Below are 144,179 nucleotides of genomic sequence, written 5' to 3' on the forward strand. Positions count from 1 at the left end.
GATTAAGAGGGAGTTATTGGCATAAAGGCTACCCAAGGAGTTACAATTGTTTCACAATTTCCTCTCACTTATTGTCATCACTAAATGGCTATTAGTGGGTGAGTTAAGGAGAAGAAAATGATGCAGCAAGAATTGGTTTAAAAGTAGCATTGGGGAAGGAAGGAAGGGGGAGAAGCCTTAGTCGATTTCTTTCGGTTCTATTTTCTCAAACTCATGTCTATCTTTTGTTTTAACTTAAGGATTGTGTAACTAAATTTTTAGTAGTTAGGGGCTGTTTGAAGCCCCGAATATGATTGCAAGTTTGTTATGACATTTCGTTTGAATTACTTTTATGAATGGATGAAAATTGGTTCACTACTTGTCTCATTGATGAATTCTTTATGTGTTTTCTACGGATGCATACTTAGTAAGCATATCTAGGATTCTAATGCTATGAATATGTGTGTGCCTGCCCTTGTCGAATGAGGACCTACATATGTTCTAGAGTAGTACTTGTTAATTGTGATTAACATGTGAACCAATTTCTAGGATAAGTAAGACAACGCTAGTACTTACGATGCCTTGTGATGACTCAAACTCTTTTCGTTCTTAATGATTTCTACTTGTTAAATCTATGAACACACCATTCTAGATTGCATGTTAGGGACTAAGTTAAGTTGAAAACGCCATTCTCTTAACATACTACATAAGAAAGAGTAATAGGTTGGGTTCTAACATTGAGCCAACTTGAGCATCTTCATCCGAAAATGAAAGGAATTTGAATGAAACATAACATGTTTGCATGATTATTTGGTGGTGGATAGCAATTCCCCTAACTAGTTTTTCTTAATTTGTGAACTACTCAAAAATCTGTCTCTGTCCTGTTTTTGTTCGATTTAATTTAAATAGCAAATCAACTCCAAAAATCCCAAACATTTGTGTGAGTGTAGCTTTATGTGTCTAGTGTTTGCATATAAAATTTCGTAGACTTTAGATAAGTGTAAGTCTTTCTAATAATTATTTTTCGGTGGCTGGTTAGTAGGGACAGCGGCCCAGTTTTTGTGACATTTTAAGTAGTTAGATAAAACAATCTTCTGCGGGAAAAACCCTTATTTTCATATGCTACAATTGACAAATATTATTGTTAATAAGGAAAATTAATAGGACATTTGTGTGCTACTTTGTGGTGTGCTTTTAATCCTATCATATTACTTATATATCAGCTTGGTCCACTCATGTTTTGTTTTGCTCCCTCTCAGGATATAGGAATGAGGCATACGATTCGAGATATAAGGTATTCCCCTACCAGTGATATCATATCACCTTCTCTGCTTTGACATCACTTGTAATAACACTTATTGTTACATCTTCCGCTTGTATTCTAAATTAGATGTATGCTCTGAACATGTCATGCATTATCACTATATTTTTATTGACGGATGAATATTAGTATATTATTTTGGGAAGGTTTGTAAATGAATATTACATTGTGTAGTTCGCGCGAAATTTATATGCATGTTTCACATGTTTGCGGCATATGCATTCATTAAATAGCTTGCGTCACCCTCGGGTTGTCGGCCAGCACGTGGCCATCCCGCTGTCCCTTAGACATCGGGATCGGGGCATGTCACCAAACCTCTATTAGAGATGAATTTTGTGTAAAAAGGGCTATCTTTTGATTTATGGCCCTATGGTTGGCCTGGTTGGAGATAGCCTAACAGCAACTCCACCCCTAAAAAAATGTGCCAGCACCCAGCCCATTTAATCTGCTTAGTGAACAGTGGTAGACCCAATGAACAGTAATTGACCAAATGCATCTCCACCCCTAAAAAATGCGCTGGCACAAATGATCTCCACCTCTACAAAATGCGCTAGCACCTAGCCCATTCAAAATATTAATAATTTTTTTTTTATAAAATAATAAAAAAAATGTTAGTTTTAAATTCAGATAGGATTTTTAACTAATTTTGTCACACCACGTGTCATTATCAGAAAGTACTATTTTGTGCATAGATGTCCAATAAGAATTTCAACCAATCTCGATTCACCACGTGTCACTATCTGTTTACAATAATTTAGCCAAGATTTCGATCAGATTTTCAACCAATGTTGTCACACCACGTGTCATTATTCGAGCGTACTATTTTGTGGATAAATTTCCGATAAGATTTTCAACCAATCCCGACACTCCATGTGTCACTATCTGTTTACAATAATTTAGCCAGGATTTCGATCAGATTTTCAACAAATCACGTAGTGCCACGTGGCATTGTCCAGAACCTCATCCTTTCTTTTTTTGTCCATATAAACCCTACATCCATCCTCATTCATACACCAAACTAAATCCTTCTTTTTTAGCTTAGAATCCTTCTTCATCATTTTTAAATCTTGAGTTCTTACAATGTCTTTTTCAAGGAGATTGTATGAAATCGATGAGCACCAGAAAAAATTGTTGGCACAACAGGAGGAATTGTTCAATGTGGAGGAAGGTGGAGATTAGGCTTTTGCAGTGGAAGAGGATGAGGATGATGAACATAGAAGGCAGAGGACCTGACATTCTCGTTGTGTCATGGAAGTTGTGGGTCAGATAGCCAAACCCAGACGTGCCGCAAACTTCGATAGAAAAAGGGAAAGACAAGGTAAAGATCTCTTGGAAGATTATTTTATCACCAACAGTGTATTCCCTGATCATATTTTTAGACGTCGTTTTATAATGCAATGAAGTTTGTTCGACACAATCATGAGTGTTATTTGCAACCATGATCCATACTTTGTGGAAAAAAAAAAGATGCTTTTCATATTCTAGGTCTTCTTTCTGAACAAAAAATTATGGCTACCTTGCGAATGCTTGCATATGGAGATCTGCAAATCAAGTGGATGAGATAGCAAGGATGTGAAAATCAACTGTTCTGGAGTCCTTGATATGGTTTTGCTCTGCAATTGAAGCCCTGTACACCAATGAGTACCTTCGGAAACCCACGCCAAGGGACATCAAATGCGAGGCTTTCCTGGCATGATTAGAAGCATCGACTGCATGCATTGGACCTGGAAAAACTATCCAAATGTGTGACAAAGAGCTTATGGCGATATAAAATGAGCCAAAAGTATCATTTTGGAAGCGGTGGCTTCATTTGATACATGGAGTTAGCATGCTTTTTTTGGTGTTCCAAGAGCTCAAAATGACTTCAATGTCCTAACCCAATCTTCAGTGGTGGAAGAATAAAGTTATTAGTTTATTTGGTGTGTGTGTGTTTTTTTAAGTTTAGTTTGACACATCCCAACCCGGAATGTCCACTAAGACTCTGAATTGAGTTGTGTTGGCTGACACTTGGAAGGTGACGAAGACATAAAGTATAATGATTTGGAAAATGTGAATAAATTTAGCCCTAAAAGTGCCTAAGGACCAGAGTGCACTGCGAGTGGGAACGAGCCCGTTTCACACGCAACGTCAGAGCATAAGTAAAGTACAGTAGTGTGGGTAAAGATCATACCCTTAGAGGTAGCCACCTATACTGAGATTCGCCATAAATCCTTGTCGATACGGACTTTCAGCACCTAAAACCTGGAGGGCCGCAAAAACAGAAGGGTGAGTGGACCTGAAAATAAAGTTTTTAATAAAAACCTTTTTTGAAAACATTATAACCCCTCGCCGTAAAACCCATATAACTTCCCAGAAAATAATAACATATACGTATATAGAAATCATGTTCGAGAGTAGTGAAAACTAAGAATATGCCATGTCAAGTATCTCAACAATGAAATAAGTAAGCCAGGTGAAATAAATCAATGTAAAATGATATGCCAGCCAGAGTCACATAATGTGACCTGTACGACTCTAAACCTGCACATAAGTCGGAACCACCTAATATGGTCTGTACGACAGGCTGGGTGTAAATAAGTACGCTCAAGTGCTATGATCACCTGAAGGCTGTGCGAAGTATCGTAAGTCATCTACGAGTTGGAACCACCTAATGTGGTATGTACGACAGGCTAGCACCCGCCTTGGATCCAAGGTGAGCTTGTGGTGCGGGAGGTGAACGATCACGTGAAGGCTAGGCCCTGACCTCGGGCGGAGCACTAACACCGGAGTGTAGGATAATAAGCACTAAATTCATCTAAGCATAACCATACACACTACAATTACTATCATCAATATGCACTCACCTGAAGCTTACCTGGGCATCCGTAGCGTCATGCAATAATATGTATATATATACTAATGCATAGGCTAAAATGTAAAGCAACCATGACATGACATTTTAAACGAAATTCCACTTAAAACCATTTCTGAAAAAAATGGGAAACATATATACGTATATATAGTAAACCAAAAAACCCATTCACCTAGAGTCCACACTACAACTCCCTAGCACAAATATCAAAGCGTCATGAACGATTACCGCCTAAAACAATTATCAAATCATGTCTTAGAATTCTTATCAATAGAGCATATAAATTACATATCCTAATTGGGAAGATCCGTACGTCAGATTCCCAATTCATAAGTTTCTAATATCCTCAAATATTACGTATTATAACGTATCAATGTTTGGTGACGATCTAACGATCGGATCGTCGATTGCTATAATAATCAAGCGGCGGACTTTCATGGAACTACGTTCAAATGACGGAAATTCGTCAATTGGACTTCACCAATAGAATCAGAGTATTCAAATTTAACCTAGGAAGGTCAGAGGACATCTCAGCCCACGCGCTGCTGCAGGTGGCGGTTGGCCGCCGCGACTTGTCGAAAAATTCAACTATTTCTAAAAATTACCAAATTTTACAGGAATGAAGATCTCAACGAGTTGAACAAGTTTCATACATGTGACTAAGGCTAATTTAGCCAGGAAAAGCCTTAATTTCATGAAAACCCGCCGGAAACCCTTGAGATGGATGTTCTTGATTTGTCATCTCTAGTGCTCCGCCTCCTCTACAACTGAATGGGCTTATTCTAAGCCTCATGAGAAGTCTATTGATGGTAGTGGTTGACTGAGGTACCTTCAGATTTGGTGGATTGCCACTCCGAAGCCGTCGCACCCATCGGTGCAAAACCCCTTAATTCCAAACCCAATCCTCTCAAATTTGATGTAGAAATGGTAAAGGAAGGGTCAATATGAGGATTGGAAGTGGTAAATTGGTCCAATCCATCGGAAAAATGATGAATTTCACTGGAGAAACCTACGGGTCATAACTGGGTTCGCGAGTCGCACGGGTCAAGGGTGATTTCGTGCTTCTCGTTTCTCTCCATTCCCCTTATTTCCTCTGCTTCCTATTGGTTTTCTGTACATCACTCCTCTTCTAATTTGTCTCACCTCTCCCTCATTTCTCTCATTTATACTCCATCTGCACCGACCATCTTTTGTTCCTTTTAATCTGGGCCACACACGTGACATCCCATATTTTGCTCCAAAAATCTAGAATTTTCTATATATTAACCAATTTACTAAAATGCGCCCAACTTTAAACGTTAATAACTCTTTCGTTATAACTCCAAATTGCGTTCCATTTGCGCCCACGCGTCTGTAGTGACGAGTACTATGAGGATACATTAAGAAAATGAACCTTGCGTGACACGTCACAACAGTCAACAAAAGTCAACACTTTGTCTCGAAGGACATCTTCATAAATTCACTTTTTAAAATTATAAAAATCATAATAATTGGGGACGGGTCATTACAATTTACCCCCTTAAGAAAATTTTGTCCCCGAAATTTAAAATGACTTGCTAAAAATAAAATACTCGAAATTAGGGAGAAAATATGTATGTAAATACATACACAAGGAATAAATCGAGTTAGAGCGCTGCATAAAAGAAAATGCCATTCCGTCGCGATCGGATTGCAATTATTCCTCTTTCATGCCTCCAAGCTCATACCTTCTTCCTTCCTCAATAACATAGTAGTATAATACTCGTATAACCCGTAAGGTTGAAAATATCAATTATTATGTAACAACATAAGAAAATACTTGTATTGAGTTTAAAACCAAGAGTGCAAATAGCTCATCCAAAATTTTTAATGGCAGAAATACCCATATAAATAGAATAACTTAGTAAGAAAATATTTGTTCGAGAAAAATCAAAACCCAAAATAAAAATAGACCTTACCAAACATTCTTCGTGCCACGAACTTCGAGAATGAGTCCGAACCATAGCTAACTAATAAGTGTTGCCATAGATGAACCGTCTTGCCCACTTGCTTAGTGAGCCCAACAATTAAGCCATCGATATTACAGTCTGCAGCCTGTAATGCTGATCACCTATTGCTATCTCAATAAGCTAGTGAGAAGTTCCTGAGGGTGCCAAAATATCGTTTTGGTTCTTATGCGCTAATATGCCTAGATCGCTCGATTCATGCCTCGATCGCGATACCGTACTATCCCAGAACGCACCAAACCATCTGCTAGAAGTGTTTTGACGTCCACATTCCCACAACAATATGACCTTAGAGTGAAGTAGTGGAAATATACGTAGAGACGAACATATATTACGAAAAGCTTCATTCGTGGCTAATCACTATAGTTGCTCTCCAAATTGAAGGGTATTAAATCTGAAAGCTTAAATTAGAGAAAGCATATTTCTGACGACATCCCTCTAGTGACAGTTGCAGTCTCGAGCCACACTTAAAAATTAACGCCGCAATCACCAAGCTCACAACCTATGTTCATACCTTCACCAATATCATACTGAATTACTACTCAATCCTCAAAGCCACTTGGCATTCTTTTTGGTAAATCTGATAAACTCGTAAGAAGATTATACTCCAATAGTTCTTGCTAGCATCGATATGAAATTGGTGCACACATTTGCCAAGTCGACCTATCATGAATTTCTCAATGGTTGAGCGAGAAACCATGTTGAGAAAACTAAAAGAATGCTCAAGAATTTGAGGGTAAAAAAAAGTCCAGGAAATCTAGAGTACAAGATATCCGGTTTGAATTGTAACATCCCACATCGCCCAAGGGAGTTGATCCTGTAAGCCTTATATGTATATTCCCATCTCTACCTAGAAGGAGGCCTTTTGGGAGCTTATTGGCTTCGGGTTCCATCGGAACTCCGAAGTTAAGCGAGTAGCGCGCGAGAGCAATCCCATGATGGGTGACCCATTGAGAAGTTGCTCGTGAGTTCCTAAAAACAAAACCGTGAGGGCCTGGTCGGGGCCCAAAGCGGACAATATCGTGCTACGGTGGAGTCGAGTCGGGGATGTGGTGGGGGCCCGGGCCGGGATGTGACAATTTGGTGTCAGAGCCAATCCCTGGCTTGAAGTGTGTCGACGAGGATGTCGGGCTCCTAAGGGGGGTGGATTGTAACATCCCACATCGCCCAAGGGAGTGGATCCTGTAAGCCTTATATGTATATTCCCATCTCTACCTAGAACGAGGCCTTTTGGGAGCTCACTGGCTTCGAGTTCTATCGGAACTCCGAAGTTAAGCGAATAGCGCGCGAGAGCAATCCCAAGATGGGTGATCCACTAGGAAGTTCTCGTGTGAGTTCCCAAAAATAAAACCATGAGGGCCTGGTCAGGGCCCAAAGTGGACAATATCGTGCTACGGTGGAGTCGAGCCCGGGATGTGGTAGGGGCTCGGGCCAGGTATGACATGAATATACAATTTCGATGTCCGAACATGTGTAAATATTTAACTTACTCACGCGCTAGCAACGAAAGGGGTGGCATATAACTTAACTTGAACAATAGTTTAAGGAGGGTTGATAGACGGAAACTTAGATTTTTCCTTAACTCAAAATTCACAATAGTTTGTTACATTGATAGCTCTAGGAATAATAAATCACCGATCGTGATGATTTGCTCTATAGAATGCTGATTGGGTGATTTAAGGACTGATGGTCTAAACTTGAAGTTTCGACATCTAAGTGATCCTCCTTGATAGTCTATCAACATTAGAAATGATATGGGGAATAGATGAGTGACTCAAAGTCAACTAAGATACCTTTAATACCAGGGGGTAAAACTGAGGGTACGAACAAAGTTGATGCGGACTGAAATATCAAAGAGTCGGACAATTTCAAAAATGACGAATTATGTCGAAAGACTAAACAATACTGTGGTTATCACAGGCCAAACGTAGAAAGGTCGAATTTAAGAATGAGCTAACAAGGTTTTTGGATGATTGAAAAGTAACATCACAAAAGTATTAGAGCTATCAGGGCCAAAAGTGATTTTTCTAAGATGTTATTCCGTTGAGTGCTACCACTTTAGCACCATCGTCACATGAGACATTTCTAGAGTCTTGACAAAAGTAGACTCCGCATGAATTCTAATAGGTAGTATTTTAATGGACACTGCCAAGGAATCAAAACTATTTTGGATTTCCAATCTTTAAAGGTTTAATACTAATGGCTAGAGGATAAGGATAGAATTGGTTAGTAAAGTCTCCGATGATACACAGTTACCAATACATTATCCCTGCTTAAGGCCATCAACTTGCCTCAAATCTACATCTTTCCTTGGCAGGGAATTTCTTCACTTTAAATCTAAGGGTATTCATCAAAATGCTCTTCTAAAATGTCGATAAGTCGACAAAACTACCCAAAACTTAGGAAAAGCTAACACATTTTTCGTATTCGACGAGGTGGCAAAATTCGGAAGTTAGGTTCAAAAAACCAAGAAGGCATACATCACGTGTGTGATGAACGCAATACTGCCCAACTTATACTTTGATACCAACCTGACACACCCGACCCGGAATGTCCACTAGGACTCCAAATCGAGCTGTGCTGGCCGACACTTGGAAGGTGATGAAGCCATAAAGTATAGTGATGTGGAAAATGTGAATACATTTAGCCCTAAAAATGCCTAAGGACCAGAGTGCACTGTGAGCGGGAACGAGCCCGTTTCACACGCAACGTCAGAGCATAAGTAAAGTACAGTAGTGTGGGTAAGGATCATACCCTCAGAGGTAGCCACCTATATTGAGATTTGCCATAAATCCTCGTCGATACGGACTTTTAGCAACTAAAACCTGGAGGGGCGCAAAAACAGAAGGGTGAGTGGGCCTGAAAATAAAGTTTTTAATAAAAACCTTTTTGAAAACATTATAACACCTCACCGTAAAACCCGTAAAATTTCCCAGAAAATAATAATACATATGTATATAGAAATCATGCTCGAGAGTAGTGAAAACCAAGTATATGCCATGTGAAATAAGTAAGCCATGTGAAATAAATCAATGTAAAATGATATGTTAGCCGGAGTCACATAACGTGACTTGTACGGCTCTAAACCTGCACACGAGTTGGAATCACTTAATGTGGTCTATATGACAGGAGGGCACCTGCTTTGGATTCAAGGTGAGCGTGTGGTACGGGAGGTGAACGATCATGTGAAGCCTAGGCCCTGATCTCGGGCGGAGCACTAACACCAGGGTGCAGGATAATGAGCACTAAATGCATCTAAACATAACCATACACACTGCAATTACTATTATCAATATGCACTCACTTGAAGCTGAATGCATAGGCAAAAATGTAAAGCAACCATGACATGGCATTTTAAACGAAATTCCACTTAAAACCATTTCTAGGAAAAATGAGAAACATACATACGTATATATAGAAAACCAAAAAGCCCACTCACCTGGAGTTTGCGCTACAACTCCCTGCATAAATATCAAGGCGTTGCGAACAATTGCCGCCTAGAACAATTATCAAATTATGTCTTAGAATTCTTATCCATAGAACATATAACTTACATGTCCTAATTGGGAAGATCCGTACATCAGATTCCCGATCAGTAAGTTTCTAATATCCTCAAATATTACGTATTATAACGTATCAAAATTTGGTGATGATCCAACGGTCAGATCGTCGATTACTATAATAATCAAGCAGCGGACTTTTATGGAACTACGTTCAAATGACGGAAATTTGTCAATTGGACTTCACTAATAGAATCAGAGTATTCAAATTTAACCTAGGAAGGTCATGGGACGTCTCAGCCCACGTACCGCTGCATGTGGCAGTTGGCCGCCTCCGACTTGCCGGAAAATTCAACTATTTGAAAAAATTACCAAATTTTATAAGTATGAAGATCTCAACGAGTGAAACAAGTTTCATACCTGTGACTAAGGCCAATTTGGCTGGGAAAAGCCTTAATTTCATGAAAACCCGCCGGAAACCCTTAAGATGGGTGTTCTTAATTCGTCATCTCTAGTGCTCCGCCGCCCCTACAATTGAATGGGCTTGTTCTAGGCCTCATGGGAAGTTTATTGATGGTGGTGGTTGACTGAGGTACCTTTGGATTTGGTGGATCGCCACCCCGAAGCCGTCTCACCCACCTATGCAAAACCCCTAAATTCCATACCCAATCCTCTCAAATTTGATGTAGAAATGGTAGAGGAATGGTCAATATGAAGATTGGAAGTGGTAGATTGGCCCAATCCATCGGAAAAATGACGAATTTCACCAGAGAAACCTACGGGTCACAACCGGGTTTGTGGGTTGCACGGGTTAAGGGTGATTCCGTGCTTCTCGTTTCTCTCCCTTCCCCTTCTTTCGTCTGCTTCCTATTGGTTCTCCTCACATCACTCCTCTTCTGATTTGTCTCCCCTCTCCCTCCTTTCTTTCCTTTATACTCCATCTGCACCGACCATCCTTTGTTCCTTTTAATCTGGGTCACACACATGGCATCCCAGATTTTGCTCCAAAAATCTAGAATTTTCTAGATATGAAGCAATTTACTAAAATGCCCCAAACTTTAAACGTTAATAACTCCTTCATTATAACTCCAAATTGTGTTTCGTTTATGCCCACGTGTTCGTAGTGACAAGTACTATGAGGATAGGCCAAGAAAATGAACCTTACGTGACATGACATGGCAATCAACAAAAGTCAACGCTTTGTCCTGAAGGACATCTTTGTAAATTCACTTTTTAAAATTATAAAAATCATAATAATTGGGGACGGGTCGTTACAGTTGGATTTGAAAGAGATTCAATTCCAACAGCCTAGATGTGGACACGTGGCCAATGGTCATAATTTTGACTGTTGGTTTTTTTTTTTTGGGACAAAATCGTGGACTGTTGATCTTAGATCGGACGGCCAGAATGAGCCACGTCAACTAGCCGTTGGGTTTGAATTTCAAATTTTTTTTTACCATTGGAAATCCAACTGTCCAGAAAATTAGCAGTTGGAAATCGAACGGCCCAAAACCAGCCACATGGTCACTCACGGGTTGAAATTGGTGTGCTGCAGCGGCGGGCCCCACCGCCTTTTTTTGTCGAGGACACGCGCTCATTTGCACGTGTTTCCCACACGCTTGATGCAAAAAAAAAAAAAAAAATATCCGTGGCCTGTGACATCAGGTTGATGCAAGCCTGACGTCACATAACCCGTCCCTTGGCTTAGCACATTCTGGGCCAGCCTGGAGACTGGCTTGGGTTGGGTTGGGTGCCAGCCTATTAAGCCGGGCTGGAGCAAAAAAATGGGAGGCTGCCCTATTTTATGTGCTTTGAGCTGGCCTACCCCAATGGGGTGGAGCTGCTCTAAGGAGATAAGGGAATGAGCTAAACGACTTCATAATTGACTAACAATAATGTAATTCAAATTTACTTTTGGTAATAATTGACTCTAAGCTAAATAGAAACATATATAAACATTGCAAAGGCGACAGCACTCTCTTTCCAAAACCGCCACGTTAGTCCCCAAACAACAAACAAATCCAACCAAAATGATGGGTGAGGGAATACGCGTAGGCCTGCGGATCCCCAAACTTTCACTAATGACCCGCGAGTACGAGACATTATGATACTCCCGAGAGTAGCACAAATTCGAATCCAACCAACGACCGCTTTACCCTTTTAAATTTTTCGAACGCGTGCCTCTGTCGCCCGCTTAACGGCGTCGTTCCCTAGATCTACTCCCCACTAATCGCTCGCTCGCTCGCTCGCTCTCTCTCTCTCTCTCTCACCCCTGTCCTTGTTAGTTTTTTCCTTCGCAGCGAAAGTTCGAGAGACTTGACTGAGTCGGGGCCCCAAAAGTCTCGCGCGTCTCTGCCGCGGCGTTGCTTCGGTCTCTACTCGTACAGACATCCGACATGGCTTTCGTTTCGTTCGTTGGACGCCTTCTTTTCGCCTCTGTCTTCCTCCTATCTGCTTGGCATGAGTAAGCCCCAGATCTTTGTCTTCTCTCTCGGCCCTTTAAATAAAAAAAAATGAAGTTTAAATTATGCAAAATGATATACAATTTTAGTTCATCAAACATGCATGCATGAATGTGCTAAATTTTTTTTTATGTTATCTGTTATTTGTAATTATTTATTTGTTTTGTGGATCGTTTTTTTATTTTTGGTTATGCATTCGTAGTTAGATCCAAATTAATTGAACAATATGAGTTGTAAAATGATATGATTTAAACATATTTAAATTATTTGGTACGTAGATTAGTAATTACGATAGCATGTTACGTTGTCAGACTGTTGATCTAAAACGAATACTCCTTTTGAGTTCACATCATTCATTTCGTATGAGGCTTGATCTTGACGAGACAGTGCATAAGCTTACAGTTGGTTTCTATTTATAGGTTCAATGAATTTGGCGTGGACGGAGGACCCGCAGCCGAATATCTGAGACCAAAATTCGATGTTTTCTCATATCATCTGTCAACTCACACTGGTGCGCAAGTGCCCAAACAAGTTGAAGTAAGAAATTAATTTGGTTTAATACTTGAGTTTTAGTTTCTTTTAATGTTTTGATCAAAGTACGTTTTCAGTTGGTGCTTAAGTTACTTTTGTACTTTGTGATCGGCAGATCAAACATTTAGTGGCGGCGACGGTGGCATTGAAGGGTATTGGGGGTCTTCTCTTCATCTTTGGTTCTTCTATTGGAGCCTATTTGCTGGTTTGTAACTGTGATTTGGTTGTCTGAGACGCTGGTCTCGATCTTGTTTTGTACCCGTAGAGCAATATTAGCCGCTAAATCATGTGATTCGTTATATTTTTGTGCAGCTTCTGCATCAGGCCATTGCTACTCCTATCTTGTATGACTTCTACAACTATGATCCCGAGAAGACAGAATTCAATCAACTCTTTTTTAACTTCACTCAGGTTAGTGATCAAGTTTTCTTATTTTCCCTCATACACTTTCAGTATGTGTTTTCATCCCTAGTTAATGTTGATTCCTATAATTTAGAACTCAACAAGGTTATCATTTTAATTTCGTAACATGTTGAAATGGTCCAAATTAGATATTTTGTCCATTTTGTACAGACCATGTATGAGTTACTCAACAACGAGGTCCAACCATAAGACTAAAAGTGCGGCTGAGGAAAAACTATAGGGATGAAATTGTATTTTACTGGTAAATGGACGGCTTCTGGATGTTCTATGCTAATGAGGAAATGACTGATCTGGAAAAACTCGATATGGTTAAAATGGTACTTTTGTTAAGTGTTGAACTATAAGAATCAAGGTGAATATGATAAAATAGCATAGTGGAAAATTAATTTTGCTCGTTTTTGGTCCTACTATTGATATTTCACTGAGGGTAATTCTTTTTTAATGACGGTTTGATTTTTAACCTTAGAATGAGGTTACCATATTGTGACTTGGACCCTCCCTTAGCTTAGAAGCTGCTTGCACAAGGCTGCCCCTTTTTTATCAACACTTTGGATCCAAAGGTCAATTTGTTTAGGCATGCTGAACAAAGAAAAACTGCTAACTCATTGTTGCTGATTGACTTTGTATGATTTGCAGAACTTGGCATTATTCGGGGCTCTGCTCTTTTTCGTAGGCATGAAGACATCGATACCAAAGAGACAACAACTCAGGAAAAGAGCTCCAAAACCAAAAACTACATGAGGATTAAGGACGGAACCTTAGATTACACGTGGGTTTAGTTTCTGATTTCACCTGACTGTTCTTCGAGGAAACTAGTTATGTATGCTGCTATCTCTGTCTGTATTTCGGTCTCTCTTTTCAGAAATTAGGGAAACAAGATTTTCGGAAAGAAGGAGCTTTTGTTTATTTTGAGGGGTTGGTGTTTTGTTCTTAGTATTACTGAGCCAGTTTGTTGTTGACGGTTGGAAGGAAAGTACATTATTTTTTGGTATTTATTCTAAGGAGCAACTTTTCTATTTTTCGATATGAGATCTTTAATTAGTCACTATGCTCCTTGTCATTACCGTCAACCGGTGTATGTGATGCTTTATTTTTTGAATGGTTAGATTGGCTGGAATAGGGTTATACTAGCGGTTGGATATTAAATTTTTTCAACCATTTATGTTATGACACTTAGTGTATCCATCTATGTTCTTGGAACATTGAAAAATTTCTCATTAGATTGAAATGTTTACATTAAGCACGCAAATGCAACCATCTGCTGAAGCTAAGCATTGCATTCCTGTCTCAAGTATTTTTAGTGATAGGTATGTTATGGAATTGGGAGAGCAATCTGCATGGTATGAGTTTATTGGTGGTACATGCTTTTTAGTCTAACAATACAATATTAGAGAGAAACTTATACATGTTAGTATATCATTGGACCGAAACGTTACAATAGGGGTCAATCTGTTCCATGTACGTTGGAATTAGGGTGACCACATCTACAATGACTTAAAGAGTCTGACACAGTAGCAACCGCCCCACAACCCCGCCATTACAATTGCTGCCAAGGGGAGGCAGTATAATTCATTGCCTTTGTCCATGCTGTCGTACAACAGATCATGGCTTCTTTCAACTACTGCATTTAACAATGTGGCTTTTATGAGTTAGATTAGAGTAACTTACAACTTGGGCTGGGTTTAGTTTGTCTTTGGACCTGGATACAAGCTTATGGTAAGGGCCTAGGAGTAGATTGGTGGCCCATGGTCAACTTTACTAAACCCTTTTGTATCAGTTCTTGTCTTGATCATATATTTATGAAATTCTCCGAATCGTTTTGAGTAAAGAGGTTTCAATATGCTGAGTTTGGTGAATGTTGAGAAGTTGAATGGCAATAACTTCAAAGCATGGAAGCAGCAGATTGAAATGAACCTTGGAATGCTGGAATTCAACATAGTATTCAAGGTTCACTTAGCCTTCAACATTAAATGATGAGAGTATTGCACAAAAAAGAGAGAATTTTGTGAAATAGGATATAGAGCCAATCAAATGTCTCTAATCATAATGCAGAATTCAACGGAGGAAGACAAAAGAGGAGAAATTCCTAGTTGTGACTTGGCTAAGAATTATATGGACAAGAATCAAGATTGAAGAGAAGTTTAAGTAATCAAATAAGGCTGAAACTGGAGCTTGCTTGTCAGCATTAATAAACACCGAGAAATTCCTAGTTGTGACTTGGCTAAGAATTATATGGACAAGAATCAAGATTGAAGAGAAGTTTAAGTAATCAAATAAGGCTGAAACTGGAGCTTGCTTGTCAGCATTAATAAACACCGAGAAATTCCTAGTTGTGACTTGGCTAAGAATTATATGGACAAGAATCAAGATTGAAGAGAAGTTTAAGTAATCAAATGAGGCTGAAACTGGAGCTTGCTTGTCAGCATTAATAAACACCGATCATGATAGTTCTAGTAGCATTCGTGAGCACTTATTGAAGTTGGTTAACATTGCCAACAAGTTGAATAACTTAGATATTGGCAATTCTGATCAGTTTCTTGTGCATATGAAACTTTACTCAATGTCAAGTGATTATGAGCAATTGAAAGTGAGCTATAATCATCGTTCTAAAAGGCGCTAGGCGCTAGTCGGGCGATGAGTTAGGGCTTAGCGCCTAGGCAGACTAGACGGACTTAGGGAAATTTGTTATATATTATATGAATTAGTTAAATTTACTAGATGGATAATAGGTAAATTTATTATATATTATATGAATTAATTAAATTTACTATATCATATATAAATAATTATTGAATAATTTGTTATTTTTTAGAAAAGAACATACATACGTGAGTGTTTTATGTACATATGTAACATGCTTGCCTAAGATAAAAAAAAAAAAACAAAACATTATCCAATTAATTTATATAACATTTATATATATAATATATATTCCAAACTTTTCAAAATATAAAAAGCCCACGTAACGGGTGGTTTTCATAATTAATACCACTCAATAACCCTTCAAGTGGTACCTGTCCACCTCTCTCACATCACCCAAAGTGGACCCCAGTCATCACTGCCTTTTGATCTTGGAAAGTGAGATGTCCTTTGTATTAATTTATTCGTTTAGATAATATCATTTATTAAAAAAAAGAATACGTCCAATACACATATAGACCCTATCTGTTCATAGAAAAATAAAGAGATCTACTTAAAGCATTCAAGCTGTTAAGTTTTGTTATATCGGTTAATTATATTTTATTATAATATAAGCACGTTATGCTTGGAAGCGTCCCGATTCGACACAAGTTTCTATTGATAGTCAATAGATGTATGGTGAGCATACACTAAGATTTAGGATGACAAAAATGCTTTCTTTAAATATTGACATGCCCGACCCTGATATTTCCCGAACACCAAGGTAGGCACGTGCTGACTGACACCCGAAGATGACGAAGCCATATAGGATACATGAGAAATAATAAATATAAACAATACTTATAAATTTAAATACAATTAATATGCAAATGAGGAATGTGTTTAAAGCATACAACTAATTCCATATACTAGAGAAGAAATAATACAAAATTGAATGGACAAAGGAGTGGGTCTTACACCAAGATGACTTGATGATGTCGATGCGAAAGTGCTTTGACGTTGGGATTGTACGCCTCGATTCTAAGTCCTGAGGGGGCATAAAACAAACACGAGTGGACCAAATTGATATATATATATATATATATATATATATATATATGTATATATAAAATACTGAAATAGTTATCAACATACTAACCCCCAAAGTTTAATGAAGACTCATAGCATAATATGTAATAGGTTTCTGAAACCCTAGCATGCCATAAAACCTTTCATGAAACATATCTCGTATACATAGTGTGATAACTAGTGATATCAGTATTAGTATTTCTTGGCCCGAAGCCAGTATGTATATCTCTAGGCTCGAAGCCATCAACATATATCTCTGCCACCAATATATCTCCCTCAGCCATATATCTCCCTCGCCTGTAGGCAGAACAGTGACGACTAGATACGCATAAAATCGTTGAACATAGTTTTTCCAAACATAGGTACATGTATCTCAAAACATCTTCATAGCATATAGTCATCCATCATATATACTACAAAGAAGTGTGTAAAAGCATGCTCATAAATAGTATATAGTCATCCATCATATATACTAGAAAGAACATCAGTTTGATAAAATATGATATTCCAAAATATTCCCAGTAAGCATAATATCTCATAAAACGTTTCATAAAACATAATCATTAAATCATACTTTTCATGTATGCATTTTTACTATTAAAACATGCATTTTAGAAGGGGTCCACTCACAGATACTTTGCCGCCGAAGAGCCACGCAAACTAGCAAAGACGGAAACGCCCCAAATAATTGCCCATTAGCACATAAAGGGTCCAATTAATAAAACTCTATTCAAACGATTGAATTTGGGAAAATGGACATCAAAAATAGATTCAGGATGTCGAATTACTCTGAGAAGGGTCCCAGGTAATTTTTGAAAAAAGTCAACAAAAAGTCAACACAAGAATATTCCTGAGAATATTCCACCTGGTTGGTCTTGGGTCAATAGCTGGGTTGGGCTGAGTCAAGGGCTTAAAGGGTTTTGGGTTTGAGGTTATCGGTCTGAAGGCTTAGTTCGTACAGCCTAAAGGCCTAGTCCACAGGGTTAAGGGTTTGGGTTGATTGAGGTTTGGTCTTGGGTTCACACGGGCGTGGGCTTTAAAAGCCCAGGACAAAGGGATTTGATTTGGGTTGCTGAATGGGCCAAGGCCTGGTTCTCAATTGGGTTTGGGTCCTAAGGGTTTTGGGTTGGGTTAAGTAAATTAGTGGGTTGGGCTTTGGTGCACGGATTGGGTAGACTTGGCTGGGCTTGGTGGAAGGGAATGCCGGATTTGACAGTTTGTCCGGGAAACTTCCCGATCTTCGTTCGAGCTCGATACTTAACCAAAAGTAGTCATATAAAATACCAAAATGAAGCCCAAGAGAAGAGGAAGAGATCTATACCTCTCATGGGGCCAGTCGTGGCCGGAGTCGGTAGGAAAACGTCCTGCAAGCTGTTGGGTCTTCAACGGAAACTAGGGTAGGTTTCCCCCACCAGTTTCCACGTCCAAAAGCCACCAAAATTACTCAAAAACATCCCAAGCTCACTCTAAAACACGATCTACTAGGTTCTGAAGGGTTTTGGGACATTACCTTCACTAGAATCGACGAGGTATTCGCCAGGAAAACCACAGCTCCTCGCTGGAGCTCCTTGGCTCAACGGCAGTAACTGGATTCGACATGGGGTGGGTCTGGTAGGGTGGTGAGGTCGCCGTGTTGTGTGAGTGTGCATGAGTGTGTGTGTGTGTGTGTATGTGTGTGTGTGTGTGTGGGAGCTCGGGGAAGGGAGAGCATAGAGAGAGGGAGCACGGGGAAGATGAGAAAAGAGAGAAAAGTGAGGGAGAGGAGGAGAGAGAGAGACTTGGGCCCCGGGGACAAAACGAAAACAAATGACCCCACTGACACACACATTAAGACCCAAAAACAATTTTTAAAATAAAAAATATCTCAAACTTAATGAAATTACAACAATAACCCTTCGTTCCATAAATTTCGAGACGGGTTGTTACAAATGTACGTTTTCAGAATGCAATTAAGCATAATATGCTGCTTATAAATAAATAAACCCAAAACCCCAGTATATTTCGTATCGAATAAAAATCCCACTTATATTTTGGGTCAAAGGTATTACGTATTGAACTATTTAAATAATGCCTAATTAACATGTGATTAATGATGAGATTATTCTAATATATTGTAAGTCTTTGGAAAATGATTGATCTTGATTTCCCACCAAGTCCAAATAATTTTAGCATTATCTTTTGGTCTATTCTTCCAACTTGAACAACTACAAAGTGATCATATTCTTTGGTTACTCATACACATCAATACACTAGCTATTTGTCTGAATAATATCTAGTCACAAACAAAGATGGTAGCGACCAACACAAATTACGACCGAAAAAGTGAAGTAAAAGCTTTTGATGACACAAAAGAAGGAGTTAAAGGCCTCGTTGATGCGGGCATAACGGAAGTTCCTCGAATTTTTCATCACCCGCTAGAGGAGTCGGAAACCAGCTCCGATTCAGAAACCAGCCAGTTCAGCATTCCGGTCATAGACCTTCAAGGCCTTGAACTCGGTAGTCTAACTAAGCGCAAGGAGATTGTTGCAAAAGTCGCAGAGGTATCGGAGACTTGGGGCTTTTTTCAGATTGCAAATCATGGAATACCTGTAGATGTTTTGGAGGAGATGAAAAATGGGGCACGTGGGTTTTTTGAGCAAGACACTCAAGTGAAGAAGGAGCTTTATAGTCGTGACCACTCCAGACCTTTGGTCTACAATAGCAATTTTGATCTGTATAGTGCACCGGCGACTAGTTGGAGGGATAGTTTTGGGTGTTACATGGCTCCTAATCCTCCTAAGCCGGAAGAATTGCCAGAAGTATGCAGGTATATATGCGACATGAATGATAATTTCTATTTCTTTGCTACAATGGTAACTAGTTTGATTTAGAATTTATTCATATCCTAGATGAGATTCGATCATGTATTGACTTTTGGTTGTTAATTTCTACACTTTGATGTAGGAATTGAATCGTTTTGTAAAATCTTAAAATTTTGCTTTTTCATTAACAACTTTCGTCCATGAGATTTGAACTTAGGGCCTCCTCCAACAAAGTGGAGAGTCTGGAGACTGAATGTAAATTAAACAAATGGTCATGTGTAAGAAAAGAAATACAGATAAAATCACGACACACAAGTCACACATGCTAACCTTTTTACTTAAATCTCTGTCAAATAATTTTTATATGCAGAGACATACTGGTTGAATATTCGAAGCAAGTAATGAAGTTGGGGACGCTGCTGTTGGAGTTGTTGTCGGAGGCTCTTGGCCTAAAGCCAAGTCACTTAAATGACATAGATTGTAGTGAGGGGCTTGTGCTTCTAAGCCATTACTATCCTGCTTGTCCACAGCCGGAATTGACTCTGGGAACCACCAAGCACGGTGACTTCAGCTTCCTCACGATACTTCTGCAAGATCATATTGGTGGTCTCCAAGTTCTTCCTCAGAACAAGTGGATTAATGTTCCTCCTGTGCCCGGAGCTCTTGTGGTTAACATTGGAGATCTTCTGCAGGCAAGTATCAGATTACTATATATTCATCATCTTTGATTTTTAGGAAATACTTAGGCTGAGATATTAATGCTCTTAATTTAGGTTTTAAAAGTGAATTATTGTGAGGTTTCAGCTCATATCAAATGATAGATTCAAGAGCGTACAACATAGGGTATTGGCAAACTGTGTAGGTCCAAGAGTATCCATTGCAAGCCTCTTTTACACCGGCATGTTACCATCGACAAAACTCTATGGACCGATCAAGGAGCTATTATCAGAAGACAATCCTCCAAAGTATAGGGAAACTACTGTAAGGGACTACGTTCTTTACGTCCGTAACAAAGGCCTTGATGGCTCATCTGCCTTGTCTCAGTTCAAGCTTTGAGCTGCTGCTGTGAAGAGCGGTACTAAATTATAATATTACCTGTATGGTGTGTAACATTACTCTTTTGGCATATATATATTGGTTGTTTTGTTTGTAATAATTTAGGCTGATCGATCAGTAAAGAGAAATGTAATTAATTAAGTCGTTGATTACTTAGTTGTATATCAATGACAGCTGTAATGGTTATTGAACCATAGTGCAGTCAAATTAAGTTTTCCACCAACGAACCAACTTGAAGAATTGAATTGAAGTTATTAGAGCAACTCCACAGTAGGTGGGTGCTCGGGGGACAGGCCAGAGAAAAGGGGCCGAGGCCCTGTGGACCGGCTCTAGCGTGAAGGAGTCCGAGTGGAGGTGGAGGCCCGAGCTTCGGGCCCGTGAAGAATTGCCAGCCCGATAGCCCGAGTGGATGTGACGCCAGTGCTGACGTTAGCCTGGCGTTAGGCCTTTTTATATTTTTTTTTCTGTCAGGCGCGTGCACCCCACTCGCGCGTGGGGGCACATCGACGACACAAAATCAGAAAAATCGGTAACTTTTTCAGTTACCGTTGGGAGCCACATGGCTTCCCACGGTCCGTTCGATCTCAATGGCTTTTTAACTTGGACCGTTCGATCTCAACGGTAAAAAAAAAAAAAAAAAAGTCTTATTTAATATCCACCGTTCGATCTAAGATCAACAATGTATATTAATATGCTTTATAAATAAATAAATAAAAGAAAAAATAGTTTTAAAGTTAAGAAAAGTTACCGTTGTGACACGTGGCACAATCTGGAGTGTTGGAATTCAAATTTTTTTTATATCCAACGGCAGAGATTAATTAGTTGAATAAAAATTTAAAAAAAATTGTAAAAAATTGTAAAAAATTTGAAAAAAAAATCCGAATTTTTTTTTTTTAAAAAAATTGTTTTTACTTTTCTATAAATACCTTCTCATTATCATCTACCTTACACCACAATTTCATATTTTCTCAATTACTTTAAATCACATGCATTTCTTTCTCTCAAAGTTTCAATCCATTTTTTTTCAACAAAATGAGTACTGATGCAGGTACGAATTGGTCGCTTCTTGAAGATGTTGCGTTGTGTACTAGCTGGGTTGAAGTTACTCATAGTTCGCTTACGGGTAATGAGATGTAGTTGCGAGAAATGTGGAGTCTTATTCACGCCAATTATCTTGAGAAAATTGGTGGGAAAATAACCAATTATCCGAAATTACAAATAAAATTATTTTGTATTATTTAATAACACTTCGGATAATGATACATGGCACAACGAGAACGATTAAAAATCTTATCCGAAATTACAATTAAAATTATTTTGTATTATTTTATAAATAAAAAAAAATACTAATATTTTATTGCCTATTGCCAGGGCTATTGAAGTATAACGGTGGATATGCAAAAGGCGATTACTGTTCATTAAGGGCAGTTACTGTTCATTAAGGGCAGTTACTGTTCATCAGATAGATTGAATAGTGAATAGCCTGGGGGGAGGGCTTCAACGCTGAAGTTGCTCTTAGGATCAAACTTTGACCATTGGGTCAATTTGTTTAGGCATGCTATCAAAGCTGAAGCACAGAAAAACTGCCAAGTCATTGTTACTGATTTACTTGGTATGATTTGCAGAACTTGGCATTATTCGGAGCTCTGCTCTTTTTCGTAGGCATGAAGACATCTATACCAAAGAGACAACAACTCAGGAAAAGAACTCCAAAACCAAAAACTACATGAGGATTAAGGACGGAACCTTAGATTACACGTGGGTTTAGTTTCTGACTTCACCTGACTGTTCCTCGAGGAAACTAGGTATGTATGCCGGTATCTCTGTCTGTATCTCGGTTTCTCTTTTCAGAAATTAGATAAACAAGATTAGGGGTAAGAAGGAGCTTTTGTTTATTTTGAGGGGTTGCTGTTTTGTTCTTAGTATTACCGAGCCAGTTTGTTGAAAGAAGGTACATTATTTTTTGGTATTTATTCCAAGGAGCAACTTTTCTATTTTTCGATTTGAATTCTTTAATTAGTTACTATACTCCTTGTCATTAATGGTGCGTTTGTTGTACCGGACTAACTCGAACTGGACCAACTTCACGGACTAAGTTGGATTGGTTTAGACTAGACTAAGCTGAATTGATTTAGTGAAACATTTGATGCGGTGTTGGAGTAAAAATCAGGATAATGAAAAAAAACCCATAATATATAACAAAAAATTCATATTATTTGCTTCAACTTCAATTTCAAGCAATATCAAAATTTTCAACCTAAATTTTCAACATCCCATTCCTAAATCCAAAACCAAAGTGGCATAAACCAACCAAAATTAACATATGCACTGCAATGCTAAATTTCAAAATTTCTAGTTCAACAATCTTTCCTAGTTTAGAAATTCACAAACACAAACAAAAACCACTAAGAATTCCTAGCAAAAAAAAATCGAAAAATGGAAAAAAAATTGGAAGAGGACCCAAGTGAGATTTTACCCACTAAGCAAATCCGTCCTCCTCGCTCATGGTTTTCCCAGTCGGCAAATTGGTGATGTCGAATAGCTTCTGTTTGCACCTAAAATGTGCCATTCGGGCTAAATATCGCAAATATGGCATTTGAAGGATGATGGGGCAAAACATTGAACTTGGAAAGATATTTGATTGCAAGTGGAATAGTTTGACATTAAAATTATACTTTTCCATTTTGTTTGGGTGGTGGAGGTGTGCCAAGAGCTTTGTTTAATCAAAGAAATGCATGCTTTTTCATTGCAAGTGGATGAGATACACCATGCAGATATTCTGGCAGAGGATACATGGTGAAATGGGCCAACTTGCTTCTTTTAATTATTAGTTTATAGCAAGTGGTGGAGACATGTGGTGAAAACATGTGGTGGAGATGCAAACTTGCCTATTTTAATATTATTTCACATGCAAGCTGGTAATAGAGTGCATTCGGGTAGGTTCAAGGTTCTCAACAAGGAGGTTCTTTCAGATCTCTATATAAAGGAGCAGAGACAAGGGTTAGAGACACTCAAACAAACAATCAAATCAGCTTACTCAAATCAGCTCATCAATCTCCTTGTAGTCATTTAGCTTTAGCCAAACATCTTTTCCTTTCCTTGTTTATTAGCTCTGCTGCTCACTAGTAGTATCGATCTTATTTGTAGTTTTATTTACAACCCTCAAAGTCATTCCCAAACCACCAGAAATTACCACAAGACTAGAGCAACTTGCCCGATCCCTTGGGAACAAGCTCGAACCTTGTATTTGGCATCCCTTTGTACTTAGAATGCTTTGTACTTTAAATAAATACATTTCTATACAACTCATTTCCAGTCATTTACTTTCCTAGTCATTCACACTTCCAGCAACCTTGTCATTCAGTTGTTGTTATATTTCTCCATACAAGTAAAGTCCTTATCTTTAAGGCAAAGAAAGAACCTTGATTTGAGCTACTCCCACTCAATGACACAATCTCTTGGTTTGAAGTCAAACTCACGCGCAACTTAATCATTCAAAACCTGTCTACTAGCGACATCTAGTAGTGGCACGCTCGCATCCGCAAATTTCTTGTTTAAGTAAATTCCCGGCATGCCTGTGATGCCCAAATTTAGGTAGCAAACAACTTCTTCCTCATTATGCCACCCAAAGACAATCTCTTGGTCATTCTCTTACTTCCCATACTGTTTGAAACCCTATTTTAACTTCAAGATTCACAATTGGGCATTCAAGAAATGCAATTCCAACATTAAAAATAGTGATATTTGGGGGGAAAACACTTCGAGTGCAGAGAAGAGAACCCATAATTCAAATTGGAAAATTTAAACGAACAAACGACTTTAGAGATGACGAGGTCGTTGGGGATGAAGCCTGTGCAGTCAAAAATCGAGGTCAAGGATGACGGAGCCCAAATGGAGGACAAGATCAATGAGCTTGGTCTGATCGGTGAATCGAACAACGGAGCTCATGGTTATTCTATTGAGGTTCAAATCTGAGGGCTCTTCATAATTCTGAGTTTGGGGCGATGAAAGAGAGAGGACATCCGCAGAAAGTAGGGAGAGGAAGAGAGCAACGAGGAGAAGAGAACTAGGATGAAGCGGTCTTAGCTAGTCCATGCTTATTGGGGGCTCTCGCTAAGTCCAGTTAGTGAGGTCTTTAGGTGAGGCTTGTCTTTCCTAGTCTCATTAAACTTAATCCCACAAGGGTGAATCCAAATATGAGAAATGGAAAGCATTTTGTTGGTATTTGGTTTTGCCAAAAAATTATAAATTAATAAAAAAAAAAGGAAACAGGGGTTTTGGATCCTTATAACAAGGAAGAAGATGAATCGTTAGGAGAAATCAAACCCATGGAAGGTGGGACGGCTCAGGAGATTTTGGAGACATTGAAAAAGGTGGGAATGCTCTGGAAAATTTGAACACCCAGAAAAGAGAAAACCCAGATTTGAGAAAACACGCTTCGCTTCTAAAGCTGGAAGTAAACAAGTTCAGCCGTATCCGATTTGGCGAAAGTGTTTCCTGGGATCTTGACTTTGTCGAGAAAATTGCTATGCTTGGCGGCCTTCTTGTCATTGTAGATGTTGAAGTCGGAGATCTGGGGCCATGGATTCATTGTTGTGGATGAGAAATTCGAGCTTCTCCGTTCTCCTTTTTCAAATCAGCAAAATATGGACTCCACACGAATTTTAACAAATTATATATTTTTGGGGCTTTTGGTTATGAGAAAGATTGAAGCTTTGAATGTTTTAATGAATACAATGAGTCATGGTGCACGAAGTTTTTAATTCCTTATTTTAACAGTTTGTTCGAGCCATTCAATGGAGTCATGGTGCTGAAAATTTCTTTTTCTGATTTGAAGTTTTTGGATGATGAGAGGGGTTAGGACTAAGAGAGGTCCTATGATGGATCTGAAAGGTTGAGTCGAGAAGGGTTGTCGGTAGGAAGAGTTGTGGGAGTGGCTGGTATCTAAGTTGGCCAGAGAAGAAGATGGGACGGAGGGAGAGAATTGAGAGATAAATGGAGTTGGGGAAGAAGGGTGAGGATGGATGGGTTAGCAGGGAGTGGGCCCAATTTTTTATATATAAATTGCTTTTAATTTTAGTTGGACAAAGTTGACTGCCACGTCAGTAAAAATATAGACTTTTGTATTTGCCACGTCATCACATAACGATCAAACTGATGGTTTGACTAACAGTTGTATCATATTGAAATGAAACAATAAGTAATGTATGTGAATTAAATGTTTTAAAGATATTGTATGAGGTTGTGATATGATTTTTACGGTCTACACAAATGAGGTTAAAATCACATAAAATACTTGCAAGAATACAAAGATATTGTAGTATAGATGTTCATGCAAGGTCGTTCTCCTCAAGGACTATTTTCATAATTTATGTAGAAACAATTCCTAATTAAATACTTAGAATTAAAAATTGAGAAAAGGGATTTTGAAATTGGGTACTATTAAAAACGAATTTTAATTAAAAACTAATATGATAAAAGAAAAGAGTCTTAAATACCAATTTAGAAAAACACTAGGGTTCTATCATCACCTAGCAATCCTATGAATTTCTACCAAATACTTATGATTTACACATGCCACTTTGAAGGTTAGGTTTTCCTAACATATATTTTCCTCGTGATGTTCAAGTGAAAATGTATATCTAACATGCAACCCGTTTGTGATGTTCAGATCAAATATAAACATGCAAGACTCATTAAGTTCTGTGAAAACCCTTTGAAAAACCATGCAACCCTTAAGAGCGTGATGTTTGCCTTAAGTGAAATTACAATTATTAATCACAAGAAACCCTCCTCAATTTCAGGGTGATATTCCAACAAAAATTGCATCAAATTACTTGTCTAAATTTTCTAGTGGTGATCAATCATTAAAATATATAGATAGTTTTAATCACGGTGATTAATAATTCAAAGCATGGAGGCGATCAATCATAAGCAATTAAATAAAAATTACATGTTCATGCTAAGGCTCAAGGCTCTCCAAGTCGCATAAAAGAGAATGTAACCTAAAACTGAGAAAAGAAAAGAAATATATCCTGCTATGCCATCGCACAATCCCTAAAAACCAGTTTTTTTTATTCCAACTAGGAAACTACATAATAATAAAATATCTTAGAAAATAAAGCCCTAATTAAGCTAGGAAAATATGCCAAGTAACTATCCAGCCATGTTTTAGCCTTAGATATCCTCAAAATCCTACCCATAAGAGTCCGTTTTGAAGATCGGGACATTCTGAACACATCTTTAGAAGGCCACAAACCCATCAAAGGTCATCTTGGACTCCAAAAACGCAAGTCAAGCCCAAAATGTCACTATTTCAACACCGCGCATTGCTCATTTATTTTATTACCAGAAAATCATCGCTAGGTATAAAAATTCCAAATTTTGATACAATCAAGCCAAGTGACTCACAAACGTCCTCCAACTGGAATTACTCCAAAATTAATCCATTTGATCACATTTTGCTTCAGAGAAAGTTGAAAGTCCTATATTGTACAACTCAAAGTATCAAAATTCTTCAAAAATATTAACCAAAATATACTAAGAATAGGGTTAAATATATAATATAAAATCTACCTCAAATTTGTTATATATTATATGAATTAATTAAGTTTACTATATCATATATAAATAATTATTGAATAATTGTTATTTCTTAAAATAGAACATATGTGTTGCAGTCATATTTAGAATAGGAATGTGATTGTGTAAATCCTAGTGTATCTAGGGATATCTTTGAATATTCCCTTTAGTAGTTAATATCCTATAGGAGTTGTAATCCTAAAAGGATAAAGATTTAACCTATCATACTACTATAAATAAAGGCACAATGGGGTGATACAACACACACCTCACAATTAAATCTCTCTTATCTCTCTTAATGCCGCCGACCTCCCTTCTTGATTCCCTTAGAATAGTTCAGTTAAATAGGCCTACAACAATGTGAGTGTTTTATGTACATATATAATATGCTTGCCTAAGGAAAAAAAATAACAAAACATTATCCAAATAATTTATATAACATATATATATATATATATCCCAAACTTTTCAAAATATAAAAAGCCCACGTAGCAGGTGGTTTTCATAATTAATACCATTTGTTAACCATTCAAATGGTACCCGTCCACTCCACCTATCTCACATCACCCAAGATGGACCCCAGTCATCACCACCTTTTGACCTTGAAAAGTGAGATGTCGTTTGTATTAATCTATTCGTTTATATAATATTGTTTGTTAAAAAAATATGTATATATACACATATGTTGTAGCCTATTTTATCTGACAAAGGGAATAGGGCCGACGACAAGGGTAGAGAGAGATTCAGAGATGTGTTTGTAGAATTGTAGGGGAAGGTGTGTGTTATCCCTCCTACATTGTGCCTTTATTTATAGTAGTAAAAGGAGAGAAGATGTTCCTTCATCCCCAAGGAATACAAGATGTAATAGGAAAGGATAACTAGAATCAAATCTAATCTAGGATTTACACAATCACACGTAAACTAGGAAAGTTTACAACACTCCCCCTTGAGTGTGTAAATACTCAGGGTAGATTCAACATCATGCATAAGTTGATGAAGTCTACTTGTTGGCACTGATTCTAGGGAACAATGCTTATTCTCAATAAGGTAGGAACTTGCATAAGTAAATGAGTCTCACTAAAAAACCTTAAGGCTATGGCAAAAACTCAAGGAGAGGCAAAATCCATAGTCTAAGGAACAATGCGTGAAAATGCAAAAGTCAAAAGAATGTTTACGGAACATCATCAGGGATATGACCAGCCCAAGGTGGGTGCCTCGTTAAAACCTAGTTAGGTAGCAAAAACCCAGTGGAAAATATGCTCCTAATCATAGGGAAAAAGAGTACATTAAGATCAAGAAAGTATCTTCATTATACTCCCCTTGAGTTTGATACAATTCCAAAGAGAAACATTAATGTTACAACTCAGAAAGTTTATGCATACTAATTCCATGAACAAGCTTCTGAAACATCGTCTTCGACAATGATTTGGTGAAGAGGTCAGCCATATTGTCTTGTGAACAGATTTGCATGACTTCAATCTTCTGATGCTCTTGTTGTTGATGTGAAAAGAAGAACTTCGGCGCAATGTGCTTGGTATTGTCTCATTTGATATAACCTTCTTGAGCTGTTCGATGCATGTTGCGTTGTCTTCAAAGATAGTCGTTAGAATATCAACTACGGGATAAAGATCGTAGAAACTTCGAATATGGCCCACAACTGCTCTCAACCAAAAGCATTCCCGAGTTGCTTTATGTAAGGCGATAATTTTAGCATGGTTAGACGAAGTGGCAACTAAATTTGTTTAGTTGACCTTTAAGAGATTGCGGTGCCTCCAACAGTAAAGACATAACCCGTTTAAGAACGCGCCTTATGTGGATCAGATAAGTATCCTGCATCGGCATAACCAACAAGGCGAGAATCAACTAAAGAAACAGGGGGTGCGACATCACTCGAGGATCCATAGGGATAAAACAAGCCCAAATCTGTAGTACCCTTAAGGTAACGGAAGATGTCTTTCACATTAGTCCAGTGTCTGCGTGTAAGTGCATTACTGTATCTTACCAAAAGATTAACAGGGAAGGAGATGTCGAGTCTAGTGCATTGAGCTAAGTACAATAAAAAGCCTATCACACTTAGATAAGGAACATCAGGCTCCAAAATCTCTTCATCATCCTCCTTTCGATAAAAGGGATCTCGTTTTGCATCTAGCGATCGAACAACCATAAAAGTACTCAAAGGCTTCGCTTTATCCTTATTAAAGCGGCGCAACACTTTCTGGGTGTAGTTCAATTCATGTACTAGGATTCCATCCGAACAATGCTCTATCTCAAGACCGAGACAGTATCGAGTCTTACCTAGATCTTTCATCTCAAATTCTGACTTCAAGTGCGCAGCAGTTCTCGCAAGCCCTTTAGGAGTTCCGATGAGGTTCATGTCATCGACATATATTGCAACAATCAAAAATTCAGAATGTGACTTCTTAATGAACACACAAAGGCATGGTTCATTGTTCATATATCCCTGACTAGTCAAATACTCACTCAGACGGTTATACCACATTCTTCTAGATTGCTTCCAATCGTTGAGTGAACGCCTCAGCCAAATTGAGAGCGTGTTCCAAGGTTTGGAAATATTTGAACCAGTCAATGTAAGTCATTTGGGAACTTTCATATAAATTTCCATATCAAGATCTTCATAGAGATATGCGGTTACTATGTTCATTAGCTGCATACTCAGTTTTTCGAAAACTAACAAACTGATAAGGTAGCAAAAAGTAATCACATCCATAACATGTGAATAAGTTTCATCATAGTCAATCCCAGGGTGTTGTGAGAAGCCTTGTGCAACAAGACGAGCTTTGTAATGCACAATTTCGTTCTTCTCATTACGCTTCCGAACGAAAACCTACTTGTAGCCAACGGGCTTCATATGTGGAGGAGTAGGAGCTACAGGTCTAAACACTTTATGTTTCGCAAGCGAATTGAGTTCGACTTGGATTGCTTGTTTCTAGTTTGACTAATCGGTTCTATGTTGACATTCGTCAACGGAACGTGGTTCAATGTCAATGTTCAACATAATCTTAGTAGCTACTGCATATGCTAATGCATCGTCGATAATCATTTCATTTCTATGCCATACATCATCTAAGCTATCATAATTGACCGAAATCTTACGATTCGCGAGAGGAGGATTCGTTTTTTCAAGGTCAGTTCCATAATCTAGAATTTCCTCATGAGTTGGTTAGAATAAGTAAGCAATAATCAGATTCACGGTAGGCTCTTCAGGACCTTATGCCATGGATTTCCTTTTCTTGGGGTGTGAATCCTTTGAACCAAGAAGTCTGCCACATTTTTGTGTAGGGGCGGATGATCGGCTAGCTGCTAATGTACGTGGATCACCAAGATTGGCGTCCCCGGCCTCCAGGAGGGAAGTCTGTTGTACATTTGGTACATCCATCTTTGCAGGCGTATTCGCAGCTGGAATATATGATCTTGTCACGTGCGCTGGATCAATGAACGCATTTGGCATGCTCTGAGCTAAGCTCTGGAGATCTAATATGCGCTACACTTCAGTTTCAGACTGAGAGGAGCGAGGATCTCAATGAGACAAAGTGGGAGTCGTCCACGATAATTCGCGTAGTTCTTTAAGAACGTTGATGTTCTTATCTCCCTTAACGACGGGAAAACTATCTCATAGAAATGATTATCCGCGAAAGGAGCGGTAAAAAAAATCACCTTTTCAAGGTTCTAAGTAATGAAAATTGAAGGAGAATCATATCTGACATAGATTCCCATCTTTTGCTGATGCCCCATTTTTGTACGTAAGGGCGACGAGATCGATACATATACTGCACATCCAAAAACACACAGATAAGATACGTCGGGTTTGTATTTGGTAACCAACTGAATGACGCTATATGGTTATGTGCAACAGGCCTTAGGCGGACCAACTTTGATGCGTGCAATATTCCATCGCCTCAAGCAGCGAGCTGGAGCTTGGTACGTATGACCAACGATTGAGCAATCATTTTTAAGCAGTTAATGAAAGCCTCTGCCAGGTTGTTCTAGGTGTGAACATGGGGTACGGGATGTTCAACTTTAACCCCAACCAACATGCAATAGTCATCAAAAGTTTTAGATGTGAATTCTCCAACATTATCCAATTGAATAGATTTGATCGGATAATCAGGGTGGTGAGCCCTGAGCTTGATAACCTGAGCCAACAGTTTGGAGAATGCAGCGTGCTTTATGGACAATAAGCACATGTGTGACCAACGTGTGGAAGCGTCAACCAAAACCATAAATTATCTAAATGGTCCGCAAGGAGGGTGAATCGGTCCACAAATGTCCCCCTGAATCCGTTGTAGAAAAATGGGAGGATTTGAATGAATCTTGTCATAAAAAGGCTTAGTAATAAATTTTCCCATATAGCATGTTTGACATGCGATTCCTTGGATAAAACCTAAACTTCTGGTTAGTGGATGCCAGTGAGATGATTTGAGGATACGACGCATTGCTATTCGTCCAAGATGTCCCAAATGATCATACCAAAGTGTAATTTCATGCGCGGTCCCAGTCGTAGGGCCGGCCACATAGTGGCCTTCTATGGGGTGTATGGTCGTAGTATACAGACCACTCGGGATACGCTCCATCTTCTCTAGAATACGCTTCTGGCCATATTCGTAGGAAGTTATGCACAAAAATTGAACTCCTTTTTCTACATGGGTTTCAATGTGGTATTTGTTATTTCTAATGTCTTTGAAACTTAACAACACTCTTTCGGAACGTGGAGAATATAATGCCTCAGCAATGGTCAAGATTGTACTATTGGACAACATTATACGTGCCTTACCGTATCCTTCTATCAGGTTAGATGGGCCTGAGAGGGTTGTCAGAGGTGCATTCTTAGGTATGAAGTTAGTGAAATAGATGCATTCACGTAAAACTGTGTGCGTGGTTGCACTATTTGCTAGACAACTAACTTCCCCACTAGTCATACCTAGAATGAAAAATTAATTTGAATCAATCGCATGCATAAAAGTTTGTAAAAACCAATTCAAAATAATTTCATTTATTCAAGGATAGTAGTTAAAACATAATATCCAAAAAATAAATCACCAACAAATAATCCAAATATAAAGGAAAATTGTTCAAAAATAAACCAAAAAATAAAAGGAGAGTTCGACCACTAGGTGGAATTCGGCTCCATTGTCTTATTTCAACGAAAAAATAAGTCTATGTCTAAGATTCTAATCTTTCATAGGGGTGGTATCCTCTTGAATGTCAGAAACCTCCATCTTTGTAGTCTCCAGTTCGTCCACTTGCACGAAGGTTGATTCAAACTTCTTACGACGAGAATGATATTCAGCTACGACCTTTTGGGGAGCTTAGCAAACACTAGACCAATGGTCATTTGAACCACATCAATAGCACATATCCGCATCTATGGTTTCAGGTGCTTTGCCCTTATTCTTGAAGTTCGGGGTTTTGGGAACAAGGTTAGAGTGCTTCTAGGCTTTGTTTCCTCCCTTGGATGGGCCTTGACTCTGTTGACTTTGCGGGATGGCTTTTGGCTGCCCTTAGCATGCCTCTTTTGGTGTTTGGGCATTGGTTTGTGCTATAATGTGTTTCAGGCAAAACAGTCGTCCCTGTAGATCGAGCTTGATAATTCTTTATCAACAATTGGTTTTGTTTTTTAGCGAGAAGTAAAACAGAGATCAAATCTGAGAACTTAGTGAACTTTTGAGCTCTATATTGTTGCTGCAGGACAATATTAAAAGCAGAGAAGGTTGAACAGTCTTCTCTAGGAGATCCTCTTCGATCAAAGTTTCGTTACAAAACTTGAGAAGTGATCGGATTCGACAAACTTCAAAAATGCTTCCAGTCATGTCTTGCTTCAAGCAAGAATATGTCATTTTGATGATCAAAACGATCAACTAAAGTGACTCATAGTGCATGGGGATCCTCCTTAGCAAGATACTTAGTTTGCAAAATGTCATGGATATGTCTTCGGATGAAGATCATAACAATGGCTTTTTTAGCTTCGCCAATAAGGTTGTCCGTCTCTTCTTCAATGGCAGGACGCAAGTTCTTTGTAGTGACGTGGAGCTTCACATCTTGGACCCACTTGAGGTAATTCTTTGCAGAGACCTCTAAAGCGATGAAGTCGAGTTTGTTTAAATTCGACATGTTCCTATCACAAAATAAATGGACAAGATGTGGTTAGTGTAATGGAGAAAAATCAATCCATTCATATAGGAGTAGAATATACAGGTTCTAATAGACATGTATTGGTTTAGTTTTGCATGAAAAAACTTCGGGTTTTCATGCGTGATGTTTTTAAATGAAAACTTCAGGTTTTCAAGCAAGGCATGTTTATAAGAAACTTCAGGTTTCAAAATAATTATGAACTTCATGTTCATATGTTCCTGCAGGCAAACACAAATATATACAAAGAAATATGCAACAAAAATATGCAAATAGAACTTTAGGTCTACAATTATAATTGAATTAATTATTTGGATTTCGGGCCAAAATAAAAGTGTGGGTGAAAAAAATATTAAACCCAAATTATTTAAAAATATTAAATAATCGAAGCTCGGAGCCCAAAAATATAGGCCAAAGCCCATGGGTGGGCAGAGCAATTTTAGTTTATGTGATCTAGGCCCAAAAATGGGGCTAAGGTGTCTCGGGGTGGGACTGTAAGCCCATGGGGAGAGGGAAAAAAACACCGGGTTGTTGAAAGCAAGCCTCCAAAACAGAATGCACACGACTCACTTTAGGCGGGCCCAAAAGTTTTGTTTTTTTTTTCTCACACGGGCTGGAGGAAACGATTGAGGCCTAAAAAGAGTGGCCCAGACGGGAAGGCCAGATCCAAAGAAGGAGCCTATAAAAGGGTATGATTCGGTGCGGCGCAGAGTATGAGACACCATATCCCTCTGGCTAGTGTCACGTTTTGGGCCAGATTTCAGGTTATGGGCTGCAATATGGGAGCCCAGATTGTTATATCTCTCCAATGGGCTTCAAAGAAAAGAACACCAAAGCCCAAAAGGCTGGTGTGCGGTCTGAATGCAGTTTAGCCCTAAGTGGGCTCATGTCAGAGCCAGAACATCCCAGTGTTTGCTGGGTGAGGTCGCTGGAGCATCGCCACTTCTAGTGGCCATGTTATGGGTGAATATTGGTCGGGGGAAGCACGAGTTCGAATTGGAACCCTATATTGACGAGTAAATTTCAATTTCTCGACATTTGGGTGTGAAAAACCATAAGGATTTTGAATCGAAATCCTTGAAAACCGAATGAAATTCGATGGGAATTTCAATGAATATCGTCGGGGATGATGAATTTGTCCCAAAAATCACAACTTCAAGTTGTGGTTTTCAATGGATGTCGGCGGTGGTGCCGTGAGTTGTCTGCGGGCAAGTGGGGTTTTGGGGACAATGCCATCGACGACGTCATTTTGGTTTTCATGGAGAGAGAGAGAGAGAGCTACTGGCTTTTGTTGGCTTGTGGCTTGGCTCGGCTCAGCCACGCAGGCTGCGGGCCTCGGCAAGTCGAGGTCTTGGGTTCGAAGAACCTTAGCCCTGCCTTTTCTGATTTTAATTTTTTTTAATTCAATTAAATGCAATTCAATATAATATGCATATTTAATTCAAATAATTTTAATGCATGTACATATATTTGAGCCAATTCATGGCAAATATCAAATTCACATAATTCAACAATTATGAATATAATGCATACACAATTTATGTAAAATCTAAAATTTGAAAAACGTAAAGTTGGGTCATGCATGAAGGTGAATGTTCATGCTATTAGGGCTGCAAAAATATCGAGATAAAAATTGTTGTTTTGAAAGAACCTGATTGCGTGATGATATGAATGAACTGGTTTGATGCAGAAAAATTATTCATTGTCAAATTCCTAAGCGCAGCGGCAAGAGCGTGCTGATAATGTGTTGTAGCCTATTTTATCTAACAAAGGGAATAGGGCCGGCGGCAAGGGTAGAGAGAGATTGAGAGATGTGTTTGTAGAATTGTAGGGAAATGTGTGTGTTATCCCTCCTACATTGTGCCTTTATTTATAGTAGTAAAAGGAGAGAAGATATTCCTTCATCCCCAAGGAATACAAGATGTAATAGCAAAGGATAACTAGAATCAAATCTAATATAGGATTTACACAATCACACTTAAACTAGGAAAGTTTACAACAATATAGACCCTATCTTTTGATAGGAAAATAAAGAGATCTACTTAAAGCATTTAGGTTGTTAAGTTCTGCTATATCGGTTAATTATATTTAATTATAATATAAGCACGTCATGCTTGGAAGCATCCTGATTCGGCACAAGTTTCTATATTCGTTAAGACCTTGATAGCCAATAGATGTATGGTGAGCATAACTAAGATTTAGGGTGGTGAACGAAAATGCTCTCTTTAAATATACTTTTTCAAAAAGCAATTCAACATAATATGCTGCTTATAAATAAATAAAACCCAAAACCCCAGGTATATTTCGTATTGAAAAAAAAAATCCCACGTATATTTTGGGTCAAAGGTATTAGGTATTGAACTATTTAAATGATGCCTAATTAACATTTGATTAATGATGAGATTATTCTAATATATTGTAAGTCTTTGGAAAATGATTTATCTTGATTGCCCACTAAGTCCAAATAATTTTAGCATTATCTTTTGGTCTATTCTTCCAACTTGAACAACTACGAAGCGATCATATTCTCTGGTTACTGATACACATCAATACAGTAGCTATTTATCCGAATAATATCTAGTCACAAACAAAGATGGTAGCGACCAACACAACTTACGACCGAAAAAGTGAAGTAAAAGCTTTTGATGACACAAAAGGAGTTAAAGGCCTCGTTGATGCCAGCATAACGGAAGTTCCTCAAAATGTTCGTCACCCGCTAGAGTCGGAAACCAGCTCCGATTCAGAAGCCAGCTAGTTTAGCATTCCGGTCATAGACCTTCAAGGCCTTGAACTCGGTAGTCCAACTAAGCGCAAGGAGATTGTTGCAAAAGTCGCGGAGGCATCAGAGACTTGGGGCTTTTTTCAGATTGCAAATCATGGAATACCTGAAGATGTTTTGGAGGAGATGAAAAATGGGGCACGTGGGTTTTTTGAGCAAGACACTCAAGTGAAGAAGGAGCTTTATAGTCGTGAACACTCCAGACCTGTGGTGTACAATAGCAACTTTGATCTGTATAGTGCACCGGTGACTAGTTGGAGGGATAGTTTTGGGTGTTACATGGCTCCTAATCCTACTAAGACGGAAGACTTTGTTGTGCTAGGATAGCACCAAACCACGCGGAACCAAATCAAGCTAACCCACAGAAATTTATCAAATGAAATGCAAGAACAATATAGAAAATAACACCAAGATTTTAACGAGGTTCCTCCACAGTCAGTGTAACTGGAGTACGTCCTCGGAGCAGTAGGAGCTCACCCAATAATCCACTATCAACCAAATGGGAGTTTACAAAGTGTTGGCAATCTCACAACCCAAAAGCCCAATACACTCAATAGCTCTCACACACCAAAGAAACAAATAGAGAAAGAAATATAATAAATAATTTCTTCTCTATACATATAGCTCAAAGCTATTACAACAACAACTACTTTGGTGGATGATTACTAACCAATTGAAGCAACAACTTTCTTCTTCTGTTTTAGGCTCTCTGCAACTCTCCCTTTTTCTCTGCAACTCTCCCTTGCTCTCTGAATAAAAGCTCTTCTTTTCTCTTGTTTTCTTCACCACCGAATTGAATGAGCTCACATTCTTCTATCACTATTTTTTTCTCTACCGAAAAAGAGCTCTCTTTATCTTTTCCAAAAAGCAACAAACACCTTTCCCTTTTTTCTTCCCCAAAACAAGGAAATGTGTTCCAATTTTCTTTCTTTAGCCGAAAGGTATTTTGGATATTTGTCCACTTGGCCACAAACTCCAACAATCTCCACCTTGGCCAAGTTCCGAAAACGCCATGATAAGCCAACCAACACAATCAACACAAAAAACTCTCCCAATCACTAGCAAGAGAACAACTAATGCTGAGCCAAATGCTCCAAAACTCCTACTGCTCAACGCCTTCTTTAAATAGGTAAAATGTGAGCCAAGTTCAAGCAATGAACAAACTTGGCTACATCAACAACCTTAGTCAACATATCAGCAGGGTTGTCTTTAGTTGGAATCTTCTGGAGAATGATCTCCCCTTCACCAACTACTTCACGAACAAAGTGATAACGCACATCTATGTGCTTGGTCCTCGCATGATGAACCTGATACTTAGCCAAATAAATGGCACTCTGACTATCACAATGCACCTTCACCTGCTTCTGATCAACCCCCAAATCTCTAATCAGTCCATGTATCCAAATGGCCTCCTTTATAGCTTCAGCAACTGCCATATATTCAGCCTCTGTAGTAGACAATGCAACAGACGACTGCAAAATGGACCTCCAACAAACTGGCCCTTTAGCCATAGTAAACACATAGCCTGTAGTAGACTTCCTTCCATCCAGATCACCTGCATAATCTGAATCAACATAACCAACAGCAAAATGACTAATACCAGAGTCATCCCTCTCAAAGCATAAACCAACATCTTGAGTACCATGGAGATACCTCAATATCCACTTAGTTGCTTGCCAGTGCTCTTTACCAGGATTATGCATATATCGACTCACCATGCCAACTGCATGAGCAATATCTGGTCTAGAGCATACCATTGCATACATCAAACTACCAACCAAATTTGCATATGGTATATTTTTCATTTGCAGCTTCTCCTTATCAGCTTTAGGACATTGTAGAGAACTCAATTTAAAATGAGGAGCCAAAGGGGTACTAACCGGTTTAGTTGAATCATGAACTCCAAACTTCCGAATCAACTTCTCAAGGTATTGTCTTTGATTCAAACAAACCAAACCCTTCTCTCTGTCTCTAGTGATCTCCATGCCAAGGATCTTCTTTGCTTCACCAAGATCCTTCATCTCGAACTCATTCTTCATTTGATTCTTCAATTTATCAATCTCTTCGACATTATTTGAGGCAATCAACATATCATCAACATATATCAACAAATAAATGAAAGACCCATCTTGCAACTTCTTGAAGTACACACAATGATCATATTGACTTCTAGAATAATTTTGGCCTCTCATAAATTTATCAAACCTCAAATACCATTGTCTTGGAGATTGCTTCAAGCCATAAAGTGATTTCTTCAACTTGCAAAACAAATTCTCTTTCCCTTTCACTTTATACCCATCCGGTTGACACATATAGATCTCTTCATTCAAATCACCATGTAGGAAAGCCGTCTTCACATCGAGTTGCACAAGCTCAAGATCATATTGTGCAACAAGAGCTAACATAATGCGAATTAAGGAGTGCTTCACAACTGGAGAAAAAATTTCATTATAGTCAATGCCTTCCTTTTGTGCATACCCTTTAGCAACTAATTTTGCTTTGAATCTTACATTGCTTTTCTCATCAGCATTTTCTTTCTTGGCATACACCCATTTACAACCAATAGCTTTCTTACCCTTAGGCAATTTAGCTAACTCCCAAGTCTTGTTTTTCAAGAGAGAATTCATCTCATCACCCATGGCATTGCACCACTTCTCCTTTTCCTCACTCTCAATGGCTTCCTCAAAATTGGATGGAATTTCATCAGTGATAATAGGAAAAGCAAAAGCAACATAGTCACTATACCGAGCTGGCTTGGTAATTTGTCTTTTTCCTCTGTTCTTGGCAATAGACTCTTGAGGTGAAACTTGCTCTTCAACTTGAATAGAATCTTCAAGTTCAACTTCTTCAACATCCTCATGGTCTCCCACTTCTTCACCTGTAGTGGCTTCGTCATCAGTGGAAATAGGATTTGAAGTACTAGAGGCAACTTTCTCAAGCTCCACCTGTTGGACATCTTTCACATTCTTTTCAGAGTCTCTGAACATATTTTCTTCATCAAATGTCACATCTCTGCTGATTATAAGTTTCTTCATTTCCGGGCACCATAACCTATAACCTTTGACACCACTACTAAAACCAAGAAAGATAGCCTTTTTGGCTCTAGGATCAAGTTTATTTTCAGTTACATGAAAATAAGCAGGTGAACCAAAAATACGAATATAATCATAATCAGTAGAAGGTTTTCCAGTCCATACCTCCATTGGCGTCTTACCCTGAACAACAGCTGAGGGTAATCGGTTGATGATGTGACATGCATAAGTAACTGTCTCTGCCCAAAACGACTTGCTCAAACCCGACTGAGACAACATGCATCTAACCTTCTCAAGCAAGGTTCGATTCAATATTTCTGCAACTCCATTTTGTTGTGGAGTTCCCCGGACACTAAAATGTCTCACAATCCCTTCCTCTTTGCAAACTTTAAAGAAAGGGTCGGATGTGTATTCACCACCATTATCCGATCTCAAAATCTTAATCTTTCTCCCAGTCTGGTTCTCAACCATTTTCTTCCAACCCAAGAAAATGCTCAACACCTTACTCTTGTGCTTCATAGTGTAGACCCAAGACCTTCTTGAATAATCATCAACAAAGGTCACGAACCAATGTCTACCACTCAAAGAGGGAGTCTTTGTAGGACCCCAAACATCCGAATGCACATAATCAAGAATGCCCTTCGTCTGATGTACAGCAGTACCAAACTTCACTCTAGTTTGCTTCCCCAAGACACAATGCTCACAGAAATCAAGCTTACAAGTCGTGGCACCTTTTAGAAGACCTTGTTTCACAAGCCCTTGTAGAGCTTTCTCACCAGCATGGCCTAATCTCATATGCCACAATCTAGTAGTATCAGAATCGGATGTGCCCATATTTTCTGAGACTACAGATGCTTCACCTGTCACAGTGCTTCCTTGCAATAAATACAAATGGCCACATCGAGGAGCTTTCATCACAACAAGTGCACCATAAGTCACCTTCAATGTCTGCCCATCTGAATGAAACCTGAAGCCCTTGGCTTCCAAAGTTCCCAAAGAAATAAGATTTTTCTTCAAATTCGGTACATACCGAACACCTGTCAACTCTTTAACCATGCCATCATGCAACTTCAAACGAACTGTACCAATCCCTTTTGTTGTGCAAGGATTGTCATCTCCCATGAACACAACACCGCCATCAAACTCTTTCAAGCTTGAAAACCAATCCTTGTGAGGAGTCATATGATGAGTACAACCCGTATCCAACACCCACTTAGTAGCACAATCAAATGATGAGGAAGTGGTTAAAGCAAAATCAGGAAAATCTGTTTCAACTTCAGCAACATTAGCTTCAGAACTTTCTTTACCTTTGGTCTTCAATTTAGGACAATCTTTCTTCCAATGGCCCTTATTACGACAAAAGACACATTCATCCCTTTCCAAAGGTTTTCTACCTTTAAAGTTTCCTCTAGGTCGAGACTGTGATTTTTTCCTACTAGAAGATGATATTCTCTCCGATGATCTACCTCTAACAAATAAAGCTTCCGAGGTACTATCATGATTTTTATCTCTATGCCTCATTTCATAATTCATCAAGGCATTTGACACATCTTCAAATTTCACAGTTTCTTTACCATGCATAATAGTGGTAACAAAATGCTCATAAGAGTCCGGCAAGGAATTCAACAATATTAAGGCCTTATCTTCATCCTTAATATCCTCATCTAAATTTAACAAGTCGGCAATCAACTTATTAAAAGCATCAAGGTGTCTAATCATTTTTGTACCTTCTTTGTATTGGAAGCGGTAGAGCTTTTTCTTCAAGTGTAGCCGGTTCTCTGCACTCTTCGTCATATACTTGTCTTCCAATTTTTGCCACAACACACTTGCCAATGACTCCCGCATCACAAAATACTTCTGAGTTTTTGCAAGGCACAACCGAATTGAAAAGCAAGCCCACAAATTTAATTTCTCCCATTCCGGCTTCGACATAGCTTCCGGCTTCTCTCCCAAAGCGGCAAGTAGATCTTGTTGAGCCAACACATCTTTGACCTCACATTGCCACATCCCAAAGTTGTTTGTGCCATCAAACTTTTCAACTTCGAACTTTGCATTTTGCACCGTAGTTCTTGCAAATCCAGAACTGCTTCCAAAAGGATTCTCATCTTGCCCGTCTGACATTTTTGGCAATTAGACAGTACCTAAGAGCAACCAGTGCTCTGATACCAATTGTTGTGCTAGGATAGCACCAAGTCACGTGGAACCAAATCAAGCTAACCCACATAAATTTATCAAATGAAATGCAAGAACAATATAGAAAATAACACCAAGATTTTAACGAGGTTCCTCCACAGTCAGTGTAACTGGAGTACGTCCTCGGAGCAGTAGGAGCTCACCCAATAATCCACTATCAACCAAATGGGAGTTTACAAAGTGTTGGCAATCTCACAACCCAAAAGCCCAATACACCCAATAGCTCTCACACACCAAAGAAACAAATAGAGAAAGAAATATAATGAATAATTTCTTCTCTATACATATAGCTCAAAGCTATTACAACAACAACTACCTTGGTGGATGATTACTAACCAATTGAAGCAACAACTTTCTTCTTCTGTTTTAGGCTCTCTGCAACTCTCCCTTTTTCTCTGCAACTCTCCCTTGCTCTCTGAAGAAAAGCTCTTCTTTTCTCTTGTTTTCTTCACCACCGAATTGAATGAGCTCACATTCTTCTATCACTATTTTTTTCTCTACCGAAAAAGAGCTCTCTTTATCTTTTCCAAAAAGCAACAAACACCTTTCCCTTTTTTCTTCCCCAAAACAAGGAAATGTGTTCCAACTTTCTTTCTTTAGCCGAAAGGTATTTTGGACATTTGTCCACTTGGCCACAAACTCCAACAGACTTGCCAGAAGTATGCAGGTATATGCGACAAGCATGATAATTTATAATTCTTTGCTATAATGGTAACTAGTTTGATTTAGAATTTATTCATATCCTAGATGAAATTCGATCGTGTATTGACTTTTGGTCGTTAATTTCTACAATTTGATGTAGGAATTGAATCGTTTTGTAAAATCTTAAAATCTTGCGTTTTAATTAACAACTTTCATCCATGAGATTTGAACTTAGGGCCTCCTCCAACAAAGTGGAGAGTTGGAGACTGGGTGTCGATTAAACAAATGGTCATGTGTAAGAAGAGAAATACAGTTAAAATCACGACACACAAGCCACACATGCTAAACATTTTACTTAAATCTCTGTCAAATAATTTTTATATGCAGAGACATAATGGTTGAATATTCAAAGCAAGTAATGAAGTTGGGGAAGTTGCTGTGAGAGTTGTTGTCGGAGGCTCTTGGCCTAAAGCCAAGTCACTTGAATGACATAGATTGTAGTGAGGGGCTTGTGCTTCTAAGCGATTACTATCCTGCTTGTCCACAGCCGGAATTGACTCTGGGAACCACCAAGCACGGTGACTTGAGCTTCCTCACGATACTTCTGCAAGATCATATTGGTGGTCTCCAAATTCTTCCTCAGAACAAGTGGATTATTGTTCCTCCTGTGCCCGGAGCTCTTGTGGTTAACATTGGAGATCTTCTGCAGGCAAGTATATGACAATTATATATTCATCATCTTTAATTTTTAGGAAATACTTAGGCCGACATATTTATGCTCTTAGTTTAGGTTTTAAAAGTGAATTATTGTGGGTTTCAGCTCATATCAAATGATAGATTCAAGAGCGTACAACATAGGGTACTGGCAAACTGTGTAGGTCCAAGAGTATCCATTGCAAGCTTCTTTTACACTGGCATGTTATCGTCGACAAAACTTTATGGACCGATCAAGGAGCTATTATCAGAAGACAATCCTCCAAAGTATAGGGAGACTAGTGTAAGGGACTGCGTTCTTTACGTCCGTAACAAAGGCCTTGATGGCACATCTGCCTTGTCTCAGTTCAAGCTTTGAGCTGCTGCTATGAACAGCCGTACTAAATTATAATATTACCTGTATGGTGTGAACATTACTCTTTTGGCATATATATTGGTTGTTTTGATTGTAATAATTTAGGCTGATCGATCTGTAAAGAGAAATGTAGTTAATTAAGTGGTTGATTACTGAGTTGTATATCAATGACAGCTGTTATGGTTATTGAACCATAGTGCCGTCAGATAAAGTTTTCCACCAGCGAACCAACTTGAAAAATTGAATTGAAGTTATTGGGATCAAACTTTGGATCTTGAAATGTCAAATATTATATGTCTTGAACTCTGAATGGTAACCCAAAATCATTATGTACTCATGTGAAAAACAACTGTCATACCTTTTTATCAAAACGTGCAAATTCAGCGACTTTCTACAAATATGTTGCTTAATTTTTTCCAACTTCAGAACCTGTAATCTCCTTTGAAAAAATTGTAAACGTAAAATTCCTAGTGACAAATCAGACAAGAATACGTGTACAAAATAATGATTGAAGTAATGTAAAGTTTAGGATCACAAACTTACAATGTTTGAATCCTTTGATTCGATCTCCGACGATGCAAACTGTGTGTGTTGTTGATCCTAGGGTCACGATGACTTGACCTTGAAGGAATGAACGCCTCAAGGTTTTGGCTTGTGGTGATGGAGGAACGGGCACGTGTAAGGGTGCTTGGTGGTTCTTCACAAGTGTGATGAAGAATGTAGCGAGCTTTCTGAATTTTCTGAGAGTTTGAGACTGTTTGGGGCTTGAGAGTTTGAGTGTCTGGGTGTGATGAATTTCTCAGAGTGGGTCTTTCTTTGTCTTGGAGCATTGTATTTATAGGCTCTCCAAGTCTTGTTGAGGCTTGATTGTAGACTTTGTTAATTGACGAAAGAACCACGACTTGATTTGGGGCTTGGTTCGTGATTTGACTTTATCACATAATCAAATAATTAATCAAATTTCATCTTTGATTGGCCATCCTTGATTTGGCTTTTTTTATTTTTTTGTGAAATCAAGTATGATATTCATTTCATGGTGGAACAACATACAAGCAAATGGAAAGGGTGCTAACAATGGACCTCGATAAAAACCTTCCCGGGACATAAAACCCGAATGAAGGGAAAAAAAGCGTCCCACACTAACAAAATTAAGAATTCAAATTATCCTTCAAAAGTAAATAAAAAATTACATCAGGAGGTTCTTCAAACCATGAAACTGATTGCTCCAAAGTTAAACCTCTTCGAGCTAGTCGATGAGCCACATTATTAGCATCTCGTCGCACAAAGTGTGCCTTCCACTGTTGGAACGGTTGTAAAAGCATATGTATATCAGACAAGACATGCCCAAGAGGTCCATGATTCACATCCAAATCATTCTGAATGGTAGCAATTACCAACAGGGCATCACCTTTCAATATGACCTTTTGCAGCCTCCATTGTTGTACAAACAAGGCAACTTCACGAGCTACAATAGTTTCAGCCAAAAAAGCTGATGAAATTCCTTCCACTTTAAGTGCCGCTGCAGCAGCAAACTCCCCAACTCCATCGCGGAGAACAATTCCCACTCCTCCTACGGCTCCATGTTCATCCCACGCGCCATCAAAATTGCATTTTAGCCAACCTTTCTCCGGCTTCCTCCATTTCTGTACATCTAGAGACAGTCTTAGTCTGCAACACGTTCCACTTTTTAAATTCCATCAGCCAAGTATGTGATTTTATCGGAATATCCTGTGGTGGCAACATCGAACCCTTCCAAAACAGCTCATTACGAGCTTTCCAAATATTCCATAGCATAATAAGCACTATGTCAAAGCTCTCCCTTGATATATTGGAAGCCACGCGAGCCAACCAACCTTTTAACCCCATATCTCCATGTTGCATAGATTGTGAACCCATGGGGCTAGAAGACCATATCGCCTTAGTACGGGGACACCTCAACATTATATGTTCAATCGTTTCCGGTTCATTACCACAGAAAACACAACAATCATCCATAAGTACCTTTTTAATCCGCAAATTAACTCGAGCCGGCAAAGCATCCAAGTAAATCCTCCAAATACAGATTTTGGCTTTCCCCGGTACTTTAGCACGCCATAATGCCTTCCATAAGAATTTAATCTCTGTCGAAATCTCGGAAAGGCCTGGAATATGTCCACAAATTTCACTACAAGTCCGAGCAACGAAGTATGCACTCTTTGTTGTAAAGTTCCCTCGAGGTTCTTTAATCCAAATTAACTTATCAGGTGGATTAAATAAACTCAAAGGAATACTGAAAATTAGATTGGCTTCTTCAGGAAAGAACATTTGTGATACCACCTACATATTCCATCGTAGCCTATTTGTCTCCACCATTAAAGATCTAACCGTGAGGTTATGATGGACTCCTGCAGGTACCAGACTCAACACTTTAGCATAATTATCCCTCGGCAACCAGCTATCCCCCCCAAATCTTAATCTGCAATCCGTCACCTACCCTCCATCTAGCCCCACGTTGAATTAGCACTCTAGCTGCTGCAATGTTTTTCTAACAGAATGAGGAATTTGATTTTACTGGAGCCAGTAAAAATTCCATATTAGGGAAATACCTAGCTTTAAACACTCGGGCCACAAGAGAAATCGGTTGTCGAATGATCTGCCAACCTTGCTTAGCTAGCAAAGCAAGATTAAAAACATACAAATCTTTAAATCCCAACCCTCCCTCACTTTTAGGCTTGCACATCTTCTTCCAACTCACCCAGTGAATACATCTCTTTCCCCCACCAAAATCTGGCAACCATCTGATTCAACTCATCACAGAATGTCTTCGGAAGCAAGAAAGTCTGCATGGTATACAATGGTACTGCCTGGGCGAGGATTTTAATTAAGATCTCCTTACCAGCAGTGCTTAACAAACTCCCACGCCATCCTTTCAATTTTTACCAAAAGGCGATCCTTGATATAAGCAAATGTCTGTTTCTTAGACTTACCGGTGTACACCGGTAATCCAAGATAACGATCATGGTAATTAACTCTATTCATACCCAGGCAATGAAGCACCTGGGCATCCACTTCATTCATATTTGCACTAAACGACACACAACTTTTGGACAAATTAACAGCTTGTCTCGAGGCCACTTCATAAGTATGTAGGACATTCTTCAATTCACAACAATCCTGTAATGTACTCCTTGCAAAAATAAAACTATCATCTGCAAAGAGAAGATGATTAATACTTGGCGCATCATTACATACCTTTATACCTTTAATCTGACCTTGGGACTCCCCTGCATCCAACAATGTCGATAAACCTTCTGCACAAATCACAAACAAGAACGGGGATAACGGATCCCCTTGCCTTATACCCCGTTTAGGTTGGACAAAACCTACAGGCTCCCCATTGAGCTTGAAAGAATAGGAAACCGTCGTGACACACCACATGATCCAGGTAATCCATTCATCGGCAAAACACAACCTTCGCATAATTTGTTCAAGGAAAGACCATTTGATGCGGTCATAAGCTTTACTAATGTCCAGTTTCAGCGCCATCACACCATTCCAACCACTATTCTTCCGTTTCATAAAATGTGCAATTTCCGATGCCACCAGATAATTATTGGAAATTAATCTTCGAGCAATAAAAACACTTTGGGAGGGTGAAATGATATCTGGCAATACCACTTTCAGTCTATTTGTAAGCACTTTGGAGCAGATTTTGTAAATCACATTACACAAACTAATTGGTCTTAGTTGAGTCGTGGAAGTTGGATCTACTTTCTTAGGTATAAGGGTGACAAGCGTGTAGTTAACTTGCCGAAGCATACTCCCCGTTGAAAGAAGATGTCGCACACAGTCGCATACATCAGAACTAACAACTGCCCAATGTTTCTGATAAAACCCAGGTGTCATTCCGTCAGGCCCAGGTGCTGTAGTCGGGTGCATTTGGAACAAAGCCTCCTTTATTTCTTCATTAGAGAATGGCATAAGAAGACCATGATTCATCTCATCCGTGACTTTCAGAACAACCAATCTTAGAATTTTCGAAGCATTAACTACACCCATTGAATCAAACAACTTCGTGAAATAATTAACAATGACTGACATCATACCATCTTTACTTTCCTGCCACTGCCCATCCTTGTCAAACAATCCATATAACCCATTCCGCCGCTGCCTTCTAGTTGCTCTTTGATGAAAGTATTTGGTGGTTTGATCCCCAAGACGCAACCAATTTTCTTTTGATCTCTGGCACCAGAATGCCTCTTCTTGAGCAAGTAAAGAATGTAGATGAGTGTACAAATCATGCCTATGAGCAATAGTAGTTTCAGTAAACGGTTTACCAAACAAAGTTTGCAATTTATCCTCCGTTACTATTATTTCCCCAAGAATGGAACGTTCCGAGCTCTTCACCCATTTTAACAATTGAACTCTTATCGCCTTGATTTTCTCTGTAACTTGAAACATAGGAGAGCCATGACAGCTAGTAGACCAACCTGCCTGCACCGCTGTCTCACACCCCTCACGAACTGACCACCCATCTTCATATCGAAAACTCTTTTTAAACTTTGGTCTTTGTCTAGCCTCCTACTCCAACAAGATCGGAATATGATCCGAAGATGTTGGCTTCAAATGGACAAGTCTAAATCCAGGAAATAAGTCGATCCACTTTTGTGTAGCTAGCCCTTCATCCAACCTAACTTTAAATAACCATTCCTTGTCATTACCCAAGTAAACTTGTTGCCAACAAATCCCAAGTCTTGCAATTCACAATTAGCTAAAGGATTCCGGAAACCATCCATTTTTCTCTCGCTTCGAAAATCACCTCTCTCTTGTTCATCTACTTGAAGAATTTCATTAATATCCCCCAAAGAACACCACGGTAATGACGAAGTTTCCTTAAAGACGTTGCAGCAAATCCCAAGACTTATAACGATCAGCTTCAACAGGATAACCATAAAAGAAAGTTAGTCTCCAGTGATGGACCTTTCCTACCCCCCCACCTCGAGATCAATATGATTTGGCATTTTAAATCAATTAATTTGTTTGATTCAAATTAAAATTAATCAAAGAATTAATAAAGACAATTTCTTAATTAATTTTCGCCAAATGTCGACATGTGTCACTCTTGATGATTCGTCTAGTTTTAATGAGTCACGTGCCATGTGTACGACTTGTGAGACACATGGTGCATACCACATAAGCTGTGACATGTCGAGATTTAATGTGTTGGTGGACATTTACTTCATCAAAATTTCGATATCTACAAATGCCCCACTTCAAGGCGCGGCGTATAGATGTGCTTGTCACGTGTAGAAGGTAGGGGTGGGTGTGGGTTGGTTTGGGTCGTTTTTGGGCCAAAAATGAAACCAAACCAACCTAGTCAGTTGGGCCAAAATTGTAAACCGAAACCAACCAAGCTGGGTTTAAAACCGATCAGGCTGGTTAACGGACATTGACGGGTTGGTTTGGGCCGGTTCTCGGTTTGTGTGAAGACAAAAATACATAATAAATTTCTCTCCAAAAGTTACAGAACGCAACACCAATATGAGTGATTGCTCAAAGGAAAGCATAAATGAAGTAGCCCAAGGAGAGTACCAAAGCAGCAGATGCAACCTTCTCCCAATGGTCTCCCCTATTCTTCTTCGAAGGGACTCTTAAACTAATTAGGTTATATTTTTATGTAGTGGAAGCAGAGTAACTCGTAAATAACTAACCATTTATATTACTACACATATTAATTATGATTGAAAAAATTAAATTAAATTTATGCGGGTCGGTTTGGTTAACCTCACCCTAAGAATTCTGGGAACCAATTAAGGTCGGTGCGGTTCAGGTTAATCACCAAAAATTAAAAAAACAAAACAAAAAACCAAACCAAAACATGCCGTCGGTGCGGCTCGGGTGGTGCATTTAGGGTTTTGAAGTCATTCAACACGAAACACAATTCAAGGGTGGTGAACACTTGATCTTGAATCAAGTTGAAGTTTCTTCAAGGGTCGTCGATGCTTGGTATTGAACGAAATGGGACCATGACTAGTTTCACATGGTGGGTGAGCTTCAACTTTGGTGGTAGATGAATAAGCACGTATTTGTTGCGCTTGTTTTCCATGAGCTTAATGAAGAACACGAGTGTTTGGTGTTTGTATTGGCCAAAGAGCTTTCTAATTTCCTCCAAAGGTTTGGATTTACTTCCTTTCTTCTAAGTCGAATTTGATTCAAGGGTAGGGGGCACTTGATCATGAATCGAACTTGTGATTTCTTCAAGGACCATTGAAGCTTGATCTTGAACGAAATGGAACCACGAGGAGTTTCACGGGGTAGGTGGTCTTCGACTTTAATGTGGATGAACTAGCAAGTGTATTTGTTGTGCATTGTGATTCTCCACAAGTTTGATGAAGAACACAAGTGTGAGCCTTGAAACATGGTTCATGAACTTGTGGTTTGAAGTCTCATATTTTCTTTTGGCCAAATAAGCAAACTTACTTTACACATTTGGCCCCATAAGGCTTTAGTACACTTAGCTCTACCCTTGAGAATGTAGTGAATTATAGAAATTGTAATGACTTAACACTACTTCGAGAATGTATAGGAGCCTAAAGAAGTGTGCTGTTTTGGAGGTCTAAACGATCTCGGATGGTGAAAATCTATTTTATTACCCAGCAAAGCAATGATTTGAACCACGATGTCGTTTTCTTTCAGGCAAGGTATCGTGGGCCCAAATAGAAGCTCAAACGACTTTTCCACTAATTCCAACTGCATCCTGTTTCCTTCTTTTTCTTTTTTTTTTTTTCTTTTTTTTTTAATTTTAAATTTTAAATTTTTTAATGTTTTTTAATTTTTAATTTTTGTTCTTCTTTTCTTGGTTTGCATCTTTTGTCATCCTTATCATGGTGCCAAAATTTTGCATCCAATCAATTTGGTGTTCAATCTTTTCCTTTAACAAAATCCTAAATAAAAGACAATTTTAGGATTTTATGGGTTGATTGCTTAGAGCCAACCTTGGTCAATAAATAGGCCGAACCATTCTCTACTCGCACAACCATTCTCTTTGCCGCAACTTTCTGCCCAACTTGACTCTGGCAGGCAAGTGATGATTGTTCGTCATTTTATCCATTTTTTATGTTTAAAATTTGCGCAGCTTAAACCATGGCCGTATTCTTGTGCAGGTAACAATTCACTTTGTCTTCCTTTGCGTCGTCCTCGAGGCCAGGCTGATGTTATGCTGGCGCCCCTGACGCTATCCTTGCTCCTTCAGCGGTACAAGCTTGGAAGTGGTGTGTTGAAGTGTGATCATTGCCTTTGCCTTGCTTCGAGTCATAACGCCAACAAATTCTTCTCTTGGAGCCGATGTGCTCATGCTCTTTGCCTTGGTGGCAATAACAGCTTGACTATTTTTTGAAGCCATGGATTTTCGTTTGTGTGTTTGGATTTTGAATGGAGGAAGAGATGAAAAGCAGAGATTGTCCCATTGGGCGTGCCAAATTTGTAAATGCGAAATTCCTGGCGACAAATCAAATAAGAACACATGTACAAAATAATGATTGTATTAATCTAAGGTTCAGGGTTACAATGTATGTTACAATGTTTGAATCCTCTGATTCAATCTCCAGGGATGCAAAGTGTGTGTGTTGTTGATCCAAGGGTTGCATTAACTTGATCTCGAAAGAACAAATGCCTCAAGATTTTGGCTTGTGGTGATGGAGGAAACGGCACGTGTAGGAGCACTCGGTGGTTCTTCACGGGTGTGAGGATAATTTATCAGTGAGGGTTTTTCTTTGTCTTCGAGCCTCTTATTAATAGGCTCTCCAAGTCTTGCTTGAGGCTTGATTTGGTCTTGAATGTGGACTTGATTAATTGACGAAAGAATTTGGGGTTTGGTTTGTGATTTGACTCAAATAATGAATCACATTTCATCCTTGATTTGTCATTTTAAATTAGTTAATTTGTTTGATTTAAAATAAAATTAATCAAAGAATTAATAAAGATAATCCTTAATTAATTTCTGCCAAATGTCGACACGTGTCACTCTTGATGACTCGTCATTTTAATGAGTCATGTGCCATGTGTAAGACTTGTGAGACCATGGTGCATGCCACGTAAGCCTTGACATGTCGAGATTTTAATGTGTTGGTGAACATTTACTTCACCAAAATTTGAATGTCTACAAATGCCCCTACTTCAAAGCACGGTGTATACTTGTCATGTGTAGAAGGTTTTTTGAAGTCCTTCGACTTGGAACTCGATTTAAGGGCAATGACACTTGATCTTGAATTAGGTTGAAGTTTCTTCAAGGGTTGTTGAGGCTTAGTCTTGAGCGAAATGGGACAATGAGTGGTTTCATGAGGTGGGTGATCTTCGTCTCTTGTAGTAGATGAATTGGCACGTGCTTGTTGTGCTTGTTCTCCACGAGCTTGATGGAGAACACGAGTGTTTGGTGTTTGCTTTGGCCAAAGAGCTTTTTGGTTTCCTCCAAAGGTTTGAATGTTCTTCATTTCTCTAGAATCAAGTTTGATTTCGGGGTGGTGGACACTTGATCTTGAATTGGACTTGTGATTTCTTCAAGGACCATCGAAGCTTGATCTTGAATGAAATGGAACCACGAGGAGTTTTACGTGGTGGGTGGTCTTCAACTTTAATGTGGATGAATCAGCATGTGTATTTGTTGTCTCTCCACAAGCTTGATTAAGAACACAAGTGTGAGCCTTAAAACATAGTTCATGAACTTGTGGTTTGAAGCCTCACGTTTTCTTTTGGTCAATATGCACACTTACTTTACACATTTGGCACCATAAGGCTTTAGTAGACTTAGCTCTACCCTTGCAATATTGTCAGTGTTCTAAAAATCGCCCTAGACGGCTGCCTAGGCGTTGGGCGGCAGAGCTCCGTTACAATTTCGGTCAGGACATTCAAAAAAGCGAGGAGGAAATAGGCGGCCACCTAGGTAGGTTCTGTAATTCCAATTCATCATCTACATGCATCTGCATCACCGGCCGTTCACCATATGCAACTCATCTTTGCAATTTTGGACAGTTCGGTTCTGTAGGAGGTGGGTTATGGGTTTTGCATAAACCTCACTTGGCTGAGAAGATGAGGAGGGGAGTGAAGGTGGGTTCATCAGAAAGTAGAGATGAGAATGAGATAAGTTGCAGAAAGTGAGAGAAGACAAAGCCATCGCCCTTTTGAGAGAAAAAAAAAGTGGGGTGGGTGAAAGTGACGGTTAATGTTTGTGGTTAGGGTTTTTTTTTAATTAAATGTCATTTGATATAGGTTTTTTCAAATCAGGCCCAAGTCTTTTTCTTCTTACACACCCTATTAATTTTCGACCGTCGGATTGGATAAATTGAAGAAGATAAAATGATGGAAATTAAAAAGGTGTGAGAAGTAAAAAGGGGTGTGTGAATAGCACACCCCTAAATATTTATTCATGTATTTTTCTTTTTATTTTTCCCAAATTTCTTATATAAGTATTTTTTTTTGTTTGTAAACATGCACTTAGTTATATATTATATAATAAATTTACTTAACAAAATACAAATCCGCCTAGTTTGCCTAGACGCTAGGTCCTAATTGGCCGTCCGACTAGAACTTAGCGTCTTTTAGAACCATGAATATAGTGAATTATAGAATGTGTAATGGCTCATTACTAATCCAAGAATGTATGGGAGTTTTAGGGAGTATAATGAACGTGAATCTGACAAAAAACGAAAGGTCCAAAAATTTTCCCAAACTTTAAAATGCAATTTTGGGGGGTCTAAACGACATCGGAGAGGCGTCAGAGACTTGGGGCTTTTTTATTTTCAAATTGTCAATCATGGAATACCTGTTGATGTTCTAGAGGAGATAAGGATGGGGTACGTGGGTTTTTTGAGCTGGACACTCATGTGAAGGAGCTTTATACCCTGATCCCTTTAAACCTGTGGTTTACAATAGCAAATCTAATCTTTACAGTGCATCCGCGACTTATTGGAGAAAGACTTTTATGTGTTACGTGGCTCCTAATCCTACTAAGCCAGAAGACTTGTAAGTAGTGCTCAGGTATGTGATCTGCTATAAGAATTAATCGATCCCTCTTGATGAACTAGTGAGATAGTTTAATCTTGAGTTTCTAGGTAACAATCAATCTCTGATCAATAAGAATTCTTTTACAATTTATATGCATGTGTTGTTATTAGAGATAGAAATATGAACAAGTTTGAAGTAGGATTTAAATCGTTTCGTCAAAAGTGGTAGGGTAATGCTAGGGAGACTAAGTTTCTAGACAAAATTTGCAAACTAAATGATGTGTCGACAATAGAAATAAACACGTTTATCAATGTTTAAGTAATAAACCGAACATCAACTCCTATATCCCTTAGTTTTCAAAATATAATCTCCCTAACATTACTCAAAGTGTTATTAACCGCACCGAAAAAGTGCAATACCCATAGCTGCATTTGCGGCAGATGAGTTATGTGGCTTCGTGTCTTCACTAGACATGGATCACCCATGCTTGGGTAAACTAGCAACAGAATCATGCATATACGGGCACAGAAAAATGTTCGGTGGCTGATCTTTGGCTATCTTATTTTGTATGGATTGGACTAGTGGCAGAGAGAGAGGTTTTTTTTTGTTAGTGTGCACTTCAGCTTACAACAAGGCCTGGAATTTGAACAATAAGAAGATTTTTTACTCAACATGCAAATTCCTCAATTCACCATTTTGGTTATGTCTTTTTGTAAAATAATTTTGGTTCAAGAGGCGAATTATAAAAAATGCTTGATTTCTTTCAAAAAACCGTCCTAGTAAAGTGTATGAAAGCCAAGTCACTTGAATGACATAGATTGATCTTTCTCCCGTGCCTGAAGCTCTTGGATTGATTAACATGCCCTTTCACGTGTGGTGAATTTTTAAGTCTAGCACATGGGCAACACAAATCAAATAATGTGAAGCAAATGTGGCCCTTAATTTGGAAATAGGTGATTTTGGATGCGGTCCCTATTTATCAATGTTCTTTGATTGAAACCTTGTTGGTTTTTAATTTTTGATTGAAGTCATTGAAATTAATGTAATAATGCATTTCTATGCTGGTTATTATAATTTTTTAATTAAAATTTGATATTTGTAGTTATTTATATTAATGAGATTTTAAATAAAATCCATAATTTGTTGAAAATATTAAAGGAAATTATACTTACATAAAACCCATGATTTGTCATTACTTATAGTAATGACATTTTACATAAAAAAAAATCGGTAATGTTTATACTACGCATTTTACATACAAAAGGTTGGTAAATTTTATACAAAAAAAGTTGATACGTTTTATATGATGGGTACATTTCAAATAAAAAAAAAAGGGCACATTTTACATATAACAAAGTGACACCTTTTTAAAGACAAATGGGTACATTATTAATAAATTATGGGTACAAATAAAAGGCCAAAAAAATATGAGTACAAATAAAAGTTTGAAAAATATGGACACAAAAAGAAATTAATATATGAGTACAAACTAAAATTGAATAGAAAATCGGCACAATTTAAAAAAAGCTTTGCAAATTAAAATGGGTACAAACTAAAAGTAAAAATATATGATACAAAATTTAGTCATAAATATAAATATATCAAAGGTAACGTTTCTAACACTAAATGAATAATTTAAAAATAAAATTTTATTATCTGGATATGTAAAATATTTTATTATTGAAATAATTAACGATGTTTATTAGAACCAAGGGACCTTGATTAAAATTTGAAAAGGAATAAGGTTTCAATCAATGGAGTTGAAAAAAAGGGATGGAAACCTTAATTCTCCTTGGAAATATAAGGAGTAGCTAACCTTTTATAATCCCTTGCAAAGCTTCTTTTTTCACCGATATGAGACTATTTTACCTTAACATCCTCATATGACTACTGTGGATGCAAATTTCTTCCTCATTTTTTTTGGACAAAATTGCACCTACAAAACAAATAACACCTTTGGTCAAGGCCAAGAGTTTCACACGCTCACAATGATTTTTTTTTTTTTTGGGGGGGGGGGTCTCCAGAATATCTTTCTCATTCTCTTCTTTCTTTGATTGCCTAAACCTACTAGGAAATGGCACATTTAGTGGAATAGAACTAGAAAAATTTGAATTTGGACTTACCTTGGTGGTTTAGGACGGCTTAGGTGCACTAGGGGGCTGCGGCAAGGGTTGTTCTACCCTTGCCGTGGCTTTGTCTACTTCTTCTTCTTCAAACAACAACTTTTCATCCTCTTTATGACTTGCTTTGGTTGGTTTGGGGTTGGTTCCAACTTCTTTACCACTTCTTAAAATGATAGCCCTGGCAGTAGGCCTGGCAAACGGGTCGTGTCTATCGTGTTCGTGTCGTTTTCGTGTAACACCTGTTATCTTAACGGGTCGTGTCGTGTCACACCCGTTATCTTAACGGGTCCTTAACATGTCGTGTCACTTTACCCAACGGGTAAAGTGACCCGACCCGTTATGACCCGTTATGACCCGTTAAGAAAAAAATATATTTTTAAAAAATTTGCACATACCACACATTGCCACATAAATATTACTTCAAAACATTAAAACATTTCTCGTTCAAGTACTATATCTACACTCGAAAATCCAAGCATATACAAACAATTTTGACGGTTTGGATCGTTGAAATTAGTTTTGGAGAATTCGTAAAACGATAGATTGACTAACACTTAGAGTTTATTTATACTTTCATTAAGTATAACATAAGATTTTGTGGTATCCAATTGTGTAAATATTTTAAATTGAAGATCGAATTCATTCATTGTATTCATATAGGGTCAAGGAGTGTAGTTCTAAAAAATCATCAAAATCGGAGTTAAAATAACCGTTAAATCGTGATTTTTCGTTTATAACCGTTGAAAAGCTTTGTCCCGTTACTTGATCTCTGAATGTTTTTTTTTTGTGATTTTTTGCTGATGTGATCTCCAAGCATATACAAACAATTTTGACGGTTTGGATCGTTGAAATTAGTTTTGGAGAATTCGTAAAACGATAGATTGACTAACACTTAGACTTTATTTATACTTTCATTAAGTATAACATAAGATTTGTGGTATCCACTTGTGTAAATATTTTAAATTGAAGATCGAATTCATTCATTGTATTCATATAGGGTCAAGGAGTGTAGTTATAAAAAATCATCAAAATCGGAGTTAAAATAACCGTTAAATCGTGATTTTTCGTTTATAACCGTTAAAAAGCTTTGTCCCGTTACTTGATCTCTGAATGTTTTTTTTTTGTGATTTTTTGCTGATGTGATCTCCAAGCATATACAAACAATTTTGACGGTTTGGATCGTTGAAATTAGTTTTGGAGAATTCTTAAAATGATAGATTGACCAACACTTAGAGTTTATTTATACTTTTATTAAGTATAACATAAGATTTTGTGGTATCCACTTGTGTAAATATTTTAAATTGAAGATCGAATTCATTCATTGTATTCATACAGGGTCAAGGAGTGTAGTTATAAAAAATCATCAAAATCGGAGTTAAAATAACCGTTAAATCGTGATTTTTCGTTTATAACCGTTGAAAAGCTTTGTCCCGTTACTTGATCTTTGAATGTTTTTTTTTTGTGATTTTTTGCTGATGTGATCTCCAAGCATATACAAACAATTTTGACGGTTTGGATCGTTGAAATTAGTTTTGGAGAATTCGTAAAATGATAGATTGACTAACACTTAGAGTTTATTTATACTTTCATTAAGTATAACATAAGATTTTGTGGTATCCACTTGTGTAAATATTTTAAATTGAAGATCGAATTCATTCATTGTATTCATATAGGGTCAATGAGTGTAGTTATAAAAAATCATCAAAATCGAAGTTAAAATAATCGTTAAATCGTGATTTTTCGTTTATAACCGTTGAAAAGCTTTGTCCCGTTACTTGATCTCTGAATGTTTTTTTTTTTGTGATTTTTTGCTGATGTGATCTCCAAGCATATACAAACAATTTTGACGATTTGGATCGTTGAAATTAGTTTTGGAGAATTCGTAAAACGATAGATTGACTAACACTTAGAGTTTATTTATACTTTCATTAAGTATAACATAAGATTTTGTGGTATCCACTTGTGTAAATATTTTAAATTGAAGATCGAATTCATTCATTGTATTCATATAGGGTCAATGAGTGTAGTTATAAAAAATCATCAAAATCGGAGTTAAAATAACCGTTAAATCGTGATTTTTCGTTTATAATCGTTGAAAAGCTTTGTCCCTTTACTTGATCTCTGAATGTTTATTTTTTATGATTTTTTGTTGATGTGATCTCAAAGCATATACAAACAAGTTTGACGGTTGGGATCGTTGAAATTAGTTTTGGAGAATTCGTATGCCATCAATCAAGTTCCGTGTGTGTGTGTGTGTGTATATATTTATTAAGTAGATTTAAATCTATTTATTTTGTATGTATAAATTATAATTGACTGGTTCACGGAATTGTACATACATCACGTGTCACGTGTGTCATTATAAAAATAGTGAGATATGTTATGACAGTCATGTGTGTGATAAAAAGTTAATAACTTAAAAAAAAAAAAAAAATTTCTCACCACTTCTATTAATTTTCATTTTTCCCTCTCTTTTTTGTTTCCTTTTCAACTTTTTCTTATCATTTTGACTTTTCCCTCCAACATCTTTCTCTAATTCCCTCACTTTTTTGTTTTATTTTCAACTGTTCTTAACATTTTCATTTTCCCTCCATTTTTTTTTTCAAAAAGGGCGGCAAGTTGGCAAAGGCAAGAAATTGATTATTGAAATTTGAATGGAAAGAAATCACATCAAATTTCAATGGATGCAAAATCATGCAATGCATCATGCATATTAAATTATTAATTAATAATTATTATAGTTTTTATAAAATTTAATATATATATATATATAATTATTATAGATAGACTTAATATTTTGGGGGTATAATTATTATAGTATATATAATTATTATAATTATTATAAATTTTATAGTTAATTTAATATATATATATTTATTGTAATTTTTAGGGGTATAAAATTGTAAAATTAATGTATATAATTATTACAGTATTTTTTTAGGGTTATAAAATTATAAAAATAATATTCTGCTTATCGTGTATCGTGTTACCCACGTGTATACCCGAACCAACCCGTTATCTTAACAGGTGCTTATCGGGTTACCCGATAACGACCCGATTCGTTATCGTGTCGACCCAAACACCTGTTAATTTCGTGTCGTGTCGTGTCGGGTTATCGGGTCGTGTCAGAAATTGCCAGGCCTACCTGGCAGTTTCAAAACCTCATTTTGGATTGACAATTGTTGAGCTAGGTAGTTTGCCTTTTTCTCAAAACTGCCCCATGAACCCCGTCATCTTCCCAATTTGCTTCTTCACTTTGCCCATCTCTTTGGCTTGATTTTGTAATCCCTGAGTCATAAAAGTTAGTATTTGAAGCATTTTATCATTATCCAAAGATGAACCTGAATTTGGTTAGGCAGGTTGTGGTGGAAGTTGTGATGGTGCGAATGGCCTTTGGTAGAGTCCCAAAGGTGGCTGTTTATATCTACCTTGTTACTGAAATTGTTGAGGCTCCCTCCACTTGAAGTTTGGATGATCTCTCCAACCCGGATTGTATGTATTTGAATATGGATCATTCCTTTGCTGATTTTGGCCTTGATAACCTATGGCATTGGCGTTTTGCCATCCTCCATTCTCTATTAATTGAGGACATTGATCATTGAGATGCCCTTGCATAGAGCACACTCCACATATTGCCACACCTTGTATTTTGGATCCATCGACAACCTATGACACAAGAATAGTGAGATTAGCCAATTGAGATTGAATATCAGAAATTGCACTTACCTCATTCACTTGGTGTTGCCATGGGGGGTCTCTTTGTCCAACTCCCTCGTATTGTTGTGCATTTAAGGCTCAATTTGCAATTAAGACCTTGGCAGCCACCGGTGTTTTGTCAACCAAACCACCTCCTGCCGAGGCATCTAGCATTTATCTCTCAATTGGAAGGAGTCCCTCATAGAAATATTGAATTAAAAGCTATTCCTTCATTTGATGTTGAGGGCATGATGCAACTAGAGTCTTGAAACGCTCATAGTACGATGGAAAAGACTCCCTTTGGTTTTGTTGAATGCCGCTAATTCTCTTCCTCAAGAGAATGACTTCGAAGTTGGGAAAAACTTCTCTAAGAATGCTCTCTTCATGCTTTCCCAAGAAGTGATGGTTTCGGGTGCCAATTCGTATAGCCAATGTTTAGCCTTTTCCAAAAGAGAGAATGGAAAAGCTTTCATCTTCAAAATGTTCCCATCAACATTAATGGGTGTCATGCTCGAACATACCACTTCAAACTCCTTAAGATGCTTGTTTGGGTCTTCCATGGACAGCCCATGGTATTTGGGAATGTGATGCAACAAGCTAGACTTCAATTCGAACTCATCGGTCTTGCCTTGAGCTATCCTAGGATATTGAAGGCATAAAATACAACATTGTCTAACCCAAGGCTGAAAGTTCCTTGATTGTTCGATTATCCGCAGCCATGGCTTGTTTTTCTTCAAATTCAGATTTGGACTCTGAACTTGAACTAGGTGGATTAGGTTCTAGTTGCTTCCTCCTTCTTCTCAAAGTTTGTTCAAAACCGTCATCAAACTTCAATATATTCTCACGAACAGGTTGAGAACTATGAGTCATAAACTAGTACCGAAAACAAAACAAAACAAAACAGAAACAAAAGAAGCACACACGACACTACTAGGGGAAGATTAGCAATTTTGCTAATCCCCAGCAATGGCGCCAAAAATTTGATGTGAAAATTAACTTGACACACAAATTAAACCCTAATGTTGACAATTGTAGTATATATGCAAGTAAGGATTGTTCTAGACCGGGGATTAACTAGGGATGCTAATCTACTCAAAATTGACTCGAAAACATAAAACTAGGCTTATAAATAGAAAACTAGACTCTAGTGACTCAAAACAAGCTAAATTAACTCAAAACACACAAACTAAGTTGAATTGACTCAAAATAGGTCATAGAAAGTGATTTAGATGAAAATTGAACTAAAAAGACTTAAAAGACTCAATATGGCAGATTCTAACGAATTGAAACAAAACTAACACAAATAAGAACTAATGGGTTATTTGGATGAATTTTGACCTTAGCTTGACTCTAAACACTAATAGAACTAAACTTAAACAAATTCTAATTAAGTTGAAACACTAAATATTAAAGGGGATTGATTTTGACGAAATTAACTAAACTAGGCAGATTGCAAAACTAAACAGATTAAACACTAAATTGATTGACTTGAATGGGTAAAGGCTAGTTAGAGGATCCTTCTCCAACATGCACATATGAAACACAAATTGATTTCCAGTTATTATCCCTTAAAACCATGAATGACAATGCCCCAAATTAATTGTGAGAAGCACAAATTAACTTTCAGATTTTCCTAGTTTCATTGAATTGGATGGACTACGCATCACAACCAAATTATCTTTCTCAAGTTCTCTATATGAAACGCATGATAGAGATACATATCAAAAGTCATTAAGTTTTATGAAAATCATAAGCATTGAGAAGGCATTCGTAACTATGAACTACATGATACTTTTGCCTAGAATTTACTTAACACAATCATGACTAGTGACTTTTACTACTTGTGAATATAAGGTCATAACGATTAGGTGAAATTCTCTTATACTTTAGCATCAAATTCATGCATGAAAACTAAGTATGCATCCTTAATCAACACACAAGAACAAGTTCTCAATAAATCAGTCAAGTAAATTCCATTCACAATTCAAGAAACAATAACTGGAGGAAATCAATTCATATAAACATATGTCCATGGCTTTGAATTCACTTTAACTAAGAAAAACTGAGTTACACATGTTCATAACAATTGGAAAGCAAATTAAAATAAACATGGAAACGAAATGAGGGAAGAAAGAACTCTGAAAGTCTCCAATAGATGTAGGTGGCTTGCGGCAAAGGTGGATTTTCTGAATACATGGTGTGTGGTGTGGTTGAATCAATGAATGGAAGGATGAATGGTTGTGTGTGTAGTGGGGAGAGATGCGACACAACTTAAAAAAAAAAAAAAAAAAAATATATATATATATATATATATATATATATATATATATATATATATATATATATATATAGTGCATGGCAAACCCTAGGGAATTAGAATTAGGTCTAGGGTTTGATAGAAATCAGGTTGGAGAAGGACTAGGGTGCACCAAAATCTGAAAGGAAAAGGATTGCACAATCCTAGGAGAAAATGATTGCAGATTTTAGGGCTTTTAGAAGAGGGAGAGGCGCCACCTTTCTTGGGGTTCTAGAAACAATGTATTTTGTGGCAGAAATTAGGACTTCTAGAAGGGATAAAGGGTGTAGCATGTATTTAGGGACAAATAGGGTCTTCTAGAAAGGGAATTATGGCAGACTTCTAGAAGAACAAGGGCTAAGGGGTGCGGCACCAATGTAGGAGAAGGATAAGATAAGGTGGTTTGGATAATGTTTCATGTTTCTTGCTCTTTCCTTATCTTCTTTGACTTAAATTTGTTTCTCCAGATTTGTTGCATGTTCCTAGCCTCTTTTGACTCCAAATTCATCATCCACCATGCTCCATGTGCAAGCTATCCATTCCATGCCCAAAACTGCTCTAAAAGGCTCAAAATTGCCTTTTCTAGCCAACTTTGTCATTAAGACCTACAAACACACGAAAATAGCTTAAAACACTATAATAAGTAGTAATTAGCTAACTAAATGCAAGGAAACAACATAACTAAGTATCATAAATATGCTCCTACCACTGCTTTTCGATCTTTTTATCGTTCATGGTGGCGAGGGTGTAATTTTCTTTGCCGCCTACTCTACTGATCTTGTACGGACTTTCCTAGATGAGATTCATCTTTTTGGAGCCTTCTCTGCGGGCAGTGATGAAGGTTTTCCTTAAGACTAGATCTCCGGGCTGGAATTGCCGGATCTTGGCTTTTTTGTTGTAGTTGGAGATGAGTTATTGCTGGTAGGCTGCGATTTTCTCCTTTGCCAGATCTAAGTTATGGCCATCTCCTTACTGTTCTGTTCGATGTTTGGTAGTTGAGTTATGATACTTAGCATAATGACATTGGGTAGAATGATCGCTTCTGAACCAAATGCCAAATAGAAATAAGTTTCACCAGTGGCTCGTCGTTTAGTGGTGTGATATGCTCATAGACATTCGGGAAATTCATTTGCCCATTTTCCCTTCTTGTTGGAGAGGGATTTCTTGAGGCAGTCGAGGATCGTTTGCTGGGATGCTTCAGCTTACCCATTGCCTTGAGGATATCTCGATGTGGACATGTGCTGCTTAATGCCATACTTTTGGAAGAACTTCGCCAAATCTTTGCCTACGAATTGCAAGGTGTTGTCTGTGACGATGGATTGAGGAATGCCAAATCGGCAAATGATGCTCCTCCGTATGAAGCATTATATGTCCGTCTGTGTCATGGTAGTTATGAGCTCTGCTTCTACCCATTTGGTGAAGTAATCGGTTGTCACGATTATCATGCCTTTGCCCCAAGTAGTGGGCGGTATTCGCCATACCAGGTCGTTTTCCTACTGCATGAATAGCCAAAGACTAGTCTGCAAGTGTAATTTACTGGTAGGCAATGCTGGTACTGGCTTGTAGTGTTGGCAGCGGTCGCACTTTTGTACTAACTCCTTAGCGTCTTGGTGCATGGTAAGCCAGTAGTAGCTTGCGTTTAGAGCCTTCTGTGCTAAGGATTGGCCTCCGGAATGATTTCAACAAACGCCTTCATGGATTGAGCTTAGAACTTTTAGGTCGTCGGGAGGCACTAGGCTACGAAGATGTGATCCAGTGTAGGATCTTCAGAGGAGAATGCCATTCCACATATAGTAACGTGCTGCCTTTATTTGATGCTTTCTAGACACCAATCTTTCCATGGGGAATGTGCCATTGACCAGGTAGTCTATAATGAAATCTTGCTAGTTTGGAGTTGTACTAACCTATGACACCTCGGTTGCTGGCTCTGCCTCTATGCTTGGCTTGTCTAGATACTTCATTGGAATAGAGCGTTTGAGTTGGTGATCGAGGACGGAGCCTATGTCAGCTAGTGCGTCCATGTGAGCGTTGTTTGCCCTTGGAACTTGAGTAAGGGTGTAAGTCTGAAATACCTCAAGTAGTCTGGTAAATGATTAGTTGGGAATCAGAATGAATTGCGTACTTTTTCACCGCCAAAACTTTTGCCATTCGGAGGCCTGTTAGAAGGACCTGGTACTCTGCTTCGTTATTAGATGCTTCAAGCCTAGAGTGATCGCTTACTTAGGCATCAAAACTTCTGGGGTGACAACGACCACGCCTGCTTTCAAACCTTTGTAGTTAGATGCGTTGTCGATATGCAAATGCCAGAAATCTCCATCGGGTGGAGCAGGCGCTGCTAGTGCGTACTTGGCTACCTCTGGGGCGTCGTTGGGCCACTTTGTTGCATCACCTAGGCTAGGCGTGAAGGCATAGTAGGGAGCTGTTGTTAAGTCACCCTGCTGCGTTGTGAATGCATGGTAGGGAGCCATGAAGTTGGGGCCAAGTTACACGCAGCAGGCAATGCTCAACTGTCGGTATTAGGCCACTCTAGAGTTAAATTATGGAGCAAGGGTCGGCTGGGGCCATGTGACACATAGCAGGATGTGGTGTTCAACTGGTGATACATGTTGCTCTTATGTATAATAATTTGGGGTGATAAGCTTGCTTCCAAGTGTGTCATTCTAGTGTTCGTTTGCCCTTAGCGTGCCTTTTGGGCCGAGTTGTTGTGTTTGTCAAAAAACATTACATCCACCAGTGTCTACGCCTTTATCGTCATGCGTTTGGATTGGGCAAAATAGTGCGTCATGAGGATGTCTGTGTGTGTCTGAAGGTAAAACTTGAGCTTCCGGGTTGCAATAACTATCGCCAAAGTTCGCTTTTGAATTTCGGGTAGCATCAAAGAGAGCTTTTGAACTGTGGAATACAGATAGTCGGCCCCCAGCTTTTCTCATATAATGGTAGAGCTTATTGCTGCTTTAGATACCGTCAAACACGCGAATAGGTCTTCCACTGCTTCTGGTTTAGATAGTAAGGAAGTGATGTTAGGTTATCTTTCAAGTCCTTGCATCTAGATTGGCAAACCTCGTCCCAAAAGCATGCTTCTTTGTCAGAGCAAAAAAGTCTGCCAGAGTTAGATATTTTTTCATGATCAATTTTTTGAACAACGGGTGGTTTGCTGGAAGTCCTTTTTGGAAGGTTGCTCTAGCTATCGAGTCGTTGCATTCGACTATCTTTGCCTTCTCTGCTTTGAACCTCTTCACATAATCGTGAATCGATTCCTTTGGGTTCTTTTTGACGTTGAACAAGTGGTCAGACTTTTTCTTGATCGAGCGATAGGATGAATATTCTTTTGTAAAAACCAAAGAAAATTTGTTGAAACACCGGATAGATTGTGGCGGCAGGGTGTAGAACCAATCTTGCGCCTCGCCTTGTAAAGTGGTGGTGAATATCTTGCACATGAGATTGTCGTTGTTTCGATGGAAGATCATTGCTCTTCGGCAGTGCTTTAGGTGTCTCTCCGGCTCCCCTTTGAAGGTTGTGAAATGTGGCATGTTGAACTTGCATGGAGGCTCCACCTGCTCGATCTCATTCGTGAATGGTGGCCTGCTTATGTAGGTCATGTCTCATCGTAGTGCCTCGTTAATGACCTTGTTGCGTTGGAAATCACGCAATCGCTCGGTCAGGAGCCTTTATATTTCTTATTGAATTTACCTTTATTGGGGTAACAGAGCTCTCGGTTGCCACCGATCATGACCTACTGGTCTAGGCTGCTCTTCTACATGCTTAGCTCGTCTATGCCTTGGCTACGGTGCATATGGTTCGTTCCTATCAGGCGAGGGAATTCTTCACAGGCTGCTGGTTGAGCTTGAGCCTAACTGAACACTTCACTTAGAAGGTTGCTCATGTTGACTATCGGAGTGTGGCCCCAACCATGAATGTATGCTCGTATGTGGGCCTAGTCAAGAGTGCACACTTCTCTGCGTGCTAAGATGGGAGTATACGATATCCAATCGAGAGTGTACACTGCTCGAACACTCGGTTCATGGCTGGTCGAGTGGCTGCTTGCCGGGACGCTGCTGGAGAGGTTTTTCGTCTGCCCTTGTCCTACTTCGGGACACCTTATCTAGGGCACATTGTATCTCAGTGCGCTGTAAGAGCTGATTCATCAAGGTCGTCTACTGACCGAGGGTGTTCATTAATTCTATGACTTGTCGATACAAGTGTTGTTCTTCATTTGGGTTGGAAGGAATGCATCTCCTTAAGCAATGGAAGTGTGGTAGACTTCGGTGCGAGATTTGAGTTGGGAAATGTCAAATTCGAGGAGAAATGTGGTGGAAATGCCCGGTTCTATCATAGGTCCAGAAATTTGAAGTCAAAATGGTTGAACTAATCTTGGACCGATTTGGGTTGCTTGGAATGCCACAGGAGCAGGCTGGGCCATAGGAGTAGGTTGCTCGGCGTGTGGCGCACGCGGGTGTGAGACTTGGGCTCGGCTCGGCAATGCTTTGGGTTTGCACGGCACTGTGCCGGCTCTGCTAAGGCTTGGGCCCTTGAAGGTTGAAGTGGCACGGCTTGGGTTGTGGCCTTAGAGTTGTGGGTTTTGCCAAAGGTGATTGCCATGGTGGTTGCCACGGTGGTGCTTCGTAGAGGTGCCACTCTGCTCACAGCCATGTTGAGCCTTGTAGATCGTTGTGGTCCTAATCCTTGAACGTTGGAATTTCCATTTGCTGAGGTTTCCGAATCTCTTGCCATTGTACTTTTCTTTTACGTTTTATCAAAGAATTTTTAGAAATAAAAATTCCAAAAATAAGAATGTACGAAAAATCTACAAATAAGCAAAGAAACAAAAAAACTTTAGATGTGAGAGTCTTCTACAAGTGTGACTTAACTCTCAATGAAAGCACCAATTTGTGGATGCAAATTTCTTCCTCCTTGTTCTTTGACAAAATTGCACCTACAAAACAAATAATACCTTTGGTCAAGGCCAAGAGCCTCACGCACCCACAATGAATTTTGGGGTTTTTTGGGGCCGGGGGGGGGGGGGGGGGGGACGAAAGGGGCTTTGGTCGAAGAACCTCCGATGCCAAAATTAGAATTTTGAGGGAAAAGTGTTTGGACAATTTAGAGAATTTAGCAAGAGTGCAGAATTAGTTTTTGGAGAAAATGAGGATGTTTATATAAGGGTGTGGCCGGCCCTTTTGGGAGGAGATGGACCTGCCACTTGGATGGTTTTATGGCTGAGATTCATGATTTGTAGATAATTAATAAATTAATTGAATAAGAAATCCATTAATTAGCTAATTAATATAATTTGAAAGGAAAGATTTGGGGTTACCTTGTAGAGAATATTTGATGAGGATGGATGAAATAGGTTCTAAATAGATACCTATTTTGGACACTTTTGACTTGATTGAGGGATGGTTGTCCACTGCTCGCGTCTAGGAGTTCCGGTGTTCCTTGAGAGTAGTTTTGTCCTTTTTACCCTATAATCCACGTGTCACCTTCATATACTTCTTGATTATTTTTGGCTTCACAACTACTTATCATGATGAAATCTCAACTTTCTTCAGAGACTAATGTAAGGGATTACATTCTTTACGTTTGTAACAATGACCTTGATGGCACATCTGCCTTGTCTTATTTCAAGCTTTGAGCTACTGCTATGAACATTCCGTAAGGTGATTGTCAAAATGTGCCGGATTAAATTATAAAATAAAATACCTGATTGTAATAATTTATGGCGATCTGTTAGAGAAATTAAGTTGTTGATTAGTGCTACGTAAATGATCTTTAGAATTTCTTGAATTCTAATAATTATCAAAATAAAATACCAGACTGTAATAATTCAGGTTATAGGCCATTACTACCTCGCCTGTCCACAACCCGAGTTAACTTTTGAGCACAAGCAAGCATGCTGACAGTGCCTTCCTCACAATTCTTCTGCAAGATAATATTGGTGGTCGCCAAGTTCTTCATCACAAGAAGTGGATTGATGTTCCGCTATTGCCGGGAGCTCTTGTGGTTAACATTGGAGATCTTCTACAAGTGAGTGCCCATTCTTCATCTTCATCATCTTTTATATCTCTGTCCGCTCTGAATGTTACACATTTCTAAAAAAAAAATTACTGCTGTGTAAATGATCGTTAGAATTTCTTGAATTCTTCGATTAGGTTCCCTAGTTCAGGTTATCTTATAGTGAATTATTTGGAGGTCTTGCTTATCAAATGATAGATTCAGAAGTGTAGAACACAGAGCACTGACAAATCCAAGAATATCTGCCGCGAGATTGTTTATCAGAGGTTTGTTGTTGGATTGTGACTCAATTCTGTGAGCCCAGCAGCCCAACTGCCCAAAGTAAATGAGCCTTTAGCTGCTCATGTGAAAGCAACGCGAGTCGCTAGTTTTGCAGCATATTTTGTATATAAGGCAGCAACCTTTTGTGTTTTAGATGGGAAAGCGTAGAGAGCTCTTTTGGAAGAAAAGAACAATAATCACTCACTCAAAGATTTGATATGTATTTTCATCTTTTCCATTTGTTCTTTGTTTGAGTGAGAGTTATTGGGATTTTAGAGTTAAACTCTATTTGTAATCTCTATTTCGATTATTAATGGAATTTCCTCGCCGTTTTCGAACTGGATGTAGACTTAGGCCGAATCACTATAAATCTTGGTGTCACTTTGGATTGTTTGTCTTGTCATATTTTTCCATATTAGTTTCTATTGACTTGTATAATATTTCCTTTAATTATGGGATTCCTATAATTTTGGGTTTCCTAGCTTAGGTGATAGATTGCTTGTAATTATTCTTTCCTTATTGTAGTAGGATTGTACATGATTATATATACCTCAGAATGAGAAGAATACAATTATCACATTCAAAGCATTCTCTTCTTGGCACTAAAGCTAGGTCGTAAAAAAGGAAAGAAAATTTTTGAACCCTAACTGGGTTTGTGTTACCGAGTCGTGCCCAGCACCATTGCTGTGCCTTCGACAAACAGTGAGCAACGAGAAGTTGTTGTTGTGTTCCATTTCTACCTCGAACTGTAGCGAGTGACGTGTGTCGTTGCTGCCCGAGTGTCCTTGCCGCTGCATAAGTCTATCACCCTTCGTGAAAGATGTCTGCCGAGAACAACCAACTTGTTCCCACCACTGCCCTGGTTATGGTTCAGCCAAATAATTCAAGCTTCAACATTGGGATGGTTTTGGATGAGAAGAACTATGATTTATGGGTTCCTCTTATTTAAATTCATATCGCTGGAAGGAAGAAGATGAGATATCTTCGTGGGTTTATCAAGGCACTTGCAGAAGATGATCCCAAATATGATGATTGGTTCTCTGAAGATCAGAGAATTAAGAGTTGGCTTTTGTTGGCAATGAAGTCAGAAATCATGAAACAATATATTCGATTGTCAACTTCTAAAGAGATCTGGGATGCTCTTAAGATTGTCTATTTTGATGAGAATGATGAGGCTAGGATTTATTCATTGAATTAGAAAACTTCATGTCTCAGGCAGAATGGGTGGCCATTGGCTAGCTACTTTAGAGAATTGGCAAAGATTTTCTAGAAATTGGATCACTTTAACAAAATGGCCATGACATGTGAAAAAGATGTCATGATATTTCAGAAGACAACTGAGCGACAACAGTTGTATTTGTTTCTTGGTGGACTTGATGATGAGTTTGATCAGGTTTGAAGAAAAATACTACACAAAAACCCATCATTTAGACTTCAGGGTGCTTATGCGTACGTTCGTCATGAAGCGAATCGCAAGGAAGGTATGAAGATGGAGGGCCAAAGCTCAGAACCGGCTACAATGGTAGCAAAGGCTCACGGCTCCTTCAACCGAACCGAGCAAGGTGGGTCTGAGAGTAAGACTAAGCAGCCATAAACTGGCCAGCCAAGTCATGATCGTCCTCAGGGTAAATGTCCACATTGTAGCATGACTGGACACTCCAAGAGCCGGTGCTTCGAGCTGATTGGGTATCCCGAGAATTGGGATAAAACACGTGACCCTTGATTCAATAAAACTCGAGCTTTTGTTGCAGAAACCAAGGATGATTCGGAGGATGTAGCAAGCAAAGCATCAGCTCTGATTGCTGTGGCAGGTATCAATGGTAAGGCACTTAATGTTTCCACTTTTGTTATGAATAATACATAGATAATTGGTTCTAGAGCCACTGAACATATGACTTATGATTCTATATAGGTTTTCTCTCTAAAAAACTCCACCCACACTGAGGTTAATGTTGCTAACGGTGATGCCGCCCCAGTTCTTGGGGAAGGCACTGTTTCCTTTTCTAATACCATGAGACTTGATACTGTCCTTGTGGTTCCCTCCTTAAATTATAATTTATTGTCGGTGCCCAAATAAACCTTACCTTACATTGTTTGGTGGTTTTTTGGCCTTATTTTTGTATATTTAAGGACATTTGGATGCGAAAGATGATTGGTTATGGTATTAGACGAGGGAAGCTATATTTTCTAGAGTTGAATTCTAGTAGCTCGGGATTGCTCACTCAAGCACTGTTAGTGAATGGGACTCCAGCAAAGAATAATAAAGTGTCAAATGTATGGATATGGTACCGTTGTCTTGGCCATGCTTCGTTTGGTTATTTGAATATGTTATTTCCTAGTTTGTTTATGAAAAACGATGTTTCTTAGTTTAAGTGTGATGTGTGTGAAATAGCTAAAATCCATCGAACTTCTTTTCCTCCTAGTTTAAATAAGAGTTATGTTCCTTTTATGATTGTGCACTCGGATGTTTGGGGCCCTTCAAAAATCCCATCTCTTGGTGGAGCTCATTGGTTTGTCACCTTTATTGATAATTGTACAAGAATGACTTGGGTTACTTTGTTAAAATAAAAAGTGAAATTAGTATGGCCTTTCAAAAATTTCACAAAATGGTTTCGGTCCAATATAATTTGAACATTCAGGTGGTTCGCAGTGATAATGGAGGCAAGTATGTTAATACCGAGCTCCGTTCTTTCTTTGATACGTATTGTTCATCAGACTACATGTCTGTATACCTTTCAGCAGAATGGGGTGGCTGAACGAAAAAAATCGACATTTGTTAGAAATGGTTCGTGCATCTCTCATTGAGGCATGGTCTCCCTTGCATTATTGGGGTGAGGCACTCGCATCCGCTGCCTACGTTATTAATCGGCTTCCCTCTCGGGCTCTCGAGTTTCAAACACCATTTCAGACAATTAAGTCCCTATTCAATTACCTATCAGTTCCCAACCTCCCTCTCTTGAGTCCTTGGATGCGTGGCTTTTGTCCACGTGCATTCCTCCCAACGACAAAGAAAACTTGAACCTCGAACTCTTCGATGTGTGTTTATGGGGTATGCTACTACTCAGAAGGGCTATCGTTGCTATCACCCTCCAACCAAGAAAATGTTTCACTCCTGATGTCACTTTTCATGAAACAAAGATGCTTTTTGGTTTTTTTGAGTCTTCATTTTAGGGGAATTTCAACGTGAGGAAGTTTGTTTGTTCGATTATGGAACCAAGCAGCAACTTACTATGCAGTTACCCACGACCGAAGCATATGCAGATTGCACAGCAGCCTGCTGTCGAGCAACAGGCCACGACACAACAGCCAACCATCGAGGAGATACCAACTGCATAGCAACCTAGTTCCCAGTAGGTTGTTGTTGTACAACAGCTTTTTGCCGAACCTGAGATGGTAGGTGACACAACTCCCTTATAGCTAGATCCCACGGTTGTAGAAGAAGCAGTATATGCCGACTTGTCCCTTAATGATTCTCATAACCAATCGTCTTCTACGCCAGATGGGCCACCGCTCTGTAGTCTCCTGGAAAGAATTAATGGAGGTATCCCTAAACCCACTTATGAGGCAGACCCTAAGTGTAAAACTACATATTCAGTGAGCATACCAATCCATAACTCGAGAGTGAAGTACCCACTAAACAACTATGTGTCCACCTGTCACCTATCTGAATCAAATACATCATTTGTAAATCAATTGTCTACTGTATATATTCTTAACAGTGTGCAGGAAGCCTTAGCCGATCCTAGATGGAAAAAAACGATTAATAAGGAACTAAGATCGCTGAAGAAGAATACTACCTGGGAACTATCGGACTTGTCAGTGGGCAAGAAACCTGTGGGATATAAATGGGTCTGTACAGTGAAATACAAACCCAATGGAGCAGTTGATCGATTTAAAGCAAGACTAGTGTTAAAGGGGTACACTCATAAATATGGCATAGATTACATGAACACCTTCGAGCCAGTAGCCAAGATCAATACCGTTCGAGTTCTATTACGCCTAACAGCGAACCTAGACTGACCACTTCAATAGTTCGATGTCAAAAATGCATTCCTATATGGAGATTTAACCGAAGAAATTTATGTCGAGCTTACACTAGGATGTATCGGAATGGACATGAACAAGGATAAGGTATGTAAGCTAAAGAAGTCATTGTATGGCTTGAAGTAGTCACTAAGAGCATGGTTCAGCAGGTTCACTAAATCAATGAAGGCATTTGGGTATAGACAAAGAAATTGGGATTACACTTTGTTCTTGAAACGGAAGAATAAGAAGATTACAACACTCATTGTATGTGGATGACATGGAGGTTACAGAAAATGACCCAGTTGAACAATCAATGCTAAATAAGTATTTGTCCACGAAGTTTGAAATGAAGGATCTTGGATCTATAAAGTACTTTCTTGGAATTGAGGTATTAAGAAGCAAGTTTGGAATATCTCTGTCCCAAAGAAAGTATATTATTGATTTGTTAAAGGAGACTGCGATGTTAGCATGCAAACCTGTAGCAACTCCGTTGGTTGAAGGAATGAAGTTGAGTATTGACTAGAATCAAGTACCAGTAGACAAAGGAAGATATCAGAGGTTAATTGGGAGATTGATGTATTTGGCATATATGAGACCTGATCTTGCTTATGCCCTGAGTGTGGTAAGTTAATAGATGCATGATTCGAGAGAACAACATATAGGTGCGGTTATAAGAATATTGTGTTATTTGAAGGGGAGTCTAGGAAAATGAATTTTGTTTAAGAAGAATGAGAATTTCAGGGTGAAAGGATATACCGATGCCGACTGGGCAAGATCGGTAGATGACCGACAATCGACATCAGGATACTTCACCTTTGTTGGAGGCAATTTGGTAATATGAAGAAGTAAAAAGCAGAATGTAGTAGCTCGGTCGAGTGCATAAGCAGAATATAGAGGCATGGCTCTTGGTATTTGTGAACTCTTGTGGCTTAAGTTTCTATTACAGGATTTGGGGGTTAACCATAGTCAGTTGATGAAGTTATTCTATGACAACAAAGCTGCAAGGGATATCGCTTATAATCTGGTACAACATGATAGGACTAAGCATGTGGAGGTTGATAGGTTCTTCATTAAAGAAAAATTGGAAGGAAAAGTAATTGAATTTTCTTCGATTAGGACCGAGGATCAAGTGGCAGATATACTTACAAAGGCCGGTTCTAGTGACAAGTTTTCAATGTTTTTGGACAAGTTGGGCATGTGTGACATATATGCACCAACTTGAGGGGGAATGTTAACTTGTATAATATTTCCTTTAATTTTGGGATTCTTATAATTTTGGGTTTCCTAGTTTAGGTGATAGATTGCTTGTAATTATTTTTTCCTTATTGGTGTAGACATGTAAATTTCATTGCATATAAATGATGCATCGCAAAGCTCCACGTGGCATATGACTCATCACAAATGAACAAGTCATCAATGACATGTGGCACAAATCAAGCAAAGGAAGTATAAAACTTCCCCAAAATTCGGCAATAACAGAGAATCCCCCTTAAATTAAGCTAGGGAATCCAAATTGATCCTAAAACTAGAAAGAAAGCTAAAGCATCTTCATAAAATAAGTAAGAACTAAAGATTGCTCACAAAATAGGCAACAAGATCCTTAAAGTCGGCCAAGGGAGTAAAGTGGCTGAAATTAAGATACAAAACATACCTAAAATCATCCCAAAGGCAAGCCTTGAGAAGCCAATAAATACAAGGTCCTCCCATAAGCATAAAGGTCGAAATTTTTGCATTTAGAAGAACCTCTGCACAAATCTTTGAAGACTAATACGCTGCCAAAGCTCTCTTCTAAGAACATTCAACTAAAGCCGAAGCTTTCTTTCGACCAAAGCTTAAGCTCTCCCTTGAAGAATCAATAAGTGCTCGTGCCGATTCTTTCATGACCTAGTTGCAAGCTTATAAACTTGTAGCAACGTTCGTTTCAAGTTCAAGTTGCCAAGACCCTTGAAGCAACAAAATCCCGCATCAAACACTACATTTGCCGCACTCTTGAGGTAAAGATCATCCACGCGTTGTTTTCAAGCTCAAAACTTGAAGCAATCGTTCAACCGTTCGTCCGAGATCAAGTCATCGTGACCCTTGGATCAACGATCAAGCATCTACATCAAATTTGAAGACCTAATCAGAGGAAAGTTGTAAATAGATATTGTAACCTACAAATTCAAATCAATACAAACCTACTTTGTACACGTGTTCTTGTTTCATTCAATACAAAATTTTTGTGTTTAGAATTGGCACTCCACACTTTGTATTTTGCACTTTAAACTTTCTATATTTTGAAAGAAAAATACATTTGTGAGGAGTTTTAAATGAGATTTTTGGAGTGCAAATAACAGTTCTCGAATAAAAAATTCCATGACTTATCTCTGTTGTGTTTTCCACAAAAGCAGATTTTTCTTGTGAATCAACTATTTTCTTGAACCTCATGCTTTATGTTTTGGTTAATTCATATCTAATGAATAAGGATATCGAGGATACATACATACATATATATATATATATTTTTTTTTGAATTAAATGATATTATTTACACTAAGAGGAGAGGGTGGGCAAAGCTTTAGAATGTACTGACATTAATGTGATTCAAATATTTTTATACACACACTTAGACACAATTTCTTTTCTTCTCATTTGATAATTGTTTTCAAGGATCCGAACAATCTAATATTTTAATTCATAATTCATAAATCTTCTTTGTAAAAAATTCAACAAATTCAAAATTATTAAGACATTCATTTGTAATGAAAAATAAATAAAATATTACTGGAAATACTAAAATTCGTGTTATTTAATTTAACAATAAAAAGTTTAAATTTTCCACAGTGAAATCGTTAAAAAACGTTATATGTGGACCCTAAAAAATGTGTCCTCATTCTAATAATATGCGATAGGCTTGAAATATCGTGGAGTCATAATATGTTGGCTTACATTAAGTTTCCAGTTATAATTCATAATATAACATGCTGCCTACCAAATAAAGCCAAAAATCCCACGCATTTCGACTTCCGTTTCGACTGCAAATTTGGTTTAGCCGTCGGAGATGACGACAAAGAGTTGACCAATTTGTTTATGTGAAAACTCTCTAAATTTTTTATTAGCTTAAACATCAAATGGTCTCTGTGTTATAGCTATTCGGCCTATTAGTCTTTGTGTTTATTTTTATTTGTAAATTAAGAACATTTTGTCTAATCTCTGTTTAAAAATTCATAAAACTATACCAACATGTTATAAAAAAAATACTTTTTCAATTAAAATAGAAAGAAATATAATTTCCAAATGAAAAAAATTAGACAAACCCACCCTATCATCCGCCTTATCCTTAACCCAAACACCAACCCTAGCCACACACGCTTGCAACTCGACGAACGCGTCTCTAAATCCACCTCGACCCCACCTATTAGTGTAGTCCCAAGTCAATTAACTCTAGCCACCTCTCATCGACTGTGTAATCGATTAACATATCGCAATTAAGAGAGCTATATTTTATCCGCTTTCTTTATTTAAATTTAAAATCATTGAGAAATAAAACATATAAGAGATAAAACTTTCAATCTGAAAAAATTATTAAGGTTGTAACCTGCATAGAATATAGTAACGTAGAATGCATTTTACATTAATGTTAGTGACTTCAATAAAAAATTGAAAACCAACAAGGTTTTAGTCAGAAACATTAATACTAGGGACCGCATCTTAAGTATCCCTTGTTGATATTCATTGCCAATCAAGTTAATTGGCATTATCTTTTGGCCTTATAATAAATAGGGTAATGCTAGTGAGATCAAATTTTCAAAACCAAATTTGCAAATCAAATTACGTAATGGTTGATGATTGAATTATTATTTAAATGTTGATTAACGTGCTTATTTCCTATTAGTGACACATCATTTGGTTTAACAATTTGATCTCCCCAGTATTACCCTAATAAATATCACTATTCGTTCAACTTCAAACACTATAAAATGATATCCTCACGCCACTTACATACATTACCAAACCAGTTATCTGAATCAAATCTAGTCACACACAAAGATGGTATCTACCAAAACAAATTACGACCAGAAAAGTGAGGTAAAGGCTTTTGATGACACCAAAGAAGGAGTTAAAGGCCTCGTTGATGCGGGCATAACCGAGGTTCCTGGAATTTTTCATCAACCAACGGAGTCGGATATTGGGGATCGGGGAAGGTGTGGTTTAGCCCAAACTTCCTCCGATCTCCAATATCAAGAAATAATAACACGATGACATTTTGTTCAATTATAATATACCATGTATACCGTTTCTTATTTGTCTGTATTTCTACCCTCTCTAAATTGTATAATTTTTCTTGTGTTAAATTTGTTTCGATTTAGATTCCAGTTTGGGTTGTAAAATTGATTTTTTTATTTTTTTATTTTTTTGATTTAGCACATATCAAATGATAGATTTAAGAGCATACAACACAAGGTACTGGCAAACTGTGTTGGCCCAAGGATATCTGTTGCGAGGATATCTGTTGCGAGCTTCCTCTGTACAGGGATGCTACCGTTGACAAAACTATATGGACCAATCAAAGAGTTATTAGACAATCCTCTAGAGTACAGGTAGACAACTGTGAGGGATTTCTTTGTTGACTACAATAAAAAAGGCCTTGATGACACATCTGCCTTGTCGGATCTCAAGCTTTGAAGTTGGACAGAGAGGATCAGTACTCAAATGAACATGAAAGTTTCTCTATTTACAATTTATAGCCGTACCATTTTTATTATTAGTTTTTTGTTTCAAAAATACTTATTACAATTATAAAAATAATTAAATAATAAGTTAGATTTGACATATCGGGTGAAGAACAAAATAAAATTAAAAAAAAAAAAATCAAATTGCCTCATAAGCCGTCGAATTTAAATATATGTTTAAAGTTTGATATCTTTGGAGATGGTCTAAGGCGTTTCTATCGTCGAAAAAAAAAAAAAAAAAAAAACTATCTTGTAAGGTGACTATTGAAATAGACCATACTAAATGATAGAATAAATGCATATAGAGTGTAACATATGGTGGGTTGGATGAGATTATGCCTTAAGTATATATTGGATTAACAAAGACTTGTAAGACAGGACATGTAACCCATATATAAGGATAAGCTAAATAACCCACTCTATTATGGATTCATAACTCAATATATCAAGTTCTGTCCAGCTCACATTTTGATATAACAAATAACGAACTAGACACAAGTTCATTTTAATTATTCTCAACCTGTCCCAACCGACCTCTCAAATAGGCCCTTAGGAGTATAGTGGAACTATTATTGGAAAAGATATTGTTTTGACCTAAATTTAGCAGTCTCCATGTGGCGTTCCATGCTTAATCTACTAAGTAGTACGTGCTCATGTCAATCTACTACGTAGTTTGTGCCCTGATTTACTAATTAATTTGTCCCCCCTCCCAAGATTAGTTGCCCCTATCTATAAAGTAGCATGTGAAAAAAGGGTTAACGTTTCGGAGGCTTTGCGCCTATCTATAAGTAATTTGTCAGAGGCTTTGCGCAATGGGGATATTTGGTTGGGCAAGAAACATTTCGTTGGGCAAACATTTGGCACCAAGAAAAAAAAAAGTGTGTAGTGTGAGAAATCTTGCCCAACGAACCATAAGAGGTTTCGTTGCGCAAATGCTTAATTAGGTTTAAGGGTTTAGGGTTTTCGTTCATTGGGTAAGTGGATATATACGTTGGGGCAAAGTGAGTGGCATGGTTGGCATATTAAATTCTTTTGATGATTTTTGCATTCTACGAAACTAGTTTCCATGATATAATTGTCAAACTTGTTTTTATATACTTCCAAATCTCATACACCAAAAATCACAAAAAATAAACGTTCAGAGATTAGATAACTGGACGAAATCATTCAACTATTAGAGACCAAAAATCATGATGTAACGGTCATTTTAGCTCTGATTTGGATGATTTTTTACAAGTATACTGCTAGACTCTAGAAGAATACAATTAACGAACTTGATCATCAATTTGAAATATTTACACTAATGGATACAACAAAAGCTTACTAACTATGTTAAAAGTTATGGGAATTTTTTTTTCTTTGCCCGATGAATTAGATGGGTTCGTCGGGCCACCCTACCAATAGTCGTCGGCAAAATTACAAACTATGTCGAGAAAACTCTACAAATTACCTCCAAATGTTTCTCCAAAAATCAAATTTGCTCCTAGAAAAGGTTACCTGACAAATATTCCAAAATTTCGTCCGGAAAATATTATTTCCCACCAATTTTTTTCGTCAAAATTAAATATTCCAAGCAACTTTTGCTTGCTAAACTTTTAGGGTTTGCCCGATGAAATCTGAATATGTGAGAATTTGGTAAAATTGTAGAAATATGTGAAATTGTAGGAAAGTATATGAAAATTGGTAAAATTCTAGAAATATGTGAAATAGTTAATTTTTTTTTTCTTTCACAAATGTCATCGCACTGGACCACCAATGGGCACCCATCTTCCTCTTTTTCTGGTCAAAGTGAGTGTTCGACCCTCAACACCACCCAGGCGGCTAGCGGCACCTAGGCGGCCACTTTTGAGTTAGCAATCGACCCTAGTAATTCTGGGCCATAGGGCAGAGTGGCCCGATTTGCTATCGACCTCACAGCCACAAATGCCATGAACTTGTGGTAGCCCTAACCCAAGGCCACTGTGCAAAAAGTGGGAGACGAAGAACTCCCGACCGGACCTAAGAGCAAAATCTAGGGGATCTGTACAAGGTTGGCGAGCAATCAGATCACCCGGGTATCATAGTTCTGAATCTTGGTTATTGGTAACCCTAATCATCTGCAAGCGAGCGATAAAATGAACATCTTGTTGACATCTATAATGCAAAAGAAGGATGAGTACCTCCCCAACCATTGCCATCAACAATCGAATGTGCATATGGGAAAGCTGACACCTGATCCAAAGGTCTCTCTACAGTTGCTGATGGATGGAGTTGGGTGACGGAAAGGCAAGAAAGTTTGCAATGTAGGAACCGGTCGGGTTCGGGACCTCAAAGGGTCTTCTTCTTATAAAAAGATTGTGACTGTTGGGCCTCATACATAGAGCAACCTAGTTGGATACCATGAAAAAATTGAGGTTTCACTATGAAACCAATTGGTAATATAAGAAGTAACCCAACCTCTTATAATCCCTTGCAAGACTTCTCCTTTCACCGATGTAGGATTCTTTTACCTTCACATCCTCACATGGCTACTCTTTATATTATCAATTGTTTTTATCCTAGAACCTCAACCTTCTTTAGAGATTAATGTAAGGGATTACATTTTTTAGGTCCGTAACAATGACCTTGATGGCACATCTACCTCCATCGTCTCGTTTCAAGCTTTGAACTATTGCTATGAACATTCTGTAAGGTGATTGTTAAAATCTGCCGTATTAAATTATAAAATAAATACCTGGTTGTAATAATTTATGGTGATTTGTTAGAGAAATGTTATTAAATTGTTATTAGTGCTATGTAAATGATCGTTAGAATTTCCTAATAATTATAAAACACAATGACTGTAATAATTCAGGTTATAGGCCACGGCGAATAGGTCTCCAGATCTACCTCGACTCCACTTATCGTTGTAGTACCAAGAAAATTACCTGGTCATTTCCCCTTCGACTGTGTAATGGATTAACAGATTGCAATTGAGAGCCATATTTACCCTTTTTCTTTATTTAAATTTAAATTACAAAAAATTTAAAATTAATGAGAAATAACATATATACTAGATACATTTTCAATCTAAAAACTTATTAAGGTTGTCACATAAAAAAAAGCGGGGGCGGGGGCGGGGGTGGGGCCCGGTGGGGGACTATGGGGGTGAAATTTTAATTTAAACTATTTATTTTTAATTTTTAATTTAAAATATTTATTTTTAATTTTTATTATTGTACCTAAAACCTATTACTTATAAGTGACGAAGGTACTGATTGAAAAATATTTTAAATTTAATAGATAAATTTATAAATAAGTTTATAATAATTTATGAATTTTGAACAAGATTGCATGGAATGTCCTTAATTGGCTAACATAGATAAACACGAAGATTAAATTGGTCAAATTAAAACACATGGAGACTAAATCAGCCAAATAGTTGAATGGCTATAACACAAAGACCATTTTGACATTTAAGCCTTTTTTATTTGTTTTGGCTGCAATAGTACCTATGATTTAGTGGTAAGAGTTTTATATATGTAATACCTAACAGTTGTAAAAATTAATTAAATCTAAATGCTATATCTATCTTTTAATTTTTCGGACTAGACAATGGTTCATACCATGTGATTCTATAAAAACTTGTAGTGCCCGCAGCGACCGCGATGAAAAATTGTTTACAATTGGGTCAAACATATTAGTTACTGAATCAAGATGATTAGTACTGATGGCATTGTTCTAACCTACTTTTAGTTTACAAATTGTTGATGTTCATTGCCAATCAATTCAAAAGTTTTATTTGAATTATCTTTTGGCCTTATATATAATAATATCGCTATTCGTCCAACTTCAACCATTATAAAATGATCTCCTCGGGCCACTTACATACATTAACAAGCCAGTTATCTTACAAATCCAGTCCCACACAAAGATGGTAGCTACCAACACAAATTACGACCGGAAAAGTGAAGTAAAAGCTTTTGATGAGACCAAAGAAGGAGTTAAAGGCCTCGTTGATGCGGGCATAACTGAGGTTCCTAGAATTTTTCATCGACCACCGGAGTCGGATGATCACTACCACATCAACAATCCCAGCTCTGATTCAGAAGCCACCCAGTTTAGCATCCCAGTCATAGACCTTCAAGGCCTAGATCGACTTGATAGTCCAACTAAACGCAAGGAGATTGTTGCGAAAGTCAGAGAGGCGTCAGAGACTTGGGGCTTTTTTCAAATTATCAACCATGGAATACCTGTTGGTGTTCTGGAGGAGATAAAGGATGGGGTACGAGGGTTTTTCGAGCTAGACACTCAAGTGAAGAAGGAGCTTTATACTCGTGATCCCTTTAAACCTCTGATCTACAATAGCAACTTTGATCTTTACAGTGCACCGGTGACTAATTGGAGAGATACTTTTATGTGTTATGTGGCTCCTAATCCTACTAAGCCAGAAGACTTGCCACAAGTATGCAGGTATGTGACAAGATAGTTCATAATTCTCTGCAATCAGTGGTAAACTTTTAAATTATATCTTGGTCATGATTAATTGATTTGATGACTTGATCATGTATTTACTTTGGTGCTCATGGAGTTGCATACTTTTACCAGTATAACATAGGCATGTGGTCCAATCTTTCGGCCAACACTTGAAATCCATTTTCAAAGGCAAAGGCCTAAATTTATTGGACATAAAGCAGGGTTGGAATTGGTCTTATTGAATACAACAAAATTTAGAATCTGAAAAGTATAAAGGTACATATATAAGCCGGTTAACTCACCATATTGGTTAAATTTCTATATTAATTTCAACTTGCAGAGACATACTGGTTGAATATTCGATGCAAGTGATGAATTTGGGGAGGTTATTGTTCGAGTTGTTATCGGAGGCTCTTGGCCTTAAGCCAAGTCACATGAATGACATAGATTGCAGTGAGGGGCTTGTGATTCTAGGCCATTACTATCCTCCTTGTCCACAGCCAGAGTTGACTATGGGCACAAGCAGTCATGCTGACAATGACTTCCTCACAATCCTTCTGCAAGATCATATTGGAGGTCTTCAAGTTCTTCATCAGAGCAAGTGGGTTGATGTTCCCCTTGTGCCTGGTGCGCTTGTGGTTAACATTGGAGATCTTCTACAGGCAAGTACAAAATAATCATATATATATATATATATATTGTTATTGGATAAACGAGTCATCGTTGTATACATGTTGTAATTGAAGATGTTTATTTTCTACTCACCAATTAATAGAAGGTGCATAATATGAAAATCTTAATTGTTATCAAAACCTTTGACTTGTTCACTTCGTACATAATTTACTAAATGATCTACAAAATAACCGGCACTATCACTATTATCTGGTGATATTTTTTTTATATTTGTAAGTAAATGTCAAGTTTGATTCATTGTGTGGTTTAGCCCATATACGTACCCCGATCTCTAGAGTTGAGTAATAATAACACCATAACATTTCTTTTTCTTCTATCATGTACGATATACTATCGTGTCTTATTTGTTTATATTTATGCCGTCTCTAAATTTGGTAATCTTTCTTGTGTCAAATTGTTCGAATTAGATTCCAATTGGGTTTTAAAATTGATTTTTTTGGGGGGTTTCAGCTCATAACAAACGATAGATTCAAGAGCATACAACACAGGGTACTGGCAAACCGTGTAGGACCAAGGATATCTGTTGCGAGCTTCTTCTGCACAGGGATGTTGCCGTTGACAAAACTCTATGGACCAATTAAGGAGTTATTATCAGAAGACAATCCTCCAAAATACAAGGAGACAACTGTGAGGGACTATGTTGCTTACTTCAACAACAAAGGCCTTGATGGCACCTCTGCCTTGTCGAATTTCAAGCTTTGAAGTTGGGGATGTCATATTGATTAAAATCCTCTGTTTATGTTACATATGTCCAGGGAAGTTATTATCTGAGTCAATTCCTGGAGGTGGATAAATATAAGATTACTCTACAATTTGATCAGTTAACGAAAACTGTACAATGAAATACTACTTACAAAAATGGCCAGTAGTTTCTATTCTACAGTTTGGCAATGGATTTTAGTGGATTTAGTTTGTCAATGGATTTGTAGGCAATTACGTGTAGTGTGTAATACGACTGGCTTGATAAATTATGAACGATGTTAATATTGTCTACTAACTGAAAGGATTTCATTGTCTAAATTTTTTTGAAATCTTTTACCCTTTTAAATTTCGTTTATCCCCTGACAATTTCTGGCTTTGCCACTATTTGAAATGGTTTAGATATTTATAAAGTTGAAGAAACTGAGGTGGAAATAAGTAGTGAATTCTAGTAACTACGATTTCTCTCAATTTAGAGCTCTATTAATTACATGGTTGGGAAAATTTAAGGGTTTAAAATTTTCAAAACACTTGTTTTGGGTTAACAGGTGAAGCAGAATGAAAATATGAAATAAGATTATGGAAATGAGAGAGTTCGAAATTATTACTATAATTTAAGGAATGAGTAGTTTCAAATTCGTGATGTATGAGTGAAAATTCAATAAGATATTGCTAGGGAGAGTAAATGTATTTCTATTGGTGATACATTATTTAGTTTGTAAGTTTTACTTACAAATTTAATTTTTTTAGCTTTATCCATTCCAATATTGTATTCCCTAGCTAGGATATCAGGCCGCATGGTAAAAATTATAATACTCAATCTGCCCTGTCCATATTAACGAAAGCAAAGGACATCAAATATCTAAAAAACACAAATCCTAAAAGATCCGAATGGTGCAGATGCAAAGGATGCACTCTATAGCTTTGACTCCATTAATTCTCAGATATTCTGATATCACTACAATCTCATCAAAATTAATATTGCTTTCATCACTTTCACTTTTACATTTATGATTTATGTCCTGTATTCTCATCAGCTAGATATCACCTGCGTGCATGAAAGCCAAGTGTCACTTACTTTGAAAATTCAAGAAAGTCCGTTCATGCACACTGCCACCTCATGATCTACCATCCCTAAAGTCATTTTTTTACTTATATATTTCTAGTTCTAAGACCTCACGCACACATCTTAGGCAGTTTCTGCTCCCTCTTGGTAAGTGCATAGAGTCTCATCTTGTTTGATTTGTGCTTCCTATATGATTAGTGTAATTAACTTGCTTACTTGTTTTTGCAAGACAACGAAAATGGCTGGAGTCAAGGCCAACAGTAATACGGATCGGATAAGTGAATTAAAAGCATTCGACGAAACAAAAGGTGGTGTGAAGGGACTGCTTGATTCAGGCATTACAAAACTCCCATCTATTTTTCACTCCAAGCAACTGAGCGTCGATGACCGGAAGGTGGCAAGTGACGATGTCCAATTGAGTATTCCAATCATTAACCTAAAAAACATCCATAATGACTCAGTTTTGCGAGCTGAAGTAATTGAGAAAGTTCGATATGCAAGTGAGAAATGGGGTTTCTTTGCGGTGATCAATCATGGAATTTCTGATGATGTTTTGGATAGGATGATAGACGGAATGCGTAGGTTCCATGAGCAGGACACTGAGCTGAAGAAAAAGTTGTATTCCCGTGAGAGTGGGAAGAAGGTTCTTTATTCCTCCAATTATGATTTGTTCCATGCTCAAGAAGCTAATTGGAGGGATACGTTTTCCTGTTATATGGCTCCTAATCCACCAACGCCAGAAGAGATGCCTTCAGTGTGCAGGTATGTATTCAAATGTAGGGTAATTAAATAATCAGTAATGCAATTTAGACGCATAACACTAACAGTAATCTAATAGAAGTCCGTTATGCAATGGTATGTGGTCAGCGTTGGGTGGTTAAATAAAATTACTCTTAATTGATTCTCTAAGTTTGGGATTTACAAGGTACTGTAATTTTTGTTATAAATTTCTTATAAAATTAACATAAAATATTATTACAGAGAAATAGTGATAGAGTACTCGGAGAAAGTGACGAAATTGGCACATACTTTGTTTGAGTTGTTTTCTGAGGCTCTTGGGCTTAATCCAAACAAACTGAAAGACATGGGTTGCGCTGAGGGGCAACTTCTTCTTGGTCACTACTACCCAGCATGCCCTGAACCAAAATTAACTTTGGGCACTAGCAAGCACACTGATGGCACCTTCATCTCCGTACTTTTACAAGACCAAATTGGTGGCCTCCAAGTTTTATATGATAATCAATGGGTTAATGTTCCTCCAAAGAAAGGAGCTCTAGTTATCAATATCAACATCGGAGACCTTCTGCAGGCAAGAATTCATTGATTAATTATCCCTACTTATCGTTGTATTATCTATCAAATTTAAAGTCCAAATGACAACCTTTATACTAAATTACTCGTAATAAGTACACCTAGGCGTAGCCAAGTGGGCTAAAGGGAATCGGTGCTCTGCACCAAAGTTTGAATCTCCCTTCCCACAATTCAAATTAGATTTAATTAGAATAGTAATAACTTTATGCTGTTTTTTGTGCAGCTCATCACGAATGGCAGATTCATTAGTGTCTATCACAGAGTTATAGCGCAGAAGGTGGGACCAAGAATTTCAGTGTCAATCTTTTTCAGGCCATATGTTCAGGGAGGAAAATCATATGCTTATGGACCAATCAAGGAGTTGTTATCAGACGGAAATCCACAAATCTACAAAGAAGTTGATTTCAAAGATTATCTGAATCACTACCTCACGAAAGGGATAGATTTTGTCTCCCCCTTAGTGAAATTCAAGCTGTGAAGAAATTTATGCCCATTAAGTTCTCATATGTTAATGAATAAGCCTGTTAGTCATGCTAAACTTGAGTAGTCATAAGAATAGCTACTCAATCATCTGTATGCCGAAATAAAGCAGAGAACTCTGTTAATCTGTTATTTAAATTTGTGTTCAGCAAATATTCGGGCAATTGAATAATTAATCATGTGTTGTTCTGGTTTTGACAATGGGCTGCCCTATCAACCGAAATATATAGTGATTGTGAAATGTTGCTTATCTTTCATGTGAAAGAGCGTAGGGTTTTTTTTTTTTTTTTTTTTTTTTTCTTTTTTCTCTCACTTTAATTCTTGAAAAAGATTGAAAATTAATAAAAATTCATTTTTAAATTATCCATTGTTGTGGCCTGCAGCATAGAGAGAAAGAAAGTGGAGAATAGATTTGAGGAATTCCAGTTTTTGTGCCTTTATTTATACTAATAAAGAGGAGAAAAACTTGCTCTCTAAGTAATACAAAGTCTATTAGGAAAAATCTTCTAGATCCCAAAGGATTCCTAATGATAAGCTCATATTTATATAAATTTTACATCAAATTCACTTGTCTTTTCTTAGTTAGTTCCTTATATTTTTGAGCTATTTACTTTGTTTTTGCGTTTTGTAGGATTTTTCAACTAAAGAAAAGAAAAATAGCACAAGTGGAATTTTAAGTAACAAATTCGTCAAAACTGCCTGTGCAGGTTAGCTGACTTTGAAAGCAAGTTGCGGACAGCTCAGAATGAATTAGAGAATGAGCCTTATATGCTTGGAAAGCTACGGATGTCTATGTTCTGAAGCATTTCACGGATTATTAATATCATTTTTCTAGAAGAAGTTATGGCCATTTTAACATTGAAAGGTTCCTAAGAGGCTGAGCAGTTTGTAACTGACAAGAAAACATTGAAAGCAATAAATCCAATAAAACTAACAGCCAAAACTAATGCAGCCAAAAACAAGCCAGCTAACACCTATTCAAATATCAGAGGAAATGGAAAATTAAGTGGGGGTAATGGGCATAAATGCTGCCCAAAGAGTTACAATTGTTTTAGCATTTCCTTTCACTTATTGTCATAACTAAATGGCTGTTAGTGGGGTGAGTTATGGAGAAAAAATTGTGGCAGCAGAAAAGAAGAAAAGGGCTAGAGGTTGCAGCAGCAAAGGGGGGAAAAAAGATGAAAAAAAAGATAGAAAAAAGGAAGAAAAGCAAGGAAAAAAGAAGGTTGCTGCGTTGGGGAAGGAAGGAAAGGAAGGAGGAAATCTTGGCATTCTCTTCTTTCAGTTTTATCTTCTCAAACTCATGTCTTTCTTTTGGTTTAATTTGAGAATTATATGTAACTAATTTTTAGTAGTTAGGGGCTGTTTTGAAGCCCCGAATATGATTGCAAGTTTCTTATGACATTTCCTTTGAATTACTTTTATGAATGGATGAAAATTGGTTCACTACTTATCTCATTGATGAATTCTTTATGTGTTTTCTACGGATGCATACTTAGTAAGCATATCTAGGATTCTAATGCTATGAATATGTGTGTGCCTGCCCTTATCAAATGAGGACCTACATATGTTCTAGAGTAGTACTTGTTAATTGCGATTAACATGTGAATCAATTTCTAGGATAAGTAAGACAACGCTAGTACTTACGATGCCTTGTGATGACTCAAACTCTTTTCATTCTTAATGATTTCTACTTGTTAAATCTATGAACACACCATTCTTGATTGCATGTTAGGGACTCAGTTAAGTTGAAAACGCCATTCTCTTAACATACTACATAAGAAAGAGTAATAGGTTGAGTTCTAACATTGAGCCAACTTGAGCATCTTTATCCGGAAATAAAAGGAATTTGAATGAAACATAACATGTTTGCATGATTATTTGGTGGTGGATAGCAATTCCCCTAACTCGTTTTTCTTAACTTGTGAACTACAATCTATTTTTATTATTTAAAATCTGTTTCTGTCTTGTTTTTGTTCTATTTAATTTAAATATCAAATCAACTCTAGAAATCCTAAAATTTTTTGTGAGTGTAGCTCTGTGTGTCTAGTTTCTGCATATAAAATTTCATGGACTTTAGATAAGTGTAAGTCGGTCTAATAATTATATTTCGGTGGCTTGTCAATAGGGACAGCAGTCCAGTTTTTGTGACATTTTAAGTAGTTAGATAAAACAATCCGCTGCGGGAAAGACCCTTATTTTCATATGCTATAATTGACAAATATTATTGTTAATAAGGAAAATTAATAGGACATTTGTGTGCTACTTTGTGGTGTGCTTTTAATCCTATCACCTAATCTATCTTTACTTAGGAATTACACAATCACAATATGTATTAGAACATATGTCACAATACTCCTCCTTGAGTGTGCAAATACTCAAGTAGATGGCGCATCAAATCTTCAGGCAAATGTAGAAGCAATTGATGAAGTCATCTTGTCTAGTCGGCAGAAGCAGCGAATGCTAGTCTCAAAATAAACGGAAGAATGCATGGGTAGTAAAACTTACAAAACCTCCCTATGGCAAAACCCAAGGTGGGACAAAAGCCCATAGCTAAAGGAGAAAAGTGAGAAGTTGCATTAAGTCAAAACTATACATCTTCAGGACGCAAGTAGGATGTACACAAAGGTATGACCAACCAAGATGGTGCCTCGTCAAAACCTAGTTATGTAGCAAAAACCCAACGAGAAAAAAGCTCCTAAGCATAGGGAAAAAGAGTACATTAAGGTAAAATGAGTATACTTCTGGATACTCCCCCTGAGTTTGACAGAACTTCAAAATAAAACTATAAGCATCGCAAATGAGAAAGTTACGCATACCAATTCCTCAAACAAGCTTTTGGAAGGTAGACTTTGGCAGTGACGTCATGTAAAGGTTGGCAAGGTTGTCTAGGGTTAGACTGCTTGACTTTAATCTTCTGATGCTCATGCTGATGTAGACACAATATGCTTGGCGTTGACTTGTTGGATTTTTCATGATCTGGTTAATATATATGACATTGTCTTCATGGATCGTTGTTAGGTTTCAACAATGGATGAAAATCACAAGGAGTTTGATTATGCTTAACAAGAGTTCTCAACCATATCTCTCACGTGATGAGATACAGTGAGTCTTGGAACAATTCAAAGGTTTCACAACTAAAGGTCAATATCACGGACCTCCAAGATATTGTGGTGTTCCTTAATGGTAAAAACATAACCATTCGGGAACGTACCTTGTGCGGTGAGATAGATAGTTTGATTCAGTGAATCCCACAAGGTAAACATCATTTTGAAGATCAAGGGGGTGTGATATATTCTGAGATGCATAGGGATAGATAAGCCCAAATCCGTAGTAACGGAAAAACATCTTTAGCACCAAATTTGGTGGTGGCGTGTAGGCGCAGTGCTGCTTTATGCCAAAAGATTATCAACACATAAGATGTCTGATTCTAATGCATTGAGTTAAGTACAACAAACGCCAATTGTACTTAGATATGGTTGCCTTACATTCCAATATGGAACCTTATGTTCCATATCCTCTGTAAAGGTCTCATTTGCATTTAGCATACAAACGATCAAGGTATACTCAGACATAACACCTTCTGGGTCTAGTTTGAATGGTGCACAGAATACCATCAGAACTAGCTCGAAACTTCAGGTTGAGATAATGTCAAGTTTTTCCGAGATCATACATCTTAAAGTTCAACTTTAGGAGCGAGTCAATTTTCTCAACTTGAGCAATTTCGAATTTTGTACATGTAAGGGCATATATCCCTAACTTATCAAATATTCACTTAGAAGAGTATACCATATATGCTCGGATGGTTTTGCATCCGCAAAATAAAGGCTTCATCAGAACAGAAAGGGTGTTCTTGTGGTATATAACTATTTGAATCAGTACATGTAAGTCTTTTGGAAACTCCATGTAGGTTTCGTATCAGAATTCTAGATATACTACAACTACATTTGTAATGCTCCATTAATCACAAGGCGTATGAGAGAAGCCTTGCGCCATAAGGATTGAGACTGCGATTGAGCGATAGATTTATTCGTGCCATGTTCCTTCAAATTTGGGTAAGTGAATCCTCGAATTGAGTGATCTGCCACGCTTCTGGTGCAGAATAGATTAATTGGCTAACCTGCCATAGTAATGGCGTTCTTGCTTTTAAGGACAAAGGTACGTCGTACATTTGGGACATTCATCTTTACAGGCACATTTGCAGCTGGTATATGTGATTTCATCAGTTTTACTAGATCATAAGAAGTGTCTAGTTATACTCTGACGATCTAGATTGGGATCGAAACAAGACATAGTAGGGACGTCCACGGTAATTTGTGTCATTCTTTAAGAATGTTAACTTTTTTATCTCCCCCAAACGGCATCTCATAAAAGTGACAATCCGCAAAACAAGTGGTATAATGATCGCTTGTCAAAGGTTATAAGTAAAGAATATTAGAAGGAGAATCATAATTGACATAGATTTCCATCCTTCCTTGAGGACCTTTTTTTTTTTTTTTTCTTTTGTACATTAGGACGGTGCAAATGGCATATAGACCACACAACCAAAGAGTGCATATGCGATATGTCGGGTTCGTATCTGGTAACCAACTAATATGTGCTTTATAAGGTTAGGTCGTGACGGGGCTCAGGTGGACAATATGGTTGCTTGCAACATTGCATGGCCCCAAATAGAGATCAAGAACTTGGTACGTATAACCAATGATCACGCAATCATTTGAAGGCATTTAATGAATGCTTCTCCTAGGCCATTTTGGGTATGAACATGAGGTACTGGATGTTCACCTTAAAAACCCAACCGACATGCAATATCCATCGAAATTTTTCAATGTAAATTCTCCAACTTATCCAATCAAATAATCAAGGTATGGAGCTCTGAGCTAGTTAATCTGAGCCATCAATGTAGAGAAGGCAACTTGTACACAATAGCCACACATGTGACCAACGTGTAGAACATCAACCAATACCGTGAGGTATCTAAATGGTCTGCAGGGTGGTTAAATCAGTCCACAAATGTCCCCTTGAATCCTTTGTAGAAAAGATGAAAGGTGATAAGGAATGATATGTTTCCAGGTATGATGTCTTCACTTTTGGTAAAAGGATGCCCAACACGGCGTATCATGGATCATCTTAGATGTCCCAAATGTACATCCACAGCAAAAATTCTTTGGAATCGCGGGCTTCTAGCTGGCCACATAGTGGCCTGAATAGGTGTAATTCACTCGTTAGGCGTTCCATCTTATCTAGAATACGCTTCTGGCTATATTCGTAGAAAGTGTAAAGGAATTTTACTCCATTTTCTACATTGGTTTCAATATGGTAATAATCCTCTCGAATATCCTTAAAGCTCGAAAAGGCGTTCTTCCGAAATGAAGTCAGTATAATACTTCCTTTCATGGTGAAATTAGTACCATTGGACAATATAAGGCAGTGCCATGGAAGGGTTGTTAGGGGATGATTAGGTATGAAATTAACATAGAACCAGACAGCTAACTTCCCCACAAAACATACCTAAGCATGAGTTAATTGTATTAACCACATGTGGTGATTTTTGTTAATTAACTCTTATTTGAGAATAATAGTGACATCCAAACACCAATCTTAAATCCGAGAACAAAAGAAATCGTCCACAAAGTAAACCAAAAGGTACTAGGATTGTCAGCCAATATAGCCTTCCATGTCAAATTTTTCTTGCCAAATGTATTAGGTGGAGCAAAATTAGTCTCACATATTGACTACGGGAAATGGTACTCCTCAACAACATTGGTAGAGGCACAGACAGGTGCAAAACCAATGATCTATTTCAGCAAAATAGAATTAGATGTTGCAGGGTTGAGGTCTGGGAGTACTATCCTTTATTCTTAAAGTTTTTTAGGTCTTAGGTGCCAAGAATCATGCTTTGGGCATGATACTACCTCTTGGTAGGCCCGAATTCTACCATATGTTGTAAAACAAACTCGAAATTAGATTATGAGAGAGAAACAGACCCAGACTTGGGTTCAGTAAGCTCCAGCCAAAGCTGGAGAGGTTTGTTCAGTAGGCCTCTGACGAAATAGAGCAATATAGTTCGGTGCATCTCTGTCGAAGAAAGCATATTGGTCGGTGTACCTCTGCCAAAGTAGAGCATGCATGTCGGTGCATCCTTGCTGAAGCAGGGCACCACCATTCGGTAGACTTCATCCGAAACTGGGTCTATATCGGTCAATACCTCATAGCTGAATTATTGGGGTACCTTTCTCTCACAAGTGTGGTAGTAATCAGATTCAAGAATTTGTTAAACTTCCGCTCTCTACACTACTACTTCAGGAGCAATTTAAATATATAAGGACGATAAAGATTTTCTTCTAGTCAAAATTCAATAGGATATAAACTTTAGAACTATACCTATTCATGGACGTAAAAGTTTCAATCATGTTTTGCTTCGGACAAGAATTCATCTTTGTATGATTTAGAACTATCTATAGCGAGTCAAAGAGCCATGGAGTCCTCAGTAGTGAGGTACTTCCATTTGATATGCCTCAAGCAGAAGTCTTCGAATGAAGACCATGGTGAAAGCTTATTCAGCTCTTCCACACCATAACTGGCTACAATGATTTTGCAACTAGTCATAGTCAAGTGAGGTGTCACGTCTTGTATCCACATAAAGTAGTTTCTTGTTCGAAACTTCCAAATCAATGAAATCAAACTTGTTACGGTTCGACAATACGTGGAATTGCGGAAACAAGATTGTGATTGATGCTTTAGGAAATAAAATTTCCATAAACATCAAAGTGAGAACATTCAAGTTCTAGGACATGGATTGGTTTAAACAGATTTAAGCATGGAGAACTTCGGGTCTCAACATGAGTGTTGCATGTTAAGAAACTTCAGGTTTCTATGGCACTTGTCCGAAACTTTGGGTTCGGAAGTATGAACTTCAGGTTCATAATACCTGCAAACAAACACAATATATACAAGACAAAAAAAAGCAACAGATACAGCCGTCAGGCCTTATGATAGTGATTTAATTAATTATTGGTCTTCATGCCAATGGGGAGAATTGAGAGAAAAATATAAACCAAGTAGTGCCAAAAGAAAATTTAGGCGATTAAAATTGGTGGCCCAAAATGGACCAAAGACCAAAGGTGGCTAAAATTGTAAAATAAAAAAAAGAATATCCAAGCCCAAAATTGGGCTGGAAAAGCCAAGCCCGTGTACACAAATGAGGGCTGTAGAAGCAAGCCCAGATGGCAGAGGCCCAAAAAGGGTGCCAATCTTGTGGCCCAAAATCGACTAAAGCCCAAAGGTGGCTAAAATTGTAAAAAAAAAAAAAAAAAAAAAAAAAGATCCAAGCCCGTGTACACAGATAAGGGTTGCAGAAGCAAGCCCAGATGGCAGAGGCCCAAAAAGGATGCCAATCTTGTGCATCACATCCGTGCACAGAGGCTAAGATCTAATGTGGTGCAGTGCAAGGAATCCACAAAAACCAAGTGGGCTAGGTTCCATTGTAGCATAGGATACGGGAACACTAGAGCCCATTGGGCTAGTGTTATGTGGGCTGAGCACGAGGGGTATCGGGCCTCCAAGGGTCGTGGGTTTAATCCAATCAAGAATCCTAGCTGTGCTATGTAGGTTCACCGAGGAAGAAAACCGGAGTGCTTGGTTCTAGCGACGGTGTCTTGGTCAAAAGTTCTCGGGGGTGAGTCCGTGAGTTAATGGTTCATCGAATAACCATCATAGGTTGGCAGAGGGGCATCCTTGATGGCAACGAATGATGGACACTGCGGAGTCAAAACAAAATTTCTAAAAAAAAAAATCCAGTGAAATCTCAGCTATATCCATCATCAACAATGACTGTAGGTCATCGGAGTTGGTCTAGGCTACACCAAATAGGTAGTCCTGACGGTGGTTCACTGGTCTAAGCTCAAAGGGACAAGGATGACACCATGGGTGTCGCGTTTTAGGTTCAACGGAGGGCTACAGGGCCTCTTGGCTCACTGCTCACGACTCGCGGCTCGGCATAAGAGAACTCAGCAGCTTGATGGATTTCCACCAAAACCGTAGCATATTTTCTTATTATTTTTTTTAAATTTACAGATTTATTTATATATATATATATATAAAATTCAATTCATGCATATTCAATATAATTCATAGCAATATCAATTCACCTAATTCAATAGGATTATGATTATAATGCAAACACAATTTATGTAGAATCTAAAATTAGAAAAACGTAAAGTTTGGTCATGTATGTTCATACTATCAAGACTGCAAAAATATCGAGATAAAAACCATTGTTTTGGAAGAACCCGATTGCGTGATGATATTGATGAATTGGTTTGATGCAAAAAATTATTTCTTCAATTTCAACTTTCCATCTCCAAAGCTTGTATCACGTTCAACACAAAAAATTTAAAATTGAATCAATGAAAGTATATGAATTCAATAAAATCAAAATTTAATCAATTAAAAATAACTGAAATGTAATACTCTCTTGATTGAAGAATAACCGCATCATATTCCTTAGCGCAACAGAGGAACATGCTAATAACGTGTTGTAGCCTATATTTAACTGAGGGGTGCAGCATGGAGAGAAAAAGAGTGGAGAATAGGCTTGAGGAATTGTGTGTTAATTCCCCAATCCTTGTGCCTTTATTTATAATAATAAGGAGGAGAGAAACTTGTTCTCCAAGTAATACAAAGTCTATTAGGAAAGATCTTCTAGATCCCAAAGGATTCCAAATCTATCTCTACTTAGGATTTACACAATCACAATATGTATTAGAACATATGTCACAACACACATTGATTATAGTCCTTTGATGTGTCATTAATTCAAATTAATTAATGAGTATTTTATTCAATGTCTCCTGTTAAATATTTTGAATTTATTAATGCACACATTTTAATTTATTTTTTGACCAAAAAAAGTTTTTTAAATTTATTAATTTTATTTAACATTCTTCAAACTTGAAAGACTCAATCAACGTACCTAAGGTCATCTCCAACCGAATGGTCTAGAGGGCCAGAGGGCCAAAAATAGCTCGAAAACCATCTCCAACCGAGGGCTAGGCCAGAGGGCTGTGGAATCTGAGAGGGCCCCACGAAATCGGATAGGGCTAGAGGACTGGCCAGAAAAATCATATTTCCTGTCGATTATAATCGACATGAATACGTATATATTATTTAATATAAATGTATTCCTATCAGTTATTATTTAATATAAATGTATTCCTATCGGTTATAACCGACAGGAATGCTTAAGAAAAAAATTCAAATGCAACAGCTAGCTGACGTCAGCTAGCCGTTGCATTTGAATTTTTATTTTTTATTTTTTATTTTTATTTACAAAATTTTTCCTATAACTTCTATTTTTCATTTTTTTTTAAATATCATTTTTTCCTATAACTTTTATTTTACGAAATTTGTTTCATATTTTTTTTAAATTCCATTTTTTCCTTTAACTTCTATTTCACAAAAAAAAAAAAAAATAAATAAATAAATAAATAATTCCATTTTTTTTCTATAACTTCATATTTTTTATACTCCTACAATGGCAGATGATGAAGATGATGTTGATTATGGATATTAAATTTAAGTTGTTGTAGTTTTTAAATTTAAGTTAATGTTGTTTTCAAATTGAATTTGTAGTTTTTAAATTTAATTTGTCGTTTTTAAATTTTAGTTGTAGTTTTTAAATATAAGTTGTAGTTTTTAAATTTAAGTTGTTGTTGTTTTTAAATTTAAGTTGTTGTAGTTTTTAAATTTAAATAATAAATTATGTTTGGCCCTATGACACTTGGTTGGAGACAGTTTTTTGTGACATGGCTAAAACGAGCCATCTGGCCCTTTGGCCCTCGGTTGGAAACGGAGGCAAATTTGGCCTTGTACTGTTCATTAAAATATTAATATCTTGGAGGGCCAAATGGCTAAAACGAGCCCTCTGGCCAACCCTCGGTTGGAGATGGCCTAAATGTTAGTACCGAAATGTGTGAAGTGAAATGTATTCTATTATATTAATGTACCTAAATATTAGTACCGAAATGGATATACAAAAATATATTAAATGAATTAATGTACCTAAATGAAGACGACAAAGTATATTGAATATATATATATATATATATATATATATATATATTCTATAACAAAAATTAGTTTATCTAAATTATCCAATAAAATATATTATGATGAATGAAATGAAAATTATAATTATAATGAAATATAATTAATACATTAAAATTAGGAAGAAAAAGAGAAATAATTAAAACAACAAATATAATTAATAAATGAGGTGATTCATATACCAAGGGACTAAAGTTAGATTTTGATCTTACTCATAGTTTTAGTCTAAAAGGCATCACTGCTAAGGATTAGAATGAAGTTTGCTATAAAGCATATGTTGATTTTGGTATTGGGACTGGTGGTTTTTTTAGGCAAAACGATAGCGATTTCATTATAATTATGATATAAATATTAAAGAAAACATTCTGAATAGCATCCAAGAGGTTTTCAATCCAAAAAAATAAAAATAAAAACTCAACAAAACATAGAAGGTCAATTTGACGAAACTAGTTGTCACCGTACTAGTTAATTTGAGGGCAAGACAACTATGAGAATAAATAAAGGAGCTCATCCAAGTCTTGAAAGTTCAAACTAAAAAGACTACGATGGCATTCCAAAGTCAAAAATCTTCATTCCTGATAAAAAATTGAAACACTTCGTGAATTGGCATATGAGAAATTCTACGCAAAATGTGGTTTGAAACTTACGGGTCTGGTTGTTATTTTTAGTTTAAGGGCCAGATGTTTTGAAGACATTATGACTAAGAACAATAAATTTTGAATTAAAAGATGAGTTGTTTTATTGACACCCCATATCTTCTCAACTTGAAAATTTCTCTTTTCATAATATCAAATCCAAAGGAACATAATTAAAAGATTCACAGAACCGCAAAATATGAAGATATGTTGTTATCTTTGGACATAAAAGATTCACAAAACCACAAACTCTGAAGATATGTTGTTATCTGTTGTTGGAGTTTGTAGGGTTGAAAACAAATTTTTTACAAACTCTATCTTCTTTCAATCTCTAGAATCTCTCTGGAAAACAAGAATTCTTCCTTCAATTTAGATTCAAATCGATTGAGAAATTAGGGCTGGGTTTTGGGTGTCTGCGATGGAGTTTCCAGTCGGGCCTTCAAGAATAAGAAATGGTTGGTTCTGGTAATGATGGTAGCCTTCATTTGGTGCAGGTGGTGGCGGGAAGAGGTCTTTTCAGCAAAGGTGGGGTGGCTGACGGAAATGGAGGTACTGCGTTTTGGATTCTAGGTTGTGAGTTCTGGTTCTGGGTTTTGGGTTCTGAATTTATTCGTTAACTTGAGCTTGTCGTACCGCTTTGGGGTCAGATCTCGTTGCTTCGTCTTTGTCCTCTGCCGTTGCCTGTCGAAGTCAACGATCTCATTGGCCTTCGCCAGGTTCAGATCTCACTCGTCATTTTCCCTTCGGACTCGTATTTTTTCAACTTTCTGAAATTTATGCCAATCTTTTTCGATATTTTTCTAGGTTTTGCATGAACATATGTGGGTTGAAGTTGAAGAGGGGAGAGAGAGTTATGGAGGTTTGGAGAGAGAAGAAGAGGAGAGAGAGTGGGGAAGAAGGAGAAGGGGGAAAAGGAAGATACTTTCATGGTTTAGGGAGTGTGCGGAAGTCTGAGAAGGTGCTCGGTGAGAGTGAGAGGGAGAGAATGTAGTGGCAGCTATGGGCAGATCTAGGTTCTTGCAAGAAGCAAGAGAGACGGTGGAGAGGGTGTGCATTTTATAATTAAAAATTATTTTATTTGTTTTTATCCACATGGCACAAATTTGAAAGGGTCCCCTATGGCCATGTAAGCAGATAACGGAATGATTGACAGAAATTGTAACGGTTGTATGAAATTAATTTGAAATAGTAATAAACGTATGAAATTGAATTTAATTAATGGGTAAATTACACTTTGTCCTCTCAAAATTTGGTGCAATTGCAACCTCATACATTATCTTTAAAACATTTCAATTTCATATACTAATTTGAATTTTATTGCAATTTCATACATCCGTTAATCAAACCATTAGTTGGACTGTTAAGTAATGATGTGGCGCTTGTAAGACCCACATTTTTGCTAACGTGAATTTCACTAACATGCCACATAAGAAAGAAAATAATTTAAAATAAAACAAAAATTTTATGTTATTATTTTTAAACATTTATAATGGGCCCCAACACTACTTCTAGTCACCTTCAACCTCCTCTTTCCCCTCACTTGCAACCCAAGCCCCAAAACCCCCCAAACCACCCCACCCCAAAACAACCAGCAGATAGGATATCAAACAACCCAACCCCCCCCCCCCCCCCCCCCAACAAAAAACGAAAAAAAAAAAAAAAAAAGACCCATATTTGTTTTCAACACAAAATCAACCAAAAATAATATATATATATGATATGAGATAGATTACCCAAAAGAAAAAAATGGCAAGATGGAACCTGTTGCCCCTCCCTTACACACCATTGCTGCCTTCCCACCTAATCTCGGCGACCTCATTCATCTCTTTCTTTTCATCCTCCTCTCACTCTAACCTCAAATTGGCCTCGATCAAAACCATGAGACGTAGCCAACAACGAAATCGAAGGGGATTTTGGTATTTGACTGGTCGCCTACAACGAAATCAAGGGTGCAGAGAAATCTGGGTTTTGGGGGTTTCGACTTTAGGTTCAGTGTTGATGAAAATCGTGAGTTCGAGCTCACCTTCGACGACTTTTGGACGACTCTACATTCCATTAAAGGCTAGAATGCAGATTCGTCAAATTTGAGGTCAAGCGCCTGCTAGGACTTCTGGTCCTTGAGTGGGTATGACCTATTTTTTCATCCTCGTCGATGTTCTCATCGTCCGAGTGGGAGATGAAGGCGATGACTAACCAAGTGGCGATGGAAGAACATGAAGAGAAAGGAAGTTCTGGGTGTTTTTTTTTTTTTTTTTTTTTTTTTTAATTAATCAATTATCTTTCCAATTTTTTTTAGATGAAATTCTAGTTAGAATAAAGAATTAATTTTTTTTATCCACATGTCAGACCTGCTATAGCCATGTAGGCAATTAACATAATGCCTAACAGAAAAAGAGACGGTTGTATGACGTTGACATGAAATAATAGAAAATGTATGTGATTGAAATGTTTTAAAGATTGTATAGGATTGTAGTTGCACCCAAACTTAAGGGGGGAAAATATTTATCCTTAATTAATTGTCACATCTTGTCCTAAATTTAATCGTATTTTATTCCATGACACTTTAAAATTACAAAAATGCCCCCTTGCACATTAAGTGGAAATCCTATGTGAACATCTGAGTCTTAGTCACTCTTTGCCAATTTTTTCCATCTTTTTAGGTAATATGTGTCCTTATGAACAAGTGAGCACGAACAGTTTAACCACATTTTCTTATGAGAGGCAAAATGGTAATTTTGTAATCTCAGGAATCTATTACTTGTTTCTCGAGACAAAATCAAGTGTCAGTATTGTAGGCTGCATAGTGTGACATTGTAGGCTCGTCTACTTTAGTATTTTCTTAATTAAGCCTCGTACTTAATTAATTATTGTTTAGGCTTGACCCAAACACACAGACATACATTCCCTAGATACTCGACGGTAAAAACACATGGGTGCAAGTGAAACAAAATTCAAAACTACAACAAAGATTTATAGCACTTGGATACATAAAAGTGTTGTAAAATCGATGGTGTGTACAGTGGAATAAAAGAAACAAAACACAAAATTTACGAGGTTCCTCTACAGTCAATGTGACTCCATTATAATTTAGAATAATAAGAGTACAAAATAACTCTCTCTATTATCCCCTCTCCTCTTCCTCTCTTTTCTCTCTTCCTCTTCTTCTCTTTTCTTTCTTCCTTTTCTGTGAGCCTATCTGGCTTATATATCCTCGTTCATTTTATAAGCAAAGAAAACAATATTCGCTTTACAAATTTTCCACAAAAGAATAATGAAAATATTGTGCATAAATAGTAACAAACTATTCATATGGGCCATCCACATATTATTCACAACACTCCCCTTTGGATGGCCATAAGTCTTCGATTGACTCATTAAAATCTTGATCTGTTTTGAATGCTCCCCCTGATGAGTATCTCCTCATGATTTCAAATCATTTAGGCTGATCGTTGATCATTCCACTTTAGTCTCTTAGCGGGGAGAGTTGTCGAATGAAGTGTTTTACTTGTCATTAACTTTCTATAGGCTTTTTCTTGAACTGGGTTGTAGGACTTTCTGCTAGACTTGCACCAAAGGTTTGAATTTACTCCTTTTATCTGGAGTGGAATTTGATTCAAGGGTGGTAGACACTTGACCTTAAATCGGACTTGTGATTTCTTCAAGATCCTTAGGACTTGTCCTTGAATGAAATGGAACCACGAGCAGCTCCACATGACAAGTGATCTTCGGCTCCGTCGAGGATGAATCAGTTCATGTTTTGTGGTGCTTGTCTCCACATGCTTCAATGTATCATTTTTACTTGCCTTATCTGTTCCCCTTGTAGAAGTGGTATTTTCCCTATGCAGGTTTGGCATCTTCTCTTGTAGTATTTGTCCTCTGATGCAGGGGTGGAATGCAAGGTTTGCATTTGAATGGTCTTTCACTTCTTGGTGACTCATCTATGCGTGGCGGCTTCAGTGTAAAAAGCTAACAACGGGCCAATTATTCTGCGGTGTTGATGACTTGAGACCCAGCTCCATTAACAGTTGAAGATGAGTACTTGAGAGCAATTCTAGGTAAGCAATCAGGAAAGGTTCCAAGCAGTCGGTTCCTTACCAAAAGTTTGAGTGGAAATTCTGACATATTACTTTCTTTATCCTTGTCTTTGCAGGTAAGAACAAAGACAAAGGAAAGGACAGGGAGATTGCATGATATGAGATACTCTTGCTCTCGTCCCTGATGATATGAGATAATCTTGCTCTGGTGTGACTGGTTTTGAAGAGGTATTCTCGGAGAGGAAGAAAACTAGGTATTTCGAAATGTTTTGTTGAAGATGCATTCTCGGAGATGAGGAAGAGTTGGGTATTCTTGTAAATTTGCCTTATTATGGAGAACGAAAGTGGACATATATAGAGATTTTTCAATAGCAAGTAGTGGTGCTGTGCCTTTACTCTTGTCAGCAACTGTGGTGTAATTAGAACAGTAAGATTTATGCGTTTTCAACTTTGTCAGAGATCTTTGACAAAGTTGCATGCGATATTCGAAAAAGCTGAGATTGCGTCTGAAAAATGCCAAAGAACTTTATGCAGGAAAATCTGACTTTTGAAATTCGGAGAGCGATGCCTCTTCGATCTCTGAACAAGTGGCTTTATTGCCCCTTATTTTATAGAGACATCAATTGTGTTTAAGAGTATGTTTAGAAAGTTATTGCTTGTAGAAATTTTCCCCTTCTTTCACTTCTGAGATTTTATTTGACCTCCTTTTTCCTTCATCATTTCTGAAAATGGCTTGCCCATCTAACATTTGCTTAGATTTAAGTCTTAGGAGTGATACAGACAACCAACGTCAGGATAATATATGGCGCCCGTCCTTCTTATCTTCTAATGGTCCTCTTACGGTTAGGGACTCTGTGATGAAGAATAACATAACCGCTATTATGGTGGTTAGGAATCTTCTCACTCTAAAGGATAACAGAATCCTTTCAAAATGGTATGATGAGTCGGCCGTTCAAGACTCCTTGGCTCTCAGTGTTCAGTGTGCTGACTTTGTTTCCAATATGGGCCAACGCCTACTTGCTCACACTTACCAAGTTGAATCATTGATGGTTGAGGTGGCAAGTCTTAAATAAGAAATCAGAGGGATCAAGCACGATAATAGAGTGTTACACGTGCTTGCAAATAATTACTCAACGATCATGAAAAGAAAGCTCGACCAGCTACAAGAATCCGAAAGTTAGATTCAAAGTGATTACCAGAGGTTCGTTGCTAGATTCCGAATGCAATTGATGCCTTCCCCTTCTGGTGTTTTGTCAAGTACTGGGGTGCCATGATCAATCTCTAGTGCCTCCCCCTTCTAGGGTATTGCCAAGTACTGAGGCTTCACATAAGCAACCTTTATGAAGGCTTCATCCTGTTTGTTTGTTTTAACTCATGTGTATGTACATGTCTGTAATTTCTTTCAGATATCAATATATAAGCTTTATTTCATTCAATGTATTACGTAAATACAATAAAGCATATAGTTCACTAAGATGTGGTACTTCTGGACCAAATATCAATTTATCATTACCCTCTCAAAGATAAATGATCGTTCTTAGTGTCTAAATCATTTGAGTATTCAACTCATAGTCATAAACATCATGGATAAGATTCGTGTTGGCATATTGTTCGATCTACAGTTCGAGACAATATTTCTCTCAACACTTTATAATCTTTCTAGACTCTTCAAGAGTCCCAATCTAATGTCATCGACTATTACAAGAGATTTTAGTATGTTGCAACAATATCATAATGAAAGTACTCACTAAGGCAATTTATACCATCCATTGGTATTGAGTACACATTTTATGCTTTACCCTTTGGGGCTTACTTCAAGCAATTTGAATCCTTCAGGCATTTTCTACACTTCATGACACATTTTCCTTTGGAATTTATACAGAGCAACTTGCTTCCATGTATATTTGAGGGATTTACTTATGGAGATATGATGTGGGCGACTCATAACCGTTCGTATAAAATTCTCCATTCATATGAACTTGTTTATAACCTACCATGTGAGTGTATTTCACGGTATTGCAAATGCCCAATGTAACCTTCTTGGTTCAACATCCTTTGGCTATTTGTATTGTATTTAAGTATATAGGTCCATTTTTCCAAGTTCTTACAAAATTGTAATGGAATTGCCTTTCTCCATTTTGGCCAATAATTTTGTTGACGGAAAAAGAACGAGACTCAATATCAACACAGCTCATTGATGAATTTAGTAGCTACTTGTAAAAATCAAAATTACCATTGGTTATCATCAATCCGTGATCCCATATTCTCATGTGCATGCACATGCATAAAAGCTTTTCATTTCTTTTGGATATCCATTGCCTCTTCAAGGGCATTACATTATCTCTTCCAGGATAGTCATAATTTAGAGAATGCGGATCATAACCTCCTCTTGAGCGTTATAAAGCTTGGATTGTAATCTCCACCTCCAGGAGTTGAGTCATTGGAACCTATATGTCTATCATGCTTCATGCATGAGACATCAACATTCCCATGTCTGCGGATTGTCCTTTTTGGGACGTATATCCATATGGCGACTGTCATGCTTCTGGCATGTAACAGTTATGCTTCAGGAATGCAAAATTTCAATAGTGCCATATTCTTCTTCTTTCGAAGGACTGAACATAGAGTCTGAGGGTCTGCCAAGCTTCAGGTGTGCAACAGATAAATCATTTACTGCATCATTATTTTGTCCAACAGGGACATCAATTCTTGTAGGCACATTTACAGCAAGTATATGTGATTTCATCACTTTCGTTGCATCATTAAATTATTCTCACTTCGTTTTTATATTGATTGCTTCATGAATCAAAATAAGACAAATTCTATTCGTTCTTCTGGAACGGTCTTTTCTCATCATTCTTCTAGAATGATCTTTTCTCATCATTCTTCTAAAACGATGTTATTTTCTCCCCCTAATGGCGAGAAAACTGTTTTATCAAAATCATAGTTTGTAAACCGCGCGGTAAACATATCTCCAGTTAAGGGTTCTAAATGTTGAATAATAGATGGTGAATCAAATTCAACATAAATTCCCAGTTTGGATTGATGTCTTATTTTAGTACGTTGTGGCAGTACAACAGGCACATGTATAACACAACAAAAAACTCGTAAATCTGTAATGTTTGGTTGGTGCCCAAACACGAGTTGTACTGAAAAATATTGATAGTTGGCAACAAGTCTCAACCGAATTAATAATATTGCATCATGTAAAATGACATGTCCCCATGTAGAAACTTGGCAATTTCATTTTCATGAGCAGAGCACGGATAATCAATTTCATCCGCTTAATAAATATTTCTGCTAAACCATTTTGAGTATGGATATAAGAAACTTCTGGTTCTTATTTAATAGTCTGTAGACTGAGACTCTTATGGCTTTTATTACAATTAATTTGAGGCACTGCGACATTTCAAACTTATGATACTCATCAAGGAACTTTATGTCCTAATCTTGAGCATCAAAGGACTTCATGCCCGAACTTTTTTGCATGATGGAACTTCAAGTCCAATCATTTTTATATGATGAGGATCAAGAAACTACAGGTTCTGATCTGATCAAGAAACTTTAAGTCTTGTATATGCTCATCGTAACAAAAGATAAGTACAATAAATAAATTAAAGCAATAGGCGGTAATTCCAGCCATAGTAAATAAATTGCGTTTAAGTAAATAAAGCTTGTGACAAGGGCTTTAATTCAACATCATTCACATAAATCAAAATTTAAAGCAGTAGGCGGTAAAACCATCTATGATAAATAAATTGCTTTAAAGTAAATAGAACTTGTGAAAGTGTTTTAAGCCAACACCATTCACATAAATAAATACATATATATTTTCATCTTTCTTTTCAGATGGTGCAACACCATCTAAAAGCCTTTACCCCTTTTTTTTATTATTATTTTTCTTATTCATTCACATGGTGTCGTGCGCCAACCTATAACCTTTGCTTTTATTCCTTTTTCACATGGTGCTACACACCATTCCAAAATGGCCCCCATTTCCCCTTTTTTTTATTCTTTCACACGTGAATGATTGATCACTCACTTTTTTTTTTTTTTCTTTTTTTGTGCACAACCAGAACCACACCTCTTTCATTGGCTCCCATTTTTATTCTATTTATTGATTTAGGTATGGTAATGGACTTTAAGTCATTTGTTTAGCAAAGGTAATCTCAATTGGGGCTCGCTGTTAGGATATGGGAATTTGCCAACACAGGAAAACTAATAAACCTTCGTCGTCGTCGATCTCTTCACCAAAAAATGGTGATAACGCTTCATGCGTTGGATATTAGACGGGGAGTCACAAAACTGGTGATGAAGAAAATGTTGGCATCTACCAGAGGATTGCAACGCCATCAAAAGACGGCGGCCATGGGCACCAGGCCGAGCAACGTAAGACTCAAAACTAGAATTATCTTAAGTCCTCGAGATTCGTCTAGAACGACACGATCTGGGTTTCCAAGTTTGATGAGATTCTTCTAAATCTCTAGAAACCAATGATCAGGTACAAGTTTTCTCATCTCGTAACGATTACAGGTCGTTGTAAATTTCAATTATCATCGGAATTCGGTGAGGCGCTTCTGGCGTGGTGGGAGAGACAGAAAATGGACATACCTTTGCTTGTTTTGCTGTACTTTTGTTTGTCCGAATTTATGGCGTTATGCTTTCCATTGACATGAGAACTTCTCATGCTAATAACGTGTTGTAAAATCGATGGTGTGTACAGTGGAATAAAAGAAATAAAACGCAAAATTTATGAGGTTCCTCTACAGTCAATGTAACTGGAGTACGTCCTCGAAGCAGCAGTGGTGTTTCCATTATAATTTAGAATAATAAGAGTACAAAATAACTCTCTCTCCATTATCCCCTCTCCTCTTCCTCTCTTTTCTCTCTTCCTCTTCTTCTCTTTTCCTCTACAGTCAATGTGACTGGAGTACGTCCTCGAAGCAGCAGTGGTGCTTCCATTATAATTTAGAATAATAAGAGTACAAAATAACTCTCTCTCCATTATCCCCTCTCCTCTTCCTCTCTTTTCTCTCTTCCTCTTCTTCTCTTTTCTCTTTTCCTCTTCTGTGAGCCTATCTGGCTTCTATATCCTCATTCGTTTTATAAGCAAAGATAACACTATTCACTTTACAAATTTTCCACAAATAAATAATGAAAATACTATGCATGAATAGTAAAAAAACCATTCATGTGGGCCATCCACATATTATTCACAAGAAAAAGGCAATATCGTGATTCTACTCATCTATGCACTGTCATTATATTAATATCTTGGCTGATGGGTACTTGTCTCATGTGGGACCCACCGATGTGGGATCTTCCCTTTCCTTGTACTACTTCTCGTTCTCTCGATCACTTTTTCCGTACCTCACGTTCTTTACATCCTCAATCTTTCTCACTTTTTCCTCATATCTCTTTTACTCTCTTTCTTTTTCAATTCTCCTTCGTCCTTCACTGCTTCTTCGTTGTAAAACAAAGAGAGATCGTGAGGCCCGAGGCCATCACCACCTAACCTCGCTGACTCCGACGATAATTCGTACCACCCAAACCACCTCTCCAGCGAGCCTCAGTGAAACCACCACACCTCGTCCTTCCCTTCCCCTTGTCTCCTTTCACCTCACTTTCTACTTCGGTCACCGTTCTCCCATGAGGCAACCACCTTGCCACCACCATTTTCCCCTACCCTATTGATTGAACTCAAGTTTTGGGTTACAGAAGCCGAGCACATAAGCACCCACATAACTCTGTTTCAACCTAAATTTTTTCCTAGCAAGGTTTCTTGATTTTCTAACCAAGGTAAGGATTAAGAACCCTCAATCCTTTCTTTAATGTTGTTCTGGTTTGGTTTCTGAGGTTGCATGTGTGTTTTGGTAGGATTTTGGGTGCAAAACTAATCGGGGAATCTTTCCCCAGTTTTTTTGACAAAGCAAAAAAAGCTCCAGGTCGATATTTAGGACTTTTTCGGCTTCAATTCTCGTCGAGCTTGGTAAATTTATGTTCTTTACTTCCTCTACTTCACTTTGGTAGGTAAATTGTGAACACATTTGAGGAATGAACTCAAATCAAACACTAGAAATAAAGCCCGGACACCAGCCGTTTTCAGGCTATTGAAGAAGACGAGTACACTTAGGCCTAGTTTGGTACTGAGGTGATTCTGAAAAAAAGCTGGTATAAAAAAAAGCTGGGAGCTATTTAATGCATTAACTATTTCATGTGTTTTACAAAAAAAGTTACAAATAAATTGTCGTAATCTTCATCCTAACTATAATAACTCTCACTTTCATCGCTATCATCATTTTCAATGTCCCATTCCTCATCATCGATAGGTACGTCACCATCGTCGTTTGTGCGTACTGGACCTCCGTATCGTGGAATATTACCGAGGTCAATTGTGATCGACTGAATCGGTATTTCGATTGAAGATACTCCTTCTATCTAAAATGGTTTTTGGATAAGATTACTATCTCGGATTGTTTCCTCACCACTTTCCATCAAAGATTCAAGACATTGGTCAGCAACATTGTCGATGTCGTTATCAGTACGGTCTTGTTCTGGTATAGCATACATGTTCCTATGATCCATCTTCTGAACAACTTTCCACAACCTCTCCCGGCTTTAGGGTCATCTAGATACACAATTTATTTTGCCATGGTTGCTAAGATGTAAGGGTTGTCATCGTACCAAGTTTTCATAGTGTTCACTGATAGTAATCCATGATCAATTTTCACACTTCCATGCCTATTTGGGTTTGTATCAAACCATCGACACTTATATAGGATCACTTGGCACCTGTCTTTGTAAAGCAATTGCACGACACTTGTTAGTTTGCCATAGAATTCAATGTCTATACTTTCGCCTCCCCCAAGGACATGAACTCCGCTGTTTTGCATACACAACTTGTCATCTCGTGCACTCGCTAAGAACTTGACGCCATTGACATGGCAACCCGAGTACAATTCAATGCGAATTGGTCCGAACGCCAAGTTATATAACTCTTCACTATAGGTGGGGGAATTTGATGCTTTTAGTTGATTCACCTGATAATATTAGACAAACTAGATCTCCGAATGGTTGAGCAATATATCTCCTTCTTGGAAAACGACTCGCCACAAATTGGATCTCCGAATGGATGAGCAATTTGGCCAAAAACTAAAAGTTTCTCCTTTCTCACACCCCCGTCATTATTGCAAGGAGGACGATCGAAAGTTGTCTCAACATTCTTTAAATACATTCCACAAAATGTAAGTGCCTCATATGCCACCCAAGCTTGTATAATGCATCATTCGGGCTCCGCTTTGTTTTGTACACTTTTCTTCAAGTCTCTGAGAAGCCTGCCAAAAAAAAAAAAAAAAAAACGATACGATACACATATTACTAATCATAATATATTTAATATTGATTAATAAAAATGATGAGGAATATATACATTTCTAGTGGATACATCCATCGAAAGTTGACTGGTCCAGCAAGCAATGCCTCATCTGGTAAGTGAACCATCACGTGTATCATACTTGTGAAGAAAGCTAGAGGAAATATCATCTCAAACTTGCATAGAACTTGCAAAATGTCATGGCACAACTGATTAATGTCTATTTTTCGCAACGTTCTTAACGTCAATTGTGAAAAAAAACTGGACAACAACATGATTGGTTTCATTACATTGGCTGGCAAGAGATGTCGAATACCCACAGGAAGTAGGTGTTGCAAAACCACATGGTAGTCAAGACTCTTTAGGCCAGCTAATTTACCCCTGTCAACGTTCACACAACACGTGATATTTGAATCATACCCATTGGGACACTTTACAGACGATAAACACTTTAAAAATTCTTTCTTGTCATTCAGTTTCATTGAAAAAAAACGCAAGATCCCTTCTGCCTTTATCATTGTCTCTATTCATCCATAAACTCCGTCGTATTCCCATTCGTTCCAAATCAAGACGAGCTTTGATCATGTCCTTTGTCTTGCCCTCAATATCTAGAATTGTGCTTACCAATGTGTCGAATACATTTTTCTCAACATGCATAACATCGAGGTTGTGTCTCAATTTTAGTTTAGACCAATACGGTAGCTCAAAAAACATAGACTTGTGCGTCCAATTCGTATGTGTAAAGGGTTTTGTCCTATTAACATCGGTCCCGAAAAGAGAAAAATCCAAATGGTTAAGTTGTTCCAAAATCTTATCACCAAACCATTCTCTGGGTCTGAGGCAATGCTCTTTCTCCCTGTCGAACTCTTTATCCTTCTCTTGCCACTCGTGGTCCCAAGGTAACCATCTCCGATGACCAAGTTAACAAACTTTTTCGGTGTGCCAACTAGATGTTACGTCTTCCTAGTATACAGGGCATGCCATATAACCTCTAGTGCTTGACCCAGAAACCATTGCATATACGGGGAAATCGTTCACAGCCCACATCACTGTAGCCTGCAAAGTGAACATCTTGCCAGTACATTTCTCGTATGTGCGCACACCGTGTGTCCATAAATCTTTTAGCTCATCCACCAATAGCCGTAAGTATACATCGATTGACCTACCAGGATCCTCAGTTATCAATAGAGTCATCATCATGTATTCCTTTTTCATACATTTCCATGGCAGCAAATTATACAGAAATACAAAAATCGGCCAAGTATTGTGGCGTTGTTTTAAAACCTCAAACAGATTAAATCCGTCAGTGGCAAGTCCCAATCTAATGTTACGAGAATCAACAGCAAAATCAGGGAACATTCGATTGAACTCTTTCCATGCCTTTCCATTTGCAAGATGCCTCAGAACATCATCATCAACCCGTTTTTCCTTATGTCATCTCATGTCTGTGGCAGTATGCGTTGACATATACAATCACTGCAACCTAGGTTTCAGGGTCAGATAATGCATGACTTTTTGTGCGATCTTAGTTGTTCTATTCTGAGATGTCATTTTGAACCTTGACTCATTGCATACAGGGTATTTATCCAATGCTTTATTCTCTTTGTAGAATAAAATACAATTGTTTTTGCAAGCATGAATTTTTTCATAACCCAATCCAAGACCATTCAACACCTTTTGTACATGTCTATGGTCTTTCGGCAAACAATTGTCCTTTGGAAGCATTCTCTTGAAAAACCCTAAAGAGTAATCGAAACACTGATTCAACATACGATACTTTTTTTTTCCGTGCATTAGTTCCACAATGGCCATGAGAATGGAAAAGCTATCACATCCAGGGTATAACTCTTAGTTGGCATTTTTTAATAGTTTTTCATATTGTTCGAACTTTACACTATCCATTGGTGTAGGCCCATCATCTTCCCCTTCCTGATTGGTGTTTGTCAATGCAAATGGAAAAGTATCATTTATAATATCCATGACTTGTTCATTAAGATCAACAATAGGTTCAACATTGTCCACTCTTGTGGCGTTTGAAGACGAAGCATTGTCTAATTGTTCCCCATGATGGTTCCAAGTATTATATGTCTCAATCATTCCATTCCTTACTAAATGAAATTGAACATTTTCAATTATCTCCCTTAACGTGTTGTTACACCTCCTACAAGGACACTGGATTCTAGTTGCACTCGGATTGTGTGTACATGCAAAGTCAATAAAATCCTCTATTTCATCCAAGTATTCGTTCATGCATCAATTCGGGTTTTGTATCCACATTCTGTCTATAATTCCTGGAACCACAATAACAATACAATAATCACAACAACTTCATACAAAATGATAATGTCACCTTATGCCTCCGGTAAGGGCCCTATCCCATTCGGGAATGCGTAGTCATGTCACGTAATTTATGGCTACATCAGATTAGATTTCAACGTGGATGAATTTCGACAGCATCTCGATACAATTCTTCAGGTGTACGACCTAAAGAACGTACAGAGATGACACTGAAATCTCCACAATCGAAACCTAATCCTTCAACCATAAACTACGCGTCATAACTGAGCACTCCCAAACTATCCAAATAATGGGACAATTCAAGAATTAATTGGACCGTAGTCATGCTTTCGCATCCATGCACGAAATCCAACTAATCCTTGAATAGGAAACTAAGTTTTACTAATAATAAAAAACAAGTACAAAGTTAATTAACTCCGTACATCACAACACATATTTGTACGTCACATACAAATTTAAAAACATAATATAAATATAATTTCACAACACAATATAAACATAACAAACTAAGGTCAACATAATTTAATTAGTTTTATATGTTTAAAAAATAAAACAAAGAAAATATATTCTCAATCGTTTTCCACCAATCGCTAATCACACACAATATCCCTATAGACAACAAAATTAATGGCGTTCGTATGAATTTACATTAATACTTTTACCCTAACGACAAAAAACGCTTACCAGACACACCGAGATTGCTCAGTCAACATAGAGAAGAAGATGGAGGGAGTATTAGATGATGAAATTGAGAGAAAATGAAAATGACGAATGACGGATTGAGAAAAATCGAAGGGATGAATGCAGAGGCACAATCTGCAATTCTTTTTGCAGTTTGCCTGTGCACATGGCTGAATCTAGATTAAAAAGTTCACTTTGGACGAAGGATTTTGCACGACGAAATAGGTCTTCGTCACGCAAACATCCATTGTGTGACTAATATGGCATTTGTCGTGCAAATGACACTTGCGTGACGAAAAAAGAAACATTTGTCGCACAAGTTTACCATTTTTTTATTTTATGTCCTTCACTTTACAATTTATTTTTTTCAACACATTGCGCGACGAAAGAATGTGTCGTCACGCAATGCATATTTTTTTATTTTTTTCTATTTTTGTTTTTTATTTGTATGGATTGTAAATTTTTATTTTAATATAAATAAATAAAACTCAAACCTAATTAAACATTAAATTAATTAACAAAACTAATTTACTATCCCAAATAGAAATTATAATTAATGCAAATATTAATACTCATCCACGTAACATATATTTATTCATTAAATTAAATATAAAGTCCACAAAATCTTATTTAAAAAAAAAAAAAAAAAAAAAAGAAACAACAACCCTCATCAACTTCAATCCTCCACCCTCAACACATCAAACTTCCACTGCCAAAAACTCTGCTTGAAAAGCCCATCCACATAAATCTGTAGCTTCTCATCGGTTTCTTCAACATCCCAATGAACCTACATTAATGCCAGTAACAATAAATTAGTAATTTAAAAAACATTACGTTTTAACAAAAATAATTGTTCATTATTTACCACAAACTGACCGATAACTCTCTTAGCATGGACTTCTTCAACTTCTTAGGGACCTTTTTCCAAGACTCAAACTTGGTAGAACAATCCCTCCGCACCAAATTCCCAATGTCATACTTAAATTCGGCGTACGCCTCAGCCAAATTTTTGCCTTCAAAGTACGGCACTTGCTTCCGTCGATACCTCTCTACTTGCACTGCAAGCTTTTTTTTGCCAAAACCTTCTCCAGAATCGGCCATTCTTTTTTAGACAAAAAAAATTTGAAAACTAGGGTTCTGAAACTGTGTTGATATAGCACTAGGACACCTTTGCGCGACGAACATATTTGTCGCGCAAATTTCAAGTTCGTCACACAAAATGTGTCATCAACAATGCGCATTTAATTGGAAGGTTTGAACGTAGATTGACCGTGCTTTGCAGGACAAACATATGGATTCGTCGCGCAAAGTTGTCTTACCCAACAAAGTTATCGTCGCTTAATATATTGCGCGACGAACAAAATATTAATTATTTTTAAAATAAATATTTAAGGTATTATATTCAATATCTTAAATATTTATTCTAAAAATAAGTAATACTTTAAATATTTATTCTATAAATAATTAATACCTGAAATATTATTCTATAAATAATTAATGCCTTAAATATTTATTCTATATATAATTAATGCCTTAATCAATACAATTATTTTCAGCATAAGTACGATATTCATTGAAGATTGTAAACACATATAAACCGAGGATAGGGTGCTTACATTAGGTTTCAATAAAAAAACCCAACAGGAATTGAAACCTAATTAAGTCCAAATACATAATTGAAACATAATTAAGTTCGAATACATAACTTATAAAAAAAAAAACACCTTAAATTTAAATATTGTCATACAAAACGTAAATCTAAAACTACTATTTGGATGATCCTGGTCCATTCCGCAAGACTTCATAACGCCATCAATTGTAACCTTGCTCCAACACAATATCCATCAACCTCATCAACAGTTCGTTCATATCATCATCAAGAATATACGTACACTGTTACACATATATGCAAATAATTAATTCCAACATATAACTAAAAATTTCACAAACTTAAATACTTACTAATACTTCATCCATCACAGGTTTCTTCACATTCCCGAGCACATCTTCCCAAGAACGCCACTCAACAGTGGGACAATTATTCCCCATGGCTACAACGATCGCATGCGCAAACTCAAAATGATCCCTTAAGTCATGCAGGTTGGCGTTGCGTACACTCTCATCCTTGTTCTTATCCGCCATCCTAGCACGAACATAATTTTGAAGAATAAGGATAATAGAATTGGGAAGAATCAGGACAACAAAAACGCATATTTATAGGTAGGTTAGGACCTTTGAACGACGAAGCCTTTGTCGCGTATACACCTATATTAAACACGGTATTAATTCCTCGGAGTCACTTGCAGTAAATGGTCAAAACTGACAGGAACTTGTGCGACAAAATATTGGTCCGGCAAATGCCCATTTCGTCGCTCAAGTTTTTCACGCCAAACAAAAGTATCCCGCATTTTCTTGTTGACTTTACCCGATGCCAACAAGTATTCATCGTGCTAAGTGTTCTTGCGCAACAAAACTCTTCGTTGCGCAATTTTTTTTTCTCCTATCTTTTCTATTTTGCACGACAAAGTGTATTTTTCGTCGTGCAAGTACGTCTTGAGCGACGAAACATTCTTCATCGCGCAAAATATCGTTACGCAAGCTGTTTTTTCTACTAGTGTTAACCTTCTTGCATCATGGCCTTTGTGTACTCTTCGCTCGTTATTCGGCTCTGTTTGGTGACCCGTAATGAGTTAGCACTTATCTCTAATATCATGCACATAAGCATGAAGAGAAATGCATGTTGTCGAATGTTGTGACGTCTGATAAGCTCAGAGTGCCTCATTAAGGCTTAAGATGCCACAAACCATGCCTTCCCTTTATCATTTTTTCTAGAATGCCGACAATAACTTTGTTGCTGGCTTTGGCCTATCAATTGGCCTAAGGATAATATGGCGTTGACTGTTCCAACCTGATTTTAAGGCCCAATGTTTAATGATTGAATCGTTCGGCCTTAAAAGTTGTACCATTATCGATAATGATTATTTATGGGATGCCAATCCTTGTCACAATGTATTCTTCGACGAAGTCATAAACTTCCTTTGCGCTGACCTCGTCGTAAGATTTCTCTTCAACCCATTTTGTCAAGCATGGTTCTAAAAGACATTAAGCACTAGTCAAGCGGTGATCTGACACCTAACGCCTAGGCACCTAGGTAGGGCCTAGGCAGACTATGTGGACTGGACGGATTTGTATTTTTTTTTAAATAAACTTTATTACAAATATATAAATAAGTGCATGTTTATACTTAAAAAACCATACTTGTATACAAAATTTGAAAAAGGTAAAATGCAAAACATATAAAAATAAATATTTACTATGAAATATGAGATTGTGTGAACTTTTAGGGTTATTTTAAAGACTATAAATTTTAAATTATTATTGGGCCTTATTTTCATTAAGAAAGATGAAGTTGGGCTGATGTAATTGTTAAGAAAATGTCAAAACCTTTCAATAGAAAGTAAAAACCACAACAACCCTAGCAACATTAGCCTTACCCACCCGCACTTCCACCCCCACTTTTCTCTCAAATCGCATATGCGCGCTCCCTCTTCTACCTACCTCTGCAGCACATCATTTTTTTCTACTTTCATACCTCTGCAGGATCTTTCTCCCTTCCCCTTTCTCTCCCTCTCTATCTCTCATTCACTCTGCTTTTATATTTCATCAACGAATCGGTGATAACTCGATGCGAACCGGTGATGAGTTGGTGCGAACGGATGGGGAAGGCGATGGGGGGAACCGCCTAGCATCAATGCCTAACACTGCCTAGGCCGCCTATGAACGCCTAGGAGCACCCAGGCGGGTGCCTAACAACTCCCTAATTTTGTCCATTGTTTGGCACCAAATCAGAATGGCACCCCAAAGCCTAGGGCATCGCCTAGGCCGATTTTAAGAACATTGTTGTCAAGTAGTCAATAGCTACTAGGATGATGGGTTGTCCGACTGCGCTAGATGTCGGAATCTTCCCAATAACGCCCATGGCCCATCATCTCAGAAAGGCCATGGTTTCACCATTGAATGTGACTCTTCTGCAAGAACTTGTTGCACCAGGCCTGAAGGAAAATTTGTGAGAAGCTAAGTTCATTAAGCAACATACTACATGCATTTAACAATATGGCAGAAGCATGTTTCTATACACTTTAAAACAAAACTTAAACCATGAAATTCAAAGCCTAATAGTGGTGGTGAACCAAGACTCAACTCTAATCACAAAAGAGTTGAGAAACTTTATACATTTTGAGTTCCTCTTTGCATGAGCAAAGGCTAATCACCCATGATAGGACCTTCATTCCCCTCCTTGAGTTAGGACTCCATGGTCGAACTACAAAATGCACCTGAGAGTAACCAATAATAAAAAACTTTACTTCACTAGGAAGCTAATGAATTGATCTATTTCAGTGAAAAAGTTAAAATCTCTTCATCGCCTAAGACTTTGATAGATAACCAACTAACCAGAAGCAGTGTTGTTCACTTATTTGAACTGATAGTGCTCTTGAATCACCTGGTTTTATAGCTCCAATATTGTTCACTTATCCAAAATGAAGGTGTCGGGGGTTTCCAACACAATGTTGTTTACTTGTTTGAAATGAAGATGTGTCGGCGGGTATGTTAGGATAGTTAGTGTTATTCTTAGGAATGTCAAAAAGGTTTAATGTTGAGTGAGGGTTTCACATAGAGCGTTTTGAGTTGTTTGTTGAGTTGAAGGGCAGCTTTTGTTGCAGAGCCTTCTCTATTTATAGGTAAGGCATTCGTGGTAGAGTCCTGATGGGATTGTATTTGCTCGACATCTCCTTTTGTGGTCAAAACTTCACATTCATCTAGTCTCGGCCTCTTTGATTCCAACTAGGACTCTGAATCTAATCTCGTTATGAGACTCATCCATCTTTATTCAATTATGCTGGCATACTAATCCTTGGGATAATTCGTATTTATCCAAGGCTGAATTTGATCACTAGCAATTTCTATTCGCATATGACTCAATTGATCCATCCATACTCGATTTCTTCACAGTCCTTCTTTCAAAAGAACTCAGTCGAACTGATCCTATTTACAGGCTAAAAGCCCATTGGCCTGAAGAATGTGTACTGAACTGAGGTTCATAGTTCTCGGATCGACCTTCTCGCCCCAAATTGTTATTTCAAATTCAAACAGAAATCCTGTGTGTATGCTCTACTATGTTACAAAAGATCCAACTTGTATTTGGATATTTTAGCTTAACGCCGTATGGTTGTACCATGCCTTACTAGATACCTTAATTGTAGAAGCTTCCGAAGGGAAATAGACAAGACAAAAGTACAACTATTGGATTGGACAAGATTAAAGAAAGCAAAGAACCGGCCATAGTATATATAACCAAGGAAAAAGCAGTATTATGAAATATGATTTGATTAATCATTTCACATATCAAATAGGACAGACATTGAATATGAATTTAATCATTTCAAATATCAGATAGGACAGACATGAATATGAATTTAATCATTTCGATAAGGAAAAGGATTGTCTGTCCTCTTACTTTCGATGCTTTTTCGTGCCCTCTTATTTTGTGTGGTCGCGGTTAAGTCACGTCATTATTTATATTGTTTTTTTATAGAGATAATAAGACAAAAATAAATAGTAATATAAAATGTTAACGTGGCTTAACTGTAACCACATAAACAGAAAAATACGAGAGGGCACCGGAAATGGGAAGGCAAACAATCCTTATCGTTTCGATAAAGAAAAGGTTACTGAACGGGTGTGGGTTTGGGCGGTGTGGTGTGGCTGTTTCTGAGCGCTGAGATTGTGAGTTCTCTAGAAATAGTAGAGTTTTGAATTTAAAATGTTGCGAAGTGATGTGGGCTCCCTCATATACTTCAAATTTTTGTTTTATATTTAAAGTATTTTTATTTTTTAATTTACAAACTGGAAAGTTGCATCCGCTTCATTATAAATATGAGTTTTATGTGTGTCATGCAATCACTTAATTTGTTAATTAACAAATTATGTAATAGTGGTATGATAGTGTAACAAATTTGTGAGCTAATGTAAAAATTACAATACTAAAAAAATAAGGTATGAGTATGATATAATCCAAAATTGAAGTGGCAAAATATAATTTGAAGCAAGTAATTTAATCCATGTTAAATTGCCGGCAAGTAACTTAATCAATGTTAAAACAATGCCCCCCCGGGGACATCCGATGATCCGATAAAATCAATGTTAATAAAATAAATAAATTATTTCTTGATAAATACCCACTATGGTTGTCCAGACAGAACAAGCAATAAAGCTTTTCTCTAAGACCTAGATCTTTTTCCTTGCGTTGTACTGTGGAAAAATATTGAAGGACATGGTGGCCACAATAAGCGCAGTTGGAGATGAACTTGGAATTAGGTCTACTGCAATGGGGGATAATTACGGTGACCGCAGAAGTGAGCTGAAAGCATTTGATGATACAAAAGCTGGCGTCAAGGGACTGCTCGATGCAGGCTTCACGAAAATTCCCCGTATTTTCTACTGTCCATCACGGCATGATCATGAGACGGAGGCCGCTGGGGAGAAAGCCATGCTCAGTATTCCAGTCATTGATCTCCAAGGCATACACCAAAACGATCCCGCTTCGCGTCCTCGAGTCATCGACGAAGTCAGAGTTGCGAGTGAGAAATGGGGTTTCTTTCAGGTTGTAAATCATGGGATTCCTGTTGAAGTTTTGAATCGGATGATTGATGGAGTGCGTGAGTTCCATGAGCTGGATATTGAGCTTAAGAAAGAGTTTTATTCAAGGGACTTTGCGAGGAAGGTGTTTTTTATGTCCAATCGTGATATGTACCATTCTCTGGAAGCTAACTGGAAGGATACACTTGTGTGTTATGTGGCTCCGGATCCACCCAAACCAGAAGAATTACCCTCAGTGTGCGGGTATAATTCTTGTCCTTTTAGTTTTGTACAATTAAGTGTTATATTGCGATCATCTACTTGATTTAATTGATCATGCATCATTGCATCTATAATTTACTTTGTAAAAGGAATTTCCTATAACAAAATGTTAGTTATAGAACTCGTTCATATTTTGATTAAACTCGAGAATGAGTTGTGATTTGCTACCCACCTATTGCAATGGGGTGAATTAGTCGACATTATTATACAAAACTTGTCACATCGTACTAAAGTATATGATATAAATGTGCAAATTTTTGCTACAATTATATATATTTGTTGGTGACACTGGTGGGAAATGAACCTATATTATATTGGTACTTTTAACTATTAATTGCAATTTTAGTCTTTTATGATCATATTTACTTTCATAACTTTAATCATGATTGAACTTGATATATATGTTGGAGTTGTGCAGAGAAATTGTGAATGATTACTCAAAGCAAGTGATGGATTTGGGATTTATTTTGTTTGAGTTACTATCCGAGGCTCTTGGGCTCAACTCAAACCATCTTAAAAACATGGATTGCGCTGAGGGGCTTATTCAACTGTGTCACTACTACCCAGCATGCCCTGAACCAGACTTGACGTTGGGCACTGGCAAGCATACTGATGGCACCTTCATCACCATACTTTTACAAGACCAAACTGGTGGCCTCCAAGTTTTATATGATAATCGGTGGGTTAATGTTCCTCCCAAGGAAGGTGCTCTAATTGTCAACATTGGGGACTTTCTGCAGGCAAGTTGTTATAGAACAATTATCTTCAATTCTTACTTTTCTATTACTTTACCATTAATGAATAGTGACAGTAGTTCAAACAAATATCCAAACAACAACTGAGAAAAAATCAACACCCTCAAAGGTGTTTCGATTTTTCGCATAATCCCCTTGAGGTTTCGGAATTACATTAAGGTTTCAAATTGTTTTCACAGAAACCCTTCCGTTAAAATTTTCATCTCAAAATTGATGGTGTAAAAAATCTTTAAACTACCTACACCCCTACACCCCCTAAGGTCTATTTAAATTTTTGGATAAGCCCCTCGGCCTCAGATTTTATATATAGAAAACTTCATTTTAATTCTTGACAAAGATGACTTTTAGATTAAAACCATGATTTAGATCAAAATCTAATTTTAATCCCTTGATACATTAATAACCTTATTTATTAATTATATTTTTATTTTTTAATTATTTCTCTTTTTCTTCCTAATTTTTAATGTATTAATTTTATTTGATTATAATTTTCATTTTCATTTTATTATCGTAATATATTTTGTTGTAATCATTTAGATAAATTAATCTTTGTTATACAAAATATTTCAATGTACTTTGTCTTCTTCATTTAGACACATTAAATTCATTATAATACATTTCGGTACATACATATAAGTACACACATTTCGGTACATACATTTCGATACAAATATTTAGGTATATAAATTTAATATAATACATTTCGGTACACACATTTCGGTACTAACATTTAAATACATTAGTTTAATATAATACATTTTTGTACTAACATTTAGGTACATTAATTGAGTCTTTCAAGTTTAAAGAATGTTAAATAAAATTAATAAATTAAAAAACTCTTTTTTGGTCAAAAAAAAATTAAAATTTGTATATTAATAAATTTAAGTATTTAATGGGAGACATTAAATAAAATGCACATTAATTATTTTGAATTAAGGACAAATTAAGGGATTATTGACACACCCCAACCGAAATCAAGGCGTGACAACCAGCACGCCTTGATTTCGATCGTTGACGGAATATTCCTAACGGCAGCTAACAGCATCAGGTTAGTTTTAACGGAATTTTCCTTACGGCGTTAACTTCTCCGATAGGCGTGTTAGGCACGTGGTTGCGCATGGGGGCGCGTCTGGCCGTGCCTTGGAAGCTGCGTGGCGGCCAGCACGCCTTAATTTCGGTCGGGTTGTGTCATTATAATCAATATGTAATCTAACACAGGTTTATTTTAAATTTCAATCTTCTTAAAGGATTAAAGTTAAAAATAAAAAATAAAAAATAAAAAAAAAATAAAAAAAACCCCTTTTATATACCACCCTTTATAAAGAAGAAGAACATTATGACAATTACAAAATTTAAAAGAAATTACCCTCGTTTATTAGCATGTAAGATAAAGACATTACGAGAACTTAGAAGATTGTTTTAACTTCACGAAATTATATTTTGTTAACTTGTTTTTAACTAATGTCAAGTCATTTTGTGTTTAGTGCTTAAATGAAAACATGTTAAAACCTCATGTCGAGTCTTTATGCAAATATTATAACCTTAGGGTTACGTAAGAATACAGTAAACTCAAGCGGTGTTCATGTAATTATTTCTCACGAAAAATTTGTCAGTTAAAGAAACATTTTTTATGCCATAAATAATTTTAGATGAAATTTTGACAGAAGGAGTTTGTGAAAATAATTTGAAATCTTAAAAGTGTTCGTATAATTTCCAAAATTACTAGCTGTTATAAAATCAAAAAAATCATAGAGGGTGTTAACTTTTATAACTTATTGTCAAATTTATGACAAGAGAAATTCGAAGAAGGAAGCTAGAGATGGACTGGTCTGGTCTAATTCACTTGCCTTATAATTTTTCTTGTTTTTGTGCAGCTCATGGCAAACGACAAGTATATGAGCGTCCCCCACAGAGTAATATCCAAGAGTGTAGGCCCAAGAATTTCGGTGGCAAGCTTTTTTCGACCATATGTTGTCGCAGGGAAATCAAAAGCTTACGCACCAATCAAGGAATTGGTAACAGAAGAAAATCCCCAATTCTACCGGGAACTCGAATTGAAAGAGTATATGATGCACCACGCCTCAGAAAAAGCAAAAGGGACATGTCAGCCTTTACTACATTTCAAGATATGAATGTTGGTGTAAACATTATGACTTTTTTAAACATTAATTCTGAAATGTGAAACGTGTCCGTCCTACCTTTTAATTTCCCATATCGCATTTTCAGGTTTCTTGTATGATTGTGTCACGCTTTGCCACATTATTTTATTTGTGTTATATTAAATAAAAAATAAAATTATAACATGCATCAGGAAATATTTTAGCGGGAGTAGAATTCTAGAAGAGTGGTTTTAAAGCATTCAAATGGTGGATGACAGTTTTCTTAATAAGAAGAAACTGTTAAGTATTGTAGATATATATGTTTTGTCTCTCCACTAGCAATTCATCGTTCATATTAAAAAGTTCGTCCTATTGAGAACTAAACATAATATTGCAGAGATAAAAAGACTAACTCTAGCATGGAAATTATGAACTTAAGTAAATTCCTTTTGTTTTTATTAGTAAAAGGTTACTTTATCACCGACATAATATATTATAGTAGAAAAGGCCCAAATACAATACACACAGACAAAAATGGACCTACAAAGTAACCGAGCCCAAAACAAAGTTTTGAGTGAGCCCACTATAGAAAAAAAACCGAAAAACACATCGAAGATACCTGCAGTCAGAACGCCTCAAACCAAGACCCCAACAACATTCTAAAATCCAGCCAAGAAAAGCCGCCCCAGGAGTGAAGAAACGGAAGACGCGAACCTCCAACGAGCACCCTAGAAGTTGTAGTCACCAATTGAAGGAACAAAGTAAAGAAGCCTACGGGAATAAGCAACTCACAAGCAACAATGCCAACAAGGGCACACATACAAGTGGAAGAAGGTGATAGGAACACCCAAGCCAGAGCTCTACTCACCTTCCTAGAGAATCGCGAAAATTCGAGAGAAAGATTAGTGGTTACAAATTTAATAGGTGGCTTCAAGGAGAAACAGGAAAGGGGATGGATGACAGAGTGGCAAAGAGAAGAATAGACAGGAAATAAGAAAAGGGATGACAGGGACCCTGGTCATAGCTGGAGTGGATCTGGAAACTCTCACACAAAGAAGAGAAGAACTCTCACAAAGAGATAAGAACTCTAACGAGGAGAGAAGCAGGGTCTCCAAGTAAGTTTTACTAATTGTTTCCATGAAATCAATTCTACATATGATTATGGCATTAACTGTAGCTACTTGTATTTAATTAGTTTAGATCCTAAAAGAAAACTTTTCCATGTGGTATAGAATCACCAATCAAATCTTGAACTCAATTATTTTGACTTAAAGTATACAGAGCTTGAATCGGTGCTGTTTAACTTGCGGGTATAATGCATGAATTTTTGTTCCACATTTTTTCTTCTGGGTATAAAGATTAACTTCTTCTCTCTGGTTCTCGTATGGCGGTCTTTTGTTTATCTGATTTCGTGAATTTTATCACAATAGTTGTGAAGAAAGTTGAGGTTCTACCATAAAACTAATTAGTAATATTGGGAATAGCCCAACTACATATAAGCATATGTAAAGTCCCTTCTGTCATCCATGTGGGGTTTAATCTCAATATGCTCCTCACGTGTGCGAATTTTCAAGCCTAACACGTTGACAACACAATTCGGGTGACATGGAGTACATGTGGCTGTTGAGTTTAATACGTGAGACAACATGCTCTAATACTATGAAGAAAGTTGAGGTTCCATCAAAAAACCAATTAGCAATATGGGGAGTAATCCAACTACTTATAAGCACATGTTGTTACATGTTGTTGAGTCAACATTCTGATAGAAGCTTGCTCATTCTGCTCCTACAAGACCAAATCGGCGGCCTCCAACTCCTAAAAAACCAATGGGTTCATGTTACCCCAATTCATGGAGCTTTAGTTATAAATCTCGGAGATCTGTCACTTGCAAGTCAAATTTAACCAAATTGTAAATGAAATGCAGATATTATTACAGAAAATTCTTCCTTGTATGTAGTATTAAATGATATAAGCATTGGATGATTTGGATTAGTTTGAATTATTGATTTTACTTGGTTCCGTGAACCCAAGTCATCCAATACTCGTGACATTTAATGCTACATAGCACCATAGCTTATTATTATATAGTTTCTAATTAATAGTTAATCTCAAACGACAAGTTTATTAGTGTCAACCATAGGGTGTCGGCCAAAAACATAGGCCCAAGAATTTTGGTGGCATGTTTTTTTAGACATCTTCCGCCGGAAAATTCCTCGAGGAGGTATGTGCCAATCAAGGAGTTGTTATCGGAAGAAATTTCCGCAGTTTACCGGGAAACCACGGTGAAAGATTTTGTCGCATACTACTATACGAAAGGGCTCAACGGGGTCCCTGCACTGGATATCTTAAGGTATGAAGTTTGGCTGTGAATATGTATGGTCTAGTTTATTTAACAATGATTCAGTCTTGTGTATACTTGCTAAGATGAAAGCATGTATGGTCTAGGTTTCTGAGCAATGGTCTTACTTGTATTCTAGATTATCATTTAGATTTATTTCCTTGTATTGCTCTGTTGTTTTTGTATAAATTCCTCTAATTTGGAGAAAATAAAGTATAGGAGATTGTGAAATTTATTCTTAAATATATATTTTTATAGTGACTCCATTATCTGCCCCATGTTTTTTTTTTTTCTTTCTCTTTGAGAATAACAGCCAATTTCCTAGACAATCACAGGTACCAAGTGTTGGCGTGAGTCAACTTTATGGTTTAGGAATGTAAATAGCATAGGATTACATGACTGATTCATTGTATATTTGGGATTCTTGTTTCCTAATTTATTGGGCCTCATGTATGATTATATATATGCCTCCTAGATAGAAGAATAATATAACAATTCAACCCTAAACAAATATACTTTTATCTTGGCATCAGAGCATGTTTCGGCCTGTCTCTTCCCAAACCCTAAAACAAGTCAAAGCTAAGCCGTGCATTCTACAAAGATTGCATAAGAAAAAACAAATCCTAGTGTTCTTAAAATTGAAGGGAGTATGACAAGACCTTGATAAAAGATGTCCTATCAAGATGGTGTGTGCAGCTGATCTTAGAACCCGTAAGGAAGAGCTTTCAAAAGACAGGGTGTATGACTTTCTCGCAAGATTAGACAATGGCTTCGACCAAGGCCAGAGTGAATCCTAAGAATGAAACCCATTTATGGGATTGAAGAGTGCTTCAGTTTGGTTCAATGTGAAGCACAAAGAAAGAAAACTATGCTTGGGACAAGGGCCACGACAACAAGCTCTTCTATGGCAATGGTGACCAAGTCCCTACCACCATCCATGCATCCACCGTCCACTGGAACACCACGCCCAAACCGTACCCAAGAAGACATCAATAAGGACAAACTTCATTGCAATCACAACAAGGGAAAGCAGCACATTGAAGAAACATGTTTTGAATTACATAGGTATCCAGAGTGGTAGTGGGAATTAAAAAAAAAAAAACAGTTCAAAACCAAAGGGAAGCGCATAGGGTAGGCCAAATTGGTCGAGTCTAGGGTTGGAGGGGCTGCTATGACAGCAGGCTACATAGGGTCCAATTGTAATGTTGGGAAACTTGATATTACAACAAGATATTATGAGCCTAGACCCCACACATCAGCCCACGACTTGGATGAACAAATGGGCCACAACTTAGAAGAAAATTGCAACCTACAACAGAGGAAGATACTGACCAGATGCTCTCATTAATCAAGAAAATTTCAAATGAGGATCTAGGTAACATTGGTATTGCACTCATGGCATCCATTAAACGAGATTTCGGCTGGATAATAAACTTCGGGGCTACTGATCACATGACATACAACAAATCATTATTTCACCACATGACTTCCCCACCAAAGGAGAATGTTATCACGGCAAATGGCGAAGTTGCTCCTGTTACAGGAGCTGGTTCAATAGACCTTACTCCATCTTTATTTTTGCACAATACACTACTTGTTCCATTATTATCAAATCATTTACTCTATGTTGGTCAGGTTACAAAACAGTTGGATTCTGTAGTACTAATGTTTCCTACTTTTTGCCTACTTCAAGATATCCAGACATAGGCGATCATTGGGCGTGGTACTAAGAGGAGAGGGTTATATTATGTGGAGGATGTGGCACTAGGCCGAGTCAATCAAGTGCGTAACAGTTACAATATAAGACCAAGACAATTTGGTTATGACATCATCGACTAGGACATGCATCTTTTGGTTATTTGAAAAAATTACTTCCGTCGTTATTTAGTGGCATTTTAGAGTCTAATTTCTGCTGTAATGATTGCATTCTTGCAAAAAGTCATCGTACTTTATACCATTTGAGTTTCAATAAAAGAACAGTGCCTTTTGAGTTAGTTCACTCTGATGTATGGGGTCCTTCACCAATAACTACACAACATGGTATTCGGTGGTTTGTTATCTTTGTGGATGATTGCACTCGAATAACATGGCTTTATACAATGAAACAGAAAAGTAATGTTCGTCAAATCTTCCAACAATTTTACCGCATGATTGGAAATCAATTCTTCCTCCCTATTAAAGTCCTCATATCAAATAATGGTGGAGAATATCTTAATTCAGAACTCTTTGAGTTTTTCACGGAGCACGGCATTGTTTATGAGACCACTTGTCCTCAAACCCCACAACAAAACGATGTGGCGGAGCGTAAGAACTAGCATATCTTGGAAACTACCCGAGCACTTCTTATTAGAGCATAGGCACCTAACACATATTGGGCAGAGGCTGTCACCTATTCTGTTTACCTCCTGAACTGAGCCTTCCTAGATTCATAATTTTCGCACCCTTCTGGCAACCTTGACGGATCATGTCTCTCTTCCGTCCTCTCTTCAGTTATCACCTTGCATTTTTGGATGTGTGGCATATGTGCATCTTCAAAAAAACCAACGCATTAAATTGGACCCATGTGCTATTCGTTGTGTGTTTTTTGGATTTAATAGCCAACAAAAGGGATACCGATGTTATCATCCTTCTACTAGGTGTTTATATGTCACCATGGATGTCACATTCTTCAAAACTGAAATGTTCTTTGCTACAGAACTAACCCACTCTACTCATCAGGGGGAGTTGGTTAGTATACAAGACAAATATAGGTGGTTTGATATGCCACTGGAGCTGTCCAATGGGAGGGTTGAAATAAACCAAGAAAATAGTGAGCTTGCTAGTAATACACTTGGCAGTAGCCTAAGTGCTGACTTGACCATTAACGTAGGTCCGCTTGGCAGCGGCCCAAACAATGATTCATGCATTTACAGTAGCCCAAGCACATCCATCCATTGACTGTGGGGAACAAGCTGTGAAGTCTTTGGGCAGCCCAAGTGCTGACCTATGGGTTGATTATGGAGAACATGTTGGGGAATGCAGCAGTGGACCGAGGGGAGAGCCTTTGACTTGGCCTATAAATGGGCTTGAATTGTTTGGGTCAGGAAGAAGGAAAATGGATAGCACCGAAGCAGCAGATCCATCAAATAATAATCTTCATTCTCCTCTGCCAGTACTCGCTCATGTCCCCGAGGATATCCAAGAGGTACGTTCTCATAATTCAAGTATTATTGAAAATCTTATGTCTTACCTTCTAGGCAAAACCATAGTAAACCACCTAACAGATTTTCTCCAGATGGAAAAGTGAGATATGCAATTGCACAGTATGTGTCAATACATCGTTTATCACTTAAGTATTAAGCGTTTGTGAATCAAATGGCTGGAGTTAAGATCCCAACCAAAGTGGAAGAAGCCGTGCAAGATTCTCGTTGGATAGAAGCCATGAAGGTTGAGATGAAGGCCTTACAAAGAAATGGAACATGGAACGTGGTACCACTACCACATAGGAAGAGACCGGTGCGATGTAAATGGGTATTCACCATAAAGCACAAAGCAGACGGATCCATAGATAGATACAAGGCAAGATTGGTTGCTAAAGGGTACACGCAAACATTTGGAGTTGATTATCAGCAAATGTTTGCTCCAATTGCAAAAATGAATACTATTTTTCGAGTTTTTTTGTACTTAGTTGCTAACTTTGATTGGCCCTTGAAACAATTTGATTTGAAAAATGCCTTCTTACATGGAGATTTGGAATAAGTATACATGGATTTTCCACCTAGATACGAAGTACCAATTGGAGTTGGAAAAGTGTGCAAACTTCAAAAGGCCCTCTATGGACTCAAACAATCACCCAGAGCATGGTTTAGGAAGTTCACCCAAGTAATGAAGAGTTATGGCTACAAACAAGGGAATGCAGACCGTACACTGTTTATCAAACGCATGGGAAGTAAGGTCACTTTGTTGATAATCTATGTGGATGATATGGTAGTCACTGGCGATGGTATAGAATAGATAAAGAGACTGCAAAGTTATCTTTCCTCATAGTTTGAGATGAAGGATCTAGGGGACTTGAAATACTTTCTCGGAATTAAAGTTTCTCGTTCTTGTGATGGTATTTACTTGTGTCAGCAAAAATATGTGCTAGATCTTTTCTCTGAAATTGGGATGTTGGCATGTAAACCAACAGAAACCCCTACCGTGCAGAATCATCACCTGGCAATATACCAGGATCAAATTCCAACTAAACAAAGAGAGGTACCAGAGGTTAGTAGGAAGATTGATTTATTTATCACCTGTGAGGCCAGATATTGTATATACAGTTAGAATTGTAAGTCAAGTTATGCACTCTCCTAGTAAGGATTATATGGTAGCCGTAATGAGTATATTGAGTTATCTGAAAGGTGCACCTGGGAAAGGATTAATTTTCAAGAAACATGGACATAGTCGCTCCACGTCAGGCTACTTTACATTTGTAGTAGGAAATCTCGTAACTTGGAGAAGTAAAAAACAAAACATGGTGGCCAAATCCATAGCCGAGGTGAAATATCGAGGTATGGCACATGGGATTTGCGAATTGTTATGGATCCAGATTCTTATAATTGAAATAGGATTTAAGCCTTGTGAGTCTATGTTGTTATACTGTGACAATCAAGCAGTGAGAGAGATAGCCAATAATCCAGTCCAACATGATCGTACAAAACATGGTGGAGTTGGATAAACATTTTATCAAGGAGAAGTTGGACGTTAAGTTGATTGACATTCCGTATGTGAAGTCTGAAGAATAGTTAGCTGATGTGTTAACTCATGCAGCGTCAGTGAAGGTTGTTCAAGACTCACTCGACAAGTTAGGGTTAGGTGATATCTACGCACCAACTTGAGGGAAAGTGTTGGCGTGAGTCAACTTTATGGTTTAGGAATGTAATTAGAATAGGATTACATGACTGATTCATTGTATATTTAGGATTCTTGTTTCCTAATTTATAGGGCCTCATGTTTGATTATATATTTATGCCTCCTGGAGAGAAGAATAATATAACAATTCAACCCTAAACAAATATACTTTTATCTCCAAGCACATGATTTGGAACTGACGAACCCCAACAACGGAGGTTGTCTGGAGTTACATAGAAGCCAAATGTATAGAAGGGATCAGAAGGATCTTGCAATCGGGAATACTAATGCAACTCTTGCACTTTGGAAATTGCAGGTCGAAATTCAACAATAAAAAAAATACAGTGCAACTATGCGAGGCCTAAGATGAATGAAGTCGAGGTTCTACCATATACAATATGAGTATAACCTAATTTTGGATAAACATATGCAAGGTTTGGTAAGCTTCTGATGTGGGACATCTCTTTGCATCCTTACATAAGAAATTAAGAACCCTACAAACATCCACAAAAATCAACCCTACAAACCTTCTAAGTTAAGGGCCAGTTGCAAACTTACAGCAACAAAATCATATCTTGGTAATCTGCTGTAGGTGCTTTTAACTCCAACATTAACTCCAATATTCATCACTATATTAAGAGCAATATTCTCAACACTCCACAAAACCATATACCAATAATCCCTAACTTGAAAAATCAGAAAATTGTGAGGCATTCATTGTGTACTTGAGAGCTACTGTGAGTTCGTGAATTATTTTATATTTGTTTGGTAACTAATAAAAGCTTCCGTTGATAGAGAGATACTCCTATATCAGAGGAACTTTGAAATTGTTTTTGTGCTCTTTGTTATTTCTTTTATTGCTTTGTATGGTTCTCGGTTTAAGGCATAACAAACTACACAAAACTAGATCACCCTTTAATATCTTCTCTTCCTGGGTGAGAGTGTTTCTCTACTTGTGAGAGTTTTCCCACCAGTGTGTGACTGCCCCCCTGCTTCTTCCCTCTTGTAACTGCTGACCCTAGCGATGGCCACGTTGGTGGTAGCCCTCTTCTTCCTCGTTCTCTTTTTTCTTTTCCTCTCCTTCTCCTTAAGCCCCTGTTTCCTTAGTCCATGGCCAGTTCGCCACTTCCCTCCAACCCCTTATGCCCCTGTTTTCTCCTTCTGTATGTTAGACAAATAAGGAATATGGTTGGAGTCCTTGTGTAATTGTATATAATATTATTATTGGAAGAATAAGCCGTCCTACAGCCGTCAAGCCGTCATACAGCCGTCCTACCTTGTCCTACCTACACACTAGGACGGCTACCTTGTCCTCTACAGCCGTCCTACCTTGTCCTACCTACACACTAGGACGGCTACCTTGTCCTACCTACACATTTGTATCATGTATATATATCCTTGTAATCTTGTAGAGAAAAATTAATGAGAAAAAAGCATTCTCTTCCATATTTTCCACAAAGCATTCTCTTCCATATTTTCTACATGGTATACAGAGCAGGTTTATAACCCTAGCCCTAATTTTTTTTTCGGCAGCTTTCTCTGCCGTTCCCATGGCTGTTCGTGGCCCGTCCCGTCCCTTCTCTGCTCGTCCTCCCCTCCACTGCACCTACTGCAATTTTGATTATCATACCCGAGACACCTGCCATAAACTTCATGGCTATCCCGCTGGCCATCCCCTCCATGGCCAACCGTGGCGACCACCGCGCCGTGCCACTGCTTCCAGTTCTTCCCGCAGCCATGCACCTTCCAGTCCTCCCCGGCAGCCACGGTTTTCTGCTTCCCGGCCCCATAATTTCACCCAGGCCCATCACGTGCAAGGCACCCAGGCCCCCGCCTCCTCTTCTACTCCAGCGACCCACCAAGTGCACGGAGCCCAGCCCACTTTGCATGACTTGCAGCTTGCCATGCCTGACCTCTCTGCCGAGCAGCACTCCCGTGTTCTAGCTGCTCTACGTGACACCACCACCCCTCCTCAGGCCAATGCCGTTCTCACTACTGATTTTGCCCAAGGTTTGTTACCTGTCACCTCTCGTCATGGTCAATGGATTCTTGACAGTGGTGCTACGGATCATATTACTTCTTCCGCTTCATGTTTGGTTAATCGTTCTCCTTCACATTTGCCGCCTGTTTCTTTGCCTAGTGGTGCTTCTGCTCCCATTACTTTTACCGGCACTCTTCCTTTAAATTCATCAGTTACTTTGAAGGATGTTTTATGTGTCCCTAATTTCCGAGTGGACCTTTTATCGGTTGGTAAACTTACAGATGGATTATCGTGTTCCATAACCTTCTTTCCTTCTTGGTGTGTTTTGCAGGACTTGGTTTCGAAGGCGATGATTGGTGTGGGTAAGCGACGTGGCGATCTGTATTACCTTGTGGCCCTTACCTCTTCTCTCCCCACTCGTCAACCTCTCTGCAACATCATTACCATCCCCTCCTCCCTCTGGCATAGACGTCTTGGTCACCCATCTTCCACTCGTTTGCAAGCTTTAGCATCTAGCTCTCTTAATTGTACTTTTGATTCTAGTCATATTTGTGATGTTTGTCCGTTGGCAAAACAAACTCGTCAACCTTTTCTTTTGAGTTCAATTTCATCAACTTTCCCTTTTGCTTTAATTCATTGTGATATTTGGGGCCCGAATCGTCAATCTTCTCTTTCTGGTGCTCATTATTTCTTAACCATTGTGGATGATTTTTCTCGCTTTACGTGGGTCTTCCTCATGAAACATAAATCCGACACTCAACAATTAATTAAGGATTTTTTTGCTTATGTCACTACCCAATTCCGCACTACCATCCAATGCATTCGTACTGACAATGGTGGTGAATTTTTATCTCTTCGTAGTTTTTTCTCTGATCATGGGGTGCTTTTACAAACTTCTTGTGTTTATACCCCCCAACAAAATGGCGTTGTTGAAAGAAAACATCGTCATCTTCTTGAAACCACTCGCGCCCTTCGTTTTCAATCCCATCTTCCTATCAAGTTTTGGGGGGAATGTGTTCTTACCGCTACTTATCTCATCAATCGTCTCCCTACTCGTCTTCTCCATCATAAATCCCCATTTGAGGTTCTTTTTTCGAAAACCCCATCTTATGACCATTTCCGCATCTTTGGTTGTCTGGCATATACCACCTCTGTCACTCCCACCACCAAATTTTCCCCTCGGGCTCATCGTTGCATTTTTCTCGGTTATCCTCATGGACAAAAGGCCTATACCCTTTACGATCTCGACAATCACCGCATTTTCACTAGTCGAGACGTCATCTTTCACGAAACTACTTTCCCTTATGCCGTTTCTCACCCTCCTATCCCATCCTTTTCGCCTACCCTACCCATCCCACCCCCTCTGGACTTTACATATAACCCACCACCTTCTTCCTCTTCCACGCCTCCCACAGATTCCCTTGCTGCCCCATTACCCGTTCCTCCCCATGCCCCTGCCCTCTCGGCATCCCCTCCTTCCCCCCCTGCTACTTCCTTACCTTTCACCCTTTTACCCACGGACATCCCTACCCCCCCACTACCTACCAATCCTCCCCTTCCCCGCACCTCTTCCCGTGCCCATAAACCTCCATCCTATTTAAAAGACTACGTTTGCTCGCAGGTGATTCTGCCATCCCACCCATCTTCGACTTCGCAACCCGGTTCTACACAAGGTACGCGATATCCACTTTGTAATTTTCTCTCTTATCACCGTTACTCTCCCAGGCATTTTTCTTACATTAACTCTGTCAGTCGGACTGTGGAGCCTTCCTCCTTTGCCGAGGCTGCCACTGACCCCAATTGGCAACGTGCTATGACTGAGGAGCTTCAAGCTTTACATGTTAATGGTACTTGGACTTTAACTTCCTTGCCCCCTGGCAAAATTCCCATTGGTTGTAAGTGGGTGTACAAACTCAAGCACAATTCCGACGGCTCTATTGACCGCTACAAAGCTCGTTTGGTTGCTAAAGACTTCACTCAGGCTGAAGGTATTGATTATCATGACACTTTTTCTCCTACTGCTAAGATGATTACGGTGCGTTGTCTTCTTGCTCTTGCTGCTAGTCAGTCTTGGTCTCTTCATCAGCTTGATGTTAATAATGCTTTCTTACATGGTGACTTACATGAAGAAATCTATATGTCTCCTCCTCCTGGTCTTCGGCGACATGGGGAGAATCTTGTGTGTCGCCTTCACAAGTCACTTTATGGTCTTAAGCAGGCTTCTCGCCAATGGTTTGCCAAATTCACTAGTGCCATCATTTCTGCCGGTTTTCAACAATCCAAAGCTGACTATTCATTGTTCACTAAAAAGTCTGGTATTTCTTTCACAGCTTTGCTCATTTATGTGGATGATATTGTGATTACAGGCAATGATGCTAGTGCCATTAATTCTCTGAAGTCTTTTCTCTGTGATCATTTTCGGATAAAAGACCTTGGTGATTTAAAATATTTTTTGGGTATTGAGGTTTCTCGTTCCAAACAAGGGATTTATATTTCTCAACGCAAGTATGCATTAGAGATTCTCAAGGACTATGGTTTTTTGGGAGCACGACCCATTGCTTTTCCTATGGATGACACAAAATTATCTGATAAAGGAGAACTTCTCAAGGATCCTGAAAAGTATCGACGATTAGTAGGTCGGTTAATATATATCACTATCATTCGGCCGGATATCACCTATTCTGTGCATGTTCTAAGCCGTTTTATGCACGAGCCAAGGATATCTCATATGGATGCTGCGCTTCGTATTGTTCGTTATTTGAAGGCTACTCCAGGTCAAGGTTTATTATTTCGTTCTGACAACCAGACCAAGTTAACTGCGTTTTGTGATTCTGATTGGGCAGGTTGCCCTATCACTCGCCGTTCGACTACTGGGTATTGTGTATTCTTGGGCGGTTCTTTGATTTCTTGGCGGACGAAACGATAGAAAACCGTTTCGCTCTCTTCAGCAGAGGCGGAATATAGGGCCATGGCAAGTGCTTGTTGCGAGATAGTTTGGCTTCGTTTTTTGTTGAAGGATTTGAACATTCCTTTGGATGGTCCTTCCATTTTATTTTGTGATAATCAAGCAGCGTTACATATAGCTGCCAATCCTGTTTTTCATGAACGAACTCGTCACATTGAGATGGATTGTCACTTTATACGAGATAAGATTGTAGATGGCACAATAGAGACCAAGCATGTGGGTACGGCACAACAGTTGGCAAACTTGTTTACCAAACCTCTTAGGAAAGAAAAGTTTTCGGGTATGTTACGCAAGTTGGGAGTTCTTGACATCCACTCTCCAACTTGAGGGGGAGTGTTAGACAAATAAGGAATATGGTTGGAGTCCTTATGTAATTGTATATAATATTATTATTGGAAGAATAAGCCGTCCTACAGCCGTCAAGCCGTTCTACAGCCGTCCTACCTTGTCCTACCTACACACTAGGACGACTACCTTGTCCTCTACAGCCGTCCTACCTTGTCCTACCTACACACTAGGACGGCTACCTTGTCCTACCTACACATTTGTATCATGTATATATATCCTTGTAATCTTGTAGAGAAAAATTAATGAGAAAAAAGCATTCTCTTCCATATTTTCCACAAAGCATTCTCTTCCATATTTTCTACACTGTAGCCCCTTCTTTCCATGTTCCCTTCCACCTTCCTTCCATCTTTCTTCTACCTTTTTCCACCTTTTCTCTTTTTGCCGATTCTCTTTTTTCCCCTTCCTTCCACCATTTTTCCACCTCTTTTCCCTTTTTCACCTTTTTTTTTTCTGTTCTGTTTCCCCCTTTCTTCCAGCCCCACTTTCCTCAACAATCCACCACCCTCTTCATCCCAATCGCCTCCATCCTTCATCATTTCCGCAATCTCATTCGGCTCCTACTTCTCTTCACCGCAATTCATCGCGTTTCCCCAAAAAGTGCATAGGGCTTTTGCTCGGGTGTTCTCTTTCATTCGGTTTCCCCTTGATGACACTACTGCTAGTGGGTTGCTTCTTCCCGCTACCTTCTTTCGATTTGTGGTTGCTATTGTTGTGGTGTTCGACGGTAGTGTTTGGAACCCCGTTTTGGGATTCTGTGTTGGGGGCCATGTTTAGCTTGTTCTTAGAGGTGTGTTGGGGACCTTTGTTTCTGTTGGTGGGCAAGCGGCTTTCTGGCGACGGCAATGGTTTAATGCTGCTAGGAGTTTTGCTTCGTTGTTTAAAGTTTGCTTTGTTGTTTTTTTATGTTTTGAACTCTTACGGAGGTTCATTTTTTTATCTGTATATTAGTATTTGGGCTTTGTCTTATGTAATATATTGTGAAGTAATGTTATTCATACCATGTTTTTGTACTATATTTTCATATCATCTTAGATGACATTTGATATGGATAGGCACATCATTTTAATTAATCAAATTTTTTTAATTTAGTTCATTAGTTAATAAACTAATAATTAAAAAAAAAAACCAGTTAATTAAATGATGATTGTGGTATACGAGAAGTCTTTCTTATTCATTTCTTTGGATTTTGCAAATTTTTCAAATGATATGGCTGTTCAAATCAAATATCACCTAAGTTAATATAAAAAATGTGGTACAAAAACATGATATGAATAGCATTACTCTATATTGTATTTGATAATAAAGTAGCGTTTCAAAAACCAAAAAAAAACACTACACTGAAAATTACAAAGTTAAACATGTGGCAGCAAACACGTGGAAGTGTGAATGGTCCTGTGGAGCATGTGTAAGCCTTGAAAAAAGCTTCTACATCTTCAAGTCCCAAAAATGTTACCAGATTTTACAAATACATCCAAAATGATCTCCGGGAACCCAATAAACCAAGACCGCCTTCAACAACTAAAGGCCTTCGACGAATCCAAAGCTGGTGTCAAAGGGATCGTTGACAAAGGAATCACCAAAATCCCACCAATTTTCATCCGGCCGCCGGAAGATACCGCCGGCGACAACCCAAGTTCCTGCCAACCAACCCAAGCCCAGTTCAGTATTCCTGTCGTGGACCTTGCTGACACTGTCGGCAGGCACGATGACGTTGTTACCAGAGTCCGGCGGGCCGCAGAGACTGTTGGTTTTTTTCAGGTGGTGAACCATGGGATTTCCCAGAGAGTGTTGGACGAGATGTTGGAAGCGGCACGTGGGTTCCACGAGCAGCCAAGGGAGGTGAAGGCCGAGTACTATGGTAGGGAGCTGATGAGGAAAGTCAAGTTTGGGAGTAACTTTGATCTGTATCAGTCAAGGTTTGCCAATTGGAGGGACACTTTGTTTTGTGTCATGGGTCCTGAGCCTCTTGATCCTCAAGAATTGCCGGTGGTTTGCAGGTTAGTCCATAGATTGAATTCCACTCTAATCCTATATTGAAACATTTCATAATCTTATTCAAAAGTAGCATAAGTAACTACAATCTCATGTGCTCAACTACTCGATCGTGCCTCAGTAGCTCTTGTGTTTGGTTCTCTCTCCCACAATATATAGATCTGGAAAAATTCCCGAAAGTTCCGAATCAGACCCAAAAAATCCCGAAACTGAACCAAAATTGTCCTAAATCGAATATCCCAAACCGTTTGATACCGGATCCTGAGCCGATGTTCCAAAAAGTTTGATACGGGTTCGGGACCGAATCCCATATGCCTTTGTTCAGTAATTCCAAACCGAATCGATAAATATTTTAATATAATTTTTTTATATAGTTGAATTATTAATGGTGATTGGATTTGGTCCGACTCTCTCTCGCACCTCACTTCCTCACGGACCTCATACTCTCGGATCTCTCTCAACCTTCGAAGACAAGTCCTGCAACCTCTACGGTCCCGTTTATCCTTTCTTTTTTACCATTTACCTCTTTTTCATCGGTTTACATGTTTTTTTAACAACTTGAAAATTAAAAAAGAAAAATTTGTCATTTGACAATTGAGGAGTCTACATGTTTTTTCAACACAAATATAATATGTTCCACTTTGCTGCAGAAAATCTCATCTGACTGTTATCAACGCATATGGATCTAATGGATCATACCCATCTGCATCATATATTAATTGTCACCAAAATTTGAACTGAATTAAACAAAAATCTTAGATAGGGAGAGGGAGAGATAGCTTGTTGCTTACATGATAATCCGAAGGAGTTGATGAGAGAGAAGATGAAAAGCAAGAGCAGGTTCATCTTTTCTCCAAATTAAAATTTTCCAATTGCACTGCATTAGCATATATCCAGACACTTGCAGTGAGATGATATATTCTCAAACTGTAGTGAGTCTATATTATATTACCTACAAAAATCATGCACTATAGTCAATAACATTGATTTAAGTTTTGTCTGATAAGGAACATAGTTTGCGTTAATTTTACATGTACAAAATAAAACCGTAAACAGTTATCCGTTTATAACCGAGGTTAATACCCATAATCACCCATTTAAATTTTACGGGTAAATGGTTATACCAATAACCGTTTATTTATCTAAACGGTTACCCATAACCGTAACCATGAAATTTAAATGGGCGGGTAACCACGGTTATCCATAACCGATGGGTATTTGCCCATCCCTATCTCTACTCCCGCCCAAACCCCAAACCCCTAAATCCTGAGAGATTTTTCAATGTAGCTGGTACAGAGGGTGGTACGCCACGTGCCACTATATAAATGGTAGAATACAGCGGAAAGATTTTTCAATGTGACTGGTACACGGAGTGGTACATCACGTGTCACTATACAAATGGTAGAATACAACGGAGAGATTTTTCAATGTGACTGGTACACGGGGTGGTACACCACGTATCATTATACAAAATGGTGGAATATGTGTGTTAAAAAGTTAATATCGGACGGCGATTGTGCACTGAAAAGAGACTATGAGGGTTGGGGATTTAAGAGAAAATTTTCATTGTAACGGGATACGAGTGGTGCATCACGTGTTTTTATTTAAGTAGTGAAAATTTTTATTGTTTAAGTTATTAATTTTTTAACACACATATTTTACCATTTGTATAGTGACATATGATGTACCACTCCGTGTACCAGTCACTTTGAAAAATCTCCCCATACTATGGCCAAGCTGCTTACTTCTGATCTGATCGTCCCCCAGAGGGTCTTATTGTCTGTTGGATTTTTTTATTTTTTTATCAAGATGGAGCATACACAAGATTATACAAGTGATATGCAAGATGAAAATGGAGAAGAGAGAGCAAGTTTTCTTCTTTCTGTAAAAACCAGGCTCTTTCTTGTTTCCCACACAAAAGAACCGAAAATTGGTTCTGAAAATGTTGATTTCAACCGAGTGATGTTTTCACCCTAGATAGAGAGGTTTTACACATTGGAGAAAGCACAAAACTTTTTACACCTTAACTAGCAGGAGCCATAATGCATCCCACCTCTTTGCTAGCACCTAGATTCTAGGCATATTGACTTCCAAACATAAAGCAAAGACAACTTGGCCTTCACATTACAAAACCAACGCCATTGCATACAGACACAAGCAAAACATTACAACTGAACATTAATTTATGTTAACATTCTCTTACTCGGTTCATGCCCTGATTCTCTCTCTCCCCGAGTTCTCTCTGTTTTCTCTGTTGCCCAACCACCACACACCACCACCAAACGACTTCATCGTGCAGCCACCAGCACAACTCGCTAGTTGTTTCTCTATCTCTCGATCTCTCCTCCTCCCTTGTTTCTCCACCTCTATCAGTCTCCCTTGTTTCTCCACCTCTATCAGTCCATGGCACCGTGGGTGTCCTCCATGGCCAAGGCGTACCCGTGGCTCAAGAAGCTCTACCAACTAAAGTTTCAAATGATTTTTTATCATATGTTTGTGTGTTTGTGGGATTGATTTTTGGTTCTCTTGTCGTATTACTTGCTCTGTTTTTTACTCAACAAGGTTTGGCTCGTTTGTATTTATCTTTTTATTTTAATAAAATTAAAGGATGAACACGAGCATTATCACCCCATCATTTTTAATTAAAAAAATAAAAGTGTACAGTGGCGGAACCATAAGTTTATCGCAAGAGGAACGTTGTAAAGAAGCTCTATATATTAGTTACAATACCATGTCTCATATTTTATAGGTCATATGCATGCCCAACAAGGATATAGTGTATCAGATTCTGTTTCCTGTGTAATCCTAATGTTTCGATACTTTTCTATCCAGTATCGGAAGTGTTGTGATGTACGACTCAAAATTAGGATGATGCAGAAATTAGGTTATGTTACCTATTTCGTTTGGTGTCCTATTTGGGTACTGGATTTGATTTCTTGGTTAGATCTATTTGGTGGAGAGATTTTGTTAATTACCTATTTGTTTAGAATTTAGATTTACTTCTAGGTAGAATTAGGATTGTCATTGTACCTAAGTCCTATGCACGATAAATAGGATGTTGGGGTTAAGTGTATTTTATGTGCTGTCATCATTGGTTTAGAGAGTTCTCTCTTTTGGTTTTGGGTGAAGGTAACCGTTTGGAGTCATGAGTTTTCTCTCTTCTATGTTTCTTCGAGTTCTCTACTTGTTTGGTGTAGGCTTTGTAATTTGTGGGATTTGGGTTGTGTTGAGAGTTAAACACTCTTATGTAATCTTCACTTGTTTAGTGAAATTTCTCGTTGTGCTTCACTCGTGGATGTAGGCTTTCACGCCGAACCACGTTAATCCCGTGTTCTTTTGAGATTGTTTGTTTTTAGCTTTCGCTTACGACGTTGATATTGGATACTTTGATTAGAATTCGCTTTCAATTATGCATAAAAGTACAGCAAGAAGATGCTAATATTCTAGTTGTGGAGCCAAAAATAACTAAGAAAATTATAGAGGCGACACGCCACGCACATGCAACGGAAAATAACGGCTCAATCAAGGTCAAAATTGATCAAAATGGTATTATTTTAAGATCCTCTCATCACTCCTCATTCAGTCTTCACCACAAGGTAACTCCCAATTATTCTTTTCAAATTGAGAATAATTGCCAAATTAATTGATTAATTACCTAATTGATTGCAAGATATTATTTGACATAATATCTTACAATTAGAATCAATTTCCACCATAAGTGGCCGGTCCCTATTTCTCCAAATAGGGCCGGCCACACCCTTATATATAGTTCCTCATTTCTCCAAAAACCTAAGTTCATTCTTCTTCTTAAACTTTTTAAACACTTTCTCTCTCAAATTCTAACTTTGGCATCGGAGATTCTTCAGCCAAAGCCCTCCCCATTCATCGTGGGCGCGTGAGGCTCATGGCCTTGATTTTAAGTGTTAATTGTTTTGCAAGTGCATTTTTGTTCAAGAAAAAGAAGATGGAAATTTGCATCAACACTAGTCCCCTTGAAAAAACAAAGTTTGATATCTATAATCTAAAGACCAAATGCATCCCAAGTCTTCTCCAAGCCAAATATGCATGACATATCAAAAACATCAAATGGACATGAGTAGTTTTTTCTTTGTATAGATTGCTTGGGGGTCAAGACTAAAGTTTAGTTGAACAATAGCATCTGCCCTCTGTTGCTGTAACTTACGGTAAAATACCTGCGGTTATAGGCAACCACGGTTACCCGCTCATTTAAACTTCACGGTTACGGTTATGGGTAACCGTTTAGATAAATAAACAGCTATGGGTATAACCGTTTACCCGTGAAAATTAAATGGGTGGTTATGGGTATTAACCGCGATTATAAACGGATAACCATTTACCCATTTATTTTATATATGTAAAATTAACACAAATCATGTTTCTAGGGTGGAAAAAAATACCGAAAATTCCAAACCGAACTAAAAAAATCCCAAACTGAAAATCCCGAAAATTTCAATACCCAATCCCGAACCGATCCAAAAATTTCGGTACTGGAATCGGTCTCACATTTTCATTCGTTTGGTAATCCCAAACTGTACTGGAAAAAAAAATATTATTTAATTTTAAATATATATTTGGAATTGTAACAGCCGTCGGATTTGGTTGAGATTTAATCTCAACCGTTGAATTCAAATAAAACCCTCACTCAGCCGTCCTTAGATCCATGTATAAGTTGTCCTCCCCATCTCTGCACCTAAGACTATTAAATCCAACATACTGAACACTTAGAGTTGCAGGAAGTTCTCCAAGTTGAAAGCTGTAGAGATTGCAGCTGCTTACACTTCTCTATCCTTTGAAATATATAGGATATTTTGGGAGAGCCATGGCCCATGGAGCAGCCCAAAGTATGTTTCGTAGTCTTTTGTGATCGTTTTATCATTAACTGGATTCATCTTTTGCCTTCAAAATCTGACTTCTAGCAAAAATTGTGCGGAACTGGGGATTCCTGATTTGAAGAACAATTCATAATTTCATATGTTAATTTGGGACTTCTGATTTGTCCCGAAATCTCGAAAATATTTTGAGATTCCTGAAATTTGGGATTCCCGAAAATTTGGTTTGGGATTGATCTTCAAATTTCCATCCTGAAATATATTAGTTTGGGATTCGGGATACTAGTTTCGGTTCGACATCCCATACCGAGTCAATCCTAATGTTCTCTATTAGAGAGAACTTAGATCAATGCTATTGACTATAGTGCATGGTTTATATAGCTAATTATAATATAATGTAGCTAATTATATATATTATGTTAATACTTTACATTATGGATTAAATAACCTAAGAATACTGTCTTCTAAACAGTTTTCACAACCCAAGAATACTTAGCAAATATTATATTACCTTCATTGGTAACAGTTAAAAATATCGTCCGTAAACTATTATTTCAATTATTGGAATGGTATAAGGACTTAAAAAATTAAAATACGGAAATGTATGATGAATATAACGGTGTTTAACTATAAAAAAAAAAAAATGAAATTATGACAATTTTTTTTTTTAATTTTCAAGTTGTTAAAAAACATGTAGACGGGTGAAAAAAGTGTAATGGTAAAAAAAAGATAAATGGGTTAAAAAGGGTAAATGGATAGACGGGTATTAAACATCTATTGTTAAATGGGTATGCGGTTGTGGATATGGTTAACCATTTATAAACGGTTAAGGGTATGGGTATAACCGTTTAACCAATTACCCAACGGCTAAACGGTTATGCGGGTATGAGCATAAACGTTTATGGATAAATAACCGCGGTTACCCGTCCGTCATAACCGTTGCCCATCCTTAGCTGGAAGAGAAGGACATTGATTTATGAATAGTTGAAATTTTGGTCTAGCGAAATGGATATGACAAATGATTCTCATCCCAGTTGTTGCATTTTGTTTTCTGTGTCTAATTTGCAGAGACATTACTATGGAGTACTCAGACCACGTTCACAAATTAGGTGTCACTTTATTTGAATTGTTATCAGAGGCACTTGGGCTTAAATCTGATCACCTTCTAAGTTTGGATTGTGCAAAGGGACATCTTATTCTCACTCACTACTATCCGCCATGCCCCGAGCCTGAACTAACTATGGGCACTACCAAACACTCAGATCCAGATTTTCTGACCATCCTACTTCAAGATCATATTGGTGGCCTCCAGATTCTGTTTCAAAACCAGTGGATCGATGTTCCTCCTGTGCCGGGAGCTCTAGTAGTCAACATCGGAGATCTCTTGCAGGCAAGCCCCTCTAGTTCCTACATATCTTCTTAACAACTCTAACATGCATATCAGCAGCATTGCATTACATGCGATACTCGTTGGCTGCAAATTTGCTAATAAGCACTTCATTAAGTACATTTTTATTTTGGAGTCGAACATAAGGTTCATTGATAGAATAAAATGTTGCAAGAAATAAACATAAAATTTAGCTGCAAGTAGGCCAATCTTAGAAGGTAATCGGATTTAAGCCAAGTGCCTCTGATAGTAATTACACTTCGTTTATTCTATCTAGGCCACAAACATTTTAATTGGGTTCTTCATTGTAGGCTGGGCTTATATGAGCACTTCAAAATAGTCATCATGCACTTTTTGACACGTGCAACATGTTGTACAACTATATATGTCAAACCATTTGTTGTTCGATTCCTGTAAATTTTTTTATTGTGTTCTTGTAGCTTATATCCAATGACAGATTTAAGAGCGTAGAACATCAAGTGCTTGCCAACTATGGAGGACCAAGAGTATCCATTGCATGCTTTTTCACCCTTCATCTTTACCCATCCGCAAGGCTGTACGGCCCCATCAAGAATTTGTTATCAGAAGATCATCCACCTGTGTACAGGGAAACCTCACTGCAAGACTTCATTTCGTACTACGAAAGAAAGGGGCTTGACGGGAACTCTGCACTAACACATTTCAAATGGCGAAGGTAAAAACAAGGGATTTGGAAGATGTACGAATTTATATTAAATGTGAGTTTTTATAGGATTGTATTTACTTTGAGGACAAGTTAATCCTCTACTCATTATCTACTATAAATAAAGGCACCATGTGGAGGCATAAGAACACACATAAGGATCCCTACAATTTCTCCATTGTGTGTCTTGTTGCCTCACCCTCTTCTCCCTCAGTTAAATATAGGCCACAACATGTCATCAGCACGTTCCTACGCTATGCTACAGTATTTGAAGGAGAATTTCTACTACAAACTAGTTCATCAATATCATCACGCAATTCGGGTTCTTCCAAAAAAAAAGGTTTTAATTTGAGATTTTTGCAACCTTGATTACATGAACCATCACCATACTGCAAGAGCCATCTTTACGTTTTACAAATTTTAGATTCTACATAATTGTTTATGCATTATATCCATAATACTGCAATTATATGAATTGGTATTGTGATTAATTAGATAACTATTTTCAAAAACCTAGTGAGCAGCGGCTCGAAGCCGCGTCGTCGAGCCACCAACACTCAAGGCCAACAACCTAAGGCCATCTCCAACCGAAGGGTCCAGAAGGTCGAAAATAACCCGAAAACCTTCTCTAACAGAGGGCTAGACCAGAGGGCTTGTGAAATCTGAAAGGCCCCACAGAATCTGAAAGTGCCAAAGGGCTAGAGGGTTGACTGCATGCAGCTAACCAGCCAGCCCGGGGCTGGCCAGAAAATAGAGCAATCTTGCATGGTTTCAACTGCTTCTTCCTCACACGTCGCACTGTCAAGATAATGAAGCTCACCAACACCAAGCAACGAAGGGATGAGTGAGTGGTCGACTACATCAACTGTTGGCATGCATTATGCCCTAATTGAAGGATCATCTCTAAGAGATGTCTTCCATAGGGATGTGCATACAAGGAATGCATTGGGGTTTGCAATACATCCTTGAAGGGATCAAACCTCATACCATTAAGAACTAGCCACTCGAGCTCATAACATGGAGCTAAGCATCGCAAACCACGATGAAAGGAATGATACAGTTGGTGACAAGATGTCTTCTTCAAAGAAACCCATCACAGAGTCTATGGCGATAAGCACTGGTCTGTTCGATTCCTCTTTACGAGACAAGAAGGGTATGAAGAAGGTTGAGTCAAGTCAAGTCTAAGAAAGGCCACGACGCATACTGAAAGAAGTGGAAGAGAAAAAGTATCATTTTCCCAACTTAGACGTCGCTTCTATGTTGGAAGATTTGCTCCAAAAGAAGGTGATTTAGTTGCCAGAGTGTAAGTGGCCTAGAGAGATGAATCGCATGCACAACCCAAGATACTGCAAGTCATCCAATGGAAAAGTGCTTTGTGCTGAATGATCTCATCATGAAGTTGGCCCAAGAATGAATCATCAAGCTAGATCTTGACGATGTGATGGAGAAAACCATACCATCGTCACTTTTAGCTCTTTCGACTCAATATCTTCACCTCGATTGCTAGGGGCATGCTCTAAAACCATGCAAGTCAAGCCAAATGAAGTTGAAGGATGGACCTAGGTCACTCCGAGGAAGTCGCACAAGAAGCATACGTTTCATCTGCAACTTGACTAATCAAAGAGAAGGCAAATGAGCTCTTGTCAACGCTTGGAGCCACATGAAAGTGTTAAAGATGATGAAATTTCACTCAAAAATCGTACGTCCCACATCATGATGCTCACTTTCTTCCCTGAAGACTTCTTCAATGAATCGATCAAGACTCCTTGCTATGAAGTCTACGAGGAACACCTTTCCAACATAATTTGACAAATTCACACCAAAGCTCCTTGCCTGCATGAGCTAAAACTGCACTAGGCACAAATGTTCCTGGCCTGCAAGAGCCTAAATTGCGTATGGCACAAAAAAAATGAAAAAAAATGTTTGTTGAGTTGAAAAACCCGAAAGGGCGTCTCAAGCAAAAGTCAGGACACAAAAAAAAAAATGAAGAAAAAAAGTCTTTAGAGTTGAAAACAGGGTGACTCAAGCAAAAGTTAGAACACACAAAAAAAGTCTGTTGAGTTGAAAACCTGAAAGGTCGACTCAAGCAAAAGTTTGGACACAAAACAAGAAAAAAATAGAGAAAAATAGAAACAAACATATCTAAACTACGTGATGACTTGATCCCTCCTTAAAATGAGGGTACGTAGGCAACTCAAACTCTTAACATCGAGTTAAGTCACATCAAAATAAAAATAGGGGTTCCAACCTTTGAGGTAAAGATGCAAGACCAAGCCATCACTCCGAGACTAAGTCTTTGAATATTGTACCGTTGAATCTTGAGCAAGCCTTTTAATGTCTTCAATGTATTAGCGTCTTCCATGGACAAGCAAGCGGCAAGAGCAATGTGGAGAAAAGAGTCTCGGAGGTGATGCAATCATAAAGGTAGTGCAAGGCAATGCAGTCCCAGAGGCAGTGTGAGTGCAAAGACACTTGCAACAGTGACATCACAGTTTGTCATCACAGCGGTTCGTCCTCGCAAACAGCGATGTGTCCTCAAAGGCAGCAACGTGTCCTTATCCTCGCAGGTAATGGCGTGTCCTTGAAGGAAGTGGCATGTCCTTGCTTCACAGTGGCATTAAAGCTTGTTGTCATAGCGGCATTGCAACAACATCACAACTTGTATTCATAGCTTGTTGTCATAGTGGCTCGTCCTTGCAGGCATCAGTGAGTCCTTGTCTTCACAGGCAGCGGCGTGTCTTCGTCTTCCCAGGCAGCAACGACAGCAAGACAATAGTGATCTTCGTTGCAGCAAGGAAAAAGCAACAACACAAAATTGTAGCAAAAACAAACTCCAGAAGCTATGTAGTCCAAAATCAATGCAAACGCAGAAAGAGCACCTAAGAAAAAAATTTAGAATATGAAAAAAAAAAAAGTCGAAAAAAATAAATAAATAAAGAAGAGGAAGAGAAAAGTCGAAAAAAAAAAGAGAAGAGAAGAAAAAAAAAATAACTCTTCTTCGAATCTCTCAGAAAGCA

At 37.9% G+C, this 144,179-nt stretch overlaps 6 protein-coding genes and 2 pseudogenes across 6 annotated transcripts; all 8 read left to right on the plus strand.

Moving 5' to 3' along the window:
- The first annotated feature begins 11,893 nt into the window (after positions 1-11,893).
- LOC137732992 (uncharacterized) lies at positions 11,894-14,286 on the plus strand. Its single transcript, XM_068472218.1, has 5 exons — positions 11,894-12,100; positions 12,518-12,635; positions 12,745-12,834; positions 12,942-13,040; positions 13,689-14,286. Exons 1-5 carry the CDS (start codon positions 12,033-12,035, stop codon positions 13,791-13,793), a joined length of 480 nt encoding a protein of 159 aa, XP_068328319.1. The 5' UTR covers positions 11,894-12,032; the 3' UTR covers positions 13,794-14,286.
- A 4,749-nt stretch (positions 14,287-19,035) lies between these two features.
- On the plus strand, positions 19,036-20,629 carry LOC137732993 (1-aminocyclopropane-1-carboxylate oxidase homolog 1-like). The gene is made up of 3 exons (XM_068472219.1): positions 19,036-19,566; positions 19,932-20,253; positions 20,366-20,629. The coding sequence occupies exons 1-3, from the start codon at positions 19,049-19,051 to the stop codon at positions 20,615-20,617; spliced, it is 1,092 nt and encodes a 363-aa protein (XP_068328320.1). The 5' UTR covers positions 19,036-19,048; the 3' UTR covers positions 20,618-20,629.
- A 15,310-nt stretch (positions 20,630-35,939) lies between these two features.
- Positions 35,940-43,064, plus strand: LOC137732991 (1-aminocyclopropane-1-carboxylate oxidase homolog 1-like; annotated as a pseudogene).
- A 9,721-nt stretch (positions 43,065-52,785) lies between these two features.
- Positions 52,786-76,118, plus strand: LOC137732734 (1-aminocyclopropane-1-carboxylate oxidase homolog 1-like; annotated as a pseudogene).
- A 3,872-nt stretch (positions 76,119-79,990) lies between these two features.
- LOC137732324 (1-aminocyclopropane-1-carboxylate oxidase homolog 1-like) lies at positions 79,991-81,994 on the plus strand. Its single transcript, XM_068471635.1, has 3 exons — positions 79,991-80,596; positions 80,940-81,261; positions 81,743-81,994. The coding sequence occupies exons 1-3, from the start codon at positions 80,058-80,060 to the stop codon at positions 81,992-81,994; spliced, it is 1,113 nt and encodes a 370-aa protein (XP_068327736.1). The 5' UTR covers positions 79,991-80,057.
- A 281-nt stretch (positions 81,995-82,275) lies between these two features.
- On the plus strand, positions 82,276-84,996 carry LOC137733038 (1-aminocyclopropane-1-carboxylate oxidase homolog 1-like). Its single transcript, XM_068472266.1, has 3 exons — positions 82,276-83,819; positions 84,039-84,366; positions 84,592-84,996. Exons 1-3 carry the CDS (start codon positions 83,248-83,250, stop codon positions 84,844-84,846), a joined length of 1,155 nt encoding a protein of 384 aa, XP_068328367.1. The 5' UTR covers positions 82,276-83,247; the 3' UTR covers positions 84,847-84,996.
- Positions 84,997-116,259: 31,263 nt separating this feature from the next.
- LOC137730523 (1-aminocyclopropane-1-carboxylate oxidase homolog 1-like) lies at positions 116,260-119,780 on the plus strand. The gene is made up of 3 exons (XM_068469514.1): positions 116,260-116,867; positions 117,304-117,633; positions 119,523-119,780. Exons 1-3 carry the CDS (start codon positions 116,307-116,309, stop codon positions 119,778-119,780), a joined length of 1,149 nt encoding a protein of 382 aa, XP_068325615.1. The 5' UTR covers positions 116,260-116,306.
- A 13,853-nt stretch (positions 119,781-133,633) lies between these two features.
- LOC137731760 (1-aminocyclopropane-1-carboxylate oxidase homolog 1-like) lies at positions 133,634-141,375 on the plus strand. Its single transcript, XM_068470964.1, has 3 exons — positions 133,634-134,248; positions 140,162-140,483; positions 140,921-141,375. Exons 1-3 carry the CDS (start codon positions 133,698-133,700, stop codon positions 141,176-141,178), a joined length of 1,131 nt encoding a protein of 376 aa, XP_068327065.1. The 5' UTR covers positions 133,634-133,697; the 3' UTR covers positions 141,179-141,375.
- The last annotated feature ends 2,804 nt before the right edge of the window (positions 141,376-144,179 follow it).

Source organism: Pyrus communis, chromosome 4 (genome assembly GCF_963583255.1).
Source record: "Pyrus communis chromosome 4, drPyrComm1.1, whole genome shotgun sequence".
In the NCBI taxonomy this organism is placed as follows: domain Eukaryota; kingdom Viridiplantae; phylum Streptophyta; class Magnoliopsida; order Rosales; family Rosaceae; genus Pyrus; species Pyrus communis.

Coding starts and splice junctions, on each gene's coding strand:
- LOC137731760 (XM_068470964.1), top strand. CDS start 133,698: ATGTTACCAGATTTTACAAATACATCCAAAATGATCTCCGGGAACCCA. Junction 134,249..140,161: donor GAATTGCCGGTGGTTTGCAG/GTTAGTCCATAG, acceptor TCTAATTTGCAG/AGACATTACTATGGAGTACT. Junction 140,484..140,920: donor ACATCGGAGATCTCTTGCAG/GCAAGCCCCTCT, acceptor GTGTTCTTGTAG/CTTATATCCAATGACAGATT.
- LOC137732993 (XM_068472219.1), top strand. CDS start 19,049: ATGGTAGCGACCAACACAAATTACGACCGAAAAAGTGAAGTAAAAGCT. Junction 19,567..19,931: donor GAATTGCCAGAAGTATGCAG/GTATATATGCGA, acceptor TTTTATATGCAG/AGACATACTGGTTGAATATT. Junction 20,254..20,365: donor ACATTGGAGATCTTCTGCAG/GCAAGTATCAGA, acceptor GTGAGGTTTCAG/CTCATATCAAATGATAGATT.
- LOC137732324 (XM_068471635.1), top strand. CDS start 80,058: ATGGTAGCTACCAACACAAATTACGACCGGAAAAGTGAAGTAAAAGCT. Junction 80,597..80,939: donor GACTTGCCACAAGTATGCAG/GTATGTGACAAG, acceptor TTCAACTTGCAG/AGACATACTGGTTGAATATT. Junction 81,262..81,742: donor ACATTGGAGATCTTCTACAG/GCAAGTACAAAA, acceptor GGGGGGTTTCAG/CTCATAACAAACGATAGATT.
- LOC137732992 (XM_068472218.1), top strand. CDS start 12,033: ATGGCTTTCGTTTCGTTCGTTGGACGCCTTCTTTTCGCCTCTGTCTTC. Junction 12,101..12,517: donor CTCCTATCTGCTTGGCATGA/GTAAGCCCCAGA, acceptor TTCTATTTATAG/GTTCAATGAATTTGGCGTGG. Junction 13,041..13,688: donor TCTTTTTTAACTTCACTCAG/GTTAGTGATCAA, acceptor TATGATTTGCAG/AACTTGGCATTATTCGGGGC.
- LOC137733038 (XM_068472266.1), top strand. CDS start 83,248: ATGATTAGTGTAATTAACTTGCTTACTTGTTTTTGCAAGACAACGAAA. Junction 83,820..84,038: donor GAGATGCCTTCAGTGTGCAG/GTATGTATTCAA, acceptor ATATTATTACAG/AGAAATAGTGATAGAGTACT. Junction 84,367..84,591: donor ACATCGGAGACCTTCTGCAG/GCAAGAATTCAT, acceptor TTTTTTGTGCAG/CTCATCACGAATGGCAGATT.
- LOC137730523 (XM_068469514.1), top strand. CDS start 116,307: ATGGTGGCCACAATAAGCGCAGTTGGAGATGAACTTGGAATTAGGTCT. Junction 116,868..117,303: donor AACCAGAAGAATTACCCTCA/GTGTGCGGGTAT, acceptor TATATGTTGGAG/TTGTGCAGAGAAATTGTGAA. Junction 117,634..119,522: donor ACATTGGGGACTTTCTGCAG/GCAAGTTGTTAT, acceptor GTTTTTGTGCAG/CTCATGGCAAACGACAAGTA.